This window comes from Macaca fascicularis, chromosome 5, assembly GCF_037993035.2.
Source record: "Macaca fascicularis isolate 582-1 chromosome 5, T2T-MFA8v1.1".
NCBI classification, from domain to species: domain Eukaryota; kingdom Metazoa; phylum Chordata; class Mammalia; order Primates; family Cercopithecidae; genus Macaca; species Macaca fascicularis.
Window position 1 is genome coordinate 38,693,141 of NC_088379.1, and position 142,594 is coordinate 38,835,734.

General features: G+C 42.6%; 5 protein-coding genes, 1 long non-coding RNA gene and 1 pseudogene across 15 annotated transcripts in view; 4 read left to right on the forward strand and 3 right to left on the reverse strand.

The window, feature by feature from the left end:
• The first annotated feature begins 2,468 nt into the window (after window positions 1-2,468).
• KLB (klotho beta) lies at window positions 2,469-50,252 on the forward strand. Of its 2 annotated transcripts, XM_005554699.5 has the most exons (5): window positions 2,469-3,384; window positions 30,323-30,833; window positions 33,965-34,233; window positions 43,218-44,361; window positions 45,172-50,252. In XM_005554699.5, the coding sequence occupies exons 1-5, from the start codon at window positions 2,560-2,562 to the stop codon at window positions 45,555-45,557; spliced, it is 3,135 nt and encodes a 1,044-aa protein (XP_005554756.3). In that variant the 5' UTR covers window positions 2,469-2,559; the 3' UTR covers window positions 45,558-50,252. The 2 variants fall into 2 exon arrangements, with proteins under 2 accessions (XP_005554756.3, XP_073895671.1); XM_074039570.1 differs by lacking the exons at window positions 2,469-3,384; window positions 30,323-30,833 and adding an exon at window positions 33,750-33,861.
• RPL9 (ribosomal protein L9) lies at window positions 48,893-55,651 on the reverse strand. Of its 2 annotated transcripts, none has more exons than XM_045392261.2 (8): window positions 55,594-55,651; window positions 55,098-55,144; window positions 54,898-55,013; window positions 54,292-54,387; window positions 53,326-53,458; window positions 51,739-51,819; window positions 51,405-51,521; window positions 48,893-51,084 (listed from the first exon to the last, which is right to left on the reverse strand). In XM_045392261.2, exons 2-7 carry the CDS (start codon window positions 55,141-55,143, stop codon window positions 51,415-51,417), a joined length of 579 nt encoding a protein of 192 aa, XP_045248196.1. In that variant the 5' UTR covers window position 55,144; window positions 55,594-55,651; the 3' UTR covers window positions 48,893-51,084; window positions 51,405-51,414. The 2 variants fall into 2 exon arrangements, with proteins under 2 accessions (XP_045248196.1, XP_065400950.1); XM_065544878.2 differs by having other exon boundaries at window positions 55,226-55,618.
• A 116-nt stretch (window positions 55,652-55,767) lies between these two features.
• Window positions 55,768-74,778, forward strand: LIAS (lipoic acid synthetase). 4 transcript variants are annotated; one of them, XR_012434789.1, is made up of 11 exons: window positions 55,768-55,872; window positions 57,500-57,672; window positions 59,215-59,308; window positions 60,552-60,632; window positions 62,085-62,241; window positions 62,324-62,381; window positions 64,575-64,738; window positions 67,025-67,170; window positions 68,239-68,309; window positions 70,096-70,207; window positions 74,189-74,778. XR_012434789.1 is itself a non-coding variant. In XM_074039571.1 (11 exons), exons 3-11 carry the CDS (start codon window positions 59,252-59,254, stop codon window positions 74,239-74,241), a joined length of 864 nt encoding a protein of 287 aa, XP_073895672.1. In that variant the 5' UTR covers window positions 55,768-55,951; window positions 57,500-57,672; window positions 59,215-59,251; the 3' UTR covers window positions 74,242-74,778. The 4 variants fall into 4 exon arrangements, 3 of the variants coding, with proteins under 3 accessions (XP_073895672.1, XP_005554757.3, XP_045248193.2); XM_074039571.1 differs by having other exon boundaries at window positions 55,768-55,951; window positions 64,575-64,703; XM_005554700.4 differs by having other exon boundaries at window positions 64,575-64,703.
• Window positions 74,779-77,793: 3,015 nt separating this feature from the next.
• Window positions 77,794-79,060, forward strand: LOC102116514 (WD repeat-containing protein 5 pseudogene; annotated as a pseudogene).
• Window positions 79,061-96,734: 17,674 nt separating this feature from the next.
• On the reverse strand, window positions 96,735-125,817 carry UGDH (UDP-glucose 6-dehydrogenase). Of its 4 annotated transcripts, none has more exons than XM_045392263.3 (13): window positions 125,535-125,817; window positions 123,561-123,630; window positions 119,299-119,467; window positions 111,771-111,872; window positions 108,346-108,546; window positions 108,038-108,235; window positions 107,437-107,584; window positions 106,259-106,353; window positions 103,275-103,405; window positions 102,549-102,682; window positions 101,728-101,819; window positions 101,195-101,305; window positions 96,735-97,913 (listed from the first exon to the last, which is right to left on the reverse strand). In XM_045392263.3, the coding sequence occupies exons 3-13, from the start codon at window positions 119,458-119,460 to the stop codon at window positions 97,803-97,805; spliced, it is 1,485 nt and encodes a 494-aa protein (XP_045248198.1). In that variant the 5' UTR covers window positions 119,461-119,467; window positions 123,561-123,630; window positions 125,535-125,817; the 3' UTR covers window positions 96,735-97,802. The 4 variants fall into 4 exon arrangements, 3 of the variants coding, with proteins under 3 accessions (XP_045248198.1, XP_015305738.1, XP_005554762.1); XM_015450252.4 differs by having other exon boundaries at window positions 123,561-123,685; XM_005554705.5 differs by lacking the exon at window positions 123,561-123,630.
• LOC123573463 (uncharacterized) lies at window positions 125,185-134,289 on the forward strand. The gene is made up of 4 exons (XM_045391917.3): window positions 125,185-125,272; window positions 125,381-125,655; window positions 125,823-126,588; window positions 134,130-134,289. Exons 1-4 carry the CDS (start codon window positions 125,185-125,187, stop codon window positions 134,150-134,152), a joined length of 1,152 nt encoding a protein of 383 aa, XP_045247852.2. The 3' UTR covers window positions 134,153-134,289.
• Window positions 134,290-140,894: 6,605 nt separating this feature from the next.
• LOC141410289 (uncharacterized) overlaps window positions 140,895-142,594 on the reverse strand; it is a 4,708-nt gene continuing 3,008 nt past the window's right edge. For both annotated transcript variants that reach the window (XR_012434791.1, XR_012434792.1), the window contains exon 2: window positions 140,895-141,347. This is a non-coding gene — a long non-coding RNA (uncharacterized lncRNA). The remainder of the gene's footprint in view (window positions 141,348-142,594) is intronic.

Below are 142,594 nucleotides of genomic sequence, written 5' to 3' on the forward strand. Positions count from 1 at the left end.
TAAATCCTAGCATCACTTCCTGAATAATCTTTCCCTTTCACATAAAAATAATGTTTATTGAGCATTTACTACGTGTCAGTCTCTGTTCCAAGTGTCTTACATGTACTGGTTCATTTGTTTCTTTATTCCAGAGAAAACCATTTGGTTCAGCATATTAACTCGTTTAATTCTTACAATAATCCATGAAGTGCATATTATTATTATGCCTTTGCTTAGTTAAGAGGAAACTGAGGGCAAGTCACACAGCTATATTTAAACTCAGGCAGTCTGCCTCTAGAGGCTCAATCTTTTTTTTTTTTTTTTTTTTTTGAGACAGAGTTTTGCTCTTGTTGCCCAGTCTTGAGTGCAATGGCACGATCTCAGCTCACTGCAACCTCCACCTCCCAGGTTTAGGCAATTCTTCTGCCTCAGGCTCCCGAGTAACTGGGATTACAGGCATGCACCACCATGCACAGCTAATTTTGTATTTTTAGTGGAGACAGGGTTTCACCATATTGGTCAGGCTGGTCTCGAACTCCTGACCTCAGGTGATCCTCCCGCCTCGGTCTCCCAAAGTGCTGGGATTACAGGTGCAAGCCACTGTGTCTGGCCCCAATCTTTTTTTTTAAGAGATGAGGATAGTCTCACTATATTGTCCAGGCTGGTCTCAAACTCCTGGCCTCAAGCAGCCCTCCCCACTTAGCCTCCTGAGTAGCTGGGATTATAGGTGTGAGCCACCTCATCTGGTACAGAGACCAGACTATTAACCACTCTGCCTCTCATTCATATGTGATACTTCAAATATTTAAAACATTATTTTTTTTTTTTCTTTTGAGACAGAGTCTCATTCTGTCACCCAGGCTGGAGTGCAGTGGTGCAATCATGGCTCACTGCAGCCTCGACCTCCTGGGCTCAAAGCAATCCTCCCACCTTGGCCTTCTAAAGTGCTGGGACTACAGCATGCATGACCACACCCAGGTGGTTTTAAATTTTTTTTGTAGAGATCGGGCCTCACTATGTTCCCCAGGCTGTAAAACATTAAATTTTTTACAGGTTATTTGGAGGCTATTGATTCGGCACAATATTTATTTCTGTAGGTACATGTATTTCTTTCTGTATGTTTATATTTATTCCAGAATCATGCTGAAGGTTGTTTATGCCTTTGCTATCTTCTTTTTCAGGTTTTTCTTTCCTTTTTAAAAACAAATATTGCCTATTCTTCAAGTGAACTTTCATAACAATTTTCTTTTTTTTCTTTTTTTTTTTTTAATTTTGAGATCGAGTCTTGGTCTGTTGCCCAGGCTGGAGTGCAGTGGTGCAATCTCAGCTCACTACAACCTCCACCTCCCAGGTTCAAGAGATTCTCCTGCCTCAGCTTCCCAAGTAGCTGGGATTACAGGCACCTGCCACCTTGCCCAGATAACTGTATTTTTAGTAGAGACGGAGTTTCAACATGTTGGCTAAGCTGGTCTCGAACTCCTGACCTCAAGTGATCTGCCTGCATTGGCCTCCCAAAGTGATGGGATTATAGCCATGAACCACTGTGCCTGGCCTCTCATAATAATTTTCTTGAACTAAAATTTGGGATTAGACCAGGCATGGTGGCTCACACCTATAATCTCAAGCACTTTAGGAGGCCAAGGCAGAAGGGCTGTTTGAGCCCAGGAGTTCAAGACCAGCCTGGGGGATGTAGCCAGACCCCACCTCTACCAAAAAATCAAAAATCAGCTGGGCATGGTGACATGTGCCTGTTGTCCCAGCTACTCAGGAGGCTGAGGTGGGAGGATTGCTTAAGCCTGGGAAGTTGAGGCTGCAGTGAGCTCTGATGACACCACTGCACTCCAGCCTGGGCTACAAAGCGAGACTGTTGTTAAAAATGAATGAGTTAATTTAAAAAATAGAGATTGGAGAATTTTAGTTAAATAAATAAAATTAAAAAATAAAATTAGAGATTAGAGGACTTTAGTTAAGTGTATTAAATTGTAAAGTATTCCATTTTTCCATCCACAAAGTGCTATATTTTCTCATTGAAGTTTTTCAAGTCTCCCGATACAATTTTCTTGAAATAGGTAACATTTATTAAGCTTGTTCTTAGGTGTGTTAGAATTTTGTGGAGAAGTGTCATTTCTGATTGTGTTTTCTAATTCCTTACTATTAGTATGTAGGAATGCTGTATACTTGTATATGTTATTTTTCTTGATAGGTGAGATTATAAAATTACCACACAAAAACTGTAAAAATAGAAAAGGCATATACCTTATTCAATAATGTTCAAAACATTCAGAAAAGGTTTGGGTCAATATGAAAGGCTACACAGAAAATAATGTGATTGTAATTCAGTGTTTACATAGGTGTTAGTTACACATTTAAACTCTTGTCACCAATGCATTCTCATCTAATTTTTCCCATAATGAAAGAGAAGGAGACGCATTGGTGACTGCAATAGGGCCACCTCCCTCAAATTACGTTGCTCTCTATGACCCATCCTCAGTCTCCCAGTTCAAGCTAATCATTGACAGAGCTTTACAATCACAAGCTTTTACTGAAGCTTTGATAAGACAGTCCAGCAGTTGGTGGCAAATGAAGCCAGGCTGTGCGGCAGGATCTCCAGGGAATGAATGGATTTTCTTCAGCACTGATGAAATAACCATACGCTATAGGAATACAATGTCCAACGGGGGACTGCAAAGATCTGTCATCCTGTCAGCACTTACTCTGCTACGAGCTGTTACTGGATTCTCTGGAGATGGAAGAGCTGTATGGTCTAAAAATCCTAATTTTACTCCGGTAAATGAAAGTCAGCTGTTTCTCTATGACACTTTCCCTAAAAACTTTTTCTGGGGTGTTGGGACTGGAGCATTGCAAGTGGAAGGGAGTTGGAAGAAGGATGGAAAAGGACCTTCTATATGGGATCATTTCGTCCACACACACCTTAAAAATGTCAGCAGCACGAATGGTTCCAGTGACAGTTACATTTTTCTGGAAAAAGACTTATCAGCCCTGGATTTTATAGGAGTTTCTTTTTATCAATTTTCAATTTCCTGGCCAAGGCTTTTCCCCGATGGAATAGTAACAGTTGCCAACGCAAAAGGTCTCCAGTACTACAATACTCTTCTGGACTCTCTAGTGCTTAGAAACATCGAACCTATAGTTACTTTATACCACTGGGATTTGCCTTTGGCCCTACAGGAAAAATATGGGGGGTGGAAAAATGATACCATAATAGATATCTTCAATGACTATGCCACATACTGTTTCCAGACGTTTGGGGACCGTGTCAAATATTGGATTACAATTCACAACCCATATCTAGTGGCTTGGCATGGGTATGGGACAGGTATGCATGCCCCTGGAGAGAAGGGAAATTTAGCAGCTGTCTACACTGTGGGACACAACTTGATCAAGGTACTGTACAGCTCGCTTCTTATTATAGCTTCAGAAAACACTAACAATTTACCTTCTGCCTCAGTAATTCTCTTATTGAAATCAAGGCAACTGATTTCAGGCTATTCACAAGATCTATCCTCAAATTTTGTATTTAAGTTAGTGTATGTTTTATTTAGCTAAGCTATTTTTAATGTATTAATCCAATCAGTTTTTTTCAAAAGTCGCACTTTGAGGCTATTTTTAAATCTACCATCATACACTACAGTATGAAAATATGAGCTTACTTTCATTCTGTGGGAAAACAGTGCTTCATAAATTTAATTGTTGGAACCCTTTTCTGACAACGTGCAATTGTTTCAGAATTATGTTAAGGCACAACCATTTCAACTATGTATTTGTTGTTAAGGATAGCTAACTTAGCTAATAAGTAAATAAAGTAAGTAAATAAGTAAGTTAAATAAATGTTAGCTAACTCATGCATATTAAATACAGAAATTTAAATGTACTTCACATTTGATTTTATTTGTGTTACATAGCAAAAAAGAGAGGGTTAATTGTTATGGGAGCTAAACACATTTCTTCCCATAAGAACTGGGAAGAATGTGCTCTACTAAAGCAATTTTCAAGCAGTGTATTTCAAAAGCTAGAGATTATGTTGAGAAATGTTAACATTAGTAAAACAATAGTGAAAATGCAAGCAAAATCATAGGTAATATTTACTGAGTACTTATTATGCACCACAGACTACATTAAGTATTTTACATGCATCGTCACAGTTGATCCTCTTATCCTCTTAACAGCCTTATGAACTAGTCTTCTTATTCTTCCCATTTAAAAGATGAGGAAACTGAAGCTTAATGAGATTAAATAATTTTCCCAAGGTTAAGGAGTAAAATACAGCTGTTATGGACATGGATTTTTTAAATGACAACATAATTAACACTAACTGTCTTCATTAAGAATGTTTTGAAAAGAAGACTCAGGAATTTTCAAGAGTTTTAAAATTAAGAAAAATAAGTTATTCTGCACACCTGTTACATTTTAAAAATGAAAAAACTTTTATCAATTTTATAATGTGCTACAAAAAGTAATTTAATTATTAATAATCAAAAGCTAAGTATACAGAAATTTTAAAAAAGAGCAACATAAAATAATTCCATGTCTGAATTTGTACATACAAAAATATCTGCTATCACTTCTTTTCTTTTTGAACTTTTCTGGATTATTACACATGTGCATTGTACTATGGTTTCAGACACATCTGCCCTTGAAGTAAACAGATTGCATTATGATTTAAAGGTCATTTGTACATTTTTGACTAGAATTGTATATAGAACATATTAATGTGTGGGTATACTATGATTTGACAAAATAAGGCCTTAAAGGGGAGAAATTGTATAAGTATTTAAAAGTTCTCAAGATTATGCATGCAAAAGTTAGAAAAATATTCCTTTCATTTAGTCCTTTTAATTTTTTTTTGTTTTTTTGGTTTTTTTTGAGACAAAGTCTCATTCTGTCACCCAGGCTGGAGTACAATGGCGTGCTCTCGGCTCACTGCAACCTCCACCTCCCAGGTTCAAGCAGTTCTCCTGCCTCAGCCACCTGAGTAACTGGGACTACAGACACGTGCCACCTTGCCCAGTTAATTTTTGTGTTTTTAGTAGAGAGGGGTTTCACTATGTTGGCCAAGCTGGTCTCAAACTCCGGATCTCATGATCCACCCGCCTCGGCCTCCCAAAGTGCTGGGATTACAGGTGTGAACCTCAGCCAGTCCTTTTAATTATTAAAACAATTCATGCTCATGTACATTTAAAAATATCAGATTGGGCGGGGCGCAGTGCCTCATGCCTGTAATCCCAGCACTTTGGGAGGCCGAGGTGGGTGGATCACGAGGTCAGGAGTTCGCGAGACCAGCCTGGCCAACATAGTGAAACCCCCTCTCTACTAAAAACACAAAAATTAACTAGGCATGGTGGCACGTGCCTGTAGTCCTGGTTATTGGGGAGGCTGAGGCAGGAGAATCCCTTGAACCCAGGAGGCAGAGGTTGCAGTGAGCCGAGATCACGCCACTGCACTCCAGCCTGGGTGAGAGTGAGACTCTGTCTCAAAAAAATAAGTAAATAAAAAATAATATCAGATTGTACCAAAGGATCTAAAGTGAAAAAGTTAAATCCCTCTCCCTTTCTCCACCTGACAATCCCAGGCCAAGGACACTACTGTTAATCATTTCTTATACATTCTTTTTAAAGTTTTCTATGCAAATATATGCATGAATATGTTTATTTAACCTTTGTATAAAGAAAAATATTCTAAATTGTTGAAAAGTCATTACCTGGAAAAATGTCAACAATTAGAGTTTTCATGAAAATGTATTTTAAGGATTAAAGCCTTAAAATTGGCTGATAAGAATTAACAGGCAAAAAGCTTTAACAGATGTTGCTTCCAAATGTAGTTGATAAAATGACATATTTTCAGATGTTTTTCATTTTCCTCTAATTTGAGGTATTCTCTGCCTTTAACACAAAATTAGCACTTTCTGATCGTGAGATAAATTTTATTATTTTAAATGGAGGGATGTGTTTTTCAACTATTGTGTTTTCCAAATAATGTTTGTATTGCCTTAAAAGTTCTAAATCACTAGACTAAATAAATGGTGTGAGGGGTCCTTGAAATCAGTCAGAAAGTGAAATACACTGCATGGCCCAGTGACTTATAGCACTAAAGAAATCTTGCAATGATTTGGTAGCCTGAGGTGAACTTGTTTTTCCCACTTGTCCCCTCGCTATCTTGACTTTCACGTAGAAAACATTAATTTGATATTTTATGTTGCAATGAAGTATTTCTTCCTTATCCTGCCCCCTTGTGACCCAGAAGAAGCATTCTTTAGGAATGGTTTTTAGACCGAAAACATTTATTGAGCTACACAAGCCTAATATAAAACTGAATTCTGGGGGGTTATGGATCCCTTCATTCCCTGCTTCTCAGATAGAGAAAAGGTTTCATGGTGGCTATTGGGGTTCTTTTCATTCCAGAATGATCTGGAAAACTCCATCTTGGTTTGAAATGTTCCCGTTTGGAGGAAACCTGAATGGTCCAGAGGGTCCCGAGACTAACCTGCAATTTAGATTCCACTTTATTGCAGATCTAGGGAGTACCTTAATGCAAGTCTAAGACTCAGGTAAAAATTTTCCATAATCACATCTACTATTGGACGCCTCAACTCTAAGTTTTTGTTTTTGTTTTGTTTTGTTTGAGACGGAGTTGTCACTCTTGTTGCCCAGGCTGGAGTGCAGTGGCACAATCTTGGCTCACTGCAACCTCCGCCTCCCGGGTTCAAGCGATTCTCCTGCCTCAGCCTCCCAAGTAGCTGGGATTACAGGCATGTGCCACCACGCGCGGCTAATTTTTTGTACTTTTAGTAGAGACAGGGTTTCTCCATGTTGGTCAGGCTGGTCTGGAACTCCTGACCTCAGGTGATCCGCCCGTCTTGGCCTCCCGAAATGCTGGGATTACAGACGTGAGCCACTGCGCCCGGCCTCAATGCTAAGTTTTCAACAGTATTTGAAATAGAATGAGGATGTCTTTTTTGGTTTGGCCTTTTTTTTTTTTTTCTTTCTTTTTTTTTTTTTTTTGACAGCGTCTCACTCTGTCACCCAGGTTGGAGTGCAGTAATGCCATCTCAGCTCACTGCAACCTCTGCCTCCCAGGTTCAAGCAGTTCTCCCACCTCAGCCTCCTGAGTAGCTGGGATTACAGGCGAGTGCCACCACACCCACCTAATTTTTGTATTTTTAGTAGAGACGGGATTTCACCATGTTGGCCAGGCTGGTCTCGAACTCCTGACCTCAGGTGATCTGCCCACCTCAGCCTCCCAAAGTGCTGGGATTACAGGTGTGAGCACCACTGCACCTGGCCCTGGCTTGGCCATTTTTAAGCATGGTAATCATCACTTTAAATATCATCTCTAGGCTGGGCATGGTGGCTCATACCTGTAATCCCAGAGCCTATGAGTTCGAGACCAACCTGGGCAACATAGCAAGACCCCCATCTCTATTTAAAAAAAAAAATCTGTATATTCTAAGTGAAGTAACTCAGGAATGGAAAACCAAATACCATATGTTTTCTCATATAGTGGGAGCTAAGCTATGGGTATATTGAGCTTATGTATGCATTTGCATACCCATAGCTTAGCTCCCACTATATAAGCATGACATAATGGACTGTATATACAGAATGATATATACCTACATACAGAAGGATATAATCAACTTTGGAGACTCAGAACAGGGAAGCTGGGAGAGGAGTAAGGGATAAAAAACTACATATTAGATACAATGTATACTCCTCTGGTGACAAGTACACTAAAATCTCAGACTTCACCCTTACACAATTCATCCATGTAACCAAAAACCACTTGTACCCCAAAAACTATTGAAATTTTAAAAATATTTTTAAAAAGAGAAATATTATGAACATTTACATTTCAAAAACACATAAGTAAATAAATATTATCTATACTCTTTGCAACAATCTTGCCAGGTAACTATTATCCTCATCTTACAGTATGATATTTTGGACATGTGTCATATTGCTCCTCTATATAAAATCCATTAGTGGCTCCCCCAAGCTTTGGGGATAAAGTCTCAATTTTTCACCAAGACCTTTGAGACACAATTCCCAGCCTCCTTCCTGGCCACTCTCCCATCCTCTTGCACTTCATGTTCTATCATAACACACTACTACTGCCAGTGTCTCAATCTCTCCTTCCTATTTCTCTCCACCAGCTTCAACTATCTCACTCTGTCTAGCACAAATGCCCTCTTTACTTCGTGATGGTCACCACCTCCAAGTTATTCTTGCCCCTTTAAGATTTAAGTGCCCCTTCTGCGGGCTCCCCATAAGATGGGTTTGTTTCTAGCATAACACTCATACGACATGATACTTTTTCATCTCCCCAGCTAGACTGAGAGTTCTTTCAAAAAGGAGAGACAATTTTTAAATTTGCCTTTATGTTCTCAGCACCTAGCACAGAATATTTATACACATTAGTTGTAAATGTTGATTAAATGAGTGGTTTAGGATTTCTGTCTTAAATACTGTAATCAAAAACCAGTCTCAAGTTCAATCTTCATATTTCATTGCATTATTGCAAACTGTTGAAATATTACTTATATTAATCGAGTAGTATATTAGTCAGGACTTTTTTGGTGGTAAGTTACAGAAATCTCATTCAAATTGGCTTAAGCAAAAAGGGGCAATTTCCTGGCTCAGTAACCAGACCACAGGGATGAATGGGCTCAGTGACCAGGAAGGCCCTTTATCTCAGCCTCTCACGTCTATTTCTTCCTCGGGTTGTGTCATTTTCTCCTTTGTAGAGGGAAGATTTCTCTCTCCCAAGTTTAGTTTTTTAAATCCCAGAAACATATTTGGCCTATTCAGCAAAGCCCTGAGGGTTCACATTAGTAAAGGCAGTAATGTCTGTTTTCATTCTATTTTTAAATCAATAAACACATATAATAATTTAAATTTGTACATTTCCCTTTTAGAATGGAACATTTGAGAGTCTCTGAGTAAACATGCACAGAGGTTTGGGAAGGTGAGTTTGCTCATGAGACAATAACTCATTCTGTTTATAACTCTACTAAATATTGCCAAAGCTGGGCAGAGTTATTCCTGCCTGTAATCCCAGCACTTTGAGAAACCGAGGGAAGAAGATCCCTTGAGTCCAGGAGTTCAAGACCAACCTGGGCAACATAGTTTTGTAGAGACGAGACAAACCTTGTCTCTACAAAAAATAAGAAATCAGCTGAGAGGGGTGGCACATGCCTGTAGTCCCAGCTTCTTGGGAGGATGAGGTGGGAAGATCACTTAAGCCCGGGAGGTCGAGGCTGCAAACAGCTGTGATTGTGCCGCTGCACTCCAGCCTGGGTGACACAGCAAAACCCTGTCTCAGGAAAAAAATTAAATAAATAAATAAATAAATAAATAAATAAAACGAAAAATACTGCCAACTTCCATGATAGTTTTGACCATTTCTTGACTTTAAAACTCTTTGTCTTTTACTAGTCATATTGGATTAGGGGGGAAAATGTTATCTTTCATAGATAAATACTGTTTACACAGTACAAAGATTTCTCAAACCTGGTCACCATTGACATTTGGGGTCAGATAATTCTTTGTTGTGGTGGGTTGTCCTGTGCAATGGAGGAGGTTAGCAGCATCTAAACTCTACTCACTAGATGACAGTAGCTCCCCCATTTTCAGTGTTGTGACAATCAAAAATGTCTCCAGACCTTGCCAAATGTCCCCAGGCAGTCAAAATTCCTCCCGCTCACTCCACCCTTAAAACCACTGACTTATTCTATAGTAGACAACTGGTTAAAGACGTGAAGCACAAAGAATAAGGACATTGACATGTAACTAGTATGAGGGGCATAAAGATGATTATTTTACACGATTGCCTCAAGGAGATCTTCACCAGATGTATAAGTTGCATACAGAAGCTCAAAATTAATGTACGGCCTATTCTGTTTTTAGGGGAAAAAAAACAGTGCTTTTAAAATGTTGAAAGAGGAAATAATATTTAATCATCAACATGATTACATCTAGTTTGGCTTTTCACATATCAAGAATAAAGACTGTCCCTCCTGGCTTTGCCTTATTTGTGAAATACTTGAAAGAGCTGCTCCCAAACTATTTTTCTTATATTAACCATTAGTTATTCATGAACAAAACACTAATCTTACTTTTTAAAAAAACTTGTCCTTTTTTAAAAAGCAAAATTTGGCCAGGCGCGGTGGCTCATGCCTGTAATCCCAACACTTTGAGAGGCCAAGGTGGGCGGATCACGAGGTCAGGAGTTCGAGACCAGCCTGACCAACATAGTAAAACCTCATCCCTACTAAAAATACAAAAATTAGCCAGGCGTGGTGGTGGGTGCCTTTAATCCCAGCTACTGGGGAGGCTGAGGCGGGAGAATTGCTTGAACCCGGGAGGTGGAGGTTGCAGTGAGCCGAGATCACACCACTTCACTCTAGCCCGGGTAACAGAGCAAGAATCTGTCTCAGAAAAAAAAAAAAAAAAAAAAAGCAAAATTCAACGATTCAAACAAAATGTTACATAAGCAATATTTATTCATTTTTGATGCTATAACTTTGTGTTTCACAAAACTTGGCAGGGGGTGGCTTTTTTGATTCGTGTTCTGAGAAGGAGCGATTCTCATGCCTCAGCCTCCCAAGTAGCTGGGATTACAGGCATGTGCCACAGCTCACGGCTAATTTTTGTATTTTTAGTAGAGACAGGGTTTCACCATATTGGCCGGGCTGGTCTCGAACTCTGGGCCTCAGGTGATAGACCTGCCTCTGCCTCTCAAAGTGCTGGGATTACAGGCGTGAGTCACTGCGCCTGGCCAAAGTTTGGTTTTTTATGTGTCACTTTGTGTTCTATTTTTCTGGTTTTTTATTTATATACATATCTAGATATATCTAAGTGTCATTATGTACTCTTGTTTACTAAAATATTTTTCTTTTAGAAATCTACTTTGAGGCCAGGTGCAGTGGCTCATGCCTGTATTCCCAACACTTTGGGAAGTCAAGGCAGGAGGGCTTCTTGAGCTCAGGAGTTCGAGGCTGCAGTGAGCTGTGATCATGCCTCTGCACTCCAGCTTGGGTGATAGAGGGGGACTGCGTCTCTAAAAAAATAAAAAATAAATAAAATTTTAAAAATATTTAAGTCATAAAATGCTTTTCCTTATTACATAATTAAAATAATTTAAATAATGTGCATTATTAGATGGTTAAATGCCCAAATTTATGTGCATATATTATTAGCATTTAAAATATTTATTTATTCTATTAATATTTTAAATTTAAATAGGCCTTAAAATACAATAGTCAATAAATATATTTATATAAAATAAAATATATGTCAATGCTTTTTGTATTTTTTTATTACCACACACAAATGATGAAATAATTTTTAAAATTCCTCGTGGGTTCAAGAGATTGCTTAACACTGTGAAAGAGGCTTTCAGGATAAGATATGTTGGGAAACCCTACTCTAGGTCAAGGCCTCACCAGCTCTTTCTTGAGCTTAGGATACAACTGGATTGCTTTCCTATTTTTCCACTTCTTTGAGTAACTTTGTCTTAACATTTCTTGGCATAATTCCTTCACAGAAGCTCACACATGCTGGACACGTGTTAGGCATTCAATGCATAATTGATTATTTTCAAATTAAGGAAGATCTACCTTGTTCCAGAAAGGATTTAAACCTGCAACAACAACAACAAAAAAGTGGATTGCAGGCACATACACACACACACACACACACTCTCACAGGCATAAACATTAGTCTTTTCAGAACATGCAAATCAATTAGATATGTCTGTTTCTTTAAAATATTGTACATTAAAAACCCATCTTGAAACAAGCTGCAGCATTTTGATGACTGTTAAAACTCAGTGATGTGTTTATGAGGGTTTATTATTGTTTCTATTTTTGTGTATTATGACAATTTCCATAATTAAAAGTAAAAAATAAGTCACATAAGAAGGTAAAGAGAATATTTTACATTTAAAGATAAATGACTTTTTCCAACAAGAAACTAGAAAAAAAATTTTTTTTAATCTTCATATAGTTCTCTTCTTAAAGGCTCTCTTAAAATTATTAAACAAAATTTAGTATTTAAACTGCAAAAACAAGGGTCAAGCGCAGTGACTCATGCCTGTAATCCCAACACTTTGGGAGACTGAGGCAGGAGGATTGCTTGAGTCCAGGAGTTCAAGATCAGCCTAAGCAACATAGTGAGACTTTGGTCTCTACAAAAAATAAAACAAAAATCAGATAGGCATGGTGGTATGAGCCTGCAGTTACAGCTACTGGGGAGGCTGAGGTGAGAGAATTGCTTGAGCTCAAGAATTCAAGTTTAAAGCTATGATGGTACCACTGGACTCCAGCCTGGGTGACAGAGTGAGACCCTGTCTCAAAAAGTAAATAATAAAACTGCAAAAATAGCCGTGAAAATGCCACCATTCACATGATTAATAGCTAAGCCTTCTTTGCCAACAGACTGCTGCAACTGCTTTCTTGAACAAGAAGGCTGCAGTGTTTCTTAGGCATATTTAAATAAACAAAGTGTCATTTTAAAGACTCTTTTGCCCAATCCACCACCAATGTCTTGAAGATTAAGTGTAATATTTTGAAATGGAAATACTAGTTGGAGCCTTTTTAGTTTGTCTTGGTTATATAGAAGCAAAATCTTCAAGGATTATCTGAAATTATTTTCTTTCACTGAAAAAAAAAAGGATTTTTTAAAAACTCCCTTGGTAAAGTCAGATTTCAAGAGAATAACATATCATAATTAATTTGTGCTAAGTCTTAGTGGCTAAAAAATTAGTCAAGCTTTTTTTTTCAACAGAGGACGGGAGAAAGAGGGTTGAAACAAACAACAAAACCTATTACTTTCTTCCTTCCACCACTTTCCCCTCTCACATCAAAAAAGTGGTTTTTGTTGTTGTTGTTGTTCGTTTGTTTGTTTGAGACAGAGTTTCGCTCTTGTTGCCCAGGCTGGAGTGCAATGGCGCGATCTCGGCTCATCATAACCTCCACCTTCTGGGTTCAAGTGATTCCCCTGCCTCAGCCTCCCAGTAGCTGGGATTACAGGCATGCACCGCCACGCTTGGCTAATTTTGTATTTTTTGTATTTTTAGCAGAGACAAGGTTACTCCATGTTGGTCAGGCTGGTCTTGAACTCGTGACCTCAGGTGATCCGCCTGGCTCAACCTCCCAGTATGCTGGGATTACAGGCATGAGCCACTGCACCCAGCCAAAAATGCTTTTTTTAAAAAGAGAAGAAAGAACAAAGAACTATCTTAATTCTTAAAGTGAAAGATTGAGACAATTATTACAGATAACTTTTTTACATCCCATCATATTCTTTTAAATTACTATAAGAATTTTTATTGCATACATACTGTAATATCAGAAGCATACTAGGTACCTGTAATATATGATCTCGTTTAATTCACTCATCAACTCTGCCAGGCAGGTGTTCTGAAACTCAACTTACAATTGATGAAACAGGCCCAGAGAAATTTGCCCAAGGTTACATAGTGGATCAAAGTGTCAAACACAAAATTAAAGCCTGATCTGTGTCAATCCAAGCTAGCAAGGTCTGAGGACAGAAATCAGCTGCCCCGCTTCAATGAAAAAAAAATTTACAGCTTCAAAACCCATGTCCGTCACTTGTTTTGATACTGTCTCAGCAGATATTTTACTTTGCTTTGCTTATTAAAAGACCAAAACAATCTATGTATGTGTTTAATTTGTCCATGAAATCTATGAACTATTTATCCCCTGACTCATATATTAAAAGTTGGGTTTTTCATTTGTCCTCATGATTTTAATTATTTGCTCAAAATTTAGCATCCCATTAAAGTGATGTTAAATCACTTAAGTGTGCCCTTGACAATATCTTTTTTTTTTTTTTTGAAGAGTCTCACTCTGTCACCTAGGCTGGAGTAGTGCAGAGCTGCAATCTCGGCTCACTGCAACCTCCACCTCCCAGGTTCAAGCGATTCTCCTGCCTTAGCCTCCTGAGTAGCTAGGACTACAGGCATGAGCCACCACGCCAGCTAATTTTTGTACTTTTTTTTTTTTTTGAGACAGAGTCTCGCTCTGTTGCCCAGGCTGAACTGCAGTGGCGCAATCTTGGCTCACTGCAAACTCCACCTCCTAGGTTCACGCCATTCTCCTGCCTCAGCCTCCTGAGTAGCTGGGACTACAGGCGTCTGCCACCAAACCCGGCTAATTTTTTGTGTTTTTAGTAGAGACGGGGTTTCACCATGTTAGCCAGGATGGTCTTGATCTCCTGACCTCGTGATTCGCCCGCCTCGGCCTCCCAAAGTGCTGGGATTACAGGCGTGAGCCACCACGCCCGGCCTTGTACTTTTAGTAGAGACAGGGTTTCGCCATGTTGGCCAGGCTGGTCTCAAACTCCTCACCTCAAGTGATCCATCCACCTCAGCCTCGCAAAGTGCTGGGATTACAAATGTGAGCCACTGTGCCCGGCCGTATCATCTAGAGTTAGCACAGTTTTTCATTTGATTAGCTAATGCACAGTACCTGCATATAATGCCAACCCATCTCCATCAGGATCTAAGACACCTCTTAGAAAATACCGTATAAGAAATACTGATCAGGCCGGGCACAGTGACTCACGTACATCCCAGCACTTTGGGAGGCTGAGGCAGGCGGATCACTTGAGGTCAGGAGTTCAAGATTAGCCTGGCCAACCTGGTGAAATCCCATCTCTACTAAGAATACAAAAGTTAGCTGGGTGTGGTGGTAGTAAGCCTGAAATCCCAGCTACTTGGGAGACTGAGGCAGGAGAATCGCTTGAACCCAGGAGGCAGAGGTTGTAGTCAACCAAGATCGTGCCACTGCACTCCAGCCTGGGTGTCAAACACGCCATCTCTAAAAAAAAAAAAAAAGAAAGAAAAAAGAAATACTGACCAAATACGTTAAAACTATTATTATTATAGATGTTTTTAAACTAAGTTTGAATAAATTATGAAAACTGCTTGTGGAGAATTGCCAAAGAGAGTTTCTATAACCAGAATACCATTGTTAGTAATGAGTCGTGTAAAAAAAAAAAATTTCAGACTACAACAGGTATTCTAAAACCTTCAAGAGAGCAATATTTACTTTTTCTAACCATTGAGTAGAAAAAGTTATACTTCAGTAAATGATTAACAAGAGTTTAAATAAATGTAATTATAAATGCTCAGAGAATAATATTGTGATCCTATTTAAACAGCTTGATTTGATATGAGCACTCTCATACATGGAAAATTAGGCCCAAATGGAGATCAGAAAATATTTTGAGTAATGGAAACAGTGCTGGACATAATGAAACTATGAACAGAGGGAAACTTTACATGACTTTATAATACAAAATAAGTGAGCTGAGATCCGGCCACTGCACTCCAGCCTGGGCCACAGAGCGAGACTCTGTCTCAAAAAAAAAATAAAATAAAATAACATATATAAAGTTTTACTGAGCAAACTCAACATTCGAAAACAGCCTATTTTAGGCCAAGCACTGTGACTCACGCCTGTAATCCTAGCACTTTGGGAGGCTGAGGTGGATGGATCACCTGGGGTCAGGAGTTCAACACCAGGCTGGCCAACGTAGTGAAACCCCGTCTCTACTGAAAATACAAGAAAAATAAGCTGGGCTTGGTGGCGTGTGCCTGTAATCCCAGCTACTAGGGAGGCTGAGGCAGGAGAATTGTCTGAGCCCGGGAGGCGGAGGTTGCAGTGAGCCAAGATCGCACCACTGCACTCTAGTCTGGACAACACAGCGACTCTGTCTCAAAAAAATAAAAAAATAAAAAAATTAGCTGGGCGTAGTGATGGGTGCCTCTAGTCCCAGCTACTCAGGGGGCTAAAGCAGGAGAATCGCCTGAACCTGGAAGGCGGAGGTTGCAGTGAGCCAAGATCGTGCCACTGCACTCCAGCCTGGGCGACAAGAACAAAACTCCATCTCAAAAAAAAAAAAAAAAATGCTATTTTAAAAGAAAAATGTGTGATTAAAACTACTGAACATTAGCAACAATTCTGTTGCTGAAAAGTAGTAGAGAAGCTGAAAATGGAAGGTTCTGACCTTCTAATTTACTGACCAGTGAAGAGTGAATCACAGAAGTAATTAAAGTAATCCTTGGATGATCTAGTAGTGTTACTTGAAAATGTTTTTGGGTAACCTTGAGGCTGGTGAAAGCCAAGATCCTTTAGTATTTGGGGGAGTTAATTGCTTGGTTCTGCTTAATGTCATATCTTGACCAGAGATTACATGACCAAAGTCTTAAGTAAAGGGCCAGGGTCTACTGTTACGAGTTTTTCCTTCATGTTAATATGACATGACTTCCTCCTTACATTGTTTTGAACATCAACGTATTATTATAGAGGACAAAATATTCCTTAATATAGAATGAAATTCAGAGTAGCCGAACTTTACTTTTAAGTCTGTTTTTTCTTTTGAGATTTTTGGAAGTCGGGGGAAGCTAAACAGTGATAGCACAGAACAATTAAAGTCACTGACAGGAACTGTTTCAACCAATACCCTTGACTTTTTGTTTTCGAGATAGGGTCTTACTCTGTTGCCCAGGCTGGAGTGTAGTGGCATGATCATGGCTCACAGTAGCCTCAACTTCCTGGGCTCAAGTGATCCTCGTGCCTTAGCCTCCCGAGTTAGCTGGTACACCCAGCTAACGTTTTTAGTTTTTGTAGAAACAAGGTCTGGCTCTTGTTGCCCAGGCTGGTCTTGAACTCCTGGGTTCAAATGATCCTCCCACTTCAGCCCTCCAAAGTGCCGGGATTACCGGCATGAACCACCATGCCCAACCCAACTTTATTGAATTACAAAAATAATGCATTTGTATTGCAAAACATTCAAACAACATAGAAAGACATTGTCAAAAATAAAGGTTCTCTTCTTTCCTTACTCCCTAACCCCACACCACGGAAGTAACCACTGCTAGCAATTTGTTCAATGTCCAGATTTTTTTCTATGTATATATGTACACATAACATAGACATACATATAGTGATTTTTGAATCATATTATTACATTTAGTTTCAGTTATTATTTCTCAATCAAAACATAAAAGCATACTGTTTTTATTTCACTCATTTCTGTATTTTTTTCTCCTGTTAGACATCATAGGTCATCTAAAGGCAGGGGCTACCTTGCTTTTCTAAATGTCTGTTACAGGGCCTTGTATTTGTTAAATAAATGTAGACTTGAATTTAAGTAAATAATCAAAGTAAATGGATGAAGAGTGACAAAAGGAATAAAATAATAGCCGGGGGTTGAAGGAAACTTAGACAAATGAAAATGACTTATCTAAACCTGTTTTTGCTGATGTATATAACTTTGTGTAATGAACAGAATGAAACATAAGGTAATGCTGATGAATTCTCCATTTGACTGAGTTCAGAGGGGTGCCCCAGGTGGTGAAGCGGGATGCAGGCATAATCAAAACCATGACCCTGACTGGGCACGGTGGTTTATGTCTGTAATCCCAACAGTTTAGGAGGCCAAGGTGGGCAGACCACTTGAGGTCAGGAGTTCGAGACCAGCCTGGCCAACATGGCAAAACCCCGTCTCTACTAAAAATACAAAAAAATTAGCTGGGCATAGTGGCCCATGCTTATAACGCCAGCTACTCAAGAGACTGACGCAGGAGAATTGCTTGAACCTGGGAGGTAGAGGTTGCTGTGAGCCGAGATCTGCCATTGCACTCCAGCCTGGGCAACAGAGCAAGACTCCATCAAAAAAAACACAGGGTCTCACTCTGTCACCCAGACTGGAGCTCAGTGGCACGATCAGCTCACCTTACCGTCTGCCTCCCAGGCTCAAGCAATTCTCCTGCCTCAGCCTCCCGAGTAGCTGGGATTACAGGTGTGTGCCACTACTGCCTGGCTAATTTTTGTATTTTTAGTAGAGACAGGATTTCACCATGTTGGCCAGGCTGGTCTCGAATTCCTGACCTCAAATGATCCACCCCCCTCAGCTTCCCAAAGTGTTGGAATTACAGGTGTGAGCCACCGCACCCGGCTGCCTCTGAGTGTTTCTTCTCTGGTTTCTCAGTCTACTGTCCCTTGGTTTTGTGCCATGTCTGTTACATACCCCTTGCATTTTCACAGCCTGTTCAATCACCTTCCGGTCTATGGTGTAACAGTGTGTTTCAAAGGCACGTAATTTAATTTGCATGATATCCTGGAATGACAGTGAACTAGAAACCTGAAGGACTTAGTTCTATTTCTAGCTTTACTACTAACTGACACCTTGGGCAGGTCATTTATGTGGGTGAGAGGGAGGTTCAGCTTCTTCATCTATAATAGAAAAATTTTTTAAATTGAACAAAATGACCTCTGAGGTCCATACTCTACCTCTAATTAGAGCACGTGGGGTGATACAGCCTGGGCCTGATTCATCCTGTGCAAGTTACCTAACCTCTCCACCCTCTGATTTCCTCTAAGTGGAAATGATCACAGTACCTACCTCGCAGAATTTCGGTGAGGATTACATGAGAGAGTACACACACAACACCTGGAATAGTGCCTGGCGCATTTGGTACTAGATATGTGTTAGCTCTTATTAATATTTATATTATTCAATTTCTGTGGCTCTTATTTCCATCACTGTTTTGTTATATTCAGTTATGAAAATCACTCATCTCTAAGAACCATTTAATTATGACTTGATTGAATGCCATGCTGTTCTAAATGCTATGAAGACAAGTATCTCTGCTCTTTCAGTCTAACTTTTTTTTTTTCTTTTTTTTTTGGAGACAGAGTCTTGCTCTGTCACCCACACTGGAGTGCAGTGGCGTTATCTCGGTTCACTGCAGCCTCCACCTCCTGGGTTCAAGCAATTCTCCTGCCTCAGCCTCCTGAGTAGAGTAGCTGGGACTACAGGCGCGTGCCACAACGTCTAGCTAATTTTTGTATTTTTAGTAGAGAGAGGGTTTCACCATGTTGGCTAGGCTGGTCTCGAATTCCTGACCTCAAGTGATCCACCCATCTCAGCCTTCCAAAGTGCTGGGATTACAGGCGTGAGCCACCGTGCCTGGCCTCAGTCTAACATTGACAATGGTGTAAGGATCACCATTCACAGGGAAGACAGTCCAGCACAGGGGTGGTGCCTGAGGGATTTACTTAGCTTCTGACATCAGTGAGGAAAATAATCCAATGCTAACGTTACTGGTTTTAGGAGAGAGGTGAATAGAAAATTACACATAAGTGTTATACATAGAAGTGCTGTGCTAGGCACTTGGACAACTAACCGTTTTCTGAACACCCCAAATTTGCTGACAGGTCCTCCATGACCTTTCTAGATGATACTGAATTCCAAAGGTATATAGATATTTTTCTCTCATCATGCAATTGTGGAATGTGGTACCCTCATTCCAGGACTATTTAGCTCTTTTAATAACTAAGTACAGCAGAGAGAAAATGTAATTTTAAAACAATATGTCAAATGGTCTTTCCCCAACGGCTTCAAAATTTAGAACTGGCAGGACATACAGAAAGCAGGATGGTATAGTAAAGTGGGTTCAAATCCCAGCTCTGCAACTGTAAACTTCAATTTCTTTTCTAAAATGGGAAAAATAAGACTTGTCTTGCAGAAGCTGTATTATCAACAAGGTACATCAAGTAACCAACGAACTAGCTGATCCATAATGGGTGTTCATTCAACAAATATTCTAGGCCAGGCCCTCCATTGGGCATCTGTGTGGACAACTGTGAGCACAATAAATATAGTCAGTCTCTGCCCTCAAGAAGCTAATAGGCCTGGTGTGGAGCCACACTGCATGAGCCTGAGACTTTTACAATAGCAGGGAGGGATCCTTTTTAAAAAAAAAAAAAAATTAAACGGAGACAAAAATCAATACAAAAGTAAATATTTGGCCAGGTGCAGTAGCTCAGGCACTTTGGGAGGCCAAGGCAGGAGGATTGCTTGAGTTTGAGACCAGCCTGGGCAACATAGTGAGACCCTGTCTCTGCAAAAATATATTAAATAAATAAATGAATCCTTATTTAGACTGAGAAAAACATCACAATAAATTACTATAGTCATTTTTTGTTTTTGTTTTTGAGACAGGTCTCATTATGCCACCCAAGCTGGAGTGCAGTGGCACAATCACAGCTCATTGCAGCCTCAACCTCCATGGGCTCAGGTGATCCTCCCACCTCAGCCTCCTGAGTAGCTGGGGTTACAGGTGCACACTACCATGCCCAGCTAATTTTTGTATTTTTTGTAGAGAGGAGGTTTTGCCATGTTGGCCAGGCCAATCTTGAACTCCTGGGCTCAAGTGATCCACCAGCCTCGGCTTCCCAAAGTGCTGGGATTACAGATGTGAGTACCACGCCTAGCACAATAAATTACTGTAGTCCTAGAGTCCTTTTTTTTCTAAAGTCTCTTTAGGGAATTTGCCAGAACTGCTCGCCTAGAAGTGCTTCCAATTGCAACTAGGCTCCCCGACCCACCCAGGGCATTTCTGGGGGCCTAAGCAAGCAAGGCGTCCTGAAGTTAAAGCTTCATTGGGCTCACAGTAAATATGGCTTTGCTGCAGGCTCTACACATGATGGCCCTTGTTTTTATTAATTTGTAATCTCCATGGTGGTTTTTTTTGTTGCTGTTTTTCTTTTTTTTTTTTTTTTTTGATGGAGTTTCACACTGTTGCCCAGGCTGGAGTGCAGTGACGCTATCTTGTCTCACTGCAACCTTCACCTCCCGGATTCAAGCGATTCTCTTGCTTCAGCCTCCCTAGTAGCTGGGACTACAGGCATGTGCCACCACACCTGGCTAATTTTTGTATTTTTAGTAGAGCTGGGGTTTCACCATGTTGGCCAGGCTGGTTTCGAACTCCTGACCTCAGGTGATCTGCCCTCCTCGGCCTCCCAAAGTTCTGGGATTACAAGTGAGAGCCACCGTGCCCAGCCTCCATGGTGGTTTATATATTGACTATCCGTATTCCTAAATCCTGAGGAAAGGCTTCAAGTCACCAACCCAGACCATTTTAGCTTCAGTTATACCATGAGATATGGTCCTTTTGCATGAAAAAATTACTATCAGGATCACTAACAGAAAGCCTTAAATATCATTACACCCTCTACAAAGATGGCATGCAAATGCTCTCCTCCGGCAAAGAGAACTTCACTACAGCACTAATTAACTAATACTGATTTCCTCTCATTTCTGATAGGGGGAAACCAGATGCTTCATTTAATCAAATTATGAACTTTATTCTAGACTTTTTTCCTTTTGTGTTGCCAGGTATAGATTCTGGTTCAGCCACTAGTCTAATTTAGTAATATTATCATTGAAATCAGAATTCTTGGCCGGGCGCGGTGGCTCAAGCCTGTAATCCCAGCACTTTGGGAGGCCGAGACAGGCAGATCACGAGGTCAGGAGATCGAGACCATCCTGGCTAACATGGTGAAACCTCGTCTCTACTAAAAAATACAAAAAACTAGCCAGGTGACGTGGCGGGCGCCTGTAGTCCCAGCTACTCGGGAGGCTGAGGCAGGAGAATGGCGTAAGCCTGGGAGGCGGAGCTTGCAGTGAGCTGAGATCCGGCCACTGCACTCCAGCCTGGGCGACAGAGCGAGACTCCGTCTCAAAAAAAAAAAAATCAGAATTCTTTAACAAGACACTTGTTTTAAAGGAACAAATATGCTAGAGTTTAGTTTTTACATTCCTTCAGGAAAATTCTGAAGCAATACAAACTGAGAATAATCAATAATTTGTTAGAATAATTTTTTTTTTTTTTTAAGACAAGGCCTTGCTCTGTCACACGGGTTGGAGTGCAGTGGTGTGAACACAGGTCAAACACAGCTCACTGCAGCCTTGACCTGCTGGACTCAAGCGATCCTCCCACCTCAGCCTCTCGAGTAGCTGGGACTACAGGCACATGTCACCATGCCTAGCTAATTTTTGTATTTTTTGTAGAGATCGGTTTTTGCCATGTTGCTCAGGCTGGTCTCAAACTCCTGGGCTCAAGCAATCCATCCTCCTTGGCCTCCCAAAGTGCTAGGATTATAGGCGTGAGCCACCACACCTGGCCAGAAAATTTGAAAACATAATGATTGAAAAAAAAATAGGGAGAAATTCATTAAAATGTATAGTTATTTCAACTATAGAAAACATGAATTTGGGCCAAGCGCAGTGGCTCATGCCTGTAATGTCAGCACTTTGGGAGGCTGAGGTGGGCGGATCACCTGAGGCCAGGAGTTTGAGACCAGCCTGGCCAACATGGTGAAACCCCCTCTCTACTAAGAATACAAAAATTAGGCTGGGCGCAGTGGCTCCTGCCTGTAATCCCAGCACTTTGGGAGGCCGAGGTGGGCAGATCACGAGGTCAGGAGATCAAGACCATCCTGGCTAACACGGTGAAACCCCATCTCTACTAAAAATACAAAAAATTAGCCAGGCATGGTGGTGGGTGCTTGTAGTCCCAGCTACTTGGGAGGCTGAGGCAGGAGAATGGCGTGAACCCGGGAGGCAGAGCTTGCAGTGAGCCGAGATTCTGTCACTGTCCTCCAGCCTGGGTGACACAGCGAGACTCCGTCTCAAAAAAAAAAAAAAAAAATTAGCCAGGTGTGGTGGTACACGCTTGTAGTCCCAGCTACTCAGGAGGCTGAGGCAGGAGAATGGCTTGAACCAGGGAGGAGAAGGTTGCATTGAGCTGAGATCACGCCACTACACTCCGGCTGGATGACAGAGCAAGACTCCTGTCTAAATGAAAAAAAAAAAAATGCCATGAATTCGGACCATTAAAAATAGGATGGTAAATATTTTCTTTATGAAAGGCTGTAACTTTTGTTAATATTTAAATTCTTTCCTAAGAAAAGCAAAGGTGAAATAATGATTCCAAAAGAGTTTCAAGATTGCCAAAAGCTTTTTAAAAAAGAATAGTCACATAATTAAAGAAATAATTGTCATATAATTTTATAATTTTTTAGCAATAAATAATAAAGGTCACATACCTTAAGCATCCAATAATACAATAATTTTTCTTTTTTTTTCTTCCTTTTTTTTTTTAGAGACAGGGTCTTGCTCTGTTGCCTGGGCTGGAATGCAGTGGCATGATCATAGCTCATTGCAGCCTCAACCTCCTGTGCTCAAGCAAGCCTTCCATCTAAGCCTCCTGAGTAGCTGGGACTACAGGCATGCCACCGGGCCTGGCTAATTTTCTTAATTTTTAGTAGAGAAAGAGAGTCTCACTATATTGCCCAGTCTGGTCTTGAACTCCTGGCCTCAAGTGATCCTCCCACCTCGGCCTCCCAAAGTTCTGGGAGTACAGATGTGAGCCACAGCATCCAATAAATATTTGTAGACTGCAGCATAGATGAATGAATGAATGTTAAACAATCTGGAAGAGCAGCATTTGGTAATTAAAACTTGATAGTAGGCTGGGCTAAGGCTGGCGGATTACTTGAGGCCAGGAGTTCGATACCAGCCTGAGCAACATAGTGAGACATTTCTTTACAAAACAAACAAATACACAAAAAAATCAACTTGAGGCCGGGTGCGGTGGTTCATGCCTGTAATCCCAGCACTTTGGGAGGCCGAGGCAGGCGGATCGCTTGAGGTCAGGAGTTCAAGACCAGCCTGGCCAACATGGTGAAACCCTAAAAATACAAAAATTAGCCGGGCGTGGTGGTGCACACCTGTAGTCCCAGCTACTCAGGAGGCTGAGGCAGAAGAATCACTTTAACCCAGGAGGCAAAGGCTTCAGTGAGCCAAGATCGAGCCACTGCACTCCAGCCTGGGTGACAGAGGGAGACTCTGTCTCAAAAAAAAAAAAAAAAAAAAAAAAAAAAAAAAAATCAACTTGATACCAAAATAAAGAAGGGCTGAGTAGATGAAAAATGAATCAAATTGAAATTAATCCCAAAAGGACAACAAGTAAAACTCAGTAAGCTGCAAACAATAAATGAGGGCAAACATGTTCAGCCGTGAGCCTTGGTAAATAAAGGTTTAGGAGCTCTTTGCAGAACACCCTTCATGTCCACAGTCTCCATCACGATTTTCTAGACCAAGCTGAATTATTTTCAGCTTGCTCTTTCAAAGTACTTCAGATTTATGTTTGTGTCATTTTCACAGGGTCTTCACAGATATTATTACCTCGTTTGACCTTCACGAAAATTCTCTAGGGTGTTTATTTTTAGCTCAGTAGAATGAAGAGAAAAACAGGTCTTTGGCAGTGAAATGATCTGTCCAAGATCATAAAGCTAATGAGTCAGCAGAGCTAATACAAGAGCCCAGGTCTCCTGCTTTCAAGACCAGTGTTATTTCCCGTATAGTACCCGGCAGAGGAGTAGCACCTTTATATCATTCTCGAATGCCATTTACCCCCCAATAGAGCTATCAATATTTTGTATCAGATGGTCACAGAACACTCACACCAATGGACAAAATGTATGGAAATGTTGGGAATATTTAAAACAACTTTAGAAATAGGTAGTACAGGCCGGGCGCGGTAGCTCACGCCTGTAATCCCAGCACTTTGAGAGGCCAAGGCAGGTGGATCATCTGAGGTCAGGAGTTCAAGACCAGCCTGGCCAACATGGTGAAACCCCGTCTCTACCAAAAATACAAAAAATTTGCTAGGTGTGGTGGTGGGTGCCTGTAATCCCAGTGAAACTCCATCTCAAAAAAAAAAAAGAAAGAAAGAAAGAAAAGAAATAGGTAGTCCATTCCTGGCATTAATGAAAGGCAATGATTCAAATAAATTGAAAGTTATATGCCCAAAGTTAGCTATTGAAACATTTATGACAGGAAAAGAGAAAGAACAAAAGAACAAAGAAAAATAAATGTTTATCAAAAGAGAGAGATGACTAAGTAAATTGTTGTTATACTAAGATATTCTGAAAACCAAAACCAACATGCAAAAATGTTTAAAGTGATTTTATTTTTTAAATTTTTATTTATTTATTTATTTGTTTAATTATTTCAAGATGGAGTTTTGCTCTTGTTGCCCAGGCTAAAGTACAGTGGCACGATCTTGGCTCACTGCAACCTCCGCCTCCCGAGGTTCAAGCCATTCTCCTGCCTCAGCCTCCCAAGTAGCTGTGACTACAGGCACCCGCCACCATGCGCAGCTAATTTTTATATTTTTGATAGAGACAGTGTCTCACCATGTTGGCCAGGCTGGTCTCAAACTCCTGATCTCAGGTGATCCCGCCCACCTCCGCCTCCCAAAGTGCTGGGATTACAGGCATGAGCCACGGCCCCCGGCCTTCAAGTGATTTTAGCTGGGAAATATATTTGGAAAACCTGGGTGGGAACACAGAAATATAAACATATTTTGTTATGCTTGTGGAGTTTTTAAATAAACTTTCTTTAACCGTTGTTATTTAATAGTCTATTAAATAGCTTTAACAACAGACACTTTTACAGTACACATGAAGATATTTCAGCCAAAATGTGACCAAACTCATACACAGATTTGGAAATGGAACTTTTGACGAATGACTGAGGGTTCCTTGAATACACCAGTGTGATGTGTTTGGCTTGCTCATCTGTCTTGAACCCATCTTTCCAACAGTGTCCCGTCATGTCTTCCTCTGGCTCCCAATCCCTTCTTCACCTATTTCTGAAGTTGTGCCTGCTATCTTATTTGTCTCCTATCATCCACAGAATTTATCTGAGTCTGGACTTCCAGGGGCATCAAAAAAATGCTGCCACATTAGACTGGAGGAGGGAACAGAATGAGATATTAGGTCCTGGTCGTCTCTCAATGACATTAGGCCCTGATAGCTGGCTCCAAAAGGAAAAGAAGCTGACTTTCCCTTTAAGCTACTGAATCTAAAGAACAAAGGTTGAAGCTCCCTTAAATCAATCATTACAAAGGTAGATGGCTTTGTACAAATTAGAGGGTGACCTTGGAAAATTGTAGAATGGCTGTTGTGCAAGGTTGCAGGTCCCAGGTTGCACTCCCCTACTAACCTTATTTTAATTTTCCCAACAGATCTCCTTTATGAGTGTCCAACCAAAGAACACACATAGATGGATATGGCAAACTCACAATCTCGGAGCAAAACTTTTTACCTTGTTACTTGGCAAATAGGATCAAGTTATAACCAAAAGTACTGCACAGAGGACCTCCCCCACATTCTCTACATGAGAATGAAGAGGCTGTCTTCAGCCCAGAGCAAAGATAACCCTAGATACCTTGATAGCCTATGTAAATAGCAGCAAAGGTGAAAGAGACACTGTGGACCGTGAAGGTCACCTTGACAACACATCTGTATGTATATCCGGAAAACCTGCATGGAAAGCTACTGCAGAGCTATGTCTTCTGAGCGCTACTGTTTCTCATTCAAAGGCTGATGTAACCAAGATTTTTATCGCAACTTAGGTCATCTTTCATATAATCACTGAAATTTAGTGTCTGCAAAGGCAAGACACTAGATTTGTAAAGCAACAAGTTTAAGGCTCAGAATCTGGGCTACATGGGCTCAGTGCTTTCCAGTTTGCATGGAGAGGTGCACGATAGGCCTGAAGGGAGGTACTGATCACTGGGTCTTCCATGGATGATAGCCCTAAGCCTACCAAGGGATTAAGTGACTTGTTAGAAAAAAGCAAAGAATGCCCTCCTTTGAATCCTAGTAATGCCTGACTGCTTTTGTTTCTAATCAGGAAAAAAAAAAAAAAAAAAAAAAGTGGTTTTCAAGAATGTCTGTCGTGATTCTAGCTCCAGAAAAATCCAGAAAGAATAGCTGAAACCATTTAAGGTAGTGCCTGTCCCAGGCTCCTCTGTGATTCTTCCAGAAGTTGCAATCTCAGGTTGGAGACAAGGAAGGAGGCTACATTCTGAACACTTCTCTGAGAGGAAATTTTTTTTTTTTTTTTTTGGAGACAGAGTCTCACTCTGTCACCCAGGCTGGAGTGCAGTGACTCAATCGAGGCTCACTGCAACCTCCGCCTCCCTGGTTCAAGTGATTCTCCTGTCTCAGCCTCCTGAGTGGCTGGGACCATAGGTGCATGCCATCACGCCCAGCTAATTTTTGTATTGTTTTTAGTAGAGAAGGGGTTTCACCATGTTAGCCAGGCTGGTCTCAAACTCCTGACCTCGAGTGATCTGCCCACCTCAGCCTCCCAAAGAGCTGGGATTACAGGCGTGAGCCACTGTGCCCAACTGGAAAGCTTTTTTTTTTTCCTTGAGTCAGGGTGTCGACCTGTCCCCCAGGCTGGAGTGCAGTGGTGCCATCTCGGCGCATCACAACCTCTACCTCGCTGGCTTAAATGATCCTCCAACCTCAGCCTCCTGAGTAGCTGGTACTACAGGTGTGCATCACCATGCCTGGCTTTTCTTTTTTTTGTAGATATGGGGTTTCATCATGTTGCCCAGGCTGATCTTGAATTCCTGAGCTCAAGCGATCCTCTCACCTTGGCCTCCCAAAATGTTGGGATTACAGGTGTGAGCTTTCCAAGAGGAAAGCGTTCTTTTGTTTTGTTTGTTTGTTTGTTTGTAATGGAGTTTCACGCTTGTTGCCCAGGCTGGAGTGCAATGGCACGATCTCAGCTCACTGCATCACTGCAACCTCTGCCTCCCGGGTTCAAGCGATTCTCCCGCCTCAGCCTCCCAAGTAGCTGGGATTACAGGCATGCGCCACTATGACCAGCTAATTTTGTATTTTTAGTAGAGACGAAGTTTCTCCATGTTGGTCAGGCTGGTCTGGAACTCCCCACCTCAGGTGATCTGCCCGACTCATCCTCCAAAAGTGCTGGGATTACAGGCGTGAGCCACCACGCCCGGCCTGAGGAAAGCATTCTTAAGGATCCTTGGGAATATCTGGGTGCTAAATGGTGCCAGAATCTTCCAATGAAAATTGAGTAAGGACAAGTGGACAGAGGTATACCTCAAGGCATTTATTTCTCCGGAAAATCTTCCAGGAATTTATTTAAATTGTGTTTTCTTGCCTAAAGCAGGATGGCACGTTTCAGAATCCTCACCCCTTACCTCAATGCTACTTTCCCCATCTAACAGGGTTTATGGAATATTTTCAGGGTCCATAGGATCAATCTGGTTTGAATCCATTGTTCATATTTGGTTGTCTTTGACCTACATAAAAGGCAGTTTCAGACAGTTTATCCTGATATAAAATATCTCCAGTGAGCAAAAGAAAAGCTAAGGAACAAAACTGAAAGCAGGCTCTGTGTGCTAAAGATAACGAGTTTGTGCATCCGTTTTAGAAACTCGCAAATAGTGGAGGCCGGGCACAGTGGCTCACGCCTGTAATCCCAACACTTTGGGAGGTTGAGGCGAGTGGATCACCTGAGGTCAGGAGTTTGAGACCAGCCTGGCCAACATGGTGGAGCCCCATCTCTACTAAAAATACAAAAATTAACCGGGCTTGGTGGTGCTCACCTGCAGTCTCAGCTACTCGGGAGGCTGAGGTGGGAGGATCACTTGAACCCGAGAGGTGGAGGCTGAGTGAGCTGAGATGGTGCCACTGCACTCTAGCCTGGGTGACAGAGCAAGACTCTGTCTCAAAGAAAAAAAAAACACTTGAATAGTGGAGAAATTGAGAGACCAGGGAAGAGATGTCAAGAGACAAGCAAGTCAAATGCTGAGGGGAAGAGAGTGGCTGTGACACAGATGAAGGACAATTCCACAGCTAACTGGGACACAGAAGTGGCCTTGGCATTTAACTGGCATGGAGTCCTTAATGTTTGCTCCTTCAGCTGTGGCTGTGACAGTTAACTGAGCCATGGCTTCTGGCTTCTTTTTTTTAATTTATTTTATTTAATGCCATATTTTATGCCGTTTTATGTTTCTCTTTCACATGTTTCATCCTTATTTTCCTGATAAGAAACTTTCTGAGGGTAAGTTCCTGTGCCATCTATCTCAGTCTCTCAGCTCAGGGCAAGCCAGGCATGGAAGTAAGTGCTCAGGAAGTATGTGTCATATTAAATGGACCAGAAACCCATCACGAAGCTGTATTGTAAGAGAGCTCAACTGGAAATGCAAACTCCGGAGGACCAATAACAACTTCCACCTTTTGGCAGCACCTCCTGCGTGCTCTATTCTATGCTACCTATTTCATGCATATATTAGCTCTAAATCTGACAACAACCTTATAGAGGATTTTTTTTTTTTTTCTTGAGACAGAGTTTTGTTCTTGTCGCCCAGGCTGGATCTCTGCTCACTGCAACCTCCACCTCCTGGGTTCAAGTAATTCTCCTGCCTCAGCCTCCCAAGTAGCTGGGATTACAGGTGCTTGCCACCAGGCCCAATTAAGTTTCGTGTTTTTAGTACACACGGGGTTTCACCACGTTGGCCAGGCTGGTCTCGAACTCCTGACCTCAGGTGATCCGCCTGCCTCGGCCTTCCAAAATGCTGGGATTACAGGCATGAGCCACCGCGCCTGGTGGATATTGTTTTTATTAACCTCATTCTACAACTGAGGATACTAAGAGATTTCAGAAGGGTTAAGTGACTTGCCTCAGGTTACACAATAAGTACGTGAACTTCAAGCCTAGGTGTGCTGACCCCAAAGCTCACACTCTTTCCATTGGTCTTCTGCTGTGGGCAGTGCCAACCACCCTTTAATAATCATACCAATAATAGCTAAGGCTTATATAGAGCTTACTCTGTGCCAGGCATGATTCTATAGCAGTTCACACAGGTTAATTCACTCAATTCTCACAACATCCCTAGGAGGTGGGCTCCATTATTATTCATTTATAGGTTCAGGGCCTGTGTTTTCCTGGACTTCTAAATTAGGACCAAAGGAAGATTCTGTAGAATGGTGAAAGATCACTGCTCTGGGTCGGGCGCGGTGGCTCACTCCTGTAATCCCAACACTTTGGGAGGCCAAGGAGGGTGGATCACCTGAGGTCAGGAGTTCCAGACCAGCCTGACCAATATGGTGAAACTCTGTCTCTATTGAAAATACAAAACTTAGTCGGGCGTCGTGGTGTGCACCTGTAATCCCAGCTACTCAGGAATCTGAGACAGGATAATTGCTTGAACCTGGGAGGCGGAGGTTGCAGTGAGCTGAGATCGCACCACTACACTCCAACCTGGGTAACAGAGTGAGACTCCATCTCAAAAAAAAAAAAAAAAAATCACTACTCTGTGTCTTCTTGTGTAGAGGAGCAAACCCTAAGAGGACCCGGGAAGGGAGCCAGGCAGAGGGGAAATAAGAGCCTAGACTAGGCTTTCTGCCAGCCTCCAGCTCTCCTGTAGCAGAAACTTTAGGTTGGAAGCACCAGGGGCATAGAGAACAGACTTTGAGGTCATCGGGGCTCCCTGGCACTTTCCCCTGAATCACTCTATGCTGCATTCATTTTATCCATGAAAAGACCATTTACCAGCCACGTTACAGCTCTTGTAAGTGAGGACAACAAAGATCAATAATATTTTCTTCTTTTAGGCTCACTCGAAAGTTTGGCATAACTACAACACACATTTCCGCCCACATCAGAAGGGTTGGTTATCGATCACATTGGGATCTCACTGGATCGAGCCAAACCGGTCGGAAAACACGATGGATATACTCAAATGTCAACAGTCCATGGTTTCTGTGCTTGGATGGTTTGCCAACCCTATCCATGGGGATGGCGACTATCCAGAAGGGATGAAAAAGAAGTTGCTCTCCATTCTACCCCTTTTCTCTGAAGCAGAGAAGAATGAGGTGAGAGGCACAGCTGATTTCTTTGCCTTTTCTTTTGGACCCAACAACTTCAAGCCCCTAAACACCATGGCTAAAATGGGGCAAAATGTTTCACTCAATTTAAGAGAAGCACTGAACTGGATTAAACTGGAATACAACAACCCTCGAATCTTGATTGCTGAGAATGGCTGGTTCACAGACAGTCATGTGAAAACAGAAGACACCACGGCCATCTACATGATGAAGAATTTCCTCAGCCAGGTGCTTCAAGGTTGGTTGTACACTTGCTTAATTTTTTAAAAATTCTAAAAATTTGCAGGATATTTAAAATCACCTTTGAATATATAACTATTATTGTTGGGCAGTTTTTTTTTTTTTAATGGAGTTTCTTTTTTTTTTTTTTTTTTTTTTGAGACAAAGTCTCGCTCTGTAGCCCAGGCTGGAGTGCAGTGGCCGGATATCGGCTCACTGCAAGCTTCGCCTCCCGGGTTTACGCCATTCTCCTGCCTCAGCCTCCCGAGTAGCTGGGACTACAGGCGCCCGCCACCTCGCCCGGCTAGTTTTTTGTATTTTTTAGTAGAGACGGGGTTTCACCGTGTTAGCCAGGATGGTCTCGATCTCCTGCCCTCGTGATCCGGCCGTCTCGGCCTCCCAAAGTGCTGGGATTACAGGCTTGAGCCACCGCGCCCGGCCCGAAATGGAGTTTCTGTCTGTCTCCTAGGCTGAAGTGCAGGGGCACCATCTTGGCTCACTGCAACCTCTGCCTCCTAGGTTCAAGTGATTCTCCTGCCTCAGCCTCCTGAGTAACTGGGATTACAGGTGTCCACCACCACGCCCAGCTAATTTTTGTATTTTTACTAGAGACAGGGTCTCACCATGTTGGCCAGGCTGGTCTTGAACTCCTGACCTTAAGTGATCCACCCGCCTCAGCCTCCCAAAGTGCTGGGATTACAGGCATGAGCCACCATGCCCGGCCTGGCCTTTTGTATCGTCCAATTTTTTTTTTTTTTTTTTTTTTCCAGATGGAGTCACTCTGTGGCCCAGGCTGGAGTGCCACAGTGCGATCTCGGCTCACTGCAACCTCTGCCTCCTGGGTTCAAGTGATTCTCCTGCTTTAGCCTCCTGAGTAGCTGGAATTACAGGTGTCCGCCACCACGCCCGGCTAAGTTTTGTATTTTTAATAGAGACGGGGTTTCACCATGTTGGCCAGACTGGTCTCAAATTCCTGACCTCAGGTGATCCACCTGCCTTGGCCTCCCAAAGTGCCAGGATTACAGGCATGAGCCACCACACCCAGCCATTGTATTGTCCAATGTTGACAGAACTTTTTCATGTTATTCCCATATTCTTTTTTAAATAAAAGTTTGAGAACAGAATCCTTTCAGACTAGAGCTACATCCTTAATTGGCAAGAAGATGCGTTTCATTCTTTATAAAGGACATAGTGCTAAAAGAGGTATGCTTAAAGTTTCCTCACAGTAGTACTTTATTCTGAGATGTTGAAAGTGTTTCTTGAAACTGTGATCTTTATACTCTATTACACGAAGGTATGATGAAAAGGTCTGAAGACAAAATGAGTTGCTTCTATTGCTCCCAGTGACTTTTGGCCCCCACTTAGCCCCTCACTCCTTACTCTATTACTCAAGTAGTGACATCTACAGGTGGCTAACAGAAACAATAGAGCAGAAGACAAGCTGAGGTTACAATGGTTCTGTTCCCTGGAGTTGGGCTCTATTTCACTCTCATATTAAGGAATTCTCTGTGGATCTTTCTAAAATTCTGTTGCTCTCTTTAAAAGTCACAAGCCAGGAAGAAAATCCTAGGTGCCGCTGGAGAGAGCCTTCAGGGAGGGTCCTGAAGGAGAACCAGACCCTGCCGCCCCAAGTTGCAGGAAGGAACAGCATGGAACCGAGCCACGCCCAGCTACAGGCCATGCATGTGGGAGCCAAGGCTGAGGGCTCTGCCTACAGGGTCTGGGTCAAATGCCATGCTCTCGGGCAGAAGGGGTGTGCACTCCCCAGGTGTTACCGTTCCACCTCTCCTTAGGGCCCTACAGCAGCTATAGACTAGAACCAGGGCCTGTTGAACATATTTATCTTCTTGGAAACTCTTGGCCTGGATTTTCCTCATTTAAGGAAAAGAATGTCATTGATAAAAATCCCAAAAATGCAGAGATGAGGAGGCATTTCTATGAGGGAAGTGAAATCTTTTAAGAAAGAAAAAAGGATTCAGGGCTAATTTGGGTATTTGTTGTTTGGACTGCTGCTGTTGATTTTCTTTTCTCTCTCTTTTTTTTTTTTTCTTTTTTTGAGATGGAGTTTTGTTCCTGTTACCCAGGCTGGAGTACAATGGCACAATCTCGGCTCATTGCAATCTCCACCTCCTGGGTTCAAGTGATTCTCCTGCCTCAGCCTCCTGAGTAGCTGAGATTGTAGGTGCCCGCCACCATCCCCGGCTAATTTTTGTATTTTTAGTAGAGACGAGGCTTCATTGTGTTTCCTGACCTCAGGTGATCCACCCACCTCAGCCTCCCAAAGTGCTGGGATTACAGGCATGAGCCACCGCGCCCAGTCTGTTGATTTTCATATTTCATTTTTACACAATTCCTACAAGTTACTGAATAAGAGATTTAAAGCTAGAAAGGTCCTTAGAGATCCTATTTTCCAATCTTTTTTGTTTACAAATGAGGAAACTGAGGCCAAGAAACTTGCCCAATAGCATGCTCCCTAGAGCATAGCAGGGTAAGCGCCTCAGCACCCTGCTCCTTAGCTCAGCCAGTTCCCATTCTCTTACATCACTTTTCTTCTTTTACCTCCTTATGTCTACATTCATTTACGTCAATTCTAAAAGCAGATGTTTAGAAACTCCTTGGGCAGAAGGGGTGTCCATGCCCCAGGTGTTACCATTCCACCTCCCCTTAGGGCCCGACAGCAGCTATAGACTAGAACCAGGGCCTGTTGAACACATTTCTTAGAAACTCTTGGCCTGGATAGTTTCCTAGAATTAATAGCTTATCCATAAACAAGAACCAACTCAGACTTGAAATAAGAAACTCTTGGTCATGAGCAGACATATGCATTGATCCCAAAGAGTTCTGGAAATTACCATGCCCTCTGACACAGATTTGCACACCAAGTCTCAGGAGTATTTAAGGTGTGATCCTTTAACTGTGACATTCACTTGGTCCAAGCGGGAGTCGGGGGATCAGGAGATACCAGTCTGGATGAAAATAATTGCCACTTTTGAAGTATAAACATGAATTTTCTATTTGATACAGCAGACCTGAAAATTAGGGGAAAGGTTCGTTTTACAATATGCTGCCCTCTGGCACGTTAGTGAAATTGTAAACACGAACTAGAATGTTTAGGCCTCTGAACATCTCTGCTTTCTTTTCTCTGTGCAGCAATAAGGTTAGATGAAATACGAGTGTTTGGTTATACTGCCTGGTCTCTGCTGGATGGCTTTGAATGGCAGGATGCTTACACCATCCGCCGAGGATTATTTTATGTGGATTTTAACAGTAAACAAAAAGAGCGGAAACCTAAGTCTTCGGCACACTACTACAAGCAGATCATACGAGAAAATGGTTTTTCTTTAAAAGAGGCCACGCCAGATGTGCAGGGCCAGTTTCCCTGTGACTTCTCCTGGGGTGTCACCGAGTCTGTTCTTAAGGTAAGTGGTTACTTCCAAATTACCATAAACTGGGGCAAACAGCACACACTATTTCATTTACTCAATGACAGCTGAGAGATAGCTGTCAGACAATATCAAATACCACAATTGTATGGAGATTATGAAGGAGAGCTAGGGAAAGAGAAGGGAGAAAAAGAAGTAAATAGATGCTGAGAGCCTTTCATGGGCCAGAACTCATAATTGGTGATGGAGATGGAGAGGTGAAGAGGCTGCCCTCAAGAAGCATACAGTCTAGAGGGAACTTACTGTCATTTCTGTGTCAGGTTTTTGTTATAATAGTAATGTCAAAATGATAGGAAATTTGTTTTTAGATTTTTGTTTTGCCAAAAGCAAATTATTAGCAGCGCCTTGTTTAATTGATTCTTGCTGTTTCACAGAGTTGGGTAATTTGCCTTCTGAGGTCTCTATATCCCAGTGGAGCCTTCCCACACGTCTCATTCCTCACCCCATTCAGCTGTCCTTAAAAGTCATCTCCTCGATAAGGCTTCCCTCCACTCCAAAAACCATCCTCCTATCACTTCTCTTCCTCTTTTCCTGCTTTTCTGTAGCGTACTCGCCACCTCCTGACATACTTTGTGCTTTCCACATTTTCCATACTTATCACCTGTTTTCCCCTACTAGAATGCAAGCTGCATAAGAGCAGAAATGCCTGAGGCTTTGATGCCTGCTATATGCCTCACTAGGGCAGTGCCTGGCACCTGGCAGGTGCTCGTCTTCTAGAACCAGGTGAATGAATGAGATCGCCTTTTAGTTTTATTATTATTTTAACTATGCTACCTGGAAATCAAGAAATCACCTTTTAGAGCCAGATGAGACCTTAAAGACCTCCCATTCCAAATCCTTCATTTTGCAGGGGAGGAAAGTGAGACCTATCAACTTGCTGAGATAACGAGCGCTGGCAGAACTGTTAACATCCCTTCTTCAAGCTTCCAGATGCACAGTCATTTAACTGCTATGTATGCACGTTCTCTCTACTTCACCTTTTTTTTTTTTTTTCTGAGACAGGACCTTGCTCTGTCACCCAGGCTGGAGTGCAGTGGCACAATCACAGCTCCCTGTAGCCTCACTCTCCTGGCCTCAAGTGATCATCCCACCTCAACCTTGAGCTGGGACTCCAGGTTCACGCCACTATGCCCAGCTAATTTTTGATTTTTTGTACAGACAGAGTCTTACTATGCTGCCCAGACTGGTCTGGAACTCCTGGGCTCAAACAAACATCCTGCCTCAGCCTCCCAAAGTACTGGGGTTACAGGTGCAAGCCACTCCATCCAACCTACTTAATGTTAAAACCCTCATCTTACAGGCAACGCAACTGAAATTTAGGGGGCGGTTACATAACTTGCCCAAGTTACCTAGGTCTGTCTTCCAACCACTATGCTTTAAGACTTCACAATACCACACTATTGCATTGTTTTTGGTTTTGTTTTTTCTTTTTGAGACAGAGTCTCACTCCGTTGCCCAGGCTGGAGTGCAATGGTGCCATCTTGGCTCACTGCAACCTCCGCCTCCCCAGTTCAAATGATTCTCCTGCCTCAGCCTCCCAAGTAGCTGGGATTATAGGCACCTGCCACCATGCCTGGCAAATTTTTCTTTTTCTTTTTTTTTTTTTTTTTTGGAGACGGAGTTTCATTCTTGTTGCTCATCGCCTAGGCTGGAGTGCAATGGCAGGATCTTGGCTCACTGCTGCAACCTTCGCCTCCTGGGTTCAAGCAATTGTCCTGTCTCAGCTTCCCAAGTATCTGGAATTACAGGCATGTGCCACCACTCCCGGCTAATTTTTGTATTATTAGTAGAGACGGGGTTTCCCCATGTTGGCCAAACTGGCCTCGAACTCCTGACCTCAGGTTATCCACCCACCTTGGCCTCCCAAAATGCTGGGATTATAGGCATGAGCCGCCGCGCCCAGGCAAATTTTTGTATTTTTAGTAGAAACAGGGTTTCACCAAGTTGGCCAGGCTGGTCTCAAACTCCTGACCTCAGGTGATCCACCCACCTCGGCCTCCCAAAGTGCTGGGATTACAGGCGTGAGCCACTGTGCCTGGCTTTCTCTTTTCTTTTCTTTCCTTTCCTTTTCTTTCCTTTCCTTTTCTTTTTTCTCTTCTCTTCTCTACTTTTCTTTATTGAGACGGAGTCTCACTGTGTTGCCCAGGCTGATGTGCAGTGGTGTGATCTTGGCTCACTGCAACCTCTGCCTCCTGGATTCAAGCAATTCTGCTGCCTCAGCCTCCCAAGTAGCTGGGATTACAGGTGCCCACCACCACGCCCAGCTAATTTTTGTATCTGTAGTAGAGATGGGGTTTCACTATGTTGGCCAGGCTGGTCTTGAACTCCAGGCCTCAAGTGATCTGCCTGCCTCAGCCTCCCAAATTACAGGAGTGAGCCACCGTGCCCAGACATGCCTGTATTCTATTAATAGAAGCATATGGAAAGACAACAAGATGTACAAGGATTGAGACCAGACAAAAGGGTTCAAACCATGAATTAGCAAAGTTCTCAGGTTATGAATCTCAACCCCTGTGGACATTTATTTATATTTATATAATTATTTATTTAATTTTTTTTTTCTTTTTTTGAGATGGAGTCTCGCTCTGTCGCCCAGGCTGCAGTGCAGTGGCACAATCTCGGCTCACTGCAAGCTCCACCTCCCAGGTTCATGCCATTCTCCTGCCTCAGCCTCCTGAGTAGCTGGGACGACAGGTGCCCGCCACCATACCCGGCTAATTTTTTTTTTTTTTTTTTTTTTTTTTTTGAGACGGAGTCTCGCTCTGTCGCCCAGGCTGGAGTGCAGTGGCCGGATCTCAGCTCACTGCAAGCTCCGCCTCCCGGGTTCCCGCCATTCTCCTGCCTCAGCCTATTTTTAGTAGAGATGGGGTTTCACTGTGTTAGCCAAGATGGTCTCGATCTCCCGACCTCGTGATCCGCCCGCCTTGGCCTCCCATAGTGCTGGGATTACAGGCGTGAGCCACCGTGCCTGGCCATAGTTATTTATTTTTGAGACAGAGTTTTGCTTTGTTGCCTGGCTCACTGCAACCTCTGCCTCCCATGTTCAAGCAATTCTCGTGCCTCAGCCTCCTGAGTAGCTGGGATTACAGGCGCCTGCCACCCTGCCCAGCTGATTTTTTGTATTTTAGTAGGGACAGGGTTTCACCATGTTGTCCAGGCTGGTCTCAAACTCCTGAGCTTAGGCAATCTACCTGTCTCGGCCTCCCAAAGTGCTAGGATTACAGGCGTTAGCCACCGTGCCCAGCTGTGGATATTTATTTATTTGAAATAGTCTCACTCTGTCTTCCAGGCTGGAGTGCAGTGGTGTGATCTCAGCTCACTGCAATCTCTGCCTCCTGAATTCAAGCGATTCTCCTGCCTCTGCCTCCAGAGCAGCTAGGATTACAGGTGCCTGCCACTGTGCCCAGCTAATTTTTGTATTTTTAGTAGAGATAGGGTTTCACTATGTTGGCCAGACTGGTCTCGAACTCTTGGCCTTAAGCAATCTGTCTGCCTCAGACTCCCAAAGTGCTGGGATTACAGGTGTGAGGCACTGCACCCAGCTCCCTGTGGATATTTAAACAAGACTTTAGCGAGAGCTCAGGGTGATGAAGGGGGAAAGGTATAGAGAGCAGAATAAACACAGTGTCTCATCTTCAGCTTGTGTCCCCTCCAGAGCCAGTTCCTGCCTCTTCCTTCACATGGCAGAGGCAGGAGAGTTCAATACTATTCATGTTCAGATTTTGCTAAGTGTTCCAAAAATGTCTTTTTCCCTATCACTTCAATTGAGTTTATATTTTTCAAAATTCCAGACCTAGCAAAGAAAGACCCCAGGAGATATAAGAGTTCCTTTGCCTGCCTGTATGGGAGACCCAACCTACAAGCTCCTGCTTCAGCTAAAACCCACCTGTTCCTTAGATACTGTGAATGTCTGCCCCTTCTACATTTCAGAGCAAGAACTGACCACGGGGTCAGGCAAAGCGGTTCTGTGATCTGTCAGGTCTGGGTTTCATGCTCGTCTCTGGAGCCCAGCGAGGAGCCAGCTTCACTTGAACCACTCGGATTAAGAATGAGGATAAGGCTGATCCGAGTGCACTGGTGTTTACAACTTACTGGTTACAACCAGTTATAGATTTCTGTTCCTTCTCTACTCCCACTGCTTCATTTGGGTAGCCTAAACCTAAATAAATAAATAAATAAATAAATAAATAAATAAATAAGGATGACTGGTTTGCCAAGAAAAATTACGGTGCTTTTTGAAAAATCAGCCAATAAATATATGAATAGACACTGTGTACACAGAAAACTAGATGTCCTCTATAGGGAGACTGACAAAATTAAAGTAATACTTGAAAAATATTACTTAGCCAGGCCGGGCATGCTGACTCACTCCTGTAATCCCAGCACTTTGGGAGGCCAAGGTGGGAGGATCACTTGAGCTCAGGAGTTTGAGACCAGCCTGGCCAATATGGAAAAACCCTGTCTCTACAAAAAAAACTGGGTGTGGTGGTGTGGGCCTGTAATTCCATCTATCATTCCATCTACTCGGGAGGCTGAGGCAGGAGTATCACTTGAGCCCAGGAAGTGAAGTTTGCAGTGAGCCGTGATCGTGCCACTGTACTCCAGGCTGGGCAACAGAGCAAGACCCTGTCTCAAAAAAAAAAAAAAAATTACTAAGCCTAACTTTGCACATTTCTGTCTTACTTTCCCTAGCCTCTTAGCATTCTTTTCTCCTCCAACGTTTTACTTTGAAAAATTTCGAACTTATCCAATAGAAATGCATATTCCCTTCATCAAGACTGACTGTTAACATGCTGCCATATTGGTTTCAATTCTGCCTCTCTCCCTCTCTCTCTCTCTCCACCTCCCGGATTCAAGAGATTCTCCTGCCTCAGCCTCCCAAGTTATAGGCGCCTGCCACCACGCCCAGCTAATTTTTTGTATTTTTAGTAGAGACGGGGTTTCACTATTTTGGCCAGGCTGGTCTCGAACTCCTGACCTCGTGATCCACCCACCTCGGCCTCCCAAAGTGCTGGGATTACAGGCGTGAGACACCCGGCCTCTGCCTCTCTCTTTCATAAACTTTCGATAAATTGCAGACATCATTATACTCCACCCCAAAATATCTCAGCATGTATTTCCTAAGAACAAGGACATTCTTATGATTCCCAGGAAATTTAACATTGACTCAACGCTATCTAAAATACAATCCATATTCAATTTTTTTAATGTTCCAAAAATGTCCTTTATGGATTAAAAAAATCTTTGATTAAGAATGCAAACAAAGATCAAACGTTGGTTGTCATGTATCTTTAGCCTCCTTTAATTCAGGGCAATCACCTCATGGCACTGCCCTGTTTGAAGAGTCCAGGCCAACTGCTTATAGATTTCTCTGGTTGTCTTCTGAGTCTAATGACTCAGTTAACCATTTCTGGAAATAATACTACATAGATGATGTGCCTTTTTATCACATCAGGAGGTCAATGATGTCAATTTGTTTCATTACTGAAGATATTACTGTGGTTGAAGTAGTATCACCAGATTTCTTGGTTAAGGTGGCATTTGCGGCTAGGCACACTTGTTCACTCCTGTAATCCCAGCACTTTGAGAGGCCAATGTGGGTAGATCACTTTGGTCGAGGACGCAGTCTAGTGTGGGCGACAGAGCAAGACCCTGTCCCTCCTCCCCACTCCCCCCAAAAAAAAAGAAAAAAGAAAAAAAAGGTGACATTTGCCATGTGGTAACTTTTCCATTTTTAATTAAGAAGTAATCTGATGTTGGCCAGGCTCAGTGACTCACACCTGTAATCCCAGCACTTTGGGAGTCCAAGGCAGGCATATCACTTGAGGTCAGGACCAGCCTGGCCATTGTGGCAAAATCCTGTCTCTACTTAAAAAAAAAAAAAAAAAAAAATTAGCCAGGCATGGTGGCACAGGCTTGTAATCCCAGCTACTTGAGAGGCTGAGGCAGGAGAATCACTTGAACCTCAGAAGCGGAGGTTGCAGGGAGCCAAGATCGCACCATTGCACTCCAGCCTGGGCAACAGAGCGAGACTCTGTCCAAAAAAGAAAAAAAGAAGAAGAAGTAATCTGATGTTGATACTTGGGACTCTATGAATATCCTATTCCTCAACAACATTTCACTCCATGGTTTTAACATTCTTTCATGAGCCGGGCCGGGCCCAGTGGCTCACACCTGTAATCCCAGCACTCTGGGAGGCCAACGTGGGCGGATCACCTGAGGTCAGGAGTTGAAGACCAGCCTGGCCAACATGGTGAAACCCTGTCTGTACTAAAAATACAAAAACTAGCCGGGCACGGTGGCAGGTGCCTGTAATCCCAGCTACTCAGGAGGCCGAGGCAGGAGAATCGCTTGAACCCAGGAGGCGGAGGACGCAGTGAGCCAAGATCGTGCCATTGCACTCCAGCCTGGGGGACAAAAACGAAACTCCGTCTCAAACAAACATTCTTTCATGAACCTTAATTGTTACTTAATTAGCCTTAATTGTTACTTTGTAGATTGCAAAATGGTAAATTTCTAATCGGATTATTCCCTCTACATTTATTAGCTGGATTCTCTTAAATTTGATGTCTTGTAATTCATTATTGTCATTATGATATTGTTCCTTTTGATGCTCAAATTGTTTCTAATTTAGTCAATGGGACCCCCTCAAGTGGTTCCTGTCTTTTCCACATTTCCCTTTCAGTTTTTAAGCACTTCCTTATTTTCTGGCACAAGATGCCCCAGCTTCATCTCATTCTTCTCCTAGAAAAAGCCATTTCTCCAAGGAGTACAAGGTCCTTTTGGTGGGACATGGGATTTTAGAAACAAGCTCTGGGAGCTGGGGTTGGGATTGGGATGCATCATCTTTAACTAGAAAATCAACCTCTCAGCAGATTAATCATACACGCTTGCTGAGACTAATGCTTTCTGAAGGTTTTTAACGTAAGACATTTTTATTGGATCTTGCCTTGCCCCATAGCAAGACTGCCTTTTATAAACATCCTTTCAATACCATGTTCTGAGTTTTCAAAACACTGAAACTGGCCATCTAGGCTAGGAGGATTTTACTCAAATAATTAATTATATACAGATTTAACTTCATGCTCACATGATCAATGTTCTCTTAGTTTAATGTTCTAGATAACTGGTTGGCAGATGGCAAATGGGCAGTGATATGGTTTTGTAATTAAACTATGAAAGATGACACACGAAAAAACAATTAGAGGGAAAATATTTACCAAAGGTTAATTATAGTTTTTTTCCTGGTGTATTTAAATTCTGTCATGAGGGAGAAAAAAGTACTTTAAAACAAGTACATAACTTTTACTTTCCGTTATTAATCTTGAATTTGGAAATGTTTTTCTTAAGGGCTTTGCTTTAGTTTAGACTCAAGGGCCTAGCAGGCAATTATTGCCACTAGGGAAAATGAAAGCCAAGTCATGACTACATTGTGTTTGTACAGTGCATTAGAGTTCCCAGAGTCACCGAGTCCTCACAGCACACCTGTGAGTGGGTGAGATTACTCCATCACTATATAGCTGCCAAGCCTGAGTTTCAAAGGGGCAGAACTAGAACAGGAGTCCAGGGCTCTCTCCTTCGTGGAGAGACAAAGAATGAGACACTGTCGGATCCAAGTGTCAACCTTGGGAGTTTCTGGGGATATTCTACTGTCCTTTCCACCCATAACCCAAGCGCCTTGCATAGAAAACGTGTCAGCATTCTGTTGGATTAATAAATACTATGTTCTCACAGGCACATGGGTCAGGGAAACATGATGGATGCAAATGTGATTTCGCTTGGACTTTTCTTTTTTCCCTTTTCTTTTCTTTTTTTGCTCTTGTTGCCCAGGCTGGAGTGCAATGGCGCGATCTTGGCTCACCGCAACCTCTGCCTCCCGGGTTCAAGCGATTCTCCTGCCTCAGCCTCCAGAGTAGCTGGGATTGCAGGCATGCGCCTTCACGCCTGGCTAATTTTGTTTTTTTTGTTTTTTTTGTTTTTTTTTGTTTTTGTTTTTTTTAGTAGAGACGGGGTTTCTCCATGTTGGTCAGGCTGGTCTCAAACTCCCGACCTTAGGTGATCTGCCCCCCTCAGACTCCCAAAGTGCTAGGATTACAGGTGTGAGCCACTGCGTCCAGCCTGGACTTTTAAAATAGAATTTAGAGATATGCATTCAGCAAATGCAAGGGGTCATTGCCTACCCTATCGTGCCAGCCTCTTTTAGGAACTGTGCCTGGGGTCAACCAGCCTCTCTTCTCAGTGAAATCTCTACAACAGGAATTTCTTTTCTTTCTTTTTTTTTTTTTTTTTTTGAGACGGAGTCATGCTCTGTCGCCGGGGCTGGAGTGCAGTGGCCGGATCTCAGCTCACTGCAAGCTCCGCCTCCCAGGTTTACGCCGTTCTCCTGCCTCAGCCTCCCGTGTAGCTGGAACTACAGGCGCCCGCCACCCCGCCCAGCAATTTTTTTGTATTTTTAGTAGAGACGGGGTTTCACCGTGTTAGCCAGAATGGTCTCGATCTCCTGCCCTCGTGATCCGGCCGTCTCGGCCTCCCAAAGTGCTGGGATTACAGGCTTGAGCCACCGCGCCCGGCCTACAACAGGAATTTCAACTTTGTCTTCAATTTATAGCAGGGTTTAGAATCTATCTTTTGTTATTGCTTTTAACTGAGTGTACCAAGCCAATTTCCTGATGCATTTGAACAGAATCACATCAAACCCCACCATGTAACCTGGGGTTTAAAGTCAAACGAACTGGAAAATGGCTTCCCAATGTTTTCTCCAACAACTTGTTTTCTAAGCCAGGGCCCGGGTGTGGCTCCTTCTCTGTTTTCTGGTCTCCCTGGGAGATTTCAAGGACTGGAAGAGGCCTGGCGGTGGCTTAGGCCTGTAATCCCAGCACTTTGGGAGGCAGAGGTGGGCAGATCACTTGAGCCTCCACCTGCCAGCGCATGCTTGACCTGAATGAGCTTGTTTTTCACAGCCCGAGTCTGTGGCTTCGTCCCCACAGTTCAGCGATCCTTACCTGTACGTCTGGAACGCCACTGGCAACAGACTGTTGCACCGAGTGGAAGGGGTGAGGCTGAAAACACGACCCGCTCAATGCACAGATTTTGTAAACATCAAAAAACAACTTGAGATGTTGGCAAGAATGAAAGTCACCCACTACCGGTTTGCTCTGGATTGGGCCTCGGTCCTTCCCACTGGCAACCTGTCCGCGGTGAACCGACAGGCCCTGAGGTACTACAGATGCGTGGTCAGTGAGGGGCTGAAGCTTGGCATCTCCGCGATGGTCACCCTGTACTATCCGACCCACGCCCACCTAGGCCTCCCCGAGCCTCTGCTGCACGCCGGCGGGTGGCTGAACCCATCGACGGTGGAGGCCTTCCAGGCCTACGCTGGGCTGTGCTTCCAGGAGCTAGGGGACCTGGTGAAGCTCTGGATCACCATCAACGAGCCTAATCGGCTAAGTGACATCTACAACCGCTCTGGCAACGACACCTACGGGGCGGCGCACAACCTACTGGTGGCCCACGCCCTGGCCTGGCGCCTCTACGACCGGCAGTTCAGGCCGTCACAGCGCGGGGCCGTGTCGCTGTCGCTGCACGCGGACTGGGCGGAACCCGCCAACCCCTATGCTGACTCGCACTGGAGGGCGGCCGAGCGCTTCCTGCAGTTCGAGATTGCTTGGTTCGCTGAGCCGCTCTTCAAAACCGGGGACTACCCCGCGGCCATGAGGGAATACATCGCCTCCAAGCACCGGCGGGGGCTTTCCAGCTCTGCGCTGCCGCGCCTCACCGAGGCCGAGAGGAGGCTGCTCAAGGGCACGGTCGACTTCTGCGCGCTCAACCACTTCACCACTAGGTTCGTGATGCACGAGCAGCTGGCCGGCAGCCGCTACGACTCGGACAGGGACATCCAGTTTCTGCAGGACATCACCCGGCTGAGCTCCCCTACGCGCCTGGCTGTGATTCCCTGGGGGGTGCGCAAGTTACTGCGGTGGGTCCGGAGGAACTATGGCGACATGGACATTTACATCACGGCCAGCGGCATTGACGACCAGGCTCTGGAGGATGACCGGCTCCGGAAGTACTACCTGGAAAAGTACCTTCAGGAGGTGCTGAAAGGTAAGGGCGGGGCCCCTTCAGACACAGGGCAGAGCGAGATTCCTGACAAGAACAAAGAATGAGAGGGGCAGGCTGGTGCCTGACGGCATCCGATTTGTGGCACCCAAGTCCTGTCAATTGAATTTTGTCTTGAAAACTGGCCTATGGATTTTTGGAAAAATTTTTAAATCATAAAAGTAACACATACCCATTATAGAAAACTGGGCACGTGGAGAAAGTTTTTTAAAAATCACCTGAAATCTCACCCCCCAGGATAAAGTCACTATTGTGGATTACTTATTTTCAGCATGCTTGCTAGCCTTTAAAAAAATTTTTGTGGGTACATAGTAGGTATATAAATTTATGGGATACATGAAATGTTTCCATACAGCCATGCAATGTGAAATAACCACATCATGGTAGCCTAAGCGAGCGAGCGAGTGGGGAAAACCAACTGTGATTCCCGGGCTGCACCAAGAGCACGTCTGAGGTTCACAATCAGGCCAAATAGGCAACATTTTTCTGCTTGTGACCCTTTAAACAAAAGTGACAACCTTCATTGCTCTGCTCCTTAAATTTGCTTTCTCCTCCAAGAGTTTTTGGATTATTTATGGATCAAAGTTTCACAAATTTACTTTAAATTATACACATTTTCACCTTCTCCTTTACATAGATCATAAAAGAATAAATGTCAAAAAAAAAAAAAACCTCCAATAAAAATCACTACCTTTATTATGGGCATAATTTTAGGTTGTTTCAATGAAAACTAAATTCTTGTTCAAAGATATTTCAGTCCATTTGTGATTCATGTTAATTTCTGATCTTTTTCAGCATACCTGATTGATAAAGTCAGAATCAAAGGCTATTATGCATTCAAACTGGCTGAAGAGAAATCTAAACCCAGATTTGGATTCTTCACATCTGATTTTAAAGCTAAATCCTCAATACAGTTTTACAACAAAATGATCAGCAGCAGTGGCTTCCCTTCTGAGAACAGTAGTTCTAGATGCAGTCAGACCCAAAAAAACACAGAGTGCACTGTCTGTTTATTCCTTGTGCAGAAGAAACCACTGATATTCTTGGGTTGTTGCTTCTTCTCCACCCTGGTTCTACTCTTATCAATCACCATTTTTCATAGGCAAAAGAGAAGAAAGTTTTGGAAAGCAAAAAACTTACAACATATACCATTAAAGAAAGGCAAGAGAGTTCTCAGCTAACCTGATCTTATTTGTCTGCATCACAGACAGCTTAAAAATTCATTCCAGTTCCATATGCTGGTAACTGACAGGAGATATACCTGTATTATAGAAAGACAATTTGAGATACAGCTGTAACCAAGGTGATGACAATCGTCTCTGCTGTGTGGTTCAAAGAACTTTCCCTTAGGCATTGACATCAGTGAATTCAGTTATTGGATGTAAACATAAAGGCTTCATCCTGACAGTAAGCTATGAGGATTACATGATACATTGCTTCTTGAAGTTTGATGAACTGTATTCCATCATTCTGCTCTAGCTTTCATCTCTACCAATAGCTACTTGTGGTACAATAAATTATTTTTAAAAAGTAAAACTTTGGGCCGGGCACAGTGGCTCACACCTGTAATCCTAGCACTTTGGGAGGCTGAGGCGGGGACATCACCTGAGGTGAGGAGTTCAAGGCCAACCTGGCCAACATGGTGAAACCCTGTCTCTACTAAAAACACAAAAATTAGCCAGGCGTGGTGGCAGTGGTGTCTATAATCTCAGCTACTTGGGAGGCTGAGGCAGAATTGTTTGAACCCAAGAAACAGAGGTTGCAGTGAGCCGAAATTGTGCCACTGCACTCCAGCCTGGGCGACAACAGCAAGACCATCTCAAACAACAACAAAAAAAAGCAAAAGCAAAACTTTGTAACTGGATAGTCAGTGATACATAATATATATTCTGTCACTTCTAATAAAGTGCTTTCCCCTTTAGGTCAGGGTGGTTCTAAATGGAAAGAAAACACAATAATAGGGTAAGTAGTGCTTGTCTAAGCCAGTTACAACACTGGCTTAAGTACTGATCTTAAGGGGATCAAGCCCTTCATTTTTCTAACAACAAAAAATCACCTACAGAATATCTAATTTGTGATCTTTTACTAGATCTGATTTTTTTAAATAATGTAATTTCTGGCCAGGCATGGTGGCACACGCCTATAATCCCAGCACTTTGGGAGGCCAAGGCGGCTGGATTACCTGAGGTCAGGAGTTCGAGACCAGCCTGGCCAACGTGGCAAAACCCCGTCTCTACTAAAAATACAAAAGTCAGCCGGGCATGATGGCGGGCACCTGTAATCCCAGCTACTCGGGAGGCTGAGGCAGGAAAAACGCTTGAACCTGGGAGGCAGAGGTTGCGGTGAGCCAAGATTGCGCCATTGCACTCCAGCCTAGGGGACAGAGCGAGACTCTGTCTCTCAAAATAAAAAAATAATAATAATAATAATAAGTAATTTCCAAAATCTCATCTCATGGAAAGATCACAGGATGAAGGAAAGCTAGATTCAACTCTGTGAATAGACGTTGCTATACTCTTAAGTAAAGCAACAATTCAGAATGCTAATGGTCTGAATGAGTTTAAATTGTTTTATATAGCACCTTTTTGGGCTAGGGTTATTTACGAGATCTGACTTGGATAATCTGACATTTTGGGAAATGAACTCTGTCCTTGAGCCTTGTTCAGTTTATTTTAAACATTCGAGGAAGAAAACCTACATTTAACACCCATTGCACACAGTAACTTGTCTTTGTCTGCTCACTCCAGCAATTTAGACCTTAACAGTCACAGGAAATGTTCTTCTGTTATAAAGCCTTAGTAAATTAAGGTAGGTTTGATTATATTCTAGGTCCACTTATGTCTGAAGTTAAATTCAGTTCCCAACTGAAATTCTAATTGCTAATGAACAAGTTTCCAAAATACTGTAAAAAGAAAATACAATTAGTGAATTCAAGTAAATGCAAACGTGATGGGAAATCAATTTGCTATTTTGCCTGGCAAAAGACACAGTAAAATTGTTTTACTCTCCTCTAGTCTCCTTGCCCCAGCTGCACCCACTACCCCAAACTTGGCAGTTTTGAGGTTATGACTTTCAAGGAATTTTTTAGTATTAATATTTCCATCTGAGAACTATGTGCCTAAGGTTATGCATACAACTAGTCAACTGTTTTTATTACTCTATGTATATAAGGTTATGCATACAACTAGTCAACTGTTTTTATTACTCTATGTATAAACAGGAAGTCATTTAAAATAATCACTTGGCTGGGTTTTTTCCCCATTGTGCCACATGGATTCACCCTGACCCAAGAACTCCAAGGAAAATTCGTGTCAACTGAGCAACTCATGGACCTCTCTCAAGACCTCGAAAAAAAATGGTTGGCCACAGGAATTAAAAAAAACCTGGAATTTATCTTTCAGGTTTTGCTTTCTCGTCTCTTTCTCACTGGCCTTTGTTTAAAGTATCTCGTACTCACAGTTCACGTATCTATTAACCTTCACTATGTCTTTTTCACATTAAGAGCTTATGCTTCAAGCACGTCCCCCTTTTCTAACTTGCTGGTTTACCAAACTCCCCTAAACAATAAAATTCCTAACCCAGTACTGACAGTCCTCTGCCACTTGGGGATTTTACTACTTTTTAAGCCATCATCACACAAGAATCCAAAAACCCTTACATTTTTTAAACAATGGCAAATATGTACAGCAAATTATGTTAAGCATTTAATCTGGCTCATGCCCTTATCATACTAAATATTCAGGTTTATCATAAACTCATTAAAAACCATCAAAGGTCAACCAGAAACGGATAGCTCTTGAAAGGAGCGAACAGGTAAGATCTTTCGAGTTTAAGCTTTTCTGAGATGTATTGTGAAAAATTTAACTTGTGTTTATTGTATATTCAATATAACAATCTGGAAACATCACAACTATGGTATTTACAGAGCCTCTGGAAAATGAGGCCAGTACATTGTGACATGTTTAATTTTCAATGTATTTATTCCAAATAAACTGGTTCATGCTGACTACTTGAATTCAACTAACAACCTGGTCAATTTTAAGAACTGCTGAATGTGAATGGGTTTGGCATTGTAAATGGGCTCTGCCCAAGACTGCCTCCCCTGAACCCTTCTGCCTAGTTTGTGTGCCAACTTAGTATGTTACTTCTGGGTATATTTTCTCAAAAAATGTGGCCGGCGTGTGGTGGCTCACACCTGTAACCCCATGACTGGGAGGCTGAGGCGGGCAGACTGCTTGACTCCAGGAGTTTGAGACCAGCTTGGGCAACATGGCAAAACCCTCTCTACAAAAAATTAGCTAGATATGGTGGCACGTATTTGTGGTCCCAGCTACACAGAAGGCTGAGGTGGATGGCTTGAGCCTGGGAGGCAGAGGTTGCAATGAGCCAAGATTGCACCACTGCACTCTAACCTGGGTGACAGAGACCCCATCTCAAAAATATGTGGACACCTACATCTAAAAACTGCAAAAATAGTGCACAAGTGCTTATCCATAGACACAGAAGACAAGAAACGTTTTCCCTGGGGAACAACGGCTCATTTATTATACCCAAATTAAAAAAAAACAAAAAAAAAAAAACAAAAAAAAACAGTTGAGCTACAACCAGCCTGTAAGTTATCCTATCAAGGTCAGACCCAGCATGCCAGTCCATTTCATGCTCAAAGAAATCCCATTTACTCCCACAGCAGCTACTACCCACAAGCTGATCCTCTCATGAACATCTCCACCCAACTGTAATATTGCCACTTGGAAATTTCTCCCACAAGCCTCGTACTGTTTTGAAATCCTGTCAATACCTTCCAAAACATCTTCCAGTCCCACTGCCATTACTGAGTTCCCTGGCAATCCAGGAACCGACTCAGTAAACAGCTACATGCCATCGTTCTAGGTAGTTGGAATACACCAGAGTACAAAATTACATCCTTGTTAAAGTTACATTCCAGCAGAAAAAAAGCATATAACGAATACACACATTGTAAATATCAGAACTACAAATGCTATGGACAAAAACAAGTGGAGAAGGGTAAAGAGACAGTAGGACAAGTTTAAGGAGCAGGTCCCCTATTTTTAATAGAGTGATCAAGGCAGGATTCACTGAATAGACCTGAAGGTAAGTGAGTTAGACACACAGCTCAGCTGAGAGCATTCCAAAGGGAAAAGACAACTTAAATGCTTAATGACAGAGGACTTGGTATCGAGGAATAGCCAGGTCAGTTCAGCTATAGTGCAGAAGTCAGAAAAACTGAGTTAAAAACAGCTGCAGGTAGAATGGGGAAACTATTTTAAAAAGAAAAAATTGAAAAGAACCTGTTGCAGGATTTGAAGCAGTGCTATAATCCATTTCAAAGTCAGTACCCTGGCTGATGCTGAAATACAGGGAAGATGACCAGTTGAGACTGTCACAGTAACCCAGGTGAAATACGCAGGTTTTTCATTTTCTGCATTGTAAGAAATTTGTATCTAATGGACCCGTATTTCCCAACCTTTTGGGGATGTGATCTTACTTCATGTTGATCCCATTCATTGCCTACAACCCCATCCCGGAAGCTTCTGAGCAAATCCTAGATTCATCATTACCTCCAAATTTCTTAAAAACCTAACCACATACATGGTCAGCAAGATTCCTTAATGTATGTTCAACTGGTGCACTTGAATCAAGATCTAAAATATATAGGGCATGGTGACCCATGCCTGTAGTTCCAGCTCTTTGGGAGGCAAAAGAGAAACACTTAAGGCCAGGAGTTCAAGACCAGCCTGGGCAACATGAGACCCCATACATACTTTAAAAAAATAAAAAGTCAAACGTGACGGTGCCTGCCTATAGTCCTAGCTACTAAGGAGGCTGAGGCAGCTAGGAGCATCACTTGAGTCCAGGAGTTTGAAGTTACAGAGCTATGACCATGGCACTGTATTCCAGCCTGGGCAACTGAGCAAGACATTGTAAGATCCAAGATAACATATATGCCAACTGGTTGCTACTTCTGTCATTTAATCTTTCTGATGGAAGTATCTGACCATACCTTACAATGAAGGTACTCAGCATGTTTTCCTGATGCATTTGATCAAGAATGAACGTTACATCTTGCCTTAGAAATTGCAGTTTCCATCAAATGAGATGTAGAATTCAGGAAGGTGTGGGGGTCACCATGTTGACCTAGGTCTAGTTATGGTGGCCTCGTACCATATTTAAAAGTATGACACGTGGAATTAAAAGATTATGGAAGGGTTATCAATTTTCAAAAACAAGTTCTAGGATATGGAAGTAAATGGCTGAGGGAGGGTAAAGGACAAGATTATTGAGACGATGAACCAAACCAAATGCACCTTCTAACTGATGCTGTAACACTTTGTTCTACTCCTCAGCTGTTTTTCCAAAGATGACTAAGACAACATCTGCCTTACCAAATATTCAAATTCATGCCTCAGCAAATTTAGACACCTTCAGGGTATTCCTAAAGTTCTATATGCAATGATGAACAGCCTCATGTTTGCCTGTCACTGGTACAATATTCCTCTTGCCTAAAATATATCCTTGCTATTCCTTCAAGAACTAGATTAAAGCTCTTTGTTCCACAAGGGAGAAAAACTAGCTAACAAGGATAACAGGTTTAAGCAGCTCCAAATCAACAGGTCTTTTATTGCATCATTTAAATATCACAAGTAGGTCTTAGGAGTCATCTGGCATCTTCTTTCTGTAGCTGGATAACTGGGCAGAAAAAAAAAAAAAAAAATCGGTCATTCCCATCAATACACTTGCCTAGAAAAGTACTAGTACTAATCTTTTGTTTTGTACTATATTCTAAATGATCTAAAACATACCTCAGGACTATGACTTATTGATTCATGGTAAACTATACATAGTAAAATGCATGCCAATTCCATCTTTTATTCTGTCAAATTTACTGTGTTCCAGAATGCTTAACTCTCCATTTTCTATGACTACAACTCCAGTTTAAGTCTTTTAGTAAATTTAGAGCTTCATTCAACTAAAGCAGTAATAAAACTTAAGACACTACAAGAACTTACCTCTTAGATCTTATTCATCAGCCTGCTGAACAGTTCCTTTTTCAGAGACATAGATACCATCCAAAAATTTCCTGATATCCTTGTTTTTAACTGTTGTGGCTTGCTGAATCAAAGCCGCTACAGGAGAGAAGATACAGCAATTAATACATCAGTCTAACCCATCTTAAAAAGAATATATTTCATTATATGCTCTACTTAAAATTTCAGAATGTTACCTTTTTAACTTCACAATTTAAAAAGCTAACCAAATAAAAATTAGCAAAATACTGTATTTTAAACAACAAGATTTAGATAAAATCTTGTAGGCATAATTAGAAATAGTAAACATACAAACCTGAATTTGAAACAAGTTCAATGTCATTTCCTTCAAGGATTAATTCATCTTTCTGGGCTTGAGATACTGAACAAGCAACACCTGAAAGGGGAGAGGGCATGTGCATAGCATCAACACCAAACTAGATCTGTGTAAAAAATATTTAAATTGCAGAGGCACCAATTTATTCCATGTAAAACTCCATGCACCAAAAGAACCTTGTCTTAAGATTTTGGGGCCAGGCACAGTGGCTCACGCCTGTAATCCCAGCACTTTGGGAGGCCGAAGAGGGCGGATCATGAGGTCAGGAGAGCAAGACCATCCTGGCTAACACAGTGAAACCTCATCTCTACTAAAAATACAAAAAAGTAGCCGGGAGTGGTGGCACGTGCCTATAATCCTAGTTACTTAGGAGGCTGAGGCAAGAGAACCACTTGAAGCTAGGAGGCAGAGGTTGCATGGAGCCGAAATCGTGCCACTACACGCCAGCCTGGGTGGCAGAGCGAGACTCTGTCTCAAAAAACAAACAAAAAAACCATTTTGGTTTTACAGCACCTGCCTTACCTGTGCCAAAATCTTATTTGTGTTCCTACTTGAATGAATCACAGTCCTACGGTGGTTACTCCTTCGGTGATTTAATTAAGGTATTCAATTTGCCAGAATTTAGTTGTACAAAGCCTTGTGCCAAGTCTTACTTTAGACCAGCCTGGACAACATAACAAGACCCTCCCTCTACAAAAAATTTTAAAAATTGGCTGGGGTCAGGCACAATAGCATTCCTTGAAATCATGAAATCAGCCTGGGCAATGTGGCAAAACAGTCTCTACAAAAAATAAAAAATTAGCTGGGTGTGGTGGCAGACACCTGTAGTGCCAGTTAGTGGGGTGGCTGAGGTGGGAGAAACACCTGAGCACGAAAGTGGAGGCTGCAATGAGCTGAGATCACACCACTGTACTCCAGCCTGGGCAACAGAACAAGACGCTGCCTCAGATAAAAAGCACCAATCTTTAAAATTTTTTTTAAACCTACCGTATTTACTATGTATTACGCATGCACTGTTATTTTTCAACTTTAAGTCATTTAATCAAAGATGTTTGCAATTTTAAGCTACGGAGAGATGATACGCCCAAGGTGGACAGTGAGAGCTGAAATTTAAGCTAGGCTATTAACCATTACTCATGTAGTTTTCTCTTTAGATTTTAAAGGTTCTTACCACAAAGAAAAATGGAGTGATGGATGTGTTAATTAGCTTGATTTTGTCATTCCACAGAATATACATGTATTGAAACATCACATTGTGCTCCATAAATACACCTTTTGTAAATTACAAGTCTTTAAAATATTTCATTTGCCAAGTTAAATACAACCACCACTACAAACTACTCCAATGTATCAACTTTCTGAAATTGTAATCAATATGATATAAACCCTTAAGTAGCACCAACAGTTACAAGTGTAATCAAGAGAATTCTAAAACAAATCTGGTTTTATTCAGCACAAACACAAAACACCAGCCAACTAAAGTATGAAAGAGGTTGGGAGTGGAAAAGGAGAAAAAAAAAATATGAAGGAAAAATTTCTTAATTCTATCTGAGGGTATGCACATACCTGGTCTCATCCGAACCCTGCGGATGTATTTTTCACCCAAGAAATTTCGGATTTCAACAAGAGACCCATTCTCCTGGATAACAACGTTGATGGGGAAGTGAGCATACACAGACCTCATCTTGTAACGGAAGCCCTATATTAAATAAGCAAGCTATTACCAATGCTGAAGAATATTTTTAATAGCACCTGAACCAAACTTTATAAACATTGTTCTGTCTATTCAGTGGACTGTAAAGCTCCTTACAGAGGCATTTATTTCACTATCTCTCATGCCCTCAATGAACAATGCTGCCCTCTTTTAATGAGAACCCCAAAGCCCTCATGTCTGACATTAGACTAACATTTACTGAGTAGTACTAAGGTACAGCACATGGCCAAGAATTGAAAACCATTTCAGCATGAACTTTTTATCCTGAGGGGAGAGAAGGTGGGTTGGAAGGAATAGGGACCAACAGACAGAAAACTCAGAAACTACATCATTTTCTATCCCAACGAGGGGTCCTGATGGTGAGATTTGATTGCCACTTAGTACTGCAACTGTAGATTTCCTATTTTAAAAAAAGAAAATTCGGAAGATGTGAAAATTCACCATTAGCCTACTTTTTAAAAACTGCACCCATCTAGCCATGCATGGTGGCTCATGCGGCAATCCCAGTACTATGGTAGGCCAATGTGGGAGGATCCCTTAAGCTCAGCCTGGACAAAACAGGGAGACTCCAGTCTTGATTCAAAAAAAAAACAACCCCCCCCCCACCCCCAAACAGAAAAAACAAACATGTTGTACCCATCTGGTCTTTGCTCTCAGCTCTATCGCTTGAAGACCCAGAGATGCCTATTTTTGCCAAGTTCGTATTACACCAAATAAAATGCGTAACCCATTCTCTGAAAGAGACATTTATGCTGTATAAAGCAAAGGTTTGAGAAACCTCCCTTTCCAAAACAAAGAAGTCTGATTCATCTGCTTACCAGTGTAACACCCTTGATCATGTTCTGTACATGACTACAAATAGTCCGAACGGTAGCCAGTTCCTTTCTGTTACCCCACCATTTGTCAACCCGAAGCTGTAATAGAAAAACGTATTCTTTCCAGAAATATGCAGGCTTAAAAGATAACAGACCACTTACCCAATTACTTTAAGATTCTAGAATTAACCCTAATCAAAGCACATGGTTTTCAACTGGAAAAATCCAACCACCTATAAAACCTCCCAAAAGTTAAGCTTTGTACAAGTTGCAACAAACTTCCCTTCTGGAAAATTAAATCATCAGGTGTTACAGACCTACTGCCGGTTCCTAGGATTTTTACAAAGCAACCACTAGGAAAATAAACCGAACTTCTAACACTACTAAGACGTGTCACTGACGACCACTACATTTGAGCTTTATATAATTCGCTGTGTTAAGAATCTGGTTTTTCAATTTCACTAACGGAAAACTGGCTGGTATTCTGGACAGCAACATTTAAAGCTAAAACACTGAACCTCAATTCGAAAATTGTTAAAGTAACCAATGTGATGCTGTTATAAACCACCGTCCAACGAGCAAGTGAATTATCAGAAGAAAAACCCTCACCCTTTTTTTTTTCTTTCCAAGAAGACTGAGTTCTACATTGATGTGATTGAAGTCCCTCCGCAGAGTTCCTCTGGGGCCCTTCACGATAACTGTGCGTCCCTTCAGGGTAATGTCGACTAGAAGAGAGAACACACTCGTCAGGCCACACAACGCTTGGAACGTGTAGTAAAGATGTATGAAAAAGATATCAAGTCTCATACCATTTTCTGGAATGTCGACAGTCTGATTGCTGAGAATGGTCTTCATTCTGAAACACAAACACTGGGGGTGAGGCCGACCCAAGGCCCGTTTTTCCACCAAACTACGCGGCACAGAGCTCCACTCCTACCGGAGACTGCCAGGCGGAAGTTCCGGAGACGATATTGGAGGACGGGACACCGACAGCGGGCCCCAGTGCGTCCCAGCCCGGAAGGAGCAGCCCCAAAGCGAGAGTTACGAGGCCCAGCAGGCGAACTCCCGCTCAGCCCAACCCTGGAAGTTCTATCCGGGCGGCGCCATCCCGGCAAGGCTGAGGGGCGGGAATAGGCCAAAAAGCCCAAAACAGGATTCGCATCCGGCGCCGCCAGGCTCATATGGCGCTTGCCGAGCTGGGGGACAAACAGGACAAGGTTCCGAGAGTGGGAGCCGCGCCACAGCCTTTCCCAGAACAGATGGCTTCAGATTCCTAATGCCCCGCGAGCACAGAAACAACCTCACCTTGCAGTAGACGCAGCAAAGAAAGAACGTCTTTCGTCATTACGTACTTGTATCCCGTAAGGGGGGGGGGCCTGTGTATTGCGTCATAAGTGCGCGACGTCACGTAAGGCTAAAGCAGCCAATCATGGAGCAGCTCGGCTGTTTGTCGTAAACGGAGCGACGTGTTACCGACCTGTCCTTTCCCGGGACTTAGCGAGCTCTCAATCCCTGCACTGCGCTAGTTCTAAAGAGGAAATGTCTCTACGCTGCGGGGATGCAGCCCGCACCCTGGGGCCCCGGGTGAGCGGCGGGGCGAGCGGGTTTGGGCGTGGGGTGGGGGAATCCTATCCCTTCAGAGCGCCCACGCCCAATAATAAAGGTCAGTGCATTTACTTCTAGCCAACGGCAGTTTTAAACATTTTTCGTGTAATCTCATGTAATTCTTCCACCAACCGCAAAATATTGATATAGAGTCTCTGGCATCAGTTTGTTTGAAAGTCTCTCTGGGCCGGCACTAAGGAGTTATTTTCTGTTTAGAGTGGTTTGTACCCTATATTTATGGAGCACTGCAGTGAGCACCCTACATACCTATTCTGTGTTTGACTCTTACTGTGTGTAAGACACCACTCTAGCCGCAGAGAACACAAACCTGTCCTCTAGGCTTTAGCTGCAGACATTGAGAAGTGCAGTAGCAATCGTGCAACACCCTAACAGGCACTCTTGAGTTGTCGAAGGTTCTTTTGCGTTACATGTGCAGACTCAAGGATTTTGTAGTGTTCTGGCTGTCTCATGCATGTTTGTGTTCAGATGTAAAAGCCGAATACCATGATTTCTTATGTTCTTGACTGCCATGTTCAAACACAGAAAAAATGTAACCTAGAAAGTAAAATCGTTCATCCTGGCCAATGCGGTGAAACCCCATCTCTACTGAAAATACAAAAATTAGCTGAGCGTGGTGGCGCGCGCCTGTAATCCCAGCTACTCGGAGGCTGAGGCAGGAGAATCTTGAACCCGGGAGGCGGAGGTTGCAGTGAGCCGAGATCGCGCCACTGCACTCCAGCCTGGGCGACAGAGCGAGACTCCCTCTCAAAAAAAAAAAAAAGGTAAAAACGTTAGGCTTAGTTTTCCCCCTTCCAGTTATCTGAAACCAACTGGGCATTATTAACCTACTTTTCAACAATTATGCTTATTCAAAACTCGAGAGATTTATTGCACACTTCACTTTTTTTTTTTTTTTGAGATAGGGTCTCCCTCTGTCGCCCAGGCTGGAGTGCAGTGGCCGGATCTCAGCTCACTGCAAGCTCCCTCTCCTGGGTTCACGCCATTCTCCTGCCTCAGCCTCCCGAGTAACTGGGACTACAGGCGCCCGCCACCTCGCCCAGCTAGTTTTTTGTATTTTTTAGTAGAGATGGGGTTTCACCGTGTTAGCCAGGATGGTCTCGATCTCCTGACCTCGTGATCCGCCCGTCTCGGCCTCCCAAAGTGCTGGGATTACAGGCTTGAGCCACCGCGCCCGGCTGCACACTTCACTTTAAACGCCCCTGATTCAAGTCAGGACCAGAACAATTTTAAACTGTGGCACCTTCTTCAGTTATTGCAGTTCAATCTTGTTGAAAGACAAACATGTAGTTCCTGGTAGGTGGAGTATGTGAAAGTGTGATGTATGTTAGATAGTTCCAGAGATTTCCAAATCAATTCTAAACTCAGTAGTAAACAGTCAACTCTTATTCTCTTTTAGGTTTGGTTCCTTCAGTCATCTTTTATATTACATTCTAATGCTCTAGAATACTAGAGCTCCTAGTTTGACATAATTTCTGAAACACTTTTTTAGCTTTACCAAAAGGCTTACTTTTAGGTGTTATGATGGGTTAAAACTAAATTATTCTGGACTCCACTAAATAAATGTCATAATGAACTCTTTCTTTAGGTATTTGGGAGATATTTATGCAGCCCAGTCAGACCATTAAGTTCCTTGCCAGATGAAAAAAAGGAACTCTTACAGAATGGACCAGACCTTCAAGATTTTGTATCTGGTGATCTTGCAGACAGGAGCACCTGGGTTGAATATAAAGGAAACCTAAAACGCCAGAAAGGAGAAAGGTAATTTAAAATTTGAGATAATTTTAACGTCCCATTCCTTTGTTGTGCATTATTTTCAGATATAACCAAGCCCTAGAATCTGTTTTTTATATCAGACTTGTTAAATTTAGCTAAAAATTATTAGAAAGATGTGATAACACAACTAGATAGAACGGGTAAGCAAATGTAATTGTTGGAATCTTTCTCTTTTCTCTGTGCCCTTACTATGTTACACTGCCATCTCCCCATTTTCTACCCAGCATCCAACTTCTTCAGAGTAAGGATTATTGCCTTACTACTAGTCTGTTAGATCTGGGTTACTAGGTGTTGATGATCTAACGTGTGCTTCTCCTAGTCAATTTACATATGACCTATGGATACCTTACCTTAATTTAAAAGAGTTATGGAATTTTATGTAGAAGGTAGATTGTGTTGAGAGAGAACTTAATCCAGCTCCTTCTATATCACAAGTGGATGGAAGTCATGGAGAACCAAGGATTCACAATCTCCACTCCAAATTTTAGATCTTTTTTACGTTGAGTAACCACTATAAAATCTAGAGTATAGAGCAGACAGTGCACTGTTGTGATCTTACCTCACTCTAAACAAATAGAGTACTTTTTGGCAGTATCATTCATGAAGGATGAGATATTCAAAAACTCATTCTCTTATTAGAGTAGTGTAACTCTGGCTTTGCAAAAAAGGTAGACATGAGCATAGTGCCCTGTTACACTCCATTATTGGTGTTTTCTTTTTTTTTATTTTTTTTGAGATGGAGTTCGCTCTTGTTGCCCAGGCTGGAGTGCAAATGGCACGATGTTGGCTCACAGCAACCTCCGCATCCAGGGTTCAAGCCATTCTCCTGCCTCAGCCTCCAGAGTAGCTGGGATTACAGGCATGCGCCAGCACGCCCAGCTAATTTTGTATTTTTAGTAGCGACGGAGTTTCTCCATATTGTTCAGGCTGGTCTCGAACTCCGGACCTCAGGTGATCCGCCTGCCTCGGCCTCCCAAAGTGCTGGGATTACAGGCGTGAGCCATGGTGCCTGGCCCCATTATTGGTGTTTTCTTTTTTTTTTTTTTTTTTGAGACGGAGTCTCGCTGTGTCTCCCAGGCTGGAGTGCAGTGGCATGATCTCAGCTCACTGCAAGCTCCGCTTCCCGGGTTCACGCCATTCTCCCGCCTCAGCCTCCCAAGTAGCTGGAACTACAGGCGCCCGCCACCACGCCCGGCTAGTTTTTTGTATTTTTAGTAGAGATGGGGTTTCACCATGTTAGCCAGGATGGTCTCAATCTCCTGACCTCGTGATCCACCCGCCTCAGCCTCCCAAAGTGCTGGGATTACAGGCTTGAGCCACCAGGCCTGGCCTATTGGTGTTTTCTAAAGTGGTTTGAGCAAGGCTGAATTTGATTCTGTGTTCTTACTCTTATGACAGAAATTATAAGAGTTATTCTAAGATTATAGAAAAAGTATTAACTAGGAATTGTAATAGAAGAAATTAACTTCAAAGCTGTGTAATTATTTGGCAGCATATTTGTTAATCGTTATGTTTGGCTTTCCTTAGGTTAAGACTACCTCCATGGCTAAAGACAGAGATTCCCATGGGGAAAAATTACAATAAACTGAAAAACACTTTGCGGAATTTAAACCTCCATACAGTAAGTTGTCAAAGTGTAAACTATCCCTCTTAACCAAAAGCCATGTTTCTACATTTATATAACTTAAAAATTATTAATAAATATATAAATAATAGCAAAGAAAGTAAATATGTTAAGTGATACATTACTACCACGAATGGAAATATATTTAGAATCATTTTTCCTGCAAACAAAAATATTTTTTGCCCTACAAGTTTGGAAACAAAGCTTTGTTTGTTTTATATTGCAAATTAGATACATGTTTCATTGGAAAGAATATAAAATTAAATGTGAAGCTATGTCACATACACAATGTCATATATAAAGCACGCTCTTTTACCTTTAACTTTTCAGTACACTTTCAGACTTTTTTATTTGCACATATGAAGTATATACATTCATAAAGTTTTTAATTTAAAAATGAGAGTTTAGCCGGGTGTGGTGGCTCACACCAATAATTCCAGCACTCAGAAGGCCGAGGCGGGAGGATCACCTGAGGTCAGGAGTTCAAGACCAGCCTGGCCAACATGGCGAAACCCTGTCTCTACTAAAATTAAAAAAAATAAAAAATTTGCTGGACTTGGTGGCATGAGCCTGTAGTCCCAGCTACTCGGAAGGCTGAGGCAGGAGAATCACTTGAGCCCGGGAGGTGGAGATTGCAGTGAGCCAAAATGGCACCACTGCACTCCAGCCTGGACGACAGAGTGAGACTCCATCTTTAAAAAAATAAGAATTCAACTCTGTCCATTCTTATATAATTGTGTAAGGGAGTACACCTCTATAGGACATGCTCACCACACTCTAATTTTAATATAGAGTTTGGCAGTTTAACAGCCTCTTTTTTTTTTTTTTTTAAGACAGGGCATTGCTCTGTTGTCCAGGCTAGAGCACTGTGGCACAATTGCCTTGACCTCCCAGGCTCAAGTGATCCTCCCTCCTTGGCCTTCTGAGTAGCTGGGAGTATAGATGCACATTACCATGCCTAGCTAACTTTTCGATTTTTTGTAGAGGCGGGGTTTCACTATGTTGCCCAGACTGGTATCAGATTCCTGGGCTCAAGCAATCCTCCCGCCTCAGCCTCCCAAAGTGCTGGAATTACAGGCGTGAGCCAGCACACTTGGTCTTAACAGCATTTTTGAATAGTGGATGTCTTCAAAAATATGTTGTAAACAATGAGCAGTTTAAAATGTCTAATCACAGTCACCAATTGTTTAGTTGGTGGATATTGTCAACCTCATGGTGTTCCATTTCCTTTTGTACACAGGTATGTGAGGAAGCTCGATGTCCCAATATTGGAGAGTGTTGGGGAGGTGGAGAATATGCCACCGCTACGGCCACGATCATGGTAGGGCCAGCCTCAGCCTCTACAACTTTAGTCTAGAAACTGAAAGGGAATATGTTCTGTCTTCTTCTGTGCGTTATGAATCTCTGGTCAGATTTTTCATTACATTTGCATTTATGAAAAATATTAAGAAAAAACCTGATGGAATAATCCAACCTGTTTTGATCTCAATCTTCTCTGCATAAATCTGTTATTGGTTCTTTCATTTATGTGATAGTTAATCACGCGCTGCCTTGAGATACCTCTCCTATCAATTTTTGGAAACATTATTCATGATTGCTTAACTTTTTACGTGTTTTCTGTTTAATATATTCTACAAAAAGGAGCTGTGCTTTCTGTTTTCATATTCATGGAGACCTGCACATTGATCTGTTACATATTTTATGTCTTTTAAAATCATCTTTTTTGATTATTGAGTAGATAAAATGTATCTTCATAGGCCAAGTGCAGTGGCTGATGCCTGTAATCCCAGCATTTTGGGAGGCTGAGTCAGGCAGATCATTTGAACCCAGGAGTTCGAGACCAGCTGGGCAAATAGTAAAACCCTGTCCATACAAAAAAAGGTTTAAAAAAAAAACTAGCTGGGCATGTTTTTTTTTTGCCTGTATACCCAACTACTGGGGAGGCTGAGGTGGGAGGATCACTTGGGTCCAAGAAGTCGAGGCTGCAGTAAGACATGATCATGCCATTGCATCGCAGCCTAGACCACAGAGCAAGACCCTGTTTCAAAAAAAAAGTATCTTATAAACTGTGTAAGTTATAAAGAATAACAGAACAGACACCTTCATACCTCCAGTTTGAGATTAAAACATTAGAGATTAAAACATTAGCATTGTCTTTGAATCCCCCTCTGTAGCCCCTAAACTGTATTTTAGAATCCCATTTTTCAGTTGTGTTTCTATTTTGTTTTAAGAAATGGGGGTCTCACTCTTGTCACCCAGGCTGGAGTGCAGTGGCACAGTCATAGCTCACTGCAGCCTCAAACTCTAGGCTCAGGTGATCCTCCCATCTCAGCCTCCCTGAATACCTGAGGCTACAGGTACATGCCACTACACCCAGCTAATTTTTAGAGACAGGGTCTCACTGTGTTGCCCATGCTGGTCTCAGACTCTCAACAATCCTCCCACCTCAGCCTCTAGAGTAGCTGGGATTATAGGAGCAAGCCACTGCACCCTGCTTTGTTTTTTAAATGTAAATTTTGTGTCCTTTCCTGATCCCATCCCCTTTTCTCTTCCCTGAACACTATTCTTATTGCTGAGTTTATTATTTCCCTTTCTTTTTAGTTGTATCACATATATTTGTGTTCCTTGACTATCATTTAGTTTCGAATGTTTCAAATTTCTTATAAACAGAACCAAACTGTATGCATTCTTTGCAACTTGCTTTATTCTCTCAACATTATGTCCTTAAGGGTCATCTGTCTATTTGATTTAAATTGTAACATTTCTATTTTAGTTGATGGGTGACACATGTACAAGAGGTTGCAGATTTTGTTCTGTTAAGACTGCAAGAAATCCTCCTCCACTGGATGCCAGTGAGCCCTACAATACTGCAAAGGCAATTGCAGAATGGGGTCTGGATTATGTTGTCCTGACATCTGTGGATCGAGACGGTTAGTGTGTCATCGTGGCGTCTACCAGAAATTGGCTCTAAATGGTGACATCATCTTGAGCAGTGGATTCTTTTATTTCTAGATATGCCTGATGGGGGAGCTGAACACATTGCAAAGACTGTATCATATTTAAAGGAAAGGTACTTATTTTTGCATTTGTTTGTGTAATTTAAGGACCGTTTTGGACCCACATGAGTTTAGTTTAAGTTCTTTACCTTGAAGCAGGGATTATTCACTTTTTGGGGAGTTTCATAGTTTTCTGATAATTCACTGGAAATTATGTACACATTTCTTTGGAAAAAGCATATTTGTATGTACAGATACATATTTGCAGAGAATTTTAGGGGGTCAGTAACATGAACTTATCTGTAGACCTTTAGCCCATAGAATCCCTCCCTCATATTAGAGCATTAGTCTAAACTTTGAATAATTTTCTTTAAAAAGTATAAACCTGGTCTTCTTAGTAATGATTTTTGTTTTGTTTTGTTTTGAGACGGAGTCTCACTCTTTTGCCCAGGCTGGAGTGCAGTGGCGCCATCTCACTGCAACCTCCACCTCCTAGTTCAAGCATTTCTCCTGCCTCAGCCTCCCGAGTAGCTGGGATTACAGGCCCATGCCACCACGCTCAGCTAATTTTTGTACTTTTAGTAAGAGACAGGATTTCACCATGTTGGCCAGAATGGTCTCGATCTCCTGACCTCAATTGATCCACCCACCTGAGCCTACCAAAGTGCAGGATTACAGGCCTGGGCCACCGCACCCAGCCTGGTTTTTTTTGTTTTGTTTTGTTTAAGAGACAGTCTTGCTTTGTCATCTAGGCTGGAGTGCAATGGCCTGGTCATAGCTCACTGCAGCCTCAAACTTCTGGGCTCAAGCAGTCCTTCTGCCTCAGCCTCCCAAGTAGCTGGGACTGCAGGTACACACTACCACGCTCGGCTAATTTTTTTTTCATTTTTTTTTTAGAGACAGAATCTTGCCGCATTCCCCAGGCTCATCTCAAACTCCTGGCCTCAAGCAGTACTCCTGCCTCGCCCTCCCAAAGTGCTGGGATGATTCTAATTTTCTACAACTCAGTACTAGTTTGGCACCTAAGCACACTTAGTAAATTTTTTAAATGATTCCCTAGTATTTTCTGTTTTCTATTTACTATAGTTCATTTTTGAAAAATCTGTTTGCAGCCCACTGTTTATTTTACAAGCTTCAATGGGTCTTAGCTTGCAGTTTAAAAAAGCAGTAGAACCAAGCACAGTGGTTCACGCCTATAGTTCTAGCACTTTGGGAGGCCAAAGCAGGAAGATTGCTTGAGGCCAGATGTTCAAGACCAGCCTGGGCAACACAGGGAAATGCTGTCTCTACAAAAAATAAATTAAAAAAAAAAAAAATAGCTGGATGTGGTAGCATGCACCTGTAGTCCTACCTGCTTGGGAGGCTGAGGCAGAAGGATTGCGTGAGCCCAGGAGTTCAAAGTTACAGTGAGCTATGATGCCCTGGGCAACAGAGCAAGACCCGGTTTTTATTTTAAAGAAAAACAAACCCAGAATTATAGGATATGTTCTTTGAACATCTCATATGTTCATGATAAGGGTGTACATGTAGTCTTTTCTACATCTGTTCTTTCAGGGAACAACTCCAGACACTTTGCCAGTGGGTTTATGAAAAAATTTGTCAGCTGTTTCAGTCATTTTTGTTGGTGTCAAAGGGAACAGCTCTGTGACCCAGTTCACATTATATTGCTTGGATGAATAGATATAGCCACAACATAAATAGGAAGATTAATGTTTAGCTCGTACTTTGTTTAACAAAGCTCATGACTCAGCAACCCAGAAAATAGTTTTTAAAACCCATAGTACTTGTGAAATATTTGCCTAGAGGAAAGGAGGAGAGCATGATTTGATGACTTTTTAAAGAAATCAAAATTAAAGCAATCAAATAATATTCACATTTATATAAGAAATATCTCAATTTACTTTCCAAAGAGTAAAGTTTTATATTTAATGTTTTAATATTTCATATTTTAGTTTCTTACAATTATTTACTTTTTCTAAAACCTACTCAAATTAGGTTTAAAAGTCTATTATATATAATTTGAAATTTTATTCAGTTTGCCTACAGGTGTGTTTTAACCACTGCGTACATAGTATTTAATGTTCCGCTTTTTTTTTCTTTTCTTATAATGGTTCATGTATGAACATCTGTATGTTCATACTTTGCTTGGCAAAGTTCTAAAGGTTACTGTGTTGAAACATACTGAATGAGTACCGATAATTTCTGTTTTGAGCAACAGGTATGTCAGTTCTTTCTCTCTGTTTGATAATTCTCTTTTTTCCCCCTAGGAATCCAAAAATCCTTGTGGAATGTCTTACTCCTGATTTTCGAGGTGATCTCAAAGCAATAGAAAAAGTTGCTCTGTCAGGATTAGACGTGTATGCACATAATGTAGAAACAGTCCCGGAATTACAGAGGTGAATACGTGTACAAAGTAATGTTGGAAAGTTAGGTGGGTCAAAATATGCCATATATACTTACCTTTTCCAGGGGTGAACTTTGCCATCGACCTTTACAAAGGAAACTCTATTCTTTTTTGTTTTTTAGGAAAACTCAGTCTATGTCTATTACATAAAAATCAGAAAATATCACCAACAAAAACAGCATAAATATCCATAATAGTATTTCCACCCAGCAATATCAGTTACTTAGTGTTTATATTATAAACACTATGTTTATACTGCATAATTATATTTTTATATTTATAATATACTTAATTTTTATATTATAAACATTAAGGTGTTAATAATTCATATTACTAACACTTATTGTGTGTGTTTTAATACACACAAATAATGAACATTTTTTTTCTTTTTTTTTAAAATAATATCAGACTGCAAATTTCAATGAGTTGTTTGCTTCCCCCTCCCCACAAAAAAGTTTTCAAAGGAGGGAAAAATTACACTAGAGCAATTGCTTTGGTTGTAATTCTAAAGAAAAGGCTTCAAAAATATATTCGGCTGGGCGTGGTGGCTCATGCCTGTAATCCCAGCACTTTGGGAGGCTGAGGCAGGCAGATCATCTGAGGTTGGGAGTTCGAGACCAGCCTGACCAACATGGAGAAACCCCCATCTCTACTAAAAATACAAAATTAGCCAGGCGTGGTGGCACATGCCTGTAATCCCAGCTACTCGGGAGGCTGAGGCAGGAGAAGAATCGCTTGAACTCGGGAGGTGGAGGTTGCAGTGAGCCAAGATTGCGCCATTGCACTCCAGCCTGGGCAACAAGAGCAAAACTCCATCTAGAAAGAGAGAGAAAGAAAAAAAAAAATATATATATATATATATATTTTTTTTTTTTTACACACATACGCAGCACTAATATATGTAATGAATGATGCAGAAGAAAAACTCGTGGCTCACGCCTGTAATCCTAGCACTTTGGGAGGCCGAGGTGGGCGAATTACCTGAGGTCGGGAGTTCAAGACCAGCCTGGCCAACATGATGAAACCCCGTCTCTACTAATATACAAAAAATTAGCCAGGTGCAGTGAAGCGCATCTGTAATTCCAGCTACTCTGGAGGCTGAGGCAGGAGAATTGCTTGAACCCGGGAGGTGCAGGTTGCGGTAAACCAAGATAGTGATAGTGCCACTGCACTCCAGCCTGGGCAACAGAGCGAGACTTCAGAAAAAAAAAAAAAAAAGAAAAACTCATATCATTCAGATGTACTTTTTTAAAAAAGTAGACACTATGCTTTCTTACTCCTAATAATTTCAGTAATTAAGAGTAATTATTGGCAAGTAACACTGATGTAAAAAGTAAGGATTATTATCCACATCCATTCACATTTTAGAAAAATGAACATTTTAAGCTTCAGGCAAGATTAATATCATTTTTTCTTTAATTTAGCATTTAGCAGTGATTTGATTAGCTTCTACATATGATCTGTGTCATAGAACCTGAAATAAGTTAAACAATAACCATCATTTTCACTAAATCATAAACAGTAGAGACCATAACTTAATTTCAGTGGAGAAATTCTGTTAAAAAGTAATTTCTGTATTGTCAGTTTCAGTTATTTTTAAATTCATAAATTTGTTTCTTTCCTGTTAACTAGTGGCTGATGAAAAACAATTACAGAAAATAAAGCTGCATTGGAATTGAAATGAAATCCGATTTAACATCAGAAGCTTTCTGGCCTTTTGGCTTAAATGATAAGTCATTTAAGCCACGGTACACAGCCTGTTGCAACCTTGTCGTGATACCACCACCAGTGGGTGCCAGTTTCCCTGGTTTCACTTAAGAAACATGATCCTTTCCAGTGAAAATTCCAGAATCATGCATTTCTTTACCTAAGAGGTGGCAGTGTTGTGTACTCACCAGCAGAGGGCAGCTTAGTCTTCAGAAAAGAAATGAACATGAAAGTTTCAACCCTCTGACGTGGGTTCAGCTTATTTTTTTCTTTGTTCAGCATGGAGACTCTCTTACTTCTGCTTTTTTTTCCTTTCTCTCCTAATTTTTCGCTTCAGAATTCTGGTTTCTCAATGCATAAACTGAAGTAATTTCTTCCATTGTACTTTTCTCTGCCCCAGGCTTGAGGCAGAGCTAGGGAGCCCAGTGAGGCCTTTTCTTTCCTAAATTAACAGTTAGGCATTTGTGCATAAATGCTACCTTTCAACTATGTGGTTTAAGATAATGTGCAGAATGTACTTCTCTGGTCTTTCAGGTTGCTTGCGTAACTATGTACTTGGTTGAACTTGTTGTAATTCTTGCTGACAACAGTCCTGCTGTTTTCCAGTAAGGTTCGTGATCCTCGGGCCAATTTTGATCAGTCCCTACGTGTACTGAAACATGCCAAGAAGGTTCAGCCTGATGTTATTTCTAAAACATCTATAATGTTGGGTTTAGGCGAGAATGATGAGCAAGTATATGCAACAATGAAAGGTAAAGAAATTGAAAAATGAAAAAATCTTTCCCATCTAATTTGAGTAACAGCAGGAACCCACTCACTTTGAAGGCCCTTCTAAGAACAAAGTATATGGTTATAAATGGCAGCATAAAAAGAAAACCAACTTGCACATGCACCCCCAAATCTAAAATACAAGTTAAGAAAATAAAGCAAAGGAAATAAATTTTCTGGTGATTTCATGGAGTGACATGCATGAAGCTCAGGATACGAAATTTATATCCCATTTTATTCCCCATCCTTGCATCCACTGATAGCATGATTTCATTCACTTTTCTCATTCTATCATTGGACACTTTTGGAGAGCCAGCCAGGTACCAGGCACTGACAGTTCATAGATCAATGAGACTAATCCAAGCCTCTGAGAAAGAGCTTACTTGTAGCATTGTCACATAACATGGTGTGCTTCGGACTTTGCTGAACCATAGTCCCATAAGTCCATGTACTTTGTGATTCTTGGACTTTTTAAACTTTGAGAATAAAAGTTTTAATTTTAGCAGAAGATCCTTAGATTGCTTGTAGTTATTTAGTGGTTCAAAGAGTAGTAAGTTCATATAGTAATTAAGAGCTGCTGTTTACCAAATTGCACGCAGTTTATTAGAAAGGTTCTGATACGTCACAGTTTAAATCACAGCCCCCATAGCATATCTTGTGCATTGAGTAAAAACCTAATGCAACACATTTGCTCTATAATATAGGTGCATTCAGATTTTTGCATATACCATTTCCCATACCTTTTCTGCCAAACAGACTCCTACTCTAAAACACCCTCCACGACTATTTTAACATTTATTCTGTACTATTAGAAGTATTTATCCTTGTCTCTATAAGCCCTACATGACTGTCTTAATTATTACTGTTTTCAGTCCTTACTACAGTCCCTGGCACATAATACTTTTGAATGAATAGGTGTTATCTTATTCCCCAACATGAGGATTATGGACTGTCACAAAGTTCACACCATTTTTAAATATTCCTCAGGAAAATTATGGTTAGGTCTACAATTAAAGTATTTGCTAATGTAATTTGTGCTTTTCTTCCTACAGCACTTCGTGAGGCAGATGTAGACTGCTTGACTTTAGGACAATATATGCAGCCAACAAGGCGTCATCTTAAGGTACACGTATCTTGATTTGCTTTTTTTTTTTTTTTTTTTTTTGAGACAGAGTCTCGCTCTGTCGCCCAGGCTGGAGTGCAGTGGCCAGATCTCAGCTCACTGCAAGCTCCGCCTCCCGGGTTCATGCCATTCTCCTGCCTCAGCCTCCCGAGTAGCTGGGACTACAGGCGCCCGCCACCTCGCCCGGCTAGTTTTTTGTATTTTTTTAGTAGAGACGGGGTTTCACCGTGTTAGCCAGGATGGTCTCGATCTCCTGACCTCGTGATCCACCTGTCTCGGCCTCCCAAAGTGCTGGGATTACAGGCTTGAGCCACCGCGCCCGGCCTGCTTTTTTTTTTAAGACGGAGTTTTGCTCTTGTCGCCCAAGCTGGAGTGTAGTGGCACGATCTCGGCTCACTGTAATCTCTGCCAACTGGGTTCAGGTGATTCTCCTGCCTCACCCTCCTGAGTAGCTGGGACTACAGACGGGTGCCACTACATCTGGCTAAATTATATCTATATATATAGATACAGATATAGATATTTTTGTTGTTGTTGTTTGACACAGAGTCTCGCTCTGTCACCCAGACTAGAGTGCAGTGGTACAATCTCAGCTCACTGCAACCTCCACCTCCCAGGTTCAAACGATTTTCATGACTCAGCCTCCTGAGTAGCTGGGATTACAGGCACGAACTACCACACCCGACTAATTTTTTTATATTTTTAGAGACAGAATTTTGGCATGTTGCCCAGGCTGGTCTTGAACTCCTGAGCTCGGGCAATCCACCCACCTTGGCCTCCCAAAGTACTAGGATTACAGGTGTGAGCCACCACACCCGGTCAATTTTTGAATATTTTTAATGGAGACGGGGTTTCACCATTTTGGCCACGCTAGTCTTGAACTCCTGACCTTAGGTAATCCGCCCGCCTCAGCCTTCCAAAGTGCTGGGATTACAGGTGTGAGCCACTGTGCCCAGCCCATGTATAGCTTTTGACTCCCAAAAAATCATAACTATTAATAGCCTTCTGTTGACCGGAAGCCTTACCAATAACAACAGTCAATTAACACACATTTTGTATGTTACGTAAGTGGGCCTGTGCAGTTACCATGTTGTTCGAGGGTCAGCTGTATACTGGTAAGTCCCAGTTTTATTATCTACATGAATCAGCTACATTGGTACATATTTGCTGCCTCCCCCATTTTCTCTACAAATTTCACAACTCAAGTGAACCTAGAGAAAAAGAATTTAAAAGTTGGGAAATGGCACTCATTTACACTTGGTTATTGTGTAATTTGTTTTTTGTTATGTTAGAGCCAGAGGCGAAGTAAGAATGGGAAACCATTGTTTCTATTTCTATCATGGACGTTTATCCATTCATTCAAGAAGCTTGTGTTGAGCAGTGACCATGTGCCAGTCACAGTGCTAAGCAGAAGATACAAATTGAGTAAGACAGTCTTGTCCTCAAGAATCAGATAGGCATGAGTAATTCTTGAATTTACCTGTTAATGAAGGAAAAATACAGATAAATAATCTCTATAGATAATCTCTTCTTTCTCTGTCCTTTGGAATAGCCAATGTAGCACAAAATTGATATGCTTCCCTGCCTCTATAATTCCCTGTATTTACATCCCAGTAGAGTGGCCAACAAGTAACCAGCAAACAGGGAGGAGGGAGAGGACAAAAGCCTGGGGGTGGAGGCAAGATAAATTATGCAGTGAAGAGTGTTCTGCATAAATGGGTATAGACTTTCTGCAGAATCAAAGAGGAATTCTAAAATCTGATCAGAAGTAATTATTTAAATCTAGGTTGAAGAATATATCACTCCTGAAAAATTCAAATACTGGGAGAAAGTAGGAAATGAACTTGGATTTCATTATACTGCAAGTGGCCCTTTGGTGCGTTCTTCATATAAAGCAGGTAAGGTAGATTGCGGGGCATGGTTTTATTTAGGTCATTAACTTTCCACATTAAGTTCTACCACCAATCACTAAAACTCTTGACAAATTGTAATACCTTTGGTGGTCTTGGTAGAGGGCGTAGTTTTTTTTTTCTGGAACATGCTTAGGAGCTTTGCTCCATGGGGATCATGTTAAGGAAAAGTTTCTCTTAATCCTTTGTTTCTTAAACAAATTCAGCCCCCTGCTTTGTAACTCAGCTACTATAGTAAAAGCAGAAACAATTAGTTTATTGATTTATTCTATGTGTAGATTTCAGTAGTAGATTATTCAGAAATGACAGAGCATGTCAAGCATCTGATAGGGTTTTCTGAGAAATACATATTTATTTGGAAATGATGCCAGCTGCATCTCCAGACTACCAATTTCAATCAATTTAAGCACTGAAAAGTATCTGTTCGATAGCATTGCTTGCGTCATTACATTTCTTTGTATTTTTCCCCCAGAGGCAACAGAAAAATATCCATAAGATTATTTTTCTCCATAGAAACGTTTAGTGGTTTTACTAGCTACAATGCAGTTTTTTTTTTACCTTTGGAATTTCAGCTCTTATTTTAATCAATAGCTTGAATTGATTTATGAAAACAAAATGAGTTTCCAAGGGATAAAAAGTCATGTGATAATGATTGTCAGAGGATCCATAGAACATATCTGAAGACTGAATTTAATCTAGAAAGTGTTGATGATGTCCCTGTCAGTTGGACTTAACAATTACAATTATTAAGAATAAATAGGCTGGCCGGGTGCGGTGGCTCACGCCTGTAATCCCAGCACTTTGGGAGGCTGAGGCAGGGGGATCACAAGGTCAGGAGATCGAGACCATCCTGGCTAACACAGTGAAAACCCCGTCTCCACTAAAAATACAAAAAATTAGCTGGGCATGGTGGCAGACGCCTGTAGTCCCAGCTACTCAGGAGGCTGAGGCAGGAGAATGGCGTGAACCCAGGAGGCAGAGCTTGCAGTGAGCCGAGATTGTGCCACTGCACTCCAGCCTGGGTGACAGAGCAAGATTCCATCTCAAAACAAAAAGAATAAAGAGGCCAGGCAAGGTGGCTCATGCCTCTAATCCCAGCACTTTGGAAGGCAGGAGGATTACTTGAGCCCAGGAGTTCAAGGATGCAGTGAGCTATGATCATGTCACTACAACTCCAGCCTGGGCGACACAGCAAGATACTGTGTCTCAAAATAAAAATAAAATAAAAAAAAGAAACAGCTAGGCCAGGTGAGGTGGCGTGTGCCTATAGTCTCACCTTCTTGGGAGACTGAGGCAGGAGGATCGCATGGGCCCAGGAGTTCAAATAGAGCTTGAGCAACATTGTGAGACCTCATCTCTTTATTTTTTATTATTATTTTTGTTTTGAGGTGGAGTCTCTCTCTCCGTCGCCCAGGCTGGAGTGCAGTGGTGCAGTCTTGGCTCACTACAACCTCTGCCTCTTGGGTTCACGCCATACTCGTGCCTCAGCCTCCCGAGTAGCTGGGACTACAGGCACATGCCACCACACCCAGCTAATTTTTTGTATTTTTAGTAGAGACGGGGTTTCACTGTGTTAGCCAGGATGGCCTCAATCTCCTGACCTTGTGATCCGCCCGCCTCAGCCTCCGAAAGTGCTGGGATTACAAGCGTGAGCCATCACCCCTGGCCGACCTTGTCTCTTTAAAAATAAACTAGGTATTGGCCGGACGTGGTGGCTCATGCCTGAAATCCCAGCACTTTGGGAGGCCGCGGCGGGCAGATCACAAGGTCAGGAGTTCGATACCATCCTGGCCAAAATAGTGAAACCCCGTCTGTCCTAAAAATACAAAAATTTAGGCTGGGTGCGGTGGCTTATGTCTGTAATCCCAACACTTTGGGAGGTGGGTGGATCATGAGGTCAAGATATCGAGATCATCCTGGCCAGCATAGTGAAACCCCATCTCTACTAAAAATACAAAAATTAGCTGGGCATGGTGGCGTGCACCTGTAGTCCAGCTACTCGGGAGGCTGAGGCAAGAGAATAGCTTGAACCCGGGAGGCGGAGGTTGCAGTGAGCCAAGATCCTGACACTCCACTCCAGCCTAGCAACACAGCAAGACTCCGTCTCCAAAAGAAAAAAAAATTACAAAAATTAGCCGGGCATGGTGGCATGTGCCTGTAGTCCTAGCTACTTGGGAGGCTGAGGCAGGAAAATTGCTTGAACCCGGGAGGCAGAGGTTGTGGTGAGCCAAGATCACGCCACTGCACTCCAGCCTGGGCAACAGAGCAAGACTCTGTCTCAAAAATAAATAAATAAATAAGCTAGGTTTGGTTTGTTTTTTTTTTGATCTAAAGTGATGTTTTAAATGATTGCTTTATATATTGGAGTCTAAATCTTAAATATGTTTAAATTAAACAAATTCTATTTGAAAAAATTAATGCTCCAGTATTAGTAATATAAATTAGTAATATGTCTTTATAGTATGTTCTTATAAAGACATTTAAGGCCGGGTGCAGTGGCTCACGCCTGTAATCCTAGCACTTTGGGAGGCCAACGTGGGTGGATCACTTGAGCCCAGGAGTTCAAGACCAGCCTGGGCAACATGGCAAAACCCCATCTTTACAAAAATACAGAAATTAGCTGGGTGGCTGATTTGCTGGATGGTGGTGGGCACCTTTAGTTCTAGCTACCCAGGAGGCTGAGGTGGGAGAATCACCTGAGCCCAGGAGGTTGAGGCTGCAGTGAGCTGTGATCGTGCCACTACACTCCAGCCTGGGTGACAGAGTGAGATCCTGTCTCAAAAATAAATAAATAAATAAAAATAGTAATTTAAAACATTTTAATGAACTAATAGCTCATCATAGTTTGGAAACCCAAGAATTTGATTCAGCGCTGACTGACAGGATGTGGGGATTTTGAAAACCAGTAATCGAAGTGATTTAATCTTCAAGCAGCACTACTGGCAAGCTAAAAATACATATGAAGGATAGAACCACTATCAGCTTCTAGAATGGTTACAGTAATATCCTTTGAAAGGAGTTTTTCTTTTGTTAAAGAAAAATTTCTAACATATAAAAGGAAGTAAATTATGAACTTTTTGATGCTTTCTAAATTACCAGGAAAAGATCAAATTCTGGTACGTGATGAGCATTAGACTAAAATGATGGATTAGGGTCTGGTAAAGTCGGTGCTACTCCCACGACATTCGGAGGAGGTATGGAGCAGCATGGATTACTTGGCTGGGTTATGAGCCTTGAGATTTGCAGAGATTATATGTAGATACACTCATCACAGTTCTACTCATATGTAAGATGGCAAAGAGAAGTTAATCAGACTCCTCATAAAATCAGGCCTCCAGTGCTGCGCTCTACCAGTAAGCATTGAGTCATGCTGTAAGAGCAATAGACTAAATGGAATGCTAATGGCCTAAAAAGAGAATGTGCCCTCTAAGCTGCTAACTTACTGCATAGGCACAACTCAGGCGGTGGGGAGAAAGCCCATTACAAATGAAGAGCTCTTGCTTCCCTAGAGGGGAATAAGCTAAAGAGATTCCATCAGATGCGTCTGCTCAACTGCAACGAAGTCTGTTTTATAAACATCAGATCCAGCCTAATAATGTAGCAAAATTGCTCTTGGAAATGAATTTTGCCAAGAGCAGTACTTTGACAGTGATGAGGGAAAGATAGTGCACATAAAGTAGAATAAATGTGCAGACCCATGTATACAGTAGGGTCACCCTTTGTAATATTGAGTTACTAGAAAGAATAGTAGTAGGAGACTCGAGTCATTATTGCCGGGGAGAAAGGCCAAAGATATAGGGGATATTTAGGTTAGAAAAATATTGCCATTGAGGTTTGAGAAGAGGGAAGTGCCAATAAATACAAACGTCTTCTTTAAAGGGGAAACACCAAAAATATAATTCTGAAATAGTTGTCTCACTATTATTTACTTTAAATTGATATTAATGTGTTTTCCTTTTTCCTAAATAGGTGAATTTTTCCTGAAAAATCTAGTGGCTAAAAGAAAAACAAAAGCCCTCTAAAACTTCAAGAGCTTCAAGATCACAGAAATTTTTAAAATTTGATTCCAGTTAATAACAGAGGTGGTGCCAGAATGCCTGGACTACAGTGGATGTACCCCACCTCTTTGCTTAAAACAAAAAAATGTCAATAGCCAGGCATAGTGGCTCACGCCTGTAATCCCAGCACTTTAGGAGGCCGAGGCGGGTGGATCACCTGAGGTCAGGAGTTCGAGACCAGCCTGGCCTGCATGGTGAAACCCTATCTCTACTAAAAATACAAAAATTAGCCGGGCGTGGTGGCGGGTGCCTGTAATCCCAGCTACTCGGTAGACTGAGGCAGAAGAATCACTTGAACCTGGGAGGGGGAGGGAGGTTGCAGTGAGCCGAGATCGCACCATTGCCTTCCAGCCTGGGTGACGAGCAAAACTCCATCTCAAATAAATAAATAAAAAAGAAAAAAGTCAATAAACTACAGATTTAATTACAGTAATTCATTTGGCTTTTTGTATATCTTCTTTGTCCCAATAAACAGTTGCTTGCTGTGATGTAATCTTAAAATATCTTTGTAAGAATTTTCTGTTAAATAATTTTAAAATGCATTAAAAACTTCTAGAGATGAGGCATGGTGGCTCACACCTATAATCCCAACATTTTGGGAGGCCAAGGCAGGCAGATCACTTGAGCCCAGGAGTTCGAGACCAGCCTGAGCAACATGGTGAGACCCTATCTCTACAGAAAAATTTAAAAATTAACCAGATGTGGCATACATCCGTAGTCCCAGCTACTCAGGCTGAGGTGAGAGGATCACATGAACCTGGGAAGCAGAGGTTGCAATGAGCTGAGATGGTGCCACTGTTCTCCAGCCTGGACACTGTAACTGCTCTCCAGACTCTGTCTCAAAAAAAAAACAAAAACTTCCAGATTTTCTAGTCCACTGTTAACATCATCATTACATTTCATTTATGAAAAATAAAAACTTCATTTGTTACTGTGATGGAACAGTCACAGTAACATAATCACAGTTTCATAGGTTGAAATCAGTTATGATTAACATTTGTCCTTATAATATTGGAATAATTTAGAAAGGCCTAAGAATGAATGCTGGCCAGACGTGGTGGCTCATGCCTGTAATTCCAGCACTCCGAGAGGCCGAGGTGGGCGGATCACCTGAGGTCGGGAGTTTGAGACCAGCCTGGCCAACCTGGTGAAACTCCATTGCTACTAAAAATAAAAAAATTAGCTAGGCAGGTTGGCAGGTGGCTGTAATCCCAGCCACTCGGGAGGCTGAGGCACGAGAATTACTTGAGCCTGTGAAGTGGAGATTGCAGTGAGGTGAGATCGTGCTACTGCACTCCAGCCTGGGCGACAGAGTGAGATTGTCTCAAAAAAAAAAAAGTGTAAATGTTAATTTTTTACATTGGTGTGACTACATCAGAACCTGCAAAATCGTTTTATGCTGATCACATTTAGTCCCTCTGAAAAAACCAAGGCCATAATGCTGCCTAAGGCAAGGAAATAGAACCTGGAAATATTAACCCTTATTTGTATAGTAGCTTGCTAAATCCACATGCACTATTCCTTTCATTTCTCACATTGGTTGTGTTATATGATGATAAAGACCTGAGAAAGGAATTTCCTTCCAAAATACTAGTAACTCAGAGATTCATCTTTTGACTGAATCCTGCCTTTCTACTTTTTCTGCATATCAAAAAGGACACTTTTAGGTGGCCACGTTGTAAAATACGTAAAGTGGATAGCCAATTCTGTTTTGAATTCTTACAACGAGCCAGGATTACAAAAGTAATGCATGTCCTCGCCAGGTGTGGTGGCTCATGCCTGTAATCCCAGCACTTTGGGAGGCTGAGGCGGGCGAATCAGTTGAGCTCAGGAGTTTGAGACTAGCCTGGGCAACACAGTGAGAACCCCATCTCTACCAAAAATACAAAAAATTAGCTGAGTGTGGTGCATGCCTGTAATCCCAGCTACTTGGGAGGCTGAGGCAGGAGAATCACTCAAACCTGACAGGGAGGGGTTGCAGTGAGCCGAGATCACATCACTGCACTCCAGCCTGGGTGACAGAGACTGTGTCTCAAAAAAAATTTTTTTTAAGTAATGCATGGGCCAGGCACGGTAGCTTATGCCTGTAATCCCAACATTTTGGGAGGCCGAGGCAGGTGGATCACCTGAGGTCAGGAGTTCGAGACCAATATGGTGCAACCCTGTCTACTAAAAATAAAAAATTAGCCAGGTGTGGTGGCGCATGCCTGTAATCCCAGCTACTCAGGAGGCTGAGACAGGAGATTCCTTGAACCTGGGAGGTGGAGGTTGCAGTGAGCTGAGATCACACCATTGCACTCCAGCCTGGGCGAGTGAAACTCCTTCTCAAAAAAAAAAAAAAATAATAATAATAATGCATGTCTTTATAGATCCAAGTACATTTTGGGATGTAAATTTAACCCTATTTCTTTTGTTTTCAGACAGTCTCGCTCTGTCAGGCTAGAGTGCAGTGGCGTGATCTCAGCTCACTGCAACCTCTGCCTCCTGGGTTCAAGTGATCCTCCTTCATCAGCTTCCCAAGTAGCTGGGATTACAGGCACCTACCATCACGCCCGGCTAATTTTTGTATTTTTAGTAGAGATAGGGTTTCACCGTGTTGGCCAGGGTGGTCTCGAAGTCCAGGCCTCAAATGATCTGCCCGCCTTGGCCTCCCAAAGTGTTGGGATTACAGGCATGAGCCACCACCAGGCCTAACCTTACCAACTTAAAATAGAAATAGCTCAAGCTGCCTTAACTTATTTTACAGGAAAAAAATGGATTACTTTTCAGGCTAATTTTTTTGACATTTCTAGATATTATCTAATAGGCCTTTTGCACAGTGTAGGCCAATGGCAGTTAAACATTTGTTAGCTAGAGAATCATTTGGTGAAATAAAATTCTCAGCCGGGCACGGTGGCTCACACCTGTAAACTCAACACTCTGGGAGGCCGTTGCGGGCGGATCACCTGATGTCAGGAATTCGAGACCAGCCTGGCCAATATGGCAAAACCCCGTCTCTACTAAAAATATAAAAAATTAGCCGGGCCGGGCACGGTGGCTCAAGCCTGTAATCCCAGCACTTTGGGAGGCCGAGACGGGTGGATCACGAGGTCAGGAGATCGAGACCATCCTGGCGAACACGGTGAAACCCCGTCTCTACTAAAAAAAAAAAAAAAAAAAAAAAAAAAAAATACAGAAAACTAGCCGGGCGAGGCGGCGGGCGCCTGTAGTCCCAGCTACTCGGGAGGCTGAGGCAGGAGAATGGCGTGAACGCGGGAGGCGGAGCTTGCAGTGAGCCGGAATCGCGCCGCTGCATTCCAGCCTGGGCGACAGAGCGAGACTCCGTCTCAAAAAAAAAAAAAAAAAAAAAAAAATTAGCCTGGGGTGATGGCACGCGCCTGTAGTCCCAGCTACTCAGGAGGCTGAGGCACAAGAATCGCTTGAACCGGGGAGGCAGAGGTTGCGGTGAGCCGAAAATGCACCACTACACTCCAGCCTGGGCCACACAGTGAGACTGTCTCAAAAAAATATAAATGAATAGTCCTCGCTGGTGTCCAGGCGAGGTCCGCCGACGCCCTGAGCACCCGGCCTGCCACGGCGGCCCGGCAGACTGCCTCTGTCACCAGGACCCTCTGTCCACGTCCCCTGTGCGGCCAGCGTCAGAGCCATGGCGACCGCGAAGAGGCCACCAGAGCACAGCCGACCCCTTCGTCATCCGCCACTCAGAGCAAGTCTACACCCGTGAAGCCAAACTATGCTCTAAAGCTCACCCTTGCTGGCCACACCAACGCAGTGTCCTTCCTGAAATTCAGCCCGAATGGAGAGTGGCTGGCAAGTTCATCTGCTGATAAACTCATTAAAATTTGGGGTGCATGTGACCGGAAATTTGAGAAAACCGTCTGGTCACAAGCTGGGAATATCCAATGTAGCCTGGTCCTCAGATTCTAACCTTTTTGTTTCAGCCTTAGATGACAAAACCTTGAAGATACAAAATACAGGAGGTGAGCTCGGGAAAGTATCTGAAAACCCTGAAGGGACACAGTAATTATGTCTTTTGCTGTAACTTCAATCCCCAGTCCAACCTTACTGTCTCAGGATCCTTTGATGAAAGTGTGAGAATATGGAATGTGAAAACAGGGAAGTGCCTCAAGATTTCACCAGCTCACTCAGATCCAGTCTTGGCCATTCATTTTAATTGTGATGGATTCTTGATAGTTTCAAGTAGCTATGATGGTCTCTGTCCATCTGGGACACTGCCTCGGGCCAGTGCCTGAGGACGCTCACTGATGATGACAACCCCCGGTGTCTTTTGTGACATTCTCCCAGAACAGCAGATACATCCTGGCTGCCACGCTGGACAACACTCTGAAGCTCTGGGACTACAGCAACGGGAATTGCCTGAAGATGTACACTGGCCACAAGAACGAGAAATACTGCATATTTGCCAATTTCTCTGTTACTGGCAGGAAGTGGATTGTGTCTGGCTCGGAGGATAACCTTCTTTACATTTGGAACCTTCAGACGAAAGAGATTGTACAGAAATTACAAGGCCACACAGGTGGTGTGATCTCAACAGCTTGTCACCCAACAGAAAACATCACCTCTGCCGCGCTAGAAAATGACAAAACAATTAAACTGTGGAATAGTGACTGTTAAATCCCTTTGCTCCCTTACGTGATAGACTGTCAGGAAGTTGACCTGGATTGGCAAGAAACATGGTGTCTCAGAGGTGGTCCCCCCGGGGTCTGTGCCTGCGGGTCAGGACGGGGCCTGATTTGAGCCTCCTTTTTGAAGACTATTTGGCTGAGTGCGGACCACTGGAAAGTGCTAAAAGTTGCTGGTGACATTTCTCGCCAATTCTTCTAACACTGGTGGCACATGCCTGTAACACTGTCTAGGGAAGTGCCTTCTAATACCGTCTAGGGAAGAGTTCCTAGTCTATTGTGTTCAAACAGAGTGAACAAAAATTTTTAATTTTTTGTTTCAAAAGGGTGAAGTTCAATTTTTAAAAATAATAAATATAATAAAAATCTCATGGAACATCAATGTAAAATAATTAAAATGGCATTTTATTAGCACAGTGTATGTTACAGTTTCAGATTTGTAACATTTACTCTGTAAATAAAAATAGTGAATAAGAAAAATGAAGCTATTTTGATACACATGCAAAATTGGGATTTATGGATAACAGTTGCTGTCTTCAGCCTCAAGAGTCTACTTACTTGTTTTGGTTGCACAGTATTGAGAACAGTTCCAATATAGCTAAATAATAGTAAATTTCAGTTAGTAGCATAGCTTAAAAAGAAAAAAAAATAGTAAATAATTTTTAAAAATTGTAAAACACCTCATCTTGGAATCTCTGGATGCTTTCCAGTTAAATTTAATACAGAAACTTGAAAGAGGAGTAGCAGGAGATGTTTTTGTTTTGTTTTGTTTTTGAAACAGAGTCTCACTCTGTCTCCCGCGCTGGAGTGCAGTCACGCAATGTGGGCTCACTGCAACCTGCACCTCAAGTGGTTCTCGTGCCTTAGCCTCCTGAATAGCTGGGATTATAGGCACACACCGCCATGCCAGGCTAATTTTTGTGTTTTTAGTAGAGACAGAATTTCACCGTGTTGCCCAGGCTGGTCTGGAACTCCAGGACTCAAGTGATTCACTCATCTTGGCCACCCAAAGTGCTGGTATTACAGGCGTGCGACAATACTCCCAGCTAATTTTTTATATTTTTAGTAGAGATGGGGTTTCACCATGTAGGCCAGGCTGGTCTCAAACTCCTGACCTCAAGTGATCCACCCACTTCGGCCTTCCAAAGTGCTGAGATTATAGGCTTGAGCCACTGCGCCCAGCCGGGGCTGCTATTTTTGAATCTGCTTTTACAGAGCAGGTGGTACCTTTCCCTTCCTCTTTTCCCTTTTCCTTGCTGGCTAGAATGAAAACATGATGCTTAGAGTGGGAACAGCCACCCTGGACATGAAATGGGGGACTTGTGTCAAGGACAGCAGAGCGACCAGATGAGGAAGGCTTTGGCCTTTTCCAGCCCTTGACCACCTACCTGGACTTTTATGTGAGAGAGAAATGCATTACTATTCTGCTTAAGACACTGTAATATTGGGTCCCTCTTAGAGCATCCAAGTTTATATGCTAATGTAATTTGTAAATTATGTTTATTCTAATGTTCCTAAAATAAATGCCTATTAAAATTTAAAAAGATGTATATGCACCTAAAATAATCTCCCATGTTACTAGCATTATCTAGTGAGTAGTCTCTTACATGTCTGTATTCAAGAAAAATGAAGGGAGGAAGGGAGCAAGCGGTCACTGTATCCAGCTTATCCTCTGAAGCTTTAAGTCTGCTTATACATATTATTTTGCAAGGCTAGCACTACAAAACACTACAAGAACACACCTGAGTTTTGGTCTAAAACTTAAACACACTGCCAGTATGTGGTGATGATAACAGCTAGTTGGGGACCACATGCTCTGGAAAGCTAGGATGAGTTTCTAAATGACTAACAAAGTTAATGCCTTTTTTTTTTTTTGAGATGGGGTTTCACTCTGTTGCCCAGGCTGGAGTGCAGTGGCACAATCTTGGCTCACTGCAGCCTCAACCTCCCTGGCTCAAGTGATCCTCCCACTGCAGCCCCCAAATAACTGGGACTACAGGTCCCCACCATCACACCTGCCTTTTTTTTTTTTGTCATTTTGGCAGAGATGGGGTCTTTCCATGTTGCCCAGGTGGGTCTCAAACTCCTGAACTCAAGCAATTCACCCACTGTGGCCTCCCAAACTGCTCGGATTATAGGCATGAGCTACTGCGCCTGGCGTTTTTTTGTTGTTTTTTTAATGTGATAGCTGTGATTGTGCCACTGCACTCCAGCCTGGGCAAGTGAGACTCTATCTCAAAAAAGCACAAAAAATCGACTGAGTGCAGTGGCTCATGCTTGTAATCCCAGCACCTTGGGAGGCCAAGGTGGGTGGATCACCTGAGGTTAGGACTTCGAGAGCAGCCTGGCCAACATGGTGAAATCCTCTCTATACTAAAAATACAAAAATTAGCCAGGCGTGGTGGCGGGCACATGTAATCCCAGCTACTTGGGAAGCTGAGGCAGGAGAATTGCTGGAACCAGAAGGCAGGGGTTGCAGTGAGCCAAGATTGTACCATTGCACTCCAGCCTGGGCAACAAGAGTGTGAAGCTCTGTCAAAAACACACGCGCACACATACATGGTAAATAAAATCTTAAAATTAAAAAAAAGAAAGTGACTACAAAAATAAAAAACACCTCAATGTTTCCTTTTACCATTTTAACCTTTTTTTTTTTTTTTGAGACAGGATCTTGCTGTGTCACCCAGGCTGGAGTGCAGTGGCACAAATCGGCTCATTGCAATCTTGACCTCCCAAGCTCAAGTGATCCTCCCACCTCAGCCTCCTGAGTAGCTGGGACTACAGATACATGCTACCACTCCTTGCTAATTTTTTTCTAGTATTTGTAGAGTTGGGATCTCACTATGTTGCCCAGGCTAGTCTTGAACTCCTGGCCTCAAGTGATCCTCCCTTCTCGACCTCCCATAGTGAGGCAGAAATTAAAGAAAGAAGAAATAAAAACTAAAAGAGAAAAACAAGTTTCTCTATATTAGGTTGTCTCATCCCAAAAACAGTAACAGACAGAGCCCAGGCCCAGGCAAGGTCCTGATAACACTATCTAAGAAGTCAGAACCCAAAAGGAATGTGCTCTGGAGACTCTCCCAGCACCCCCCAATATAAGGATAAGAAAAACAAAATTCCTCTTTTAATCCTTTACCCGCTCCCCACAAATATTTTGCAAGTTTTATAAGTTCCTGTTTCTGCTTCAATGCAGCTGCAAGGTCACAGCTGTAACGCAGCTGTGCTAGAGATTACAAGACGTGTCACTGTTTGATTAACTGTCTTTATTCTGCTTCTGTAAGCTTGCTTACAAAAATCAAGCCCTGTCTTTGTTCTGGTCTCAATTTTTTGGACATGAGTCCACTGAGCCAGTGCACACCTTAATAAAAATCCTCCTATAACACCCATTTGGTCTCTCTGGTCCTCTGATTCCTACAACATTTTGGTGAGCCATCCAGGAGAGGAGACGACAGGTTTGTTGTCTCCTTTGCCTGTGGGGCTGGAGCCCTGGGCTGGCAGGATACCTGTGACCCCAGGCATGCCATCAGGAGAACTTCAACCCGGAGGGGAGATCAGCTCTTCTGCGACCCAGCGGTGTCCCTTCCCTGACAGTGCAAGGGAACCTAAAGGGTACAGGACGATTCCAGGGACAGCGCGCTTCAGGACCACGGTAAGGTATTGGGGCCCAAAGCAGGATCCGTCCCACAAGGACGAAAGGGGAGCTGATCACTTCCCAGGGTGCAACTAGTAGTCCGACACAGGATGCAAGAATGGCTTGTAAAGGTCGGGGAAACTTACACCCTAGCCAACCCAGGACGCGAGAGTGGCTCGCAAACACAGTTGAGAAAGGAGAACTGGGAGAGGGGAAGTGTGTGAAAGTGTGTGAAAGTTTGTTCCAGGAGGAACCAACGGGGGGGTGACATGTGGGGCCTGCAGGTCTCTTAGTAGAGACTGTATGCTCCAAGCGAAGTGTGCGACCCACCAGGTCTAATTGATCTGAAACAAAGGAAGAGTGAGTGTGCTATGCCTGGGAAGGAGGAAATGGGAGGAAAATCGTCAAAACCTACCCCATTAGAATGGGGTTAAAGAACTTCAGAAAGGGTTATGCAGGGGACTATAGGATCAAGTTAACCCCCCAAGGGTTGAGGACCCTCTGTGAAATAGAATAGCCTTCTTTTGATGTCAGCTGGCCGGCTGAAAAGGCTATAGGTAGGGAAGCAATTGGCCGTGTATTTAGGGTTGTAACCGGGGTTGGAGGACAGCCAGGGCACCTGGACCAGTTCACCTAATATCCACTCATGGCTGAATGCAGCCCTGCCTAGCAGCTTATTGCAGAACGCTCCTAGCTGGAGCCATGCCCAAAGTGAAAGTAAAATCAGCTTTGCCGGCAAACAGGGAGACAAAGGAAAAGTCTCAAGGAGAGCAGGAAAAACCAGTTTTTCAAGCTCCAGAGAAGGCAAAAAAGGCTTCCTCCCTATACTCCAATCTACCCACCTCTACTGAGACGAGCAGCCCCTGAGGGGTTAGGTCCAGGTGGGTACACGCCCCCAACCTCACCCAATAGGGAAGAATCAGAGCTCCAGGAAGTTAAAGTGGAAGATCAGGAAAATCAGGCAAGCCTTCTCCAGTCAGGCCGCACTCAGGCTATGCAAATACCTCTCAGGGAGACAAGAGGACCCCCCTCTATCATAATGAACAAGGTCAAATCCAGGGAAGAGAATGAACCTTCATTCATTTTCAACTACTCATCTCCTAAACTGGAAGCACCATACCCCTTCCTACAAGGAGAAACCTAAGGCCCTTATAGATCTGGTGCAGTCCATCTTTCTAACATACAATCCAACTTGGTCAGACTGCAAACAGCTCCTCCTGACGCTGTTTAATACTGAGGAGTGCCGGAGGATAACTCAGGCAGCCCTCCACTGGCTAGAAGCCAATGTACTAGCAGGCACAGTGAATGCTCAGCGTATGCTCAAGGCCGGTTCCCAGAAGCAGACCCGCACTAGGACCCAAATGATGTCACCCAGTTTCAGCAACTGCAGAGGTACCGAGAGGCAATCCTGCAAAGGTTGAGAAATGGCAGAAAAAAAGGCAATCAATATAGGGAAAATCTCAGAGGTGCTCCAGGGAGCAGATGAAAGCCCTAGCCAGTTTTATGAAAGACTGTGTAAGGCATTCCAGCTTTATATTCCGTTTGACACTGAAGCAGCTGAAAATCAGCGCATGGTGAACATGGCATTTGTAGGACAAGCCCAAGGGTGACATCAAATGGAAGCTGCAAAAGCTAGAAGGGTTTATGCAGGCATGAATGCCACCAAGCTTATAGAGGTGGCCACTAAGATGTATGTTAACCGTGACCAAGAGGCAAAGAAGGAAGCAGATCAGAGGCTTAAGAAAAAGGCAGGCTGGCCGTGGTGGCTCATGCCTGTAATCCCAGCACTATGGGAGGCCGAGACGGGCAGATCACGAGGTCAGGAGATCGAGACCATCCTGGCCAACACTGTGAAACCCCATCTCTACTAAAAATACAAAAAAATTAGCCGGGCTTGGTGGCGGGCACCTGTAGTCCCAGTTACTCGGGAGGCTGAGGCAGGAGAATGACGTGAACCTGGGAGACAGAGTTTGCAGTGAGCCGAAATCACACTACTGCACTCCAGCCTGGACAACTGAGCAAGACTCCGTCTCAAAAAAAAAGAAAAGAAAAAAAAGAAAAGAAAAAGGCCAATCTGTTAATGGCAGCCCTCGTAGAAAGGGAAACTAGTATTGTAAGAGGATGTGGACGTGGACGTGGATGTGGAAGAGATCAAGTTAGGCAGAGATCTGAGAGCCGGCTGAGGCTAGAGAGAGATCAATGTACATGATGCAAAAAGAAGGGACACTGGAAGGATGAATGTCCAGAAGGTAATGAGGAGAGTAGTCAGGGCCATGGTATGAAGAGGCCATCGGCCATGGGCTGCTGCACCCTGGGAGAACCAGATAACTATCTAATCAGACTGGTAGGGGCTGAAGGATATGAAGACTAGGACAGACTGGGCTCCTTCTCTTTAGGCCCCCAGGAACCAATAGTCACATTAGAAGTTGGGGGCCAGCTAATGGACTTTATGGTAGACACTGGGGCTGAACACTCAGTAGTGACCTGACCTCTAGGGCCACTAACCAAGAGCTACACAACTAGGAGCCACTAGAGTCTCAGAGAAAAGGCCTTTCTGTCAGTCAAGGAGGTATGTTATAGGAGGACGAGGGGTCCAACATAAATTCCTATACCTCCCAAATTGTCCAGTTCCCTTGCTGGGAAGAGACCTACTCCAAAAACTGCAAGCACAAATTGCTTTTGGGCCACAAGGAAATACAACTTTGAGCCTAACTGAGCCGAAGGCCATGATGTTAACCCTTACTGTCCCACAGACTGAGGAATGGAGAATATATGCAAAAAAAGGCTCCAGAACCGGGAGTAAATGAAATGTATAGGTTACTTACTAAAATTCCTGGAGTATGGGCTGAAGATAATCCACCAGGGCTGGCTGTAAATCAGGCACTGGTAGTGGTAGAGTCAGAACCAGGAGGCCGCCTTCATTGCGGTGTAGATAGAGTAGATGAGGTGTTCTCAAGCTGGAGAGATCTTACAGAACAACCCCTTGGGGACCCAGATGTTGAATACTTTACAGATAGAAGCAGTTTTGTACTGTAAGGGACCCGACAAGCCAGGTATGCAGTAATAACATTAAACTCAGTAGTAGAGGCACAGTCTCTGCCCACCAGAACATCAGCTCAAAAGGCAGAACTGATAGCCCTGACAAGGGCCCTATTGCTAGCAAAAGACAAAAAAGTCAACGTCTGGCTGGGCGCGGGGCTCACGCCTGTAATCCCAGCGCTTTCGGAGGCCGAGGCGGGTGGATCACGAGGTCAGGAGATGGAGACCATCCTGGTTAACACAGTAAAACCCGTCTCTACTAAAAATACAAAAAAATTAGCCAGGCATGGTTGCGGGAGCCTGTAGTCTCAGCTACTCAGGAGGCTGAGGCAGGAGAATGGCATGAACCTGGGAGGCGGAGCTTGCAGTGAGCCGAGATCACGCCACTGCACTCCAGCCTGGGTGACAGTGTGAGACTCCATCTCAGAAAAAAAAAAAAAAAGTCGATGTCTACATGGATTCTAAGTATGCCTTTGCTACATTACATGTTCATGGAGCTATATATAAAGAAAGAAGACTTTTAACTGCAGGAGGCAAAGAAATAAAGTACAAAGAATAAATTCTACAGCTCTTAAATGCTATGTGGGCTCCAAAAAAAGTAGCTATTATGCATTGCAAAGGGCACCAAAAGGCAGGAACACTAGAGGCCAAAGGAAACAGAAAAGCAGACAGGGAGGCAAAACGGGCAGAAGTGACTACCCTGCACTGTAAAGAGGAGATCTTAGCTTTGCCTCTCCTCCCAGAGCTTCCCCTGCCAGAGGCCCCAAATTATTCTCCAAATGAAAGGGCGTAATGTGCCCAAGAGGCTGGAAATTACATTGAAGGAGGATGGTGGAAATTCTCAGATGGGAGGCTAGCCATTCCTGAAATGGTAGCCCCTAAGTTTATAAAACAATTCCATCAAAGAACTCATATTTTTTAAAAATGGCATTAGAGACAGTACTTAGACGCCATTTCTGTGTGCCACGGCTCACTGTCATTGCCCGAGCCGTTTGTGAACAGTGTCTAACCCATGTTCAGAACAACCCTCGGCAGGGGCCTACCCGGCCCCCAGGATTTCAAGAAATAGAGGCCACACCTTGTGAAAACTTGCTTCTGTACTTTTCCGAGCTGCCCCTAGCAGGAGGCTATGGGTACATGTTGGCCTTTGTACCTTCTCAGAGTAGGTCCAGGCTTTCCCCACCCAGACAGAAAAGGTGCAGGAAGTAACTAAAGTACTGATAAGAGACATTATTCCCAGATTTAGACTGCCTCTAACTCTAGAGTCAGACAACAGACTGGCATTTGTAGCTGAAATAGTTCAAGACCTAACATGGCTGTTAAAAATAAAATGGAAATTACACACAGCCTACCGGCCACAAAGCTTAGGAAAAGTGGAGTGCATGAACCAGACGGACACGCAAGCAGCTACTGAAGAAATATTGCCAGGAGACTTATTTGAGATTAGATCAAGTCTTGCCCATGGTCCTCCTCCGAGTCCGGTGCACTCCCACTAAGCAAACTGGATATTTGCCCGATGAGATTTTGTTTAGCCGGTCACCCCTAATCATAGGTCAGATTAAAGGTGATCTCCGTGAGCTGCGAAAACTAACTTTGAGAAACCAAACACAGGTTTAGGGATAGCCATGTAAACAGTTCATAGCTCGGTACATGAAAGAGTACCTGTAAGTCTAACAGACCCAGCACACCTATTTAAACCTGGGAGCTTTGTTTGGGTTAAAAAAGTGGAATCCAACCACTTTGGGACCCATAAGAGATAGGCCCCATACTGTAATCCTGTCCACTCCCACTGCTGTTAAAGTTGCAAGAATCGTGCCTTAGATCCACCACAGTCGGCTGAAACCGGCGGCCCAAGACTGGTAGAGCAGCCAGCAAGATCCAGACCACCTGACCCGACTCATCCTGCGACAAAACCAAGCTGCCAGTAGAGACAGCAGCCCTGCTGTGGTCACTCCGGAAGCTGACCAGTCTACGCACGGTGGAAGCTGGTAGAAACAGCAGGCCTGCTCTAGTCACCCCAAAGGCCGACTAGTCTATGCACGGCTGAAGCCTGAAGAATCATCATCAGGGAAGTAAATGTAGCCAGAAATCTTAAGTCCAATGACTTTCCCTATAATATTAATTGTTTTGCTGTTGTTCTGTCGCTTTAGCCAACCCACTTCTCTGGGTAAACACCTCTTCTGTCCATGCTAGATAGAAGCATGCCAATCCTTGTTTTGCTCTTGCTAGTTCCCATATCTATGCTAAAAAGAGAAAGACTCACAGAGGAACGCCCGCACTGCCTGCTACCACATGGTTAAGAAACACAAGAGTTAAGACTTTATTGTACTATACATATTATGAGTGAACAGGAAACCATCTGGGGACTTGCATGCACAACTAGACAATTTATTCAGTCTGTGACCCAAGAGATGGCCAGCCTTATATATGCTATAATCCCAAGCTCATACCTGAAAACCAAGAGAGTCCCCAGACTCCCTCTTCAGAGGTTGGTTTTCGTCCTTTGGTGGATTTAAAACATAAATGGAAGTGGTGCTGGTTATATTAAGTGGTTGCTTAATACTCCCTTGCCTCTTACCCCTGCTTGTCAGAAGCATTCAATCGACTATAGAAGTCTTAGTAGACGAAACAACCACCACTCGACTAATGGCTCTAAGTACCAGCCATTGCTAACGGAAGAAAATTATGCTGCCATGAAGAATTAAATAATAGTGACGCTTTCTATTAAACTTTATTTATAAAAAGCATCAAAGGGGGGAATAAGGCAGAAATTAGAGAAAGAAAAAATAAAAACTAAAAGAGAAAAACAAGTTTTCCTGTATTAGGCTGTCTCATCCCAAAAAGCAGTAACAGACAGAGCCCAGGCCAAGGTACGCCCCTGATAACACTATGTAAGAAGTCAGGACCCAATAGTGCTGGAATTAGAGTCAGGAACCACCATGCCTGGCCCATTTTAACCATGTTAAAGTGTACAATTCAGTGGCATTGAGTACATTGCCAATGTTATGTAACCATCAGTGTCTCCATTTTGACAACCGAATGAAGTCCAAGCTCAGTGTAGAGTTCAAGGCCTTCCACAATTTGTCCTTGGTCTAATCTTCCAGTCTTCTCCAGCTATTCCTCCTCGTACTCCCTTCAACTCCAGAAAAAAGATAACTTGCTTTCCCTAAAAGCAGCCTGAATCTTCCTCCTTCCATCTTTTTCTTCCCATTGCTTCTGCCATGGACCTGCCCATTCGAACCCACCCTTCCCCTACTAAGATCATGTCTCTCCATTAAGATCCACCTCAAATGCCACCCTGCCTCTGGGGAGCCTTCCTGTTTCCCTCAGCTGGAGTAATCTTTACCTCTGTGCCCACACAGCATTTTAAAAAATCATTTATGGCTATTTTCTTGGTTGGGCCAGTTATTTGTGTACCTGCCTCTCTTAAGACCTCTCTCATTCATCTATGCCCTCTGTTTCTTAGCATCACACAGTATCTGCCTTATAGTAGGTGCACAGACACCTAATTTGAAATATTATTTTTTGAGACGGAGTTTTGCTCTTGTCCAGACTGGAGTAAAGCAGCATGATCTTGGCTCACTGCAACCTCCACCTCCCGGGTTCAAGCAATGCTCCTGCCTCAGCCTCCCAAGTAGCTGGGATTACAGGCACATGCCACCACGCCTGGTTAATTTTTGTATTTTTAATAGAGATGGAATTTCTCCATGTAGGCCAGGATGGTCTTGAACTCCTGACCTCAGGTGATCCACCCGTCTCGGCCTCCCAAAGTGCTGGGATTACAGGCATGAGCCACCGTGCCCGGCCCTAATTTGAAATATTCTAAGTAGAGTTACTTAAAGGTGAGTACAAATGAACTTACTTTACACATTATACTTAGACCTTACCTTTGCCAGCTCAGTTGTCTTACTGAACCCTCCTCCACGTCCCCTATCCCAAACCTCCTGTAGAACCTCAGACCCTTTCTAATAGCTAGGAGTCCCCAGGAGGGTGGAGGCCACGTGCTCACTTCCATTTCAGCTGCTCTTCAAGCAATTTTGCTTTAGCAACCTTCTGATTACTTACTTATTCATTTATTTTTTGAGATGGAGTCTTGCTCTGCTGACCAGGCTGGAGTGCAGTGGCGTGATCTCGGCTCACTGCAACCTCTGCATACCCGGTTCAAGCCATTCTCCCGCCTCAGCCTCCTGAGTATCTGGGATTACAGGCACCTGCCACCAGGCCCAGCTAATTTTTGTATTTTTAGTAGAGATAGGGGTTTACCCTGTTGGCCAGGCTGGTCTCAAACTCCTTACCTCAGGTGATCCGCCCATCTTGGCCTCCCAAACTGCTGGGATTACAGGCGTGAGCCACCACGCCTGGCCAATTTTTGTATTTTTTAAATAGAGACAGGGTTTCACCATGTTGGCCAGGCTGGTCTCGAACTCCTGACATCAACTGATCCTCCAACCTTGGCCTCCCAAACTGCTGGGATTGCAGATGTGACCACTGCACCCGGAGCAAACTTCTGATTCTTTCCTTGAGATGCTACTTCATTATTCTGTCTAAAGCCATTGGTGCTTGTTCTTCTCTTTTCTTCTACTTCTTCTTCTTTTTTTTTTTTTTTTTTCTGAGACAGAGTCTCACTCTGTTGCCCAGGCTGGAGTGTAAAGGTGCGATCTTGGTTCACTGCAGCCTCCGCCTCCTGGGTTAAAGTGATTCGCCCTCCTTAGCCTCCTGAGTAACTGGGATTACAGGCACCCGCCACCATGCCCAGCTAATTTTTGTTTTTGCTTTTGTTTTGAGACCGAGTTTCACTCTTGCCGCCCAGGCTGGAGTGCAATGGCGCAATCTCTGCTCACTGCAACCTCTGTCTCCCGAGTTCAAGTGATTCTCCTGCCTCAGCCTTCCAAGTAGCTGGGATTACAGATGCCCACCACCATGCCCAGCTAATTTTTGTATTTTTAGTAAGATGGGGGTTTCACCATGTAGGCCAGGCTGGTCTTGACTCCTGACCTCAGGTGATCCACTTGCCTCAGCCTCCCAAAAGTGCTAGGATTACAGGCGTGAGCCACTGTGCCTGGCCACTCTTCTTAATAATGTTATTACAATACCTCTAAAATTAGGGTATTTTCAGCTTCAAGTAAGAAATGTCCTATTCAAACGTGTCATTAGGAAGGACATTTATATCACCAAACAGGAAGTGGGCTTCAAGGTTCATTGATTTGGGGACTGAACAAAATAATTGAGGATCTAGGTTTTCTCCTTCTGTTGTCTCTGCCATCTTTGGTGTTGGCTTCACCCCAGTCTGGTAGGATGGTGGCTGTGGCTGTCACAACCAAACACCTGTTATCCAGGCACCATATCCAGCCATGACATCCAGAAGGAGGAGAGAGGGCAACTTTCCTTGTAGCTATTTAAGGAATGTGTCCCAGGAGCCTTACTAACAAACCACCCCTCAATTCTCAGTCGCCAGCATTGGTCACAAGGTTGTTTCTGAAGCAATAATTGGCAAGAAAAATCATCAGCAAAGGAAATATGTTAAACAAAAGTAAGATGGACCATCCTTGGATCTGAAGGTGAGGTAAGCAGGTGGGGATGAACATCTGAACACTGGGGCTCTGTTAGGAATGAAGAAGGGAGAATGGATCCTGCTCGATGGGCAACCAACAAAGTCCCCCTAACATTTGTGGAGTGTTTACTGTGTACCACACCCTGTGCCAAGTGCTTTACACTCTTATCTAACGTAATCCTCACAAATGGCCTTCTGAAGCGTACTGTATTATCCTTGATTTATATATGAAGAAATTGACTTAAGAAAGTTGACATTCTGGGCCAAGGCCCCATTTCTACGAAGTGGTAAAAGCAAGATTCAAACTTGATCAAAAACTGGAAGCTACCATTGTCATAATAATTCAGACAGGAATCATTAGTAGATGCTAAAACCAGTGGATGAAAGTTTAAAGGAGTAACAATATTTTTGTTTGTTTTGTTTTGTTTTGTTTTTGAGATAGAGTCTAGCTCCATCATCCAGGTTGGAGTGCAGTAGCACAATCTCGGCTCACTGCAGCCTCAGCCCCCCCAGGTTCAAGCAATTCTCCTGCCTCAGCCTCCTGAGTAGCTGAGATTACAGGCGCCAGCCACCACATCTGGCAGTTTTTGTATTTTTAGTAGAGATGGGGTTTCACCATGTTGTCCAAGCTGGTCTTGAACTCCTGACCTCAGGTGATCCACCCACCTCAGCATCCCAAAGTGCTGGGATTACAGGCATGAGCCACTGCGCCTGGCCTGTTTCGTTTTTTAGACACAGTTTCACTCTGTCGCCCAGGCTGGAGTACAGTGGTGAGATCTTGGCTCACTGCAACCTCCACCTCAAACGATCCTCCCATCTCAGCCTCCCAAATAGTTGGGACCACAGGCATGTGCCACCACACCTGGCTAATTTTTGTATTTTTAGTAGAGATGGGGTTGTGCCAGATTGCTTAAGCAATCTGCCTGCCTTGGCTTCCCTAAGTGCTGGGATTACAGGTGTTAGCCACTGCACCTGCCCTATTTCCTTATTTTTTAAGGAAATAAAACTCCAGTAGCCAACCTCCCAGATGGCTCCCAGTGATTATCACCTCCTGGTATCCATGTCTCTTCAGACAGTGAATAGAGCTATCTGGTTAAACAATAGGATCTTGTAGAAATGATGGGGTATGATTTCTGAGGCTAGATAATAAAAGACATTGGAGGTTTTGTCTTGTCCTCTATTGGTTTGTTCACTCTTGGAGATGCCAGCTTGCTGTGCTGTGTCATGAGGATCTCAAGCAGTGCTATGAGGAGATCCAGTTGGCAAAGAACTGAGGCCTCCTGTCAACAGCCAGCACTAACTTGCCAGTCATAGGAGCAAGCCATCTTGGAAGACAATCTTCCAGCCCCAGTCAAGCCTTTGGATGACTAAAGCCCTGGTTGACATTTTGATTACAACCAGACTTTGACCCAGAACCATTTGGCTAAACTGTTCCTGAATTCCTGACCCACAGAAACTGAGATACCCCTGAAGTATTTAGGAGAAAAGGGCATCATGTCTCCAACTTACTCTTTTTTTTTTTTTTTTTAAAGACAGAGTCTTGCTCTGTCACCCAGGCTGGAGTGCAGTGGCATGATCTCAGCTCACTGCAACCTCTGCCTCCCAGGTTTGAATGATTCTCCTGCCTCAGTTTCCCAAGTAGCTGGGACTATAGGTGTGCACCACCATGCCCGGCTAATTTTTTGTATTTTTAGTAGAGATGAGGTTTCACCATGTTGTCCAGGCTGGTCTCAAACTCCTGACCTTAGCCTCCCAAAGTGCTGGGATTACAGGCATGAGCCACCGCACCAGGCCTTGCAACTTAATCTCAAATTGTTCAGGAAAAAAAATTATATAAATATAAATTTTATGTGTGATGTATATAAGAAGGATAAAACAAAGCAAATATAATATTAATATTTACAGAATGTGAAGGGTATACAGAATTTTTTGTACTATTCTTTCAACTTTTCTGTAAATCTAAAATTATGTCAGAATTTAGGGTTTTCTTTTTTTAAAAACCAGCGATCTTTGATCTAGATCTGCCCTTCAAAGATATTTTGGTCTGTATAGTATAAAAATTTGTTTTTAAACATTGTGCCAACTCTTATAAATTGAGAGATTTTATATAAAAATCCAGATTTTTTTACAAAAATTAGTCAGGCATGGTGGTGGGTGCCTGTAATCTCAGCTACTCAGGAGGCTGAAGCAGGAGAATAGCTTGAACCTGCGAGGTGAAGGTTGCAATGAGCCAAGATTGCACCACTGCACTCCAGCCTGGGTGACAGACATTCCATCTCCAAAAAAAAATCAAACCACCAAATCCAGATTTTTAGCTTTTTCTTGAGAAATAGGAAGATAAGGCACCAGTGACAAGTACTGCATAACAAAGTATTGGCTTAAGTCTGCATGACAAGTATTGGCCCGATGGCTGGTTAACTCTTTGCATTTGAGAATGACTTTTACCTGGGCACCTTTATATATCCAGAGAAGCAGAATGACTAATATTAAGAGTTGGAGAGAAAAGTCACATAGTCTGTCCTGAATTCTGGTTCTGCCACTTATTAAGGTGTGACCCTGAGCAAGCTGCTAAATCTTTTGAGCCTTCTGCCTGCAGTCTGAAACACAGGATCAGAACTTACCTCAAAAGACTTAAATCAGTCCTAGAATCACATGGGGAAGTAAAAAATGAAGTGAAACAGAGACTTATGTGAGGAACAGATGAGAAAATGCACCTAAAGGACTTTGCACAGTGCCTGCCCAAAATGTTCAGTGTTCATTACTGTCCCTTTAGTGATTTCAGAGCCTACACGTGGTTCTGGTGCAGTGGGACCAGCTTGTTATGGTGCTAACAGGAGTGCTCATTGCCTGCCAGTCATTGTGCCAATAAGATCTTGGTGTAAACATTCATCTCATGTAATCTTTATAACAATTCGAGTTAGAGATGGATTATCTGTTTTACAGACGGGAAAAATAAGGCTTTCGGGTAGCTTAGCCAAGAAGTCTTAAGTGGAACTGTAGGAGAGAAAATTGTAGGAGAGAGATTTTGTTTATATATTCTTTTGTATCTATGTGAATGTCTTTTTATCATGTCCATATGTTATTTTCAGTTTTAAGTACAGTTAATAATCTTACCAATATTCATCTGCCCTACCAAAAATATATTAGCTAATAAAAAATCGAAACTTTTCCTGGGGGTAGGGATCAGGTATAAACATTTAAATATATATATTTTTAAAAACTGAAAGTTTGTATCATTAAAAAAAATTGTCTTTAACTGGTTGAGGAGAGAAAAAAGACTAACCATCTTCATTTAGCTTTTCACATGAAGGTCTCAAATTGCTATTAAGCTACATGCCTAATTACTGAGTTTTTCCTCCCATTTCAAACAGCAAGTTTCTCTGGCTCTATGAGCCCTCTTTTGCCCATTTTCCTCCATTTACCAGTAACTTGTTTTTATTTTGAGACAGGGTCTCACTCTGTCATCCAGACTAGAGTGCAGTGGTACAATCTTGACTCACTGCAGCCTTGACCTCCTGGGCTCAAGTGATCCTCACACCTCAGCCTCCCAATTAGCTTGGACTACCGGCACGCATCACCACTCCTGGCTAATTTTTTGTATTTTTTTTAGAGACAAGGTTTCGCCATGTTGCCCAGGCTGGTCGTGAACACCTGAGCTCAAGCGATCCACCCACCTTGACCTCCCAAAGTGCTGGGATTACATGCATGAGCCACCACGCCCGGCCAGTAACTATATCTTACAATAATTGTTTACTTATCAGTTCCAGGCATTGAAACATCTTGCAATTTAAAACATGTACCTATTTCTTTATTTTCTTTTTTCTTTTTTTTTTGATACAGAGTTTTGTTTTTGTTGCCCAGGCCGGAGTGCAATGGCGCCAGCTTGGCTCACTGCAACCTCCGCTCCCAGGTTCAAGCGATTCTCCTGCCTCAGCCTCATGAGTAGCTGGGATTACAGATGCGTGCCACTATGCCTGGCTAATTTTTTTTTTTTATTTTTAGTAGAGACGAGTTTCACCATGTTGGCCAGGCTTGTCTCAAACTCCTAACCTCAGGTGTCCCCCACCTCAGCCTCCCAAAGTGTTGGGACTACAAGCATGAGCCACTGCACCTGGCACAAGTACCTATTTCTTTTTTCTTCTCTTTGTAGTTCTTTCAAAGGATTTATTTGCTACAGAATTGCTTCATTCCACCAATGAGATGAACTCAGGATTCCTTTGTTTAAAAGGATTTTGCTTATTGTTGTGTTTTTACAGATTCGGCAATATCCAAATAGCAATTCTTAGGCTGGGTGTGGCGGCTTGAACCCCGGGAGGCAGAGGTTGCAGTAAGCCAAGATCGTGCCACTGCATTCCAGCCGGGCCAATAAAACAAGACTCTGTCTCAAAAAAAACAAAAAACAAAAAACAAAAAAAAAAGAAAAAAAAAAAATAAGCAATTTTTTTTGCCAGCATTTGGCATGTCTAGACAAGAGTAGAAAAAGTTAGAATCTATAGCATTAGATGTCTAAAAATAGAAAAAAAAAAACATTGGCCGGGCGCGGTGGCTCAAGCCTGTAATCCCAGCACTTTGGGAGGCCGAGACGGGCGGATCACGACGTCAGGAGTTCGAGACCATCCTGGCTAACATGGTGAAACCCCGTCTCTACTAAAAAATACAAAAAAAAAACTAGCCGGGCGAGGTGGTGGGCGCCTGTAGTCCCAGCTACTCGGGAGGCTGAGGCTGGAGAATGGCGTAAAAACCCGGGAGGCAGAGCTTGCAGTGAGCTGAGATCCGGCCACTGCACTCCAGCCTGGGCGACACAGCAAGACTCCGTCTCAAAAAAAAAAAAAAAGAAAAAAGAAAAAAAAACATTTAAAAATTTAAAATTCCTCATTTGGACAAGTGCCTAATTCTATCTGCTTTAGCATACATCTTCCTATATCTTTGGATTTACAATGCCTTTACTAGAATATAAAATTACTAAGTAAACTACAAGAATATTTTCAAGCAGAAATGTAAAGCAAATTCTAATTAATAAACTCATCCTCACTTCAAAGTCTTATGAGTAAAGGCTCACCTTATGTTCGAACTCTAGTATTTGTCTTTTTCAGAGGTATGCAGACTTTCCTAAAGGACCAGGTAGGAAATATTTTAGGCTTTGCCAGCCAAGAGGTAAAGTTGAGGATATTATGTAGGGATTTGTATAACCATTTAAAATGTTTGTGCTTTGTTTGTAGAAACGGGGTCTTACTGCCTAGGCAATAAGTTGCCCAGGCTGGTCTCAAACTGGCCTTAAGTGATCCTCCCTCTTTGGCCTCCCAAAGTGCTAGGATTACATGCATGAGCCACCATGCCTGGTCAAACCATTTAACATGTGACCATGTAAAAATATAACAACCATTCTTAGTTCACTCGTGGCTGGCCAGATTTGACCCATGGGCTACAGTTTGCCAATGTTTATTTGCTAAATTCCCTCCCTTTGTTGCATCATTTGAGAGAATATAATATCCTTTTCTCTAAAAAGTGAGGTGTCATTTTTTTTCCCCATCCAATGTCAGGCTGTCATGACTCAGTTACTTGTGCATTGACAAAAATTACACCCATACAGTTGTTGATGGAGAACGTTTTATTTATGGAATTTTTATCTGTACAGATGCTTCTGTCCTCATCTTTATATTTGTCTCCCTCTTCTCATTGAACTGCAAAATTCCTGAAGGATGAGACCTGGGCTGTTTAATGCAATCTGTACATTCTCAGCAGAGCACAAGTATCAAATGGACATCGGATACATTTTAATAATGATCTAACACAAGCAAAAATAATCACTGAAAATATAAAACTCAACAAGAGACATAAGAAAAAAAGCAGACGGAAAACAAAAAAAAATTCTTATTTTAGAATGATGCTATACGTAACTTGTAAAATATTTAAGTTTTTATACATGAGATTATATTGGTTTCCTTAAAGAAAAAAATTACAATTAAGAATGGAAATTAAAATGTAAAACCAAGATAAATATTTTTGGCTTTTGGACTTAAAAAAAAAAAAAGATTAGTGAGGAAAACCAAGAAATAATGGGGAGAGAAAGAAACACTACTACTAATTTTCTCTTTATGATTAAAAAAAATAATCTTTTAACCATATTTGGGGTGACTAGAAATTAACAGTGATGATCCTTTTGAGTTAAAAAATCAGTGACACATTTTATTAAAACAAAAGGAACAAAGGAACTCTAACCAGACCATACATGTAAAGGCTATTTAGCATAGCAATTTCATGGATTCAAAATACATCTTTAATGACAAGCAAACCAATAACCAGGAAAAATGAAGACTGTCCTTCCCTTTATAATGTGATATTAAAGTGCGGCCTGTGGACAATTTATAAAGTGTTTGAAGTTTAATTTTTATTTTACAAAAATTGACACTATTAAAACCAACATGATTATCTTTCATTCATCCAATAACTGAGCTAACAGTATTATAAAAATATGTAAAAAAATTCTAGATTCATAATTACCAGATATGCTAATACCCATATAGCTAGTATAAATCTGATGATTAAAAAAATAGTTTTGTTTCCTTAAAAACACTTGGTTCATTTACCATTTAATATCAGATATTTGCTATCCCGAAGTACCAAAAAAAAAAAAAAAAATCACAAATAAAAATGGCAATCTCTACACTTTAGGTTTCTTGTTAGGTGGATCTTGAAGACTAAACTTTGGAATTTCACCAGAAGGAGCATATGGAATTCTCTTTGAAGACACCTTTTTGCCAATTGTTTCAATCTGAAAAAAAAATTTTAAGAGAACTATTAATTATATAAGTGTAAGAATTTACAATGTACCGAAATGGGAGCAGGGGGAATCTAGATTTTTTTCTTAGAAAAGGATTCTCAAGTTGTCTGGGTTGCTATGAGAGATCTTTGGTTTCTTCCCTATTTTTTGTTTCTAGAATTAATCTACACTTCATTTTAATATTCATATCTAGACTTTCTCACTCCTGCCATTCCCACACCTGACTCCCTCAAAGTCGTCAATTATGTGCCACCACTGTCTTTAGAAACATGCATGAAATTAACTGACCAAATTCCGGTGAGTTCATATTTTATTTCAAACTCCATTCTCATTTCAATTTCCCTTGTACTAAAAATCCTGCAAAAGCTAACAGCATAATCTTTTTTTTTTTGAGATGGAGTCTTGCTCTATCGCCCAGGCTGGAGTGCAGTGGCACGATCTTGGCTCACTGCAACCTCCGTCTCCTAGGTTTAAGCAATTCTCCTGTCTGCCTCCTGAGTAGCTGGGATTACAGACATGCACTACCACGCCTCGCTAATTTTTGTATTTTTAGTAGAGATGAGGTTTTACATGCTGGCCAGGCTGGTCTCGAACTCCTGACCTCAAGTGATCTGCCTGCCTTGGCTTCCCAAAGTGCTGGGATTACCGGCATGAGCCACTACGCCCTGTTTGTAACAGCATAATTCTTTTTCTTTTCTTTTTTTTTTTTAAATCGAGTCTCACACTGTCGCCCGGGCTGGAGTGCAGTGGCGCGACCTTGGCTCATGGCAGCCTCCGCCTCCCAGGTTCAAGCGATTCTCCTTGCCTCAGTCTCCCAAGTAGCTGGGATTACAAGCGCCCGCCACCACACCAGGCTAATGTTTTTGTATTTTTAGTAGAGACGGGGTTTCACTATATTGGCCAAGCTGGTCTCAAACTCCTGACTTCGTGATCCACCCGCCTTGGCCTCCCAAAGTGCTGGGATTACAGGCATAAGCCACTGTGTGCTGCCAACAGCATAATTCTTAAGAATTCAGACTTCGGAGTCTGGAATCCTGACTGGCACTTGCTGCATTACCTAAACTCTCCAGGTCTTTCTTCCCACTTGTAAATTGTGTTACCACCACTTAACTCAAAGGGTTGTGGTAAGTATTAAATTAGGTAAAGTGCTTAGCATACAACAAGCCAGCCTTCACTGAATGATAATCAATTTTTGTTTTGCCTGTTACATTTTTCATTTATTCCATATATTCAAAATCATCTTCTTATTAAAAATACTACTTCAACGGTCATGAATTTATCTCCCCTCCACAGCAGAGATAAATATACTACTCAATTCTCTGTCTTTTGAATTATAAATTAATATTTAATTCTGACTCATACCACAAAAAAAGGGCTTCTGCTTTATATTAACCAGTTGTCTTAGTGACTTACAAATTCTCCTCATTTAGTGATTCCATTCCTAATTGTTTTTTTAATCATCACTAGGAAAGTTAACTTTTACAATAACTTAAAATCATTTAAAATATGTATTTCTCTACATATGTTTCCCCTTAGATGAGTAAAACAGGAATGACAGAAAATGTGTCTATGCCTTGCAAATAACCTTTTAAAAATAACATTCCTGAGTTTAGTCATGACCGGGGAAAACCGTCATGCTGTTACTCACTAGGGAGGGGTGGAATAGAAGAGTCCCCAAGGTCTTGGACGGAAGAGTTCACAGACAAGGATGCCATTTGATTCTTTCCACAAGCAAATCTCTCATGAAGGAGAAATGGGCACTGAGTTCTAAATAAGGACCTTCACCAAGTTGGTGAGAGGTTTAAGAGAACCAGATCAGATATTTTTGAATAGCAGATTAGGCCTTACTTGTACCTCTCCAAGATAGCTGGTGCTGAGATGTGTATAGCAAGCTATCAAACACTGCTGCTTTTCTGCTCTGCGTGGGCACTACGTTGACTGCAACCCCCTGGCATATTTTTTTATTCTCCCTAACTTACTCCACCTCCCCATCCTCCTATCCCCATATACACACTGCTCTAAGGAAATGGAAAGTAGCTTCTTATTAATACTTTTGGGACTCCTTGGAGAACTGAAATAGATGTAACATACAAATACACTGTTCTGGGTGGAGGCTTCTCTCAGCTTTCCAAATGTTCCATAATTGACAAGCTGTTTTTTGTTTTTTGAGGCAGGGTCTCGCTCTGTCACCCAGGCTGGCATGCAACGGCATGATCTCAGCTCATTACAACCTCTGCCTGCCGGGCTCAAGTAATCCTCCCACGTCAGCCTCCCATGTGGCTGGGATTACAGGCGCAGGCCACCACGCCCGGCTAATTACTATTATTTTTTTTTCCGAGATGGAGTCTTGCGCTGTCACCCAGGTTGGAGTGCAGTGGTGTGATCTTGGTTCACTGCAACCTCCACCTCCCAGGTGTAAGCAATTCTCCTGCCTCAGCCTCTGGAGTAGCTGGGATTACAGGCATGTGCCACCACGCCCAGCTAATTTTTGTATTTTTAGTAGAGATGGGGTTTCACAGTATTGGCCAGGCTGGTCTCGAATTCCTGACCTTGTGATATGCCTGCCTCAGCCTCCCAAAGCGCTGGGATTACAGGCTTGAGCCATCATGCCCGGCAATTTTTGTATTTTTTTTTAGAGACAGGGTTTCGCCATGTTGGCTAGGCTGGTCTCAAACTCCTGACCTCAAGTGATCCACCTCCACAGCCTCCTAAAGTGCTGGGATTACAGGTGTGAACCACCATGCCTGGCCAGTTGATAAACTTTGAATCAGAAGCGGGCCAGTACCATTGAAACTCCCATATATTTCATTCAGACCCCTCACAGCACTGGGACAGTGCTGAGTACTCAGGAGGTATAGGATGAACACCTGCTGATTGACCAAGACCTCTTTCTTTCTCTACCTTTAGATCACAAATTTAGGGAGGAAGTAGAATAGTCAGAAAAATCCCAAAGGGACTTCCTAAAGAACTGACATGTTGTCCCAGAGTTAGGTTAGTGCTAAGGAAAATAAGAAAATTCTAAAACCCACACAATGGGTTTAAAAAGCAAATGAGCACTTTCCTAATTGTTGAAATAAACTTCTGATATTGATTTGGTTCCCCAAAAGAACTGCCCTAGAACTTCCCTAGGTGTCATCTTAATCAGCCAAACATATTCTGACCTGCTGTGATGGTCTTTTGATGTCAACTTGACTAGATTATAGTCCCCAGTTGTTGAATCAAACACTAAAGACCAAACAAAAAGAAGAAAAAGGGTCCAGGATCATGATTACCTGGAAGCCAATGGTTTGTAGTTCATTGTGGAGCCCATCCAGGACACGCCGTCCATCGAAGATAAAGGCTGGCTTTAGCATTTTTTTATGAATGCGTTCATAATCCAATTCCTGTAAAGACAAACCATAGGAACAATTAAAACACATACATGAGCTGGGCGCAGTGGCTTATGCCTGTAATCCCAGCACTTTGGGAGGCCGAGGTGGGTGGATCACGAGGTCAGGAGATCGAGACCATCCTGGCCAACATGATGAAACCCCATCTCTACTAAAAATACAAAAAATTAGCCAAGCGTGGTGGCAGGTGCTTGTAGTCCCAGCTACTCAGGAAGCTGAGGCAGGAGAATGGCGAGAACCCAGGAGGCAGAGCTTATAGTGAACTGAGATGGTGCCACTGCACTCCAGCCTGGGTGACAGAGCAAGACTCTGTCTCAAAAAAAAAAAAAAAACACACATACATGAACACATACTCAACCTTAGCTGATAATGGAACACCTCTAGAATTTTCCTTAGTATCATTTCTGTTACCTTACCTTAAACATGTCCCACTCAGTGCAAATAACAACAGCATGGGCACCATCACATGCTTCATATGGATCCTTGGAAATGGTCACGAGGCGGGACACTGTAACAGCAACAACAAAAAAACAGAAATAAGGAGTTATTTGACATTACAGTAGTTCCCCCCTTATCTGCAGGGATACATTCCAAGACCCCCAGTAGATGTCTGAAACTGTGGAGAATACTGAACCCCTATATATACTTACACACATACTTGTTTTTTGAATCTGATTGCCAAAAGTTACTAAGTGACTAATGGGCGAGTAGCATGTGGAATGTGGATATGCTGGACAAATGAATGATAAATGTTCCAGGCAGGATGAAACAGTACACAATTTAAAACTTATGAATTGTTTATTTCTGGAATTTTCTTTCTAGTACTTTCAGACTGCAATTGACTGCAGATAACTGAACCCATGGAAAGAAAAACCACACATAAGGGGGATAGTACTATAGATACTCTAACACTAGGACTGCAGAAGAGTTGGGAATAATCTGATTTTAGCATCAGTGGGAGTGATGGTGGCAGGCCCCAAAATCTGCCTTGGAATCATCTCCTTGGAATTTTGGGGCTTTGTGGAATATGTTGGAAAAATCAATGGACCAATCCACAGCTGATCACTTCAAATCAGTGTTGATGACATTATGCCTAAGACTTTAATTTCAGAGAAATGAGGTTTAAAAGAAGGCCTACCAATGATATCAATGATAAAACTGAACAACCTAAGGTTTCCAGAAGATAAAAAGTTTTAAGGTCTGTACTCAAAATGATTCATGAGACTCAAAGCCTTACCTTGGTCATCCTCTGAAACACCTGGATGAGAAAGATCCACAACTATTTGTTCCCTAGGTACTTTTGGATCATATATATGGAGGTGTGCGCCTTCATCCATCAAATATTTGCTAATATATATACTAGAGGATTCTCTATAGGAAAAAAAAAAATCAGTATTGCTAAGCTTTACATGGCATTATATTCTAATACCAGGGAGTTTAAGATACAGGTAAAATTATATTTCCTTTTTTTTTTTTTTTTTTTTTTTGGAGACAGAGTCTTACTCTGTCACCCAGGCTGGAGTGCAGTGGTGCAATCTTGGCTCACTGCAAGCTCCACCTCCCGGGTTCATGCCATTCTCCTGCCTCAGCCTCCCGAGTAGCTGGGACTACAGGTGTCCACCACCACGCCTGGCTAATTTTTTTGTATTTTTAGTAGAGATGGTGTTTCACCATGTTAGCCAGGATGGTCTCAATCTCCTGACCTGACCTCGTGATCCACCCACCTCCACCTCCCAAAGTGCTGAGATTACAGGCGTGAGCTACCACGCCCAGTCAGGTAAAATTATATTTCTTAAGCTGGTGGAGTGGTGAAGATATGGATGTTTATTTTTATTCTTTATATTATATATATACATGTATTTTATGCACACATCCACCAATCAAAAAATTAAGATGTACACATCCACCAATCAAAAAATTAACACAATCTCAAAGGGCTTGAAATATTTTAAAAAACTGATACCTCGTATCACCAGTGTCCTTTTTGAATGCAAATCCCAAAATAGCTATCTTCTTATCAGTTACTGTATTAAACAGACTGTCTATGATCCGGGAAGCAAACCTCCTCCTTTGGTAGTCATTCATGTCTATCACCTGAAATTACATGTACAATTGTGCAATGATTAGTTAAAAGAGGTACGGCCTATGACACACATTACTCAGAGTTTTATGGTGAGTGCTATTGTACAAATACAACACTTACATATAAACAGGAGGCAAAAATTAACCAAACTCTAGTGCCTGTGGATTTAAAACAAAACAACAACAACAAAAAAAGAATCACCCATCCCCTTCCTTAAAGCCATCCTAGGCCAGCAGTGGTAGCTCACATCTGTAATCCCAGCACTTTAGGAGGCCAAGGTGGGCGATTGCTCGAGCTCAGGAGTTCAAGACCAGCCTGGGCACCACGGTGAGACCCTGTCTCTACAAAAAATACAAAAATTCACCAGGCATGGTGGCATGTGCCTGTAGTCCCAGCTACTTGGGAGGCTGAGGTGGGATGGCTTGAGCACAGGAGGCAGAAGTGGCAGTGAGCCAAGATCATGCCACTGCACTCCAGCCTGGGTGACAGAGCCAGACCCTGTCTTAAATTTAAAAAAAAAAAAAAAAAAAAGCCATCCTAAAAATTTGTAATTTAATTTGGCTTGATTTTCCACGTATAAGGCTAGGATGGATGCAAAAATTGGAGTGCACAACCAAGTTTTAATTCTAAGCGCATTTCAGGTTCAGCTATGAGACCAGCCTAAATAAGGCACATAGGAAACCATATTCTCCTTAGCCCGTGTCTCTAAACTCTGTGGAAACAAGCTATAAGCAATCAAACCCCAAAGTATTCCTTCATTTGCTTGTGCTCCACTATTTACAAAAATTCAGTTTCAGTGGAAAGTGAGCAGGGAACAAACAATTATGGTTCTAGCTACCTCTGGATGAACCATACCACCACAAATATTTGACAAGGTTTTTAATGAACTAAATGTTATACGAGAAGAGTCTCCGATCACTTAATCTGTTAAATTTAGGTTGGTAACCAGGTAGGCAAAGCAAAAGAAATTTTTTTTTAAGGCTTTAAGCTTCCAGGGACCATCTCAATCAAACCTTGAGAGCTTAAGCAATTAGCCCAAAGTGCTGGAAAATCAAGAGTTTATCTGCAATTTTCACATGATGAACAGTGAGATAAAGCCATCATGATGGATTGACTGGAATGACACTAAGTGTATCTGTTTTCCCTTAAAAATGTGCATTTCTGGCTAGGCAGGGTGGTGCGCCTGTAGTCCCAGCTACTCAGGAGGCTCAGGTGGATCACGTGAGCCCAAGAGTTGGAATCTAGCCTGGGCAACTCAGTGAGATCCTGTCTCTAAAAAGTAAAACATTTTAAAAAAAGAAACGTGCATTTCTTTAGATTCCCTCCCATATCTACTGCTGAAACCTGAAAAATTATAAACTCAGGGGGAAAATATTTGGGAAAGGCACATATACCAACTAGTAATTGGGACAAATTACTTAATATCTCTGTGTCAGTTCCCTCATCAAATAAAGGGGATAATGTTAGTGATGAGGATTAAATGATACTGTATGCGAAGTGCCCAAAAGAGTACCCAGTACAGGGTAAGCATTCAGTAAACATCAACTCTACTTCCCAGAGCTCGCTTAATGCTTCCAATTTGGGAAGGGTTTCTAATTTTAGCTCTGTGAGTCTGAAAGGTTCAAAACAAATAACAACAAACACAAAACCACTTGAAAGCATGACAATATAGGTTCTGTTTGGTTTTTTGAGATGAAGTCTCGCTCTGTCATCCAGGCTGGAGTGCAGTGGCGCAATCCTGGTTCACTAGAACCTCCGCCTCCTGGGTTCAAGTGATTCTCATGCCTCAGCCTCGCTAGGCCAGTCTCGAACTCCTGACTCTCAAGTGATCTGTCCACCTCAGCCTCCCAAAGTGCAGGGATTACAGGTGTGAGCCACCACGCCCGACCAATGTTATAATATAGGTTCTTACTTTACTTTGATTTTATGCCTTTCAAGACAGAGAAGAATTAGGCTAGGTTCACTGGCTAACACTTATATTCCCAGCACTTTGGGAGGCAAAGACGGGAGGACTGCTGAGCCCAGGAGTTTGAGACCAGCCTGGGCAATATGGTGAGACCTTGTCTTTACAAAAAAATTTTTTTAAATAAAAAAATTCGCCAACGTGGTAGTGCATTCCTGAAGTCCCAGCTACTTGGGAGGCTGAAGTGGGAGGACTACTTGAGCACAGGAGGTCACTGCAGTGAGCAGGGATGACACCACTGCATTCTAGCCTGGGTGACAGAGTGAGATCTTGTCTCAAAAAAAAAAAAAAGAGAAGAATTATAATTAAGGATAATTGTTTTTGTTTTACTCTGGGAGCAAATTTAGCTATAAAATTAGAATACTGGTTTATCACAAACTTCCATCAACATTGATTAGCAGGAAAGATAAATTAAAAACACAGATACCCAATAAATAAACATAAAATAAGCAAATTGAATATACTAATGTTTGACTTCCTGGAATAAATAAATTCCATCAAAAATATTTCATGGATAAAAAGTGACATGCTTAATGAGAAGCTAAACAGAAATTGCTATTATTATTGCTATTACTATTATTATGTTAGAGACAGGGTCTCACTCTGTTGTCTGTGCTACAGTGCAGTGGAGGGATCATAAGTCACGGGAGCCTCCAACTCCTAGGTTCAAGTGATCCTCCCACCTCAGCCTCCTGAGTAGCTAGGACTACAGGTGTGCAGCACCATGCCTGGCTAATTTTTAAATTTTTTGTAGACATGGGGTCTCACTATGGTGCCCAGGTCAGTCCCAAATTCCTGGCCTCAAGTGATGCTCCTGCCTTGGCTTCCTAAAGTGTTGCGATTACAGGTGTGAACCACTATGCCTGGCTAAACAGAAATTATTACCTATAAAGATTAATACCTGCTGCCAATAACGAGCTACTTCTGGCAAATTCAGAGCCTCACAGAGATAAACCAAATTCAGAACATCCTTTTGGAAGCAGCTCCCACCAAACCCTACAGAAAGAAAAAAATAAACAATATTTTCATGTAAGAACGAGAAAACTCAATCATGTGACAAATTTCTTTATACTAAATCAGAAACCTTATACTAAGATTTTTTAATAATAAAATTCAGATAGATAAATAATAGGCTTCTAAATTATGTAAAATTTGCAGGCAACAACTCCACAAGTAACTTCCAAATAATTTTCTAACTAAAGTTTCATTATGACTACGTTTAACTTTTTATATTGTTTCCTTTTATCTCCTATTTTTTTCTCATTCATCTAGTATGACTGCCCCACATTCTTTACTCTAGCAGAGGGTCAGCAAACTTTTTCTCTTTTTGAGACAGAGTCTCCCTCTGTCGCCCAGACTGAAGTGTAGTGGTATGAACATGGCTCACTGCAGCCTTGACCTCCCAGGCTCAGGTGATCCTCCTACCTTAGCCTCCCAGGTAGCTAGGGCTACAGGTGTGCATGACTAATTTTTTTTATTTTTTTGTAGAGCTAGGGCTTCACCATGCTGCCCAGGCTGGTCTCAAATTCCTGGGCTCAAGCAATTCGCCTGCCTTGGCCTCAGTCTCCCAAAGTGCTGGGATTGTAGGCATGAGCCACTGTGCCTGGCCTGGGTTAGCAAACTTTCATGGCAAAGGGCCAGACAGTAAATATTTCAGCCTTTGTGGACCATTCAGTTTCTGAGGAGACTATTAAACTGCCACTGTAGCTCAAAAGCAGCCATAGACAATATGTAGTCTAATGGTCATGGCTGTGTTCCAATAAAATTTATTTACAAAAACAAGCTGTGGACTGGATTTGACCCAAGGGCCATAGTTTGCCCACGCTTGCTCTAATGCAATGCAGTATGCAGTAAGGAATAATATGGCTTTGGAGTTAGAAACATCTGGTCACTCAGTTGCATGACTTCGAGCAAGTTGCACAAATTTCCCTGGGTCTGAAGCATCTCTAAAAAAGAAAATAACAGCATCTTCCTAACAGGTTATAAGGATTCAGTGAGATATATAAAGCACCGGTACCAGCAGATAATATGCCTTCAGTAAATAGTAGCTCTCTTTATTAGAGAAAAATTTGAATTTACCAACACTGGCTTTTAGAAACTTGTTTCCAATTCTTTGGTCCATTCCAATTGCTGTTGCTACCTCTTCTACATCAGCTCCTGTTGCTTCACACAGAGCACTTATGGAATTAATGCTGCTTATTCTCTGGGCAAGAAAAGCATTTGCTGCCTTAAAAAAAACACACACACACACAGAGAAGAGTAAGATAGGCTAAAACAGCAATTTTACACATCTAGTTTATATTTCATTGCGTTGATGCAAATTACTGAGGGAGATACATGAGATACTGATGAGCTCAATTTGAGGAGACAATGGATGGGTTAGAAAGGGAAAATGTTTTAAATTAGAGAGGACCGATGATTAAGAAAAAGGGTAAAGAGAAGGAAAGAGTGATAAAAACCAAATTACTATTTTAAGATTTCATAATTTTTCAGAATATTTTATACCCTGATATATGATCTCCCTTGTGAAAATTATTTCATAATTTAAACGTGCAAGAATATGATCTTCAAAAGCATAACCTCTTACTACTATTAAAAAAGTATCTGTGTAGCTTATCAGGCTTAAAATAAATAAGTATTTGGCTTTAATTTAATGGAGAGTTGAATGCTATATACTAACCAGTTTGGAAAGCTCTGAAGACCAAGTATTAGTGGTGAGGATCTTTTCTCTGGGAACCCAGTGCTCATATACAGCACACAGGGCCTGCACAGCTCTCTGGCCCTCTGGAGTTTCATCCCCTCCAATCAGTACCCTGTCTGGGTACTTTAGGTCATTGATGGCCGTTCCCTCTGCCAGAAACTCAGGGTTGGACAGCACCTAGAATCCCAATGTAAAGGAAAGTTTTAAGCTAGAATTAATTTTGGGCAACTTTAACACATCAGTATTTACATAAGAACAACCAGATTCTAATGCTTCATTTTTTATACCTGTAGATTCAAGTTGGGTTTTGTGTTTGCATCAAATATGCGACGAATACTTTCTGCTGCCCGCACTGGAACCGTGCTTTTCTCAGTCACAATTTTGTACCCATTTGAGTTTTGCACAATGCGTCTAGCACAAGCTTCAATATACTTCAGATCTGCTGCCCGGCCTTTCCCCATTCCATAGGTTTTTGTCGGAGTATTCACCTGATGAAAGTATATGGGATAAAGAACAGAGTGCCTATGAGATAGGGATTTCAAGATATATCCTGAAGTCCTGGTTAAAGTGTGGAGTTAACAATCATCAGTAGTCCTGATTTAATCCTCTGTTAGTTCCACAGAAATAATACATTTTATAAATATAATCATCAGAAGAAATAGCTTGAAGCATCTAGAGAACTCACTCAATAAATTTTTGTTGGGAAGCTACTATCTATATGCCAGATAACTAGGGCAGGCAGATTCCAGGTAAGCCCCGAAGATATATAAATGAATGAGACAGTTATCCTAAAGGACTTCACAATCTGAAATGAAACATAGGCCTTTTCTTATTTCTTATTCTCTTTCTTTATTGTATTAATATATCATTATAGTCCTTAAAAATAAATTTAAAGTCTTTTTTTTTTTGAGATGGAGTCTTGTTCTGTTGCCCAGGCTGGAGTGCAGTAGTGCAGTCCCGGCTCACTGCAACCTCTGCCTCCCAGGTTCAAGCGATTCTCCTGCCTCAGCCTCCCAAGTAGCTGGGACTAGAGGCATGCGCCACCACACCCCACTCCTTTTTTAAATATTTTTAGTAGAGACAGGGTTTCATCATGTTGTCCAGGCTGGTCCAAACTCCTGACTTCAGGTGACCTGTCCACCTCAGCATCCCAAAGTGTTGGGTTTACAGGTGTGAGCCACCGCGCCTGGTCTCCTTTCTTATTCCCCTATTTTTATAGTCCTGTATCAACAGTCTTTTAAAATATTGCAATATTATTCACAAATACTTTCTGAGCTCATTAAAGCTAGACATTATCTATCATCTTCAGGATACAGAATACTATGTGGACAAAGACTTGCCTTTTTTTTTATTTTTTTATTTTTAAGACAGAGTCTTGCGCTGTCACCCAGGCTGGAGTGCAGTGGCATGATCTCGGCTCACTGCAACCTCTGCCTCCTGGGTTCAAGCGATTCTCCTGCCTCAGCCTCCTGAGTAGCTGGGATTACAGGTGTGCCACCACGCCTGCCTAATTTTTGTATTTTTAAGCGGGGTTTCACCATGTTGGCCAGGGTGGTCTCAAACTCCTGACCTCAAGTGATCTGCCTGCCTCAGCCTCCCAAAGTACTAGGATTATAGGCATGAGCCACCACACCTGGCCAATGGACGAAGACTTTCCTTTAGAGGAAAAAAAAAAAAAAATCATGAGCCCAGAGTCTAGGCATTTAGTTTTGGATTACATGTAACCTTGGAGAAGTGTGGCTGCCTCTGCCTCAATGACCTCATTGGAAAATGAGGATAGCAGGCTCTCTAAAAACTAACACATGAATGTTATGATGCTCTGACAAAAATGAAAGTGCTCTGAAAAGTCTAAAACTTAAAGGGAATAGGAATTATTTTTGAACTAATAGTAAGTAGTACTAACTCTCTTCTCTTGATGAGATTATAACCCAATGGGAGACTAAATAAAGGAACCAAGTGAAAATAAATCAAAACTTGAAGATTGAGTTGAGGTATGAAAAGCAGGAGGAAAAAGTTGTTTATATGCATGGAACAACTTAGGGCAAGAGTTAGATGTAATGGTGTACAGAAAGGCAGACAGCTCATGATGTAGGGTGAAACTGGCTAGAGATGGGAGATGACCAGACAGCTTCCTCTGATAAAGGAGCTTTGAAAACAACAGTTGAAAACTGATCGCTACAAAATAATTCCTGTCTGGCATTCAAAAACAGATTATTTTTAAATGTCCTTTCTGCAGAAAATTCTTCTATTACCATTCCAGGCTCTGGTCACCTAAAAATTAGACTAAGTAACTCATTGATTTTTTTCCAGGTACCTAGCTACTCCAAAATATTTTCTTTTTTTTTTTTTTTTTTTTTTTTATGCCTCTACTCTAAGTTTCTGCAAGTTTAAATAGCTTAAATAGGGGATGGGTAGGTAAATCATAGAAGCTGCATGCATCAATTTCTCTGAAATTATTAAGGAGGTCAAAAAGAAGAGACTGGATTTTTTTTTTTTTTTTTTTTGAGACAAGGTCTCCTGTCACCTAGGCTGGAGTGCAAGGTACAATAATGGCTCACTGCAGCCTCAACGTCCGGGGTTCAATCAATCCTCCAACCTCAGTCTCCCAAGTAGTCAGGACTACAGACACATAGCACCACGGCCACCTAATTAGAGACAGGGTTTCACCATGTTGCCCACACTGGTCTCAAACTCCTACGCTCAAGCGATCCGCCTGCCTTGGTCTCCCAGAGTGCTGGCTGGGATTACAAGCATGAGCCCTTATGCCCAGCTCATAAAGATCTTAAGTCAAATAACACTGTCACTCAGCTTCCAACTGGTGATAGCTATATCATTACACACAGAATATTTGAACAGATGGTTACTAGGACAATAAGATGTAAGTTGCTTTGGTTCAAATAGTGGATTACTAGAGTTTAATCTCAAGTGTTGGTTCTGTTTTTTTCATTATAAAGCCACATTATGAGGTAAAGATGTCTGTTGGTTAGCCTGATAATCTAACCAACATATGCCAAGTTACAAACAATTAATATAAAATTCATTTAGAGAGGAGATGCCTGTAAGTTTGCAAACTGATTTTCTTCATCTCACCTCTGCCAACCACTGGAAACAAGAAATAATGATAATATGAAATATATTATCATTACATGTGCTTTCATGTTACCAGAATTTCCTAGTTCTTTTTTTTTTTTTTTTTTTTTTGAGACAGAGTCTCGCTCTATTGCCAGGCTGGAGTGCAGTGGTGCGATCTCGGCTCACTGCAACCTCTGCCTCCCAGGTTCAAGCGATTCTCCTGCCTCAGCCTCTTGAGTAGCTGGACTGGCACACCACCATGCCCAGCTAAATTTTGTATTTTTAGTAGAGACAGGGTTTCACCAAGTTGGCCAGGATGGTCTCGATCTCTTGACACCCGCCTCGGCCTCCCAAAATGCTGGGATTACAGGCATGAGCCACTGCACCTGCCCATTTCCTAGTTCTAAATCTCAGAACTTTGTTTGAGTTTACTTGTTCAATGACTTGAAATGACATATTTGATCAGATGATTATGGGGTTTTGTGAACTGTTAGATAAAGTGACAACCAAAATTCAACTGGACAACTCTATACTCAGCAATGTTGAGGCTTAATATCAATGGATTTACTATTAAAGTATGATGAAACTTTTATATAGACAAGAACACATTAAAATTCACACAGCAAAGGAAAATACTTACAGAAATAAATACAAGATCAGCTTCTTTGATGGCATCATCAATATTGGTAGAAAAAAATAGATTTTTTCCTCGACAGGATTCTACCACTTCTTTTAGTCCTGGCTAGAAAGAAAAAAGACATATAGCTTGCCAGTGATATGAGATAACCTAATAGTATAGAATTACATTTGTTAAAGGGGATGGTAACATTGTAATTTAGAGGTCTAGGTTGTGCTCAAATTACCTTTGTGGAAAAGTTAAGGATCATATACCAAAGGCCATAAGTGCACATCTCATTTTTTAAATAGGGACAGGGTCTCACTCTGTCACCCAGGCTGGAGTGCAGTGGTGCAATCTCAGCTCACTGCAGCCTCTGCCTCCTAGGCTCAAATGATCCTTCCATCTCAGCCTCCCAAGTAGCTGGGACCACAGGAGCCACCAGGCCTGGCTAATTTTTGTATCTTTTTTTGGTAGAGATGGGGTTTCGGGGTTTCACTGGGTTGTCCAGGCTGGTCTCAAATTCCTGGGCTCAAATAATCCTCCCATCTCAGCTTCCCAAAGTGCTGGGATTATAAGAGTGAGCCACCATGCCCAGCCTATTTTATTTTATTTTATTTTATTTTATTTTATGAGACAGAGTCTCTTTCTGTCACCCAGGCTAGAGTGCAGTGGCATGATCTCGGCTCACTGCAACTTCCATCTCCCGGGTTCAAGCAATTCTCCTGCCTCAGCCTCCCAAGTAGCTGGGATTACAGGCATGCACTACCACACCAGGCTAATTTTGTACTTTTAGTAGAGATGGGGTTTTACCATGTTGGTCAGGATGGTCTTGAACTCCTGACCTCAGGTGATCCACCTGCCTTGGCCTCCCAAAGTTCTGGGATTACATGCATAAGCCACCACACCTTGCCTATTTTATTTTTTGATACAGGGTTTCACTCTGTCCCCCAGGCTGGAGTGCAGCTGCATAACAGCTCACGCAGCCTTGACCTCCCAGGCTCAGGCAATCCTTCCTGCTCCTCCTCCTAAAGTGCTGGGATTATAGGAGTTAAGTTACCATGCCCTGTCTCATAAGTATACTTTAGTAAATAAAGCAAAATGGAAATTGCCATTAAACTTGCTACAATCAGAAGAGCAGCTCATTTAATGCTTTGTCATTGTTTACCATGTGCCTTACTCATAAGAGTTAACTATTAACTGTGAGTATCAACACAATTTTCAGAAAATTCAAGGTCCTCTTTGATTTCAAGCAAATATATGATTTTGCATTGTCATTATGAATGCACATTTTTACTCCCAATAATTCAGGCCAATACAACTGGCTGTGAAAGTCAATTTACTCCATATATACTTAAATAAATATACATTTTTCTAAGTCCTTTTGCAAGGAACCCTTTAATTTTTAAAAAATTCCCAGTTTAACAGGAGATATATTTATGTTAAGAATATGGAGGGGTATAAAACCACTTAACAAATATTCTTAATTCAAGCCTAAATCTGATTGGACCTGTACCTTTAGACCTAACTACCAATTTACATTAAATAAAGAATAAGTTGAAAAACTCCAAGGAACCCAACCAGCAAAATCTAGACTGAAAAATTTCTTTTTTTTGAGACAGAGTCTTGCTCTGTCACCCTGGCTGGAGTGCAGTGGCACCATCTCGTCTCACCGTAATATTCACCTCCCAGGTTCAAGTGATTCTCATGCCGTAACATCCCAAGCAGCTGGGATTACAGGCGCACACCACCACACCTGGCTAAATTTTGTATTTTTAGTAGAGACGGGGTTTTTACATGTTGGCCAGGCTAGTCTCAAACTCCTGGCCTTAAGCGATCCACCCACCTCAACCTCCGAAAGTGCTGGGATTACAGGCATGAGCCACTGTGCCTGGCCTAGACTGTGATAATTTCTAGCCAATAAACAAACTGGTTTATTCAACCAATAGATATTGCTTGAAGCCCAACTATTGTGGGCTACCAGCCTGGGCAACATGGCGAAATCCCATTTCTATGAAAAAAATTTTTAAAAATAGCTGGGCATGGTGGCGCGTGCCTGTAGTCCCAACTATTCGGGAGGCTGAGGTAGGAGGATCACTTGAGTCCAGCAGACGGAGGCTGCAGTGAGCCAAGATCGAGCCACTGCACTCCAGCCTGGGCCACAGAGCAAGGCCCTGTCTCAAAGAAAACCAAAATTATCTTTTAGAGATACATGATAAAGTATTTATGGATGAAATTATAAGTAATCAGCATGGTGGTAGTTGGGAAGGGAGACTGGCCATGTAGATAACTGGTGAAACAAGATGATAGACACACAGAGATTCATTGTACTATTATCTTTAATTACATGCTTGAAATCTTCCATCATAAAAAGCAAAAAACAGACCTAAACCACTGAAGCTCACTCTTAGGGGAGAAACTTCAAACAATATCCATCCATAATATTATGGATGTTTAGAAAACTATATCTATAGCAAAGTGAAAGCCCCTTCAGGGGCCATAGGTCTGGCATTACATATAGAGGCAACTCCCTTTTCTTCAATGGTTCCAAGGTCTCTTAACATAAGTAACTGGAGGATGTGAAAAATGTACATTTGAATTTCCATTAGTTTGATTAAAATAACGGGACAAGCAAAATATATGAACCACTGCAACCATAAATATGATGTCACCAATCACAGTAACAGGTTTCCTTGGTTATTTTGGCTAGATTCTAGAAAATGAGGGAAAAGTTTTATAGAGTCGGGATTTGCAGAGAATAAAATTTAATTCAGTCCCGTGTATAATCTCCTAATATTTAAAGTTACTAAAATTAGAGCAATGCAGAATTCATATACATATAATAAAACTTCAATAAAGACTTACATAATTTTATTAAAATCAGTGGGATCTTTGTAGATCTCCAAAACGGATGCAGAAGCAGTTAATAATATAGGTTCTATCTGTTATTAGGTTCATTATGTAATTATCATAATTGGTATATAGAATGTATATGGTACTTTTAATGGAAGAACTCAAATTCTTTCACAGGGTAAAATTATCCTCAGTAAAATGAAAAAAAAAAAGGCAAATTATCCATTTTTTTTCTTTAAAGTAGTTATTAATTTTTTTTTTTTTTTTGAGATGGAGTCTCTCTCTGTTGCCAGGCTGGAGTGCAGTGGCGCGATCTCGGCTCACTGCAACCTCTGCCTCCCACACTCAAGCAATTCTCCTGCCTCAGCCTCCCCAGTAGCTGGGATTACAGGCGCGCACCACTACACCCATCTAATTTTTTTTTGTATCTTTTTTTTTTAATACAGACGGGGTTTCACCATGTTGGCCAGGATGGTCTCGAACTTCTGACCTCAGGTGATCCACCTGCCTTGGCCTCCCAAAGTGCTGGGATTATAGGTGTGAGCCACCACACCTAGCCTACACTGTATTTTTTAATGAACAAAGTTTAAAAAGCAATATCTATTCAATAAATATGGTAACACAAAAGGATGTGTTTTAACTGTTAAATATTAACAGAATCTACTATTTTCTCAGTAATTCATGTAATGAGAGAAGAAAGAACATTAACAGTAAGTCAAAGCCCACTGTATGCCCTCTCCGAGTCACTATTGTTCCCAAATTACCATCATGCTGAATTCTATAATCATAGATTAGTTTGCCTATTTTTGAACCTTATGCAAATGGAATTATATAGTATGTACTCCTTTGTGTCTGGCAACACTACTTTTGTAAGATTTTAACCATATTCTTTTTTTTTTTTTTTTTTTTTTGAGACGGAGTCTTGCTCTGTAGCCCGGGCTGGAGTGCAGTGGCCGGATCTCAGCTCACTGCAAGCTCCGCCTCCCGGGTTTAGGCCATTCTCCTGCCTCAGCCTCGCCCGGCTAGTTTTTTGTATTTTTAGTAGAGACGGGGTTTCACGGTGTTAGCCAGGATGGTCTCGATCTCCTGACCTCGTGATCCGCCCGTCTCGGCCTCCCAAAGTGCTGGAATTACAGGCTTGAGCCACCGTGCCCGGCCTTAACCATATTCTTAAGTGCAGGAGTAGTTTCCTTGATTTTCAACACAGTAACAGTATTTTGTTGCAGTATTATACCATAATTCATGTAGCCATTCTTTTTGTTTGTTTGTTTGTTTTTTAAGATGGAGTCTCACTCTGTTACCAAGGCTGGAGTGCAGTGGTGCAATCTCAGCTCACTGCAACCCCCACCTCCCAGGTTCAAGTGATTCTCCTGCCTCAGCCTCCCGAGTAGCTGGGGCTACAGGCATGCGCTACTACACCTGGTTAATTTTTGTATCATTTTAATAGAGACAGGATTTCACCATGTTGTCCAGGCTGGTTTAGAACCCCTGACTTCAGGTGATCTGCCCACCTCAGCCTCCCAAAGTGCTGGGATTACACGCATGAGCCACTGCACCCAGCTTCATGTATCCATTCTATTGCTGATTAATATTTAGGTTGTTACTTCTGTCCTTTACTGCACATATGTATGCATATTTGTTGGATATACACTTGGAATTGCTGGGTCACAGACTAATAGTTTTTTTTTGTTGTTTTTTCGAGAGAGGGTCTCACTTTGTTGCCCAGGCTAGAGTGCAGTGGTGCCAACAGGGCTCACTGCAGCCTCAACCTCCTGGGCTCAAGTGATTCTCTTGCCTCAACTCCTCAAGTAGCTGGGACCACAGGCACATGCCACAATGCCCAGTTAATTTTTAAATATTTTGTAGAGACAAAGTTTCACTATATTGACCAGCATGGCGTCGGCCTCCAAAAGTGCTGGGATTACAGGTGTGAGCCACCGCGGTTGGCCTTTAAAAAAAAAAAGAAAGAAAAGGAACAGGGGTCTTGCAATGTTGCCCAGGCTGGGCTTGAACTCCTGGGCTCAAGCAATCCTCTCGCCCAGCCTTCCAAACTGTTGGGATTACAGGCGTAAGCCACTGCGCCTGGCCTTATTTTCAGCTTTAGTAGATACTGTCAAACAGTTCTGCCAAGTGACTGTACCAATTTATATTCTTACCAAGCAGAGCATAAAATTCTAACTGCTAAACACTTGGTATTGTCAGTAATATTATTTTAACTATTCTGATGGGTATCATTATTCTTATTTATTTATTTACTTATTTGGAGACAGAGTTTCACTCTGTCACCTAGGCTGGAGTGCAGTGGTGCGATCTCAGCTCACTGCAACGTCTGCCTCCCAGGTTCAAGCAATTCTCTCACCTCAGCCTCCTGAGGTGCTGGGCTTACAGGCATGCACCACCACACTTGGCTAATTTTTGTATTTTTGGTAGAAACAAGGTTTTGCCATGTTGGCCAGGTTGGTCTCGAACTCATGACCTCGAGCGATCTGCTCACCTTGGCTTCCCAAAGTGCAGGGATTACAGGTGTGAGCCACTGTGCCCAGCTGTATTTTTTTTTTCTTTTTATTTGGAGATGGGGGTCTCACTATGTTGCCCAGGCTGGACTTGAACCCCTAGGCTCAAGTGATCCTTCTGTCTCAGCCTCCTGAGCTGCCAGAACTAAAAAGCCATGCCACCACGCCTGGCTTATTTGTGAAGACTAGAATATACTGCTGGCAGAATTCATTACTGAATGTTTGGATATAAGTATGGCTTACAGGGTTTCAAATGACTTGCAACCCTGTTATCAATATCAGCATTACAGAACTCTCCATCAAGTTATCTTTCCAAAACATTTTTTTAAATTACCCTAAATCGAATATAGTAATATATATATATATTCTTTTTTGAGACGAAGTTTTGCTCTGTAGCCCAGGTTGGAGTGCAGTAGCGTGATCTCAGCTTACCACAACCTCCACTTCCTGGGAATAAGCGATTCTCCTGCCTCAGCCTCCCAAGTAGCTGGGATTATAGATGCGCGCCACTGCATCCAGCTAATTTTTTATATTTTTAGTAGAGACGGGCTTTCATCATGTTGGCCAGGCTGGTCTTAAACTCCTGACTTCAGGTAATCCGCCCGCCTTGGTCTCCCAAAGTGGTAGGATTACACTTGTGAGCCACTGCGCCGCCAATATTTCAATCCTAAATCTGATTCAGATATAATAAGTAAATCTATGTTTTTGAGTGACTACTACTCTATGGGTGCTTTTTCATAGATTCCCATATCTTCTATTCCTATAGATAGCAGGCAGACCTATCTTAGAGATAAAACTGGATTGAGACTTTCCTTCTAAAAGTCTAAGGCAACTAAAGTCTATGGTTGATAACAGTCATAAATAAATAAGCTTTGGCTGGGTGCGGTGGCTCACACCTGTAATCCCAGCACTTTGGGAGGCCGAGGAGGGGCGATCACCTGAGGTCAGGAGTTCGAGATCACACTGGCCAACATGGTGAAACCTCGTCTCTACTAAAAATACAAAAATTAGCTGGGAGTGGTGGTGGGCACCTATAATTCCAGCTACTAAGGAGGTTGAAGCAAGAGAATTGCTTGAACCCAGAAGGCAGGTGTTGCAGTGAGCCAGGATCGGGCCACTGTACTCCAGCCTGGGCAACAAGAGCGAAACTCCGTCTCAAAAAACAAACAAAAAATAACCAAGCTTTTCTTGGGGAAAAAAACAAACATATTAATATTAGCTAGAAAATGCTACCATCAAATTTTCAAATGCTTTCCTGTTGAGTTTCAAAAGCATAATATGATGAACTCTTTTTACAGTGAAATATCAAAAATAAAAAAAAAAAGGAAACCAGATAGCTCAGTAAAATAGTTAGAAGCATATTTTTCTAAATTCTGTAAATTCACAAAAATTTTGAAATTCCAGTTAAAAAGATTTGTGGCACCAAACTCTAAATATGAAAGATGCCATTTATCCATCTAAGGTTTATGTGATGTTAGTATAATAATCCAAAAATATATTAAACTTATATTAATATTATAAAAGTTTTATTTATTTTATTTTTACAGGATACCACTTTTTAACTTTATTATAATATGGTAATGATACTAACAGACAAGATTGGAAAATAGGGAAGGCGGCCAGGTGCAATGGCTCACACCTGTAATCCCAGCACTTCGGGAGGCTGAGGCGGGTGGATCACCTGAGTTCAGGAGTTCAAGACCAGCCCAGCCAACATGGTGAAACCCCATCTCTACTAAAAATACAAAAATTAGCTGGGTGTGGTGGTGGGCTCCTGTAATCCCAGCTGCTCAGGAGGCTGAGGCAGGAGAATTGCTTGAACTTGTGAGGTGGGTGTTGCTGTGAGCTGAGATTGCGTCATTGCACTCCAGCCTGGGCGCCAGAGCAAGACTCTGTCTCAAAAAAAAAAAAAAAAAAAAAATGAAAACAGGGAAGAGAAAAAATTAGCCATAATCTCACTGCACTAATACAACCATTCTGATAGACTTCTTTCTGGTCATTTTTCCTACCCACATTACCCAAAGTAATGTGTTCTAATGTCCATATGTTTTGTATCCAGATTTTTTTCATTTAATTTCTTATCAGTTACAGTTATAGATTTTATATTAATAGTGCATATAAATTATTTAATAAAGAAAGTAAAAAAACAAAGAGCATAAAAACACAGAGTTGTTTAATAAGCTTACCTCATAAATAGGAAGTGTAGGAGAATTCCATGCATTGATTCTTGATTCATTGACATCAACAACCGTTACCCTGATTTCAGGACACATACGAGCAATGACACTACAGGTGGGTCCTCCAACATAGCCTGCACCGATGCAGCAGATCTTCTTAATTTCAAACATGATTGTACTAGAAGGAAAAAAGTAAGACTGTTCTAGTATTGAAAACAGAAAATTCAAAGAAATCATATTGTACTTTATAAAAACTGTCAAGGTGACAGATACCTGGAAAGATTTCCTAGATTCACTCTGAGGAATTATGAAAATAGTGATTTAAAAAATAACATTCCAATTGGATGACCTAGACTGTTCTCAGCTGCACTAGCATGAAACATATGGAAATAATCACAGTAACTGATATTACTGAAAGGGAGCCACAAAGATTATAATGACCTAATATTTAGAAAGTAAAGAATCAAAGCAAAACATTCCTTAGAGCTATAATACACTAGGACAACCTTGATTGCTGACCGAAAGTTCCAGGATGAACATAACTGTACAATTTTTGCTTAAATAAATGCTAGTGTACAAAGATGTGTTTATAACAGGTTTAGATTACGATGATATGGAATAAGATTAGTTCCACAGTCCAGAATTGGCCTCTGAGATTATATGCCCTACACACTACTTTGGCTTTCAAAGTTTACTTTTAGGTACTAGGCAATAATCTTAAACTCCATTTCAACTTTAATCAGAAACCATAAGGTGGTTAAAGAAAATGTAATTTCTGTAATTACCAAAGCTGTTACGCAGATTTTTTTTCTTTCCAGTGCCAGCAGAAAAGTGGGTTACACAGATTTTGATAGATTTTCAAAAGCATTAGGTGAACTGATTCACACTAATCAACATGGCAAGGAACTGATTTATACATAACTATGCTCATTTATCTGTTATAAGGAGAACTGTCCAACTGATCAGATTCTTAGAAGCAAAGAATGCTTTTGCCTTGCCAAGACCTCAGACATCATCTAATCTAACCCATTCAGATTCCAAAGAAAAGGAAAATAGTAATCACAGAGTTTAAGAATTTTTTAGTGTACTCCTGTATGGATCAGAGAACGCACTCTGGAAGGCTGGCCTAATTTGAAGCCCTGGCAAGAAGAATATCCCTATTATGAAAAAAGACAAATCATATACTTAAGATTATCCAATTCCTTTTGGTTTGAATCTGTATTAAACAATATTCTAAATTTTCATTTAGTTCTCTGGATAGATTTCCCTACTAGAAGAAAACGAGCTGACTAATCCATGTAAGCATCCTGGACTGTTTGTAGCCTGTGTTAATAAACCACTAATCTGGCTTATACATTGATCTTTAGTGGTACAGATATCAACTCATGGAGTCTGATCCCTCATGACTTTTTTTTTTTTTTTTAAATGAGACAGAGTCTTACTCTGTCGCCAGGCTAGAGTACAATGATGTGATCTCAGCTCACTGCAACCTCCGTCTCCTGGGTTCAAGCGATTCTCCTGCCTTAGCCTACCGAGTAGCTGGTACTACAGGCACACGCTACCACGCCCAGCTAATTTTTGTATTTTTTGTAGAGATGGGGTTTCACCATGTTGGTCAGGATGGTCTCGATTTCTTGACCTCGTGATCCGCCCGCCTCAGCCTCCAAAAGTACTGGGATTACAGGCATGAGCCACCCTGGTATTTATTTTTTTTGAGACCGAATCTCACTTTGTCACACAGGTTGGAGGGCAGTGGCATCATCTCGGCTTATTATAACCTCCACCTCCTGGGTTTAAGTGATTCTCGTGCCTCAGCCCGCCAAGTAGCTGGGACTACAGGTGCATGCCACCACACCAGGTTAATTTTTGTATTTTTAGTAGAGAAGCGCTTTGCCATGTAGCCCAGGCTGGTCTGGAACTCCTAAGCTCAAGCAATCTGCCTGCCTCAGCCTCACAAAGTGTTACGATGACAGGCATAAGCCACTGTGCCAGGCCCCTCATGATTTTTAAAAAACAATGAAAAGAAATAGAATTGGCCGGGCGCGGTGGCTCAAGCCTGTAATCCCAGCACTTTGGGAGGCCGAGACGGGCGGATCACGAGGTCACGAGATCGAAACCATCCTGGCTAACACGGTGAAACCCCGTCTCTATTAAGAAATACAAAAAACTAGCCGGGCGAGGTGGCGGGCGCCTGTAGTCCCAGCTACTCGGGAGGCTGAGGCCGGAGAATGGCGTGAACCCGGGAGGCGGAGCTTGCAGTGAGCTGAGATCCGGCCACTGCACTCCAGCCTGGGCGACAGAGCGAGACTCCGCCTCAAAAAAAAAAAAAAAAAAAAAAAGAAATAGAATTTTGGTAAAATAGTAAAAATGGACAGAATTTTGAATCGTATGATTCAATTAAATAAAGCAGGCCGGGCGCGGTGGCTCAAGCCTGTAATCCCAGCACTTTGGGAGGCCGAGGTGGGTGGATCACGAGGTCAGGAGATCGAGACCATCCTGGCTAACACGTGAAACCCCGTCTCAACTAAAAAAAATACAAAAATTAGCCGGGAGCGGTGGCGGGCGCCTGTAGTCCCAGCTACTCGGGAGGCTGAGGCAGGAGAATGGCGTGAACCCGGGAGGTGGAGCTTGCAGTGAGCTGAGATCCGGCCACTGCACTCCAGCCTGGGGGACAGAGCCAGACTCCGTCTCAAAAAAAAAAAAAATAAATAAATAAATAAAAAATAAATAAAAAAATAAAGCAATATTCTTAGCCATATGAAATAAATTTTTAAAAATTATTTATTCTGGCCGGGCATGGTAGCTCACGCCTGTAATCCCAGCACTTTGGGAGGCCAAGGAGGGTGGATCACCTGAGGTCGGGGGTTCAAGAGCAGGATGATCAACATGGCAAAACCCCGTCTCTACTAAAAATACAAAATTAGCGGGGCATGGTGGCACCTGTCTGTAATGCCAGCTACTTGGGAGGTTGAGGCAGGAGAATTGCTTGAACCCGGGAGGCGGAGGTTGCAGTAAGCTGAGATCATGCCATGTTGCACTCCAGCCTGGGCAACAAGCATGAAACCCCATCTCCAAAAAAAAAAAAAAAAGAATTATTTATTCTGAGTAGATAATGTTCATATGGTTCAAAATTAAATCTTTTGTAACAAGGTATACATGAGAAGTTTCACTCCAACCCCTTCCTTATCTACTTTGCTATCCCCTACTTTGCTTCCACACAAGCAACCCGTTTTCTTGTACATCCTCCCAGCTACAAGTACATATACATATATTCTAATAATTTTGTCTTTCTAAATGCAATAGAATACCATACATACTATTAACACCTGGTTTTTTTCACTTAATTAAACCCAGCATATCTAGAATACCTAAAAAGTAGAATCTCAAAGTAATGTTGGACCAGAGGATCTTTTAGGGTTACCATTTAATCTCCTAGCCCAAAAGTTATTAGGGCAGCCTTTACCCTTAATCTCAACCAGGACAGGTTCTGCTAACACATTTATTAAATGAGAATCAGTGTCTACTCGTTCTAGTTCCTGGACTTAAGGAGTTCAAAGTTTAAGAAGGCACAGCCAGGCTAACAGTGATTGCTGCCGCTCCCTGCTGTATCCTTGACTCCTAGAATAGCAGCCTCTCAATGATTATTAATTGAATGAATGAGTAACTCTCCACACAGGCCTCTCTTTTTGAGATGAAGACTTCTGTGTAAACAGCTTTAGTTCAGATTGCCGATCATAGTATTTTTGCAGTAATTGACCAGAATACTATCAGGTTCTTTTTTTTTTTTTTTTTTTTTTTTGACACAAGGTCTCACTCTGTTGCCCAGGCTGGAGTGCAATGGCACAAGCTGGGCTCACTGCAGCCTCCGCCTCCCAGGTTCAATCGATTCTCCCACCTAGCCTCCCAAGTAACTGGGACTACAGATGTCCGCCACTATGCCCAGCTAATTTTTGTATTTTTTGGTAGAGACGGGGTTTCACCATGTTGTCCAGGCTGGTCTCAAGCTCCTGACCTCAGCTGATCCACCTGCCTCAGCCTCCCAAAGTACTGGGATTACAGGCATGAGCCATCGCACCTGGCCAAGTTCTTTTCCTGAGTTACCTAAAGAACTTCAGCATGTTTCCCCGGAGTTACTTCTTATCTGCCTTGATTGTGAGACCACATTTCAACTTGCTTTACATACATCAGTTGGGTTAGACTACTGATGGCCGGTGAACCTGTATCATAGAACTGGATATGTTTTACACAAGCTTTATTTGGGGTATTCTCACCTTGCTATTTCCCATGAAATACGGCTTATAGATGACAATGGGAAAATCAATGAAGAGGCTGATGTATGATCTGTGCAAGTCCAAATAAATGGTCACTTGGAAGTTTCAATAAAATCTTCAATAAGCTTTAACATGGAGTTTGACATAGTGTTAGTGACACATCTCGCATGACACAGATGTCTTCCAATTCCATTTTCTCTTTTTTTTTTTTTTTTTTTTTTGAGACGGAGTCTCACTCTGTCACAAGGCTGGAGTGCAGTGGCACCGTGTTGGCTCACTGCAACCTCCATCTCTTGGGTTCAAGCAATTCTCCTGCCTTAGTCTCCTAAGTAGCTGGGATTACAGGCACCCACCACCATGCCTGGCTAGTTTTTATATTTTTCGTAGAAATGGGGTTTCACCATATTGGCCAGGCTGGTCTCGAACTCCTGATCTCAGGTGATCCACCCACCTCAGCCTCCCAAAGTGCTGGGATTAGAGGTGTAAGCCACTGCGCCCAGCCCCATTTTCTATTTCTACTTTTATGTACCCTCTGGCACTCTTATTCTGCTGTCAGAGACATGAGAGTGTCTCCTTATTAAATGGGTTATTTTGAAATGAGTTTTTACCTCTGTATTTTGGGAGAGTCACAACAAACCAAACCATTCCAAAACTACTCTTCATGTAAAATTTCATAAATTCAAATAAACATTTCAACCCAGAAGGGGTCACTAACAAATAACAAATGCCCTACTACAATCTAAACAGAAAATAATCCTTCTAGCCCCAGCTCTCCACAGCATACTTTGCATAGGTACCCAGGAGCTAACGATAGGCATTATAGTTGGATACATCAGCTTCAAACATTTTAATCATTTCCAGAAATTAAACAGTAAAAGATGCCTGAACAGAGAAAAATATTTAATCAGTAAGAAAGCCGGTATTAATTTTATGTCTAAGGGTTATCATGTAAAGCTGTGGAAGTAAACAAGAAGGAAGATGGATTATGCTTATCCAGTTAATAGATTTTGTTAGAAAAACGAGTACAGCAATGGGAGAAGAAATGAGATCTTTTCAACCAGGGTTGTCTATCCCTTACCTTAAACTGGATCCTGGCCACTAACAAGCACATCTCAGAGCAGACAGTCAGCTCTTTGATTTCCAGAATCCCCCTGAAGAAAGACTACTGTTCTCCATTTCTTAGGGGATTTGAAGAAAATCAAGGGTTCACTGTGTCTTTGAGGACTGTCGATAGACAACTACTGCTCTGTATGCCCATGAATAGATCCCTACCAGCGAACCCCTCTTTTCTCCATACTAGAATTCATAACCCTACTAAGTTATCTTCCTGTATATTTATAGGACGTATAATTTTTCAAGATCTCACACAAACATGGTCTCCCGAGACACCCAGGAAAGGCCTTCCCCGACATCAAACAGAGTAATTCTATGGTGTGGGGGTCCAACAATGGATTCCAGGACATCCCAGATACATATCACGATAGTCTCAGGATTTTGCTTTCAAGAGGGCTTTCTGGCTTCGTTTCTATTTGGTTTCTTAAGAGAGGCGGCAAGAGAAAAGCAGGAGCCCCTCAGGTGAGCAGACTCTTAAACACAAACAAAAGACTACGATTCTGCGGCCAAAATGTGGTCCCCAACGAGAGAACCGCTTCCTGTGGTGGGCGTTCGGCTTTGGAGGCGGCAGGGAAATCTCATCCAAGTCAGGAAAGTGGGTAAAAGCAGAAAGAGAAGGGGCTGGAAGACTCGCGAGTCTTGAATAAGAAGCCCAGGCTACCCCATCCCTAGGACAGCAGTTCCAAAATGCGGTTCCCGCCCTAAAGCCCAAAGAGACAAAGGTCGTGAGTCGGGAAGCCCGGGACCCAGCGCAGCGAGCAACCGGGAGCAGCGCACACCCCAGCCCCGCTCCCTCCACATCCCGCCCAGACCTGGATCATCCCGCACGGGCGGCGGGGCCAGCCTGGGAGCGGCGCTTACCCACTTCCCAGCAGCAAGCGCAGGGACCGCTCTTATCCCGATCGTCCGGACAGCACCTTCCTATGGGCCGCGCTGCCGCAGCTTCTCCACCCGCGCCCAGCTCCGTCTGAGCTCCCTCTCGGCGAACGCCCCTCCCTCAGGCTGCCACGCGCTACACTCCTGAGTCCCGGGCCTCAGCCCGTATTTAAAGGCTTCTGCCTGAGAAGGCGGAGGCTTCATTCCCCCGCAGCCAGGCCCTCCTGGACTCTGCCCTCAGCCGCTTTCTAGCTCCCCCTCCCACTACACAAGGCCCAGGGCCGGGTCCCTATTTCCTACAGGGCCCAGGGGCGGGGAGACGGGGGCTGGTCCTGGCGGGGAGGGCCTGCCCCGCCCCTGACCGAGCTAGGCAAATCCGCTTGGGCCAGCTCAGCCGCTCCGCCCCTACCGCGAGCGGCGCTGGGCGGGACTGCGTGCGTGGCGTGTCCGCTGGACCAGGGGACTGGGGCAATCGGAGGTGTAGGCCCTTTGCTCGCCTACCCGGAGGTCGTGGGTAGCGGAGGGGTCAAGACTTGTTGTCTAGCAGCCGTCTCCCCGCCGCCCTGTCCTGGCCGAAGCAAAGGCCGCGTGCGGTCCGCGTCTGCCAGGCTTCAGGGCTGCGCGGGTACTGGGTGGGTGGTGGGCCGGGCGACCGGAAGATCCTGGCCGCCTTTCCGGTCGCCTCAGCACCCTGGAGCGCAGCCCTCGGGTTTCGGTCCCCTGGACTCTGCAGGTCGGTCCCGGTGGCGGATTATCCTCGCCCACAACCTCGAGGCCCCTGGGTCAACCACGCCTTCCGGGCCGGCAACCCAAGGTTTAGTCAGATTCCTCCAGACCCATCGCTTCTGGGAAAGAGGCGCCTCCCGTCAGGAGGATGCTGAGTTCCTCATGACTGGACCAGTGAGTGTCCACTCCCTGGTCCCTGGCGGGAGAGGCGGGACCCCCACGCGCTCCCGTTGCTCTTTGCAGAGATGTTCCTCAGGCCCAGTCCGGGATTTGGGATGTCTGTGCATGCTGTGGAGCAGAGAGTATGCAACATGTAAGTGCCGTGCGTGAGGAAGAGTACAATTAACCTATGGAGCCTGCTCATTTTTAATGTGGAGGGCATTTCTGTTCCTTTCTTTCGCCACTTCGAGGTCTTTTTAACTAAACCTCAAATCTAAGATATAAGAAAAAAAGCCAGGCATAGTCATGGCCTTTTATTTCCCTCATTAAGGATTACATCAGGTGACGTAAGCCATTTTAACATACATCATGAAGAAAATGATTAGTAATTTATAAAGGCACATTAAAATACCATATAAGTCACGGTTTTCTTGATAGGATCATGATGGCGACTTCAAGAAAGTCGTTGAATGTGGATGAAACAGTTTGCTGTGGATTGTAGCACATGTAGCAGGATATGTAGGCTGGCTTGTTGTTTGTTTTGAGACGGAGTCTCCCTCTCGAAGCCCAGGCTGGAGTGCAGTGGCGAGATCTCCGCTCACCGCAACCTCCTCCTCCCGGATTCAAGCGATTCTCCTGCCTCAGCCTTCCGAGTAGCTGGGACGACAGGCTCCCACAACCATGCCCGGCTAATTTTTGTATTTTTAATAGAGATGGGGTTTTGCCATGTTGACCAGGCTGGTCTCAAACTCCTGACCTCAGGTGATTCGCCCGCCTCGGCCTCCCAAAGTGCTGGGATTACAGGTGTGAGCCACGGTGCTTGGCCAGTAATATGTAGGCTTTCTACATTCTATGCAGTTCAGTTCATTCATCCAACAAATATTTAATGCCTGTTGTGTGTCAGACGTTATCCTAAAGGCTGAAGATACAAAAGGGATTAAGACTCAATTCCTTTGGCCGGGCACGGTGGTTTACGCCTGTAATCCCAGCACTTTGGGAGGCCATAGCAGGTGAATCACCTGAGGTCAGGAGTTCCAGACCAGCCTGGCCAACATGGTGAAACCCCCCCGCCCCCCCGCCTCTACTAAAAATACAAAAAGTTAGCCGGGCAAGGTGGTGGGCACCTGTAATCCCACCTACTCAGGAGGCTAAGGCATGAGAATTGCTTGAACTCGGGGGCCGGAGGTTGCAGTGAGCCGAGATCGCACCACTGCCTTCCAGCCTGGGGAACAGAACGAGACTCCGTCTCAAAAAAATAACCAGACAAGAAAGACTTATTGCCTTCTTGCAAAGCTGACAGGTTGAGTGGAAGAGATATATAAAGTAATTGCAGTACATAAGTGCTATAGTAGGGCATCTTTTTGAACTTGGGACATATGTAGATTTAAGTTACCTAATACAATTTGCTTTGTAATAAAAACCACTTATCTATGATTAGTCCCTTCATTTTGAATTCAAAATTTTTCTATTTAGTATTCACCTCACTTTTTTTTTTTTTTTTTTTAGTATTTTGGTAGAATCAGACTCTTCAAAATGGTTAATAGGATTTCAGAAATTAAATCAATTATCAGTGCCAGCTAGAATGGACCTTTGGATTTAGGACAGCGGTTCTCCAAAAGTGAGCTGGGGACTGTAGACAATCTCCGTAGTTCTTTCTGGGATCCATGAGGTCAAAACGTTTTCATGTGTTGCTTGCTTTTTTAACTCTTTTTCTCTCACAAGTGTGCAATAAAGTTTTGTGGAGACTATAATGTGCTATCAAAGCAGATAGAATTAAGCTGTTTTTTAAGTCAGATATTAGAGATTACAAAAATGTAAAACAATGCCAATCTTATTTTTTGTTTTTAAAATATAGTAATTTTTCATTTAAATATGCTATTTATGTTAACACGTAATGGGCTTATTGTCAATTTTAAGGAATTAATCTTTTATATATAATCAGTTTTCATATTTAATATGGTAAATACCAATAGTTACAATCCACATGAAAAAAATTTGTTTGACTCTTCAATTTTTAAACATGCCAAGGGGTCTTGATACCACAAACTTTGAGAACTGCCAAGGTAGGCTAGTTATTTTCAAATCATGTTTCATGGAACCCTAAATCCTCTGGTAGTGTGTAAGAAATCTGTGAGGATAGAGAATTAAAAAAAAAAAAAAGGAGTAGGAAGTTAAAGACAAGGCTCTGGGTCCCCACATCTCCCCATCTTCCTCTAATGGCAGTTCAACTTTTCTCTGTTTATCTGGGTTTTTTTTGTTTTGTTTTTGTTGTTGTTGTTTTTTTCCTTGAGACAGTCTTGCTCTGTCACCCAGGCTGGAATGCAATGGTGCAATCTCAGCTCACTGCAACCTCCATCTCCCAGGTTCAAAAGATTCTCCTGCCTAGGCCTCCCAGATAGCTGGGACTACAAGTGTGCACCACCACATCATGCTAATTTTTGTGTTTTTAGTAGAGACGGGGTTTTTGCCATGTTGGCCAGACTGGTCTCAAACTCCTGACTTCAGGTGATCCACCAGCCTCGTCCTCCCAAAATGTTGGGATCACAGGCATGAGCCACCATGCCTGGTCTGTTTATCTGCTTTTTATATCAATTAGGTAGAGACTCACAAACTTGAATTATTGACTACTGTGCACCTACAGGCTCAACACCAAGTGGAAGCTGACAACGCTTGGGGCTTCCACCCTCTGAAGCAACAGCCCAAGCTATACCTCAGCCCCTTTTAGTTACAGCTGGAGCAGCTAGGACACAAGGCACCAAGTCCCTAGACTGCACATAGCAGAGGGACCCTGGGCCCAGCCCACAAAACCATTTTTTTCTTCCTAAACCTCCAGGCCTGTGATGGGAGGAGCTGCCACGAAGATCTCTGACATGCCCATTTTCCCCACTGTCTTGGTGATTAACATTCAGATCCTTTCACTTATGCAAATTTCTACAGCCAGCTTGAATTTCTCCTCAGAAAATGGGATTTTCTTTTATGTCATGTTGTTGGGCTGCAAATTTTCCAAACTTTCATGTTTTGTTTCCCTTAAAAACTGAATGCCTTTAACAGCACCCAAGTCACCTCTTGAATGCTTTGCTGCTTAGAAATTTCTTCCATCAGATACCCTAAACCATCTCTCTCAAGTTCAAAGTTTCACAAATCTCTAGGGCAGGGGCAAAATGCTACCAGTCTCTTTGCTAAAACATAACAAGAGTCACCTTTGCTCCAGTTCCCAACAAGTTCCTCATCTCCATCTGAGACCACCTGACTGGATTTCATTGTCCATATAATTATCAACATTTTTGTCAAAGCCATTCAACAAGCCTCTAGGGAGTTCCAAACTTTCCTACATTTCCCTGTCTTCTTCTGAGCCCTGCAAACTGTTGCAACATCTGGCTATTAATCCAGTTCCAAAGTTGCTTCCATATTTTTGGATATCTTTTTAGCAGTGCCCCACTCTACTGGTACCAATTTACTGTGTTAGTTCTTTTTCATGCTGCTAATAAAGACATACTCAAGAGTAGGAAATTTACAAAAGAAAGAGTTTTATTGGACTTACAGTTCCACATGGCTGGGGAAGCCTCACAATCATGGAGGAAGATGAAAGGCATGTCTCACATGGTGGCAGACAAGAGAAGAGAGAACTTGTGCAGGGAAACTCCCATTTTTAAAACCATCTATTCACTATCACAAGAACAGCACAGGAAAGACCTGTCCCCATGATTCAGTTATCGTCCCTCCCACAACCTGTAGGAATTATGGAACCTACAAGATGAGATTTGGGTGGGGACACAGAGCCAAACCATATCAATCATAATAAGGTTTTGTTTGGGTAAAATGTAAGCCTTTCCCTCCCCTCCCCTCCCTTCCCCTCTCCTCCCCTCTCCTCTCCTCTCCTCTCCTCTCCTCTCCTCCCCTCTCCTCCTTCTCTTTCTTTCTTTCTTTCTTTCTCTTTCTTTCTCTTTCTTTCTTTCTTTCTTTCTTTCTTTCTTTCTTTCTTTCTTTCTCTCTCTCTTTCTCTTTCTGTCTTTCTGTCTGTCTTTCCTTTCTCTCTTTCTCTCTCTCTCTTTCTCTCTTTTCTTTCTCTTTCTTTCTTTCTCAGGGTCTCACTTTGTCACCTAGTTTGGAATGCATTGGCATGAACACGGCTCACTGCAACCTCAACCTCCCAGGCCGAAGTGACCCTCCAGCTCAGCTTTCAGAGTAGCTGTGATATGGTTTGGCTGTGTCCCCACCCACATCTCATCTTGAAACCCAGTGGAAGGTAATTGAATCATGGGGGCAAGACTTTCCTGTGCTGTTATTGTGATAGTGAATAAGTCTCATGAGATCTGATGGTTTTAAAAAGAGTTCTGGCTGGGCATGGTGGTGGGCACCTGTAATATGAACTACTAGGGAGGCTGAGGCAGAGCGAATTGCTTGAACCTGGGAGAAGGAGGTTGCAGTGAGCGAAGATTGCACCACTGCACTCCAGCCTGGGCAACAGAGAAAGACTGTGTCTCAAAAAAAAAAAAAAAAAAAAAAAAAGGAGTTCCTCTGCACAAGCTCTGTCTCTTTGCCTGCTGCCATCCATGTAAGATGTGACTTGCTTTTCCTTGCCCTCACTATGATTGTGAGTCTTCCCCAGCCATGTGGAACTGTAAGTCCAAATAAACCTCTTTCTTTTGTAAATTGCCCAGTCTTGGGTATGTCTATCAGCAGCATGGAAATGGACTAATACAGTAAATTGGTACCAGTAGAGTAGGGTGTTGCTGAAAAGATACCTGAAAATGTGAAAGTGACTTCAGAACTGGGTAGCAGGCAAACATTGGAACAGTTTGGAGGGCTTAGAAGAAGACAGGAAAATGTGGAAAAGTTTGGAACTTCCAAGAGACTTGTTGAATGGCTTTGACAAAAATGCTGATAGTGATATGAACATAAGATCCAGTCTGAGGTGGTTTCAGATGGAGATGAGGAACTTGTTGGGAACTGGAGCAAAGGTGACTCTTGTTATGTTTTAGCAAAGAGACTGGTGATGTTTTGCCCCTGCCCTAGAAATTTGTGGGACTTTGAACCTGAGGGAGATGATTTAGGGTATCTGGTGGAAGACATTTCTTTTTTCTTTTTTTTTTTTTTTGAGATGGAGTCTCGCACTGTTGCCTGGGGTGGAGTGCAGTGGTGGGATCTCGGCTCACTGGGTTCAAGCAATTCTCCTGCCTCAGCCTCCCGAGTAGCTGGGATTACAGGCATCCGCCACCATGCCTGACTAATTTTTGGTATTTTTAGTAGAGACAGGGTTTTGCTATGTTGGCCAGTGGAAGACATTTCTAAGCAGCAAAGCATTCAAGAGGTGACTTGGGTGTTGTTAAAGGCTTTCTGTTTTGACCGGGTGCGGTGGCTCACACCTGTAATCCCAGCACTTTGGGAGGCTGAGGAGGGTGGATCAAGAGGTCAGGAGTTCGAGAACAGCCTGGCCAATATGGTGAAACCCTGTGTCTACTAGAAATACAAAAATTAGCTAGGCATGGTGGTGTGCGCCTGTAGTCCCAGCTGCTTGGGAGGCTGAGGCAGGAGAATCGCCTGAACCCAGGAGGTGGAGGTTCCAGTGAGCCGAGATCATGCCACTGACTGCAACCTGGGCAACAGATTGAGACTCCATCTCAAAAAAAAAAGGCATTCAGTTTTACCAGTTTTATAAGGGAAACAGAGCATAAAAGTTTGAGAAATTTGCAGCTTGACAATGCGATAGAAAAGAACATCCCATTTTCCGAGAGGAAATTCAAGCTGGCTGCAAAAATTTGCGTAAGTACCAAGGAGCCGAATGCTAATACCCAAGACAATGGGGAAAATACCTCCCGGACACGTCAGAGGTCTTCATGGCAGCCCCTCCCATCGCAGGTCCAGAGGCCTAGGAGGAAAAAGTGGTTTTATGGGCCAGGCCCAGGGTCCCCATGCTGTGTGCAGCCTAGGGACTTGGTGCCCTGCATCTCACCTGCTCCAGCAGTGACTGAAAGGGGCCAACATAGAGCTTGGGCTGTTGCGTCAGGGGGTGGAAGCCCCAAACCTTGGCATCTTCCATGTGGTATTGAGCCTGCGAGTACATAGAAGTCAAGAATTGGGGTTTGGGAGCCTCCACCTAGATTTCAGAAGATACACGGAAATTCCTGGATTCACAGGCAGAAGTTTGCTGTAGGGGTGGGGCCTTCATGGAGAACCTCTGCTAGAGCAGTGCCAGAAGGGAAATGTGGGGTCAGAGCCCCCACACAAAGTCACCACTGGGGCACTGCCTGGTGGAGCTGTGAGAAGAGCACCACCGTCCTCCAGACCACAGAATGGTAGATCCACCAACAGCTTGCACCGTGTGCCTGGAAAAGCTGCAGACACTCAATGCCAGCCTGTGAAAGCAGCCCAGAGGGAGGCTTTACCTGCCCAAGACCATGGGAATCCACCTCTTGCATCAGTGTGACCTGGATGTGAGACATGGAGTCAAAGGAGATCATTTTGAAGCTTTAAGATTTGACTGCCCTGCTGGATTTCAGATTTGCATGAGTCCTGTAGTCCCTTTGTTTTGGCCAATTTCTCCCATTTGGAATGGCTGTATTTACCCAATGCTTATACCACCATTGTATCTAGGAAGTAAATAACTTGCTTTTGATTTTACAGGCTCATAGGCAGAAGGGATTTGTCTTGTCTCAGATGAGACTTTGGACTGTGGACTTTTGAGTTAATGCCGAAATGAGTTAAGACTTCGGAGGACTATTGGGAAGGCATGATTGCTTTTGAAATGTGAAGACATGAGATTTGGGAGGGGTTGGGGTGGAATGATATTGTTTGGCTCTGTGTCCCCGCCCAAGTCTTATAGCTCCCATAACCCATGTGTCCTGGGAGGGACCTGGTAATTGAATCATGTGGGCTGGACGCAGTTGCTCATGCCTGTAATCCCAGCACATTGGGAGGCCAGGGCAGGAGATCTCTTGCGATCAGCAGTTGAGACCAGCCTGGCCAATGTGGTGAAACCCCATCTATACTAAAAATACAAAAACAAGCCAGGCGCGGTGGCGGGCACCTGTAATCCCAGCTACTCGGGAGGCTGAGGCATGAGAATCACTCGAACCTGGAGGCGGAGGTTGCAGTGAGCCCAGATCACACCACTGCACTCCAGCCTCGGCGTCAAAGTGAAACTTAGTCTCAAAAAAAAAAAGAATCATGGGGGTTGGGTCTTTCCCGTGCTGTTCTCATGTTAGTGGATAAGTCTTACAAGATCCGACGGTTTTAAAAATGGGAGTTACTTCTCTCTTCTCTTGTCTGTCGCCATGTGAGAGATGCTTTTCACCTTCCACCAGGATTGTGAGGCCTCCCCAGCCACGTGGAACTGTAAGTCCAATAAACCTCTTTCTTTTCTTTTTTTTTTTTTGAGACAGAGTCTCGCTCTGTTGCCCAGGCTGGAGTGCAATGGCATGATCTCGGCTCACTGCAACCTCTGCCTCCCAGGTTCACGCCATTCTCCTGCCTCAGCCTCCCGCATAGCTGGGACTATAGGCACCTGTCACCACACCTGGCTATTTTTTTTGTTTTTTTGGTTTTTTAGTAGAGATGGGGTTTCACCATGTTAACCAGGATGGTCTTAATCTCCTGACCTCGTGATCCATCCACCTCAGCCTCCCAAAGTGTTGGGATTATAGGCGTGAGCCACCACACCGGACAATAAACCTCTTTCTTTTGTAAATTGCCCAGGTATGTCTTTATCAGCAGCATGAAAATTGACTCATACAGTGATCCATTACCAAGGGTAAAATTCTCCTGAGTGCCGAACAAAGGGATAAACTACATTTGAGTTTTGGGTAAGTCCCCTATAATGATGAATCAAGAATCCTCAAATCTGTCTTGCCACCCATTTAATATGTATTTTTGTTAAGGCTGAAGTTTAGAGTTAGAATCAGGACATTTTGGCCTATTGAGAAGTTCTGAATTCCAACAGAAGATGCCATGTAAATCAGCGAATTTGATTCTTTTAAAAGGAACTTATAAAATTTACAAGATTTATTCAATAAAGCAGTTCAACTTTGGTATATCAGACCTTATAATGAACCATTTTTCCCACTTCATCTTATGCAATCTTTAATATTTTCTATTTTTGTCAAGGATATTAAACCTACACCTGGAAACATATTAAATGCCAACTTAAAATGTGAGAAGCTTTGGCAGAACTCAGACCCATTTTCCCAAATTTCCAAGCTGTTTAATCACACTGATTTAGACACTCTGGATAGCAGCTGGGATTGTAGTTATCTTTATGCTTTGAGCTCTCTAGTTTTGTTTGCAAGTCTTATAAAATATCTTGCTGTTTCTGCATTGTGACATTGCTGTCACTAGTGGCTTTACCCAAAGATTTGTTTACAGATAGAGCCAAGTTAGTTTAGGTGAAAAGGTACAAATCAGAGCTTAGTTTCCCTTGTCTGATGTTTGTTTTTGCCAAATAGAGATAAAGCAGAATTAAATGGCACCAATGGTTTGATTAGTTGAGCAAGTGATTAGAGTGGGAGGGACATATATGAATACTTGTTCATGGACAGCATCAAGATTGCTTTGCATTGCACTGCTAGAAAGGTAAAGAATTGTGTGAGGCAGTTTGTAGTTTTTAAAAATTCTGGTAGAGGTATACAAGCAAGACCACTTGCAGTGGCTCACACCTGTAATCCCAGCACTTTGGGAGGCCAAGGCGGAAGGATTGCTTTAGGCCAGGAGTCCGAGACCAGCTTGGGAAACACAGTGAGACCCCTGTCTCTATATTTAAAAAAAAAAAAAAAGTATACAAGCAAAAAAGAAATTATGGGCCTAAGGTAAGCCAGTGGGAGTGGATGCTGCAGTTGTATGGAAAACAAGATTATTGGAGGATAGGTCAGGGGACCGAGTATTGGAAGTATTACCTACTTAGATATTGATATCACCAAGAGTCACAACAGGAAGATTATTGAAAAGAGAGGCAGAGTTCAGTGCTAAAATCTTCAAGGAGTAAGGAAGACTGATACAGAGGTATACACAGTGGACCACTGAAAGATAGGATATCATGTGGAATACTCTGCCAGCATGAGCTCCAAACAAGTTGGAGAGTTTTAGGGAAGACAGAAGAATAGCAGCCTGGCAGCCAAAATAAGTAACAGATAATGCTTATGCTACCTCTACATTCTTTGTATAGCATTTGGGGAAAAAAATATAGCTCCCCTATGAGAGGGCAGCGGGAGCATCAGTGCTGATAGGAGATGCCAGGTTTTGATGAAGAGAATATTCAGAGATTGCCTTTAATCTCAATAATTTGGGAGGTTGAGTTGGAAGGATCACTTGAGCCTCGGAGTTCCAGACTAGCCTGGGTAACATACTGAGACCTCCATATCTACAAAAAAAAAAAAAAAAAATTAGTTTGGCATGGTGGTGTGCACCTGTGATCCCAGCTAGTTGGGAGGCTGAGGCAGGAGGTTCACTTGAACCAAGGAGTTTGAGGCTGCAATGAGCTATGATGCCACCACTGCACTCTAGCCTGGGTGACAGAGCAAGACCTTGTCTCAAACAACAACAATAAAAAGCTGTTCCCTCACCCTAGACCCATATCTCACTCAAGAGACTACCTCCATTTCTCTGCTCCTTTTGATTGTAAAACTTCCAATTACTTGTACTTTCTTTCCTTCCTTATCCTGATTTCTTTCATTAACTATTCTGGTGGATTTTCATGCCCATCACTCCACCAACACATTTTATTAAGTTCACCCACTAATAATTTCTGCCAAAATGTTCAATTTTCCATCCCCACGATTTGACTTAGCAGCATTTGATGTTGAACCCCGGCTCTCGGAGATTTGCTTTCTTTTCTGGGCTTCGAAGACATTTTCTTCTTTCACTGGCTGCTGCTTCTCAGTCTACTTTGTTGGCTCCTCTTCTTCTACCAGAGCTCTAAGTATTGCATCACCCTAAGTCCTAGTCCTGTGACTTCTTTTCTGTATCTTCACTCTCTCCCTAAGTGATTTTACCTAGTCCCAAAGATTCAAATACCATCTACATTTGGTTGGCCTTTTTTTTTTTTTTTTTTCTGAGACAGGGTCTTGTTCTGTCTCCCAGGCTAGAGTGCAGTGGCGCCATTTCAGCTTATTGCAACCTCTGTCTCCCAGGTTCAAGCAATTCTCGTGCCTCAGCCACTGAGTAGCTGGGATTACAGGCATCCCGGCTAATTTTTGCATTTAGTAGAGACGAGGTTTCTCCATGTTGGCCAGTCTGGTCTCGAACTGTTGGACTCAAGCCGTCTGCTTGCTGTGGCCTCCCAAAGTGTTGGGATTACAGGCATGAGACACCATGCCTGGCACTGATTGGCTCTTAATTTATATTTCCTTTTATGATGAAACCTTAGCTCCACACATTTCTATCCAACTCTCTACTAAAGATCTCCACTTGGCTGCCTAGCAGGCATCTCAAAATCATCACAGCCAAAAGCTGAATTACTGAGTTTCATCTGTGGCAGTGACTTTCAGCTGACCCCATGAACCATATATGTTCTTTCTCTAGTAAAAGAATCCCCAAATTTTGCTGCGAAGATATTGTCCCAAATGAAGACTACATTGTGCAGCCTCCTTTGGGTATTGTCTTGTGACTAACTTCTGGCTAAGGGGATAAGAAATGGAAGGGATATGTACAGCTTCTATGACAAACACATTGTTTCTATGACAAAACATTTAAATAATGAGGCCGACCCTCCATATCTCCCTCCCCTCCTCATCCTCCTCTAGCTGGAACATTAACCCAATGGATGTGGTGGTGAACTATCTTTGACCATGCAAAGAAGTGCAGCATTGGGTGGACCATGCACAACCAGTTTGAGAAGCACTGCTCTAGGGTTGGGGGAGCAATAATAGAAAGAGTGTAGGTTCTGAATACCTGAAGCATACATTTTAGCTTTAGACTGCTTATATTTTTGTTACGTGAAAGAGAACTTTTAATCTGGTTTAAACCACTGGATCTCTTTATTCCAGCCAGTGAATCTATATCCAACTAATATTTACTCCCAATCTGCTCTTTCCCACCCCTCATTCCCTTACTATAAACCTTTTCTATCTCAATTTGTATCATTAGTTGCTCTGCTCCCAAACCAGATGTCACTTTTGTTTTCTCTTTTCCTTCCCCTTCATAGCCAGGCCGTCACAGTGACGTATTGGCTGTACCTCCAAAATATATCCCAGATCTGATCTCTTCTTATGATTTGTACTGCCACAACCTTAGTCAAAGCCACTAACATCTCTTATCTGAACTCCAATGGTTTACTAGTTTTCTGCCTCTCTTCTTGATACAATGCATCTTTCTACATAGCAGCCAGAGTAAGATAAAATCATAAATCAGATAATATAACTGCCACTCCCTGTACCAATGGCTATATTTTATACTCAGAATAAATCCAAAATCTTTATTTGGCTTCCAAGATCCTACACCTTACTTCTGATCTCATCTTGTACCTGTCATTTGATCTTCAGTCACTTGAAAATGCCAAGTCTATTTCCGTTTCAGGGCCTTTGTGCTTGTTACTATTGTTTTTTTCTCTTGGAAAACTGCCCAGATCTTTGCTTAGCTGAATTATTCAGAGCCCAACTCAAATATCATCTCTTTAGAAAATTCTTGGCCGGGTGCGGTGGCTCAAGCCTGTAATCCCAGCACTTTGGGAGGCCGAGACGGGCGGATCACGAGGTCAGGAGATCGAGACCATCCTGGCTAACACAGTGAAACCCCATCTCTACTAAAATATACAAAAAAAAACTAGCCGGGCGAGGTGCTGGGCGCCTGTAGTCCCATCTACTGGGGAGGCTGAGGCAGGAGAATGGCGTGAACCCGGGAGGCAGAGCTTGCAGTGAGCTGAGATCGCGCCACTGCACTCCAGCCTGGGTGAAAGAGCGAGACTGCATCTCAAAAAAAAAAAAAAGAAAAATTCTTTCAGAGCCAGGTGTGGTGGTGCATACCTGTAATCTCAGCTACTCAGGTGGCTGAGGCTGATGGATCTCTTGAGCCCAGCAGTCTGAAGCCAGCCTGGGCAGTATAGCAAGATCCTGTCAAAAAGAAAAAGTTATTTCACCATGATTATATTTTAATTTCTCTTCAGCAATTAGAAGTCACTGAAATTAATTTACCTTATTTGTTGGCATTTGTTGGCATTGTGCAAGTAATGCTTGCACCCAGGAGGCAGAGGTTACAGTAAACTGAGATCACACCACTGCACTCTAGCCTGGGCAATAGGGCGAGACTCAGTCTCAAAACAAATAAATACATAAAATAATTTTTGGAGACAGTCTTGCTCTATTACCCAGGCTGGAGTGAAGTGGCGTGATCTCGGCTTACTGCAACCTCCGCTTCCTGGGTTCAAGTGATTCTCCTGCCTCAGCCTCCTGAGTAGCTGGGATTACAGGGGTATGCCACCACGTGTGGCTAAATTTTGTATTTTTAGGAGAGACGGGGTTTTGCCATGTTAGTCAGGCTGGTCTCGAACTCCTGACCTCTGATCCGCCCACCTTAGCCTCCCAGAGTGCTGGGATTACAGGCGTGAGCCACCATGGGCCCACAAAGCTATTTTACTTAGCATTTCTTTTCCCGATGCTAAATTGGGAACTACTGACAATACTATTGACAATACTAAATATATTTTTAAATTATTTTACTTATTTTTGAGACAGGGTCTCACTGTGTCACCCATGCTGTAGTGCAGTGAACCATCACCCCTCACTGCAGCCTCAACCTCCCCAAACTCAGGTGATCCTCCCACCTCAGCCTCCTGAGTAGCTGGGACTACACGCATGCACCACCATGCCTGGCTAATTTTTAAACTTTTTTGTAGGGACGGAGTTTCGCCACGTTGCCCAGGCTGGTCTCAAACTTTTGGGTTCAAGTGATGCAATTGCGTCAGCCTCCTAAAATGCTAGGATTGCAGGCGTAAGCCACTGTGCCCAGCCCCCCCCCCCTTTTTTTTTTTTTTTGAGACAGAGTCTTGCTCTGTTGCCCAGGCTAGAGTGCAGTGGCACAATCTCAGCTCACTGCAACCTCTGCCTCCCAGGTTCAAGTGATTATCATGTCTCAGCCTCCCTAGTAGCTGGGATTACAAGCGTGCACCACACGTGGCTAATTTTTGTATTTTTTGTAGAGACAGGGTTTTATTATGTTGGCCAAGCTGGTCTTGAACTCCTGGCCTCAAGTGATCCACTCACCCTGGCCTCCCAAAGTGCTTAGATCATAGGTGTGAGCCACCATGCCCACCAACCTATTTTTTATTTTAAAAAATTGACAGCATACTAAATGTTTGTAATGCAAATGATAAAATTGCTACAATGAAAACAGAAGAAGGTGAGAATTAGATGAAGAGTTGATTAAGGCAACTATGAGTCACTGTGTTAGGGCATGTATATTATGAAAATTATAGCAGAAGTGATAAAGGGTGACAATTGTTAGCTATCTTCAGTGAAAAGCTCTTTGAATACTTTCTTTTTTTAAATTTTACGAATTTTTTTTTTTTTTTTTTTTTTTTTACAGAGACAGGGTCTCACTATATTGCCCAGGTTGGTCTTGAACTCCTGGGCTCAAGGGATCCTCTTGCCTCGGCCTCACAAAGTGCTTGGTTTACAGGCATGAGCCACAGTTCCTGGCCTCTTTGAATATCTTTAATGCTTTTAGAGATTAGCATCAGAGAATTATTAATACTAGAGGGCACAAGGAATTAGCCATTGCCAGTGGACACCTACATAGGTGTGACTATGTGAGTCAGTTTTAAAAACATTTTGACCCAATGAAAAAATTCCTTGGATGTTATAGGGGATGAAAATTGTAAGTCCTATTCATTCTTTAATGGAGAAACTAAAATTTATAATATTACTTTATTTAGCCCAAGATTTTCTTTTTTTTTTTTTTTTTTTTTTTTGAGACGGAGTCTCGCTGTGTCGCCCAGGCTGGAGTGCAGTGGCCGGATCTCAGCTCACTGCAAGCTCTGCCTCCCGGGTTTTTACGCCATTCTCCTGCCTCAGCCTCCCGAGTAGCCGGGACTACAGGCGCCCGCCACCTCGCCCGGCTAGTTTTTTATATTTTTTAGTAGAGACGGGGTTTCACCGTGTTAGCCAGGATGGTCTCGAACTCCTGACCTCGTGATCCGCCCGTCTCGGCCTCCCAAAGTGCTGGGATTACAGGCTTGAGCCACCGCGCCCGGCCGAGCCCAAGATTTTCTTAAGCTTTGCATTTTCTAATTCAGCTTTGGCTTGCAGAATCATGCTTGAAGTTTGAGACTGCCAGCTTTCAACAGGCAGTTACTAGTGAAACTCTTTGGAAAGATGAGAAGATGTTGACATAAGTGTAATGTGAGACAAAGCAAAGTAAAATGTAATTTTTAAGTAAACATTGCCGAGTGTGATGGTGGCTCATGTTGCTGTCGGTTGTTATGGGAGTGAACGAAGGGGGACGAATGCAGAAATGAAGACAAAGACAAAACGAGTATTTTTGGAAGAAGGGGTCAGGGGGTTCCTTGCTTCTAGTGAGCAAGGGCCCTGAGCTTCTACAGCCATTCGTATTAGGTAGAAGGAGCAGGAAGGGAGAGGTAATGGTTGGTTAGCTGCTTGATTTATCACAGGTACACATAATTGCTTTCTTTGTACAACAAGCTTCAGATGTTCCTATAGATAATCACAAGGAACACTGCACTTGGGGCATGACTGCCCTCAGCACCCCTTCTGGTGGCAGACACAGTTGTTAGTTTTCCAACATCCTGCTTTCATGAGAACAGTTTTCTGTTTGCTCATATGGCCTCCAGTGGTATACTGAGTTGGTCACAACCCTCATTCTTTTGGCCTGTAACATCTCCCCCTTTTTGTTTTTTCATTATTCGAATAAAGGTAATTGCAGGTTGTGCAGCTCTCAATTGCCGTTTCGTGGTCCAGCTGATTTCGCAGACTATGAACAAAAAACAAAAACATAATATTAATCCCATAGTTACAAAAAAGACATTGAGGTGCTATTTGAAGTAGGTCCAAGGGTTAAGGCTCTCTAAACCTTGCTGGAATTCTGCCTAAGCTTTTAAAGAGGACTGAAACGCTTGAGTCTACTTATTCAAGTTAAGGATTTTACTTTGTAAATCATTAATATCAAAAGTAACATTGGATGTGAAAGCTCCCTGTAAATGGGCTTTTACAAGGCTCCATGGATATTCACTTTGGTTATATACCAAATTGGTCACACAAATATGAGTATGATTAAAATGACAATGCAATTGCTGCTGCAACTGCAAATTTTGTACTTGTTCTCCTAGCCACAGAACAGTAGTCTTTACATTGCCACTTCTGTTTGTATTTCGGTGTTAATTTTATTTTGAAGCATCCATCCTGGTCGGCTGTGCATGTCCAGTTTGCCACATATTGAGCTGTTTGAATGGAGCTGTGCATTGCTATTGAGGACATCACAACAGAGGTTATTAATGTAACTAAGGAGACTACAGCAAAAATGATCATGCCTAAGGCTCTATGAGCACGATGAGTAAGCTGAGTAAAAAGGAGTTTCATAAGCTGTAAAGCGGGGGTGACTGCCCAAGGATTAGATAAATTTATAGGAATTCATAATCTGGAATGCAACCTAGAATTCTTAGGGTGGATATGTCATATGTTTGTGTTGTGCTATAATTAAGGCGATATAGTTGACAGGAATCACAAGTGAATTGGGCATCATCTACCTGGAGTTGATTCTTTTTTGCTGCTAAGAAAACATAAGGATTAGCAACACAAATTGTAAATTGAGTGGTAATATTTTCTACAAGGGTAACATTAAAACTGCATTTAGCACAATTACTGTTATTGGATTGTGTCCCAATCCAAATGCTGCCATTCATAAATGGGAGTGCTGCTTTCCATATTGACTCCTGAATTGGACCTCTCTTTCCTTGATAATGCCATTGAGGCAAAGGTGGGCTAAAGCCTGAGCTGTGTCAAGCAATTTGGGCAGCAGATTGAGATTGAATCCCAATGTGATGTAGCGAGGAGACGTTAAAGTTTTGCCACCAGTGCCAGTAAAGTTCATGCCATGAGGTCTGATGCTCATGTCTCCCAACCAAATGACCACAGGGACCCCAATCAATAATGTCTCCCATCAACATGGACTGTTGTCTAGCTAGGGAGCCAAGACACTGGGTCCAAGAATGGGGGTTAGAA

What these genes read in the sequence shown, in the direction of transcription:
- KLB (XM_005554699.5), top strand. Translation starts at nt 2,560, where the DNA reads ATGAAGCCAGGCTGTGCGGCAGGATCTCCAGGGAATGAATGGATTTTC. An exon ending in TGGGACACAACTTGATCAAG is followed by an intron (nt 3,385 to 30,322) that starts GTACTGTACAGC and finishes TTCTTCTTTTAG; the next exon opens with GCTCACTCGAAAGTTTGGCA. An exon ending in CCTTCAGGAGGTGCTGAAAG is followed by an intron (nt 44,362 to 45,171) that starts GTAAGGGCGGGG and finishes GATCTTTTTCAG; the next exon opens with CATACCTGATTGATAAAGTC.
- LIAS (XM_005554700.4), top strand. Translation starts at nt 55,828, where the DNA reads ATGTCTCTACGCTGCGGGGATGCAGCCCGCACCCTGGGGCCCCGG. An exon ending in CCCGCACCCTGGGGCCCCGG is followed by an intron (nt 55,873 to 57,499) that starts GTGAGCGGCGGG and finishes CTCTTTCTTTAG; the next exon opens with GTATTTGGGAGATATTTATG. An exon ending in AAACGCCAGAAAGGAGAAAG is followed by an intron (nt 57,673 to 59,214) that starts GTAATTTAAAAT and finishes GGCTTTCCTTAG; the next exon opens with GTTAAGACTACCTCCATGGC.
- UGDH (XM_005554705.5), bottom strand. Translation starts at nt 119,460, where the DNA reads ATGTTTGAAATTAAGAAGATCTGCTGCATCGGTGCAGGCTATGTTGGA. An exon ending in AAGGACACTGGTGATACGAG is followed by an intron (nt 102,683 to 103,274) that starts GTATCAGTTTTT and finishes TTTTTCCTATAG; the next exon opens with AGAATCCTCTAGTATATATA. An exon ending in CTGAGTGGGACATGTTTAAG is followed by an intron (nt 101,306 to 101,727) that starts GTAAGGTAACAG and finishes TTGTCTTTACAG; the next exon opens with GAATTGGATTATGAACGCAT.
- RPL9 (XM_045392261.2), bottom strand. Translation starts at nt 55,143, where the DNA reads ATGAAGACCATTCTCAGCAATCAGACTGTCGACATTCCAGAAAATG. An exon ending in TGATCAAGGGTGTTACACTG is followed by an intron (nt 53,459 to 54,291) that starts GTAAGCAGATGA and finishes TATTTAATATAG; the next exon opens with GGCTTCCGTTACAAGATGAG. An exon ending in TGAACTTGTTTCAAATTCAG is followed by an intron (nt 51,522 to 51,738) that starts GTTTGTATGTTT and finishes TCTCTCCTGTAG; the next exon opens with CGGCTTTGATTCAGCAAGCC.
- LOC123573463 (XM_045391917.3), top strand. Translation starts at nt 125,185, where the DNA reads ATGTGGTCCCCAACGAGAGAACCGCTTCCTGTGGTGGGCGTTCGGCTT. An exon ending in CATCCAAGTCAGGAAAGTGG is followed by an intron (nt 125,273 to 125,380) that starts GTAAAAGCAGAA and finishes CCCGCCCTAAAG; the next exon opens with CCCAAAGAGACAAAGGTCGT. An exon ending in TCCGTCTGAGCTCCCTCTCG is followed by an intron (nt 125,656 to 125,822) that starts GCGAACGCCCCT and finishes CCACTACACAAG; the next exon opens with GCCCAGGGCCGGGTCCCTAT.